Genomic DNA, 135,529 nt, shown 5'->3' with positions numbered 1-135,529 from the left:
GAGTCAGACCAACAGGCAACAAAGCAAAAATAAAATTTAAAAATCAGTAAAACCATCTATCGATTGACCGATCCAAAAATATAAATAGAGTCATTATCTCCTCCTTTTTTAGGAGATAAGTTGAGGTTCTTACTCTCAAACCTCAGATGTCTGACTGAATGTGGGTCTAGAGATGTCTCGACCTGTTTTAGTGAGTGTGAACGGAGAGTCGTATCCAGAGTAGCCCTCCACACCAACGTATCTGTGGACGAGCTCAGAACCCAGCAGGTCTACCGCCACGCCGTACACCAGCGGCCATGACACCTCACCAAGAACCAGAGAACCGGCCCAGTCGCCCAGAGACAACCTGACAGACAGAGACACACACAGACACACAGACAGACACACAGTCACACAGACAGACACACACACAGAGACAGACAGACAGGGGAGATTAATTCTATTTACTGTGTATTCATTTTCCTCACATAGCTGGACAATAACAAACGGCTTTTACTGTGAAGGAATGACAGGATGCTGCATGATGAGGATACCTCTGTCCATCCACAGTGCAGATTGAGACGCCCCACTTGGTGCTGTCCATGCTCTCCTTCTCCTGATTCAACACATACAAAACAATGAAAAGGTCCTTTGAGTTCATCACCAACTATGACTGCAGCATCAAAAATGTGCTCCAGTTGTTTCATTTGCATGAAGAAAATAAAACATTTTCAACAGTTTCGTTGCCCAGACCAAAAACCTCCTGGTCAAAAGTCGTCCAGTCTAAGTTTTGGGTTGTTACATTAAGTTACAGAGGGTTTTGGGGGGCAGGTGGGAGAATCAGGTGTCAGAGAAGAACTCACCTGTACAGACGACAGCTGACGGCACCTTGAAAACAATTTCTGAGTTTCTTCAGTGAAGGTGGAAAAATCTGGGATGACAAATCGTCCCTGCAGAGCTTTCAGAATGAGAGAGACGAATCCTGTGACGCACCTAAAAACAAAAACAAGAAAATCAGGATAACATCCACGAACAAAACATGGTTACATCACTAAACACAGCAGAACCAGATCAAGACCTATAACAGCATCCTGAACTTGACACAGAAGAAGGAATTCTGATTGTCAGACTTTATCTGGAGATAAATCAGTGAGTCGTCTGCGAAACATCTGAGGCAGATTTTTATTTTCTGAATGGAAAACACCAGAGATGACCGCAGGAGAAAAGAACCGGCCGTCGTGTGAAGGTTCTGCTGAATAAGTAACAAAGGATCCAGTCCGAAAAGAAAGGAAGGACCTGTGGAAGGTGTTTCTGTCCACTGATCCCTCGGCGTCCTGAAGTTTCCTCAGGTGGAAGAAACACTCTCTGAGCCGAGGGTCGGACCGGTGCAGCCCGGAGCTCCAGATGGCCTGAAAGACAACCTGATTTAGTCTCTCAGAGCCTCCACACTTGCAGCTCGTGACTCTTTCTGTCTAAAGTCTGGAGACAACCTGATGTAAAGAACTTGATGGATCAATTTTATTTTATTTACTTCTTATTATAAAGACTTAAAGGAACAGTTCACCCAAAACTGAAAATCCAGTCATTACATCATTTATATAACCTAAGTTATGTCATTCATGTCCGTTAACTTACTGATGTGTGTGTTTGTCTGTCTGAGGGATCAACAAAGTCTATCTTATCTAATCATTCTTGACTCTTGGTCACAAACAGGACGTGAACCTCGGTCTCCAGAAGGAAAGTCCAGTGTCTGACCCATCCAACCATCCCCCCGTCACACACTTTTCCTGCTCTTTATACTACTGCACTCGGGGGTGCTTTAACAAGTGACACTCGAGGGTTAGAGAGGGATAATGACTAAGTTTTGGGTGAACTGCTCCTTTAAGAAGACGTGTAAGTGAGTTTGTGTGGGTTCTCCCTCTTCTGAATTTTTGCGTATGAGTGAAAATACCTCAAAGAACTGGTTGACGTTGATTCTTCCATCTGAAGCGAAGCTGTCAAACAGCACATCAGCAGCTCTGAAACAACAGAGGAGTTTCGTCAGGAGGGAGGGGCGTTCAGACGATGGTGCTGAGAGTGATGAAGACTTACGCCCTGCGTCTGGACGGACTCTGCTGGGGGGGGAACCAGGGCTGTGAGGGCGGCAGGCCTCTGTCCTCCGGCTGGACCACGGCCTGAGGCAGCGGAGGCTTCAGGCAGCCGTTACTGGCCATCACTGGGACCACTGCACATCAAATCATTAAAGATGGTTCTTTATTATTCAGATTTTTATATCGTACAGGTCATCAGTCAGGTGAGTTGAGTCAAACTTGAACTAACTTGAAATATTCTTCTAATATAAGAATGTCTCAGATATTAGTGATAAACCTGAGAAACGACAGAATCAGCTGTTCACAAATGAAAACAACATTTCTCTCGACCGTCAGGAGCAGAGGAGGAAACAGTGATGTTATCATCGAGCCACAGAGGGACGAGGTCATCGCAGAGTGGATGTCACATCATAAAGTTGTTTCAACACTCACATGTCGTTATAACGAACGTGGACCTACAACATTTGTGTTTAATTTGGGAGATTTGTTGTCATAAACGCCAAACAATGACATTTATATGGAACAATACAGAGAGCTGAAGTTGGTGGTCTGACCTGCAGGTCCAGGACTAACGAGGCTGATGGGCTTCTGGACCGGACTCTGGACTGCAGTCTGAACCTGGTTCTGGATAAGGCTCCTGGGAGCTGGGCGGGGGGCTGAGTCCTTTAAAACAACATAAAATCAGACAGAGATCTTACACACACCTGTATTATACAGGTGTTTGATGGGGCATGTTTGTAAAGTGAATCAGAGTCTGTTCGGACTGAAGACAGAACGACTCTGAGCTCTTCAACAGCGTCTGACTGGAAGAATGTTATAATGTGTGGGACGTGTTGAGGCAGGTCCACCTGGTTCTCTCCACTCCTCTGCTGGATCACATCTGTCATCCCTCCATCATCTGTCAAGGAGAGAGGAGAAGAGAGGAGAAGACAGAAGAAGAGAGGAGAAGAGAAGAAGAGAGAAGAAGAGAGGAGAAGAGAGAAGAAGAGATGAGAAGAAGAGATGAGAAGACAGAAGGAGAGAGGAGAAGAAGAGAGAAGAAGAAGAGAGAAGAAGAGATGAGAAGAGAGGAGAAGAAGAAGAGAGAAGATATATTTAGAATATTTATATTTACATGTAGCGATCGATTACGCTGATAAAATAAATAATTTTTTTATTATTATTTTCATGTTTTTATTTTTTATTTAATTTGGCTCTGATGCAGCCTGTAATCTGTAAAGTAACTAGTAAATAAACTAGTAACTAAAGGTATAAGTATATACAAAGTACCTCAAAATTGTATTGAAACATTACTTGGTTGTAAATGTACTTAGTTACATTCCATCGCTGTCTGATATTAAAAGTACAAGTATAAGTAAAAGTATACATGTATGTATATTCTGTGTACTGATGATCAGAATCAGTGTTTTTTATCTGATTGCTGGTAAAATAAATGAACATTTTGACATTTATCTCCCCTGTAAAGTCTCCATTTAACAGAGATTAATGTTCATATTTAATCTGCTATTCTGTCATTATATTGTTTTCTTTTTCTTTAATGTCTTCTTGCTTTTATCCTTTTATACCTTCCATCTATATTTTCAACACTTTCCTTCTTATTAATGCAAAATGACAACATATTTCTGTTCATAAAGTTTTGGTATAAAGATTTTCCTCCTCTGGAGACACAAACGGCTTCATACAAGTGTTTTTACATATTCAGTTGAACTCCTCAGGACGTGTTAAAGATCCTCCTCTCACAGCAAACACCAGAATCTTACAGCAGGCAGCAGGCTGTGTGTCGAGTATACACACATTATATGATAAATATATAGAAATAGAAATAGAAATAGTTGAAATAGCTGAGCAGTAGTCGTGTGGTGGGTTTGTTCCAGAAAACAGATGCAGAGGTGGAGTCACGGACTCTTCAGCCTGTGAGCAGCAACTTAATTTAGATACCAGCAGACTCCGCCCACAACCACTAATCACAGGGTGTTTCACACACACACACACACACACACACACACACACACACACACACACACACACAGACAGACCTCTCATGTCTGGATCTTTATTGGGCTCCAGCAGCTTGTTTCCGTCCAGGCCGCCGTAACGTTTCCTCCACTTGCGTCTGAGCGACGGAGTCCTCTGGAAGCTGCAGAGAAGTTATAAAATGAGATTAACTCTGTAAATATGAAAAATCATTTCATACACAACTTTTCCCTTTTTATCCAGTGAAAAAACAACCATAACCCAGAACATCATCATCAACGATTAACAACAGAAGTGCTAATCAAGACTGCACCACTCAACTGTCTGAACGTTTTTTGCAGGATATTATGATGTCATGTGAGGTTGACCTTTGACCTTTTGGATATAAACTGTCCTCACTTCATAATTTTATCCTGATACACATTTGTGTGAAAATCATATAATTTGTTGAGTAACAGCCAAAAATGTGTTTTATGAGGTCACAGTGACCTTTGACCTCTCAGACATTCGCTCTTCTCCATTTGGTCTGCACCAAACAAACAAACAAACAAACAGAGGGAAACATTGTACTTTTTACTCCACTACATTATCTGACAGCTTTAGTTACTAGTTACTTTACAAATGAAGATTTTTACACACGAAACACTTGAAGAGTTAAAATATGTTTTGTTTTGTTATTAATCAAACTGTCCAACAGTTTGTACAATTACTCGATTAATGACTATTTTGATGGTCGTTAAATTCATTTTTCCTGCTCACGGTTCCAGCGAGTACTTTGACTTTTACATTATTAGATTAAAAAACAGTGATTCTGATAATCACTCGACCCACAGTGTATATACACACATGTAAATATACTGAATGTATCTTTTACTTTAATTTACACTTCTGATGCTGAACTACATTTAATGTCTGATACTTTACTCGAGTACTATTCACGTGAGTCATTTTCACTTCTAACAAAGTGTTGTTTTAGCAGAATATCTTTACTTTTACTCGAGTGTGACGTCTGGCAGCCAGTAACTGAACTGGGACCAGTCAGGTCTGTACTGAGTCAGTCTCTGTGAGACAGCTGCTGTCTCCTCCTGCTGTCTCCTCCTGCTGTCTCCTCCTGCTGTCTCTGCTCATATCGTCTGAAAGCTCTGCCACGTCTCAGCCTGTCCCTCACCAACACAGCAGGAATGTAACCTGGAGTGTTTCCAGCTTTATGGCACCTTCACTACATGGAAGGAGTCTGAGCGTAGTCCAGGGACAGAGCAGCAGACGGAGGAAAACAACAAACACAGTAAAGTTTGGGTAAATCTCTCACCACAGGTAAGGGCTGTCCTCTGCCTCCTGGTTCTGGCTGTTCTCCATCGAAGCCTTCAGGTGTGTTGGTCCAGTTACTCCCTGAGACGAGTTTTCATGTAAGACAAGGCGGTTAGTGCAGCAGCTGGCTCCCTCAGTGCGTCTCCAGGCTGTAAACTTTCTTTAATGAATAGGACGGTTCAGAGAGGAGGGGAAGCCCGTCAGCGCCTGCAGACACTCCCAGCTAACCACCGTGGTCCACACAGCTGCCACACACACTTCAACAACAGCTGGAAAACAACAGGAACAGTCAGTTTGTGCTTCGATGCCAAAAGACAGAAACCACAAAAAAAACTGTAATACAGACGCAAAGACACATTTCAGATTGTTGCTTATACCCTAAAAAAAAGGGTCCATGGCACCAGAACAAGAGTCGTGTCAATGTGTCGGTGATTTAAAGACAGACAGAGAATTAAAGGTTCAGTTCACACAAATTATTCAAAACACATTTTCTTACTCACCTCAAATTCATTGAAGTTTTCGGTTTGTCTCTTCTGCAAAGCGATGGAACTGAATTAAATCTGTTTTTGTGTCTTCAGCAGTGAAAAATGAACCCGTTAGTGACGAACAACTATATTTAGTGTGTTAGGAAAACCTCTCAGATTTGTTTCTGTCCAGACATGTGGCTGAATTCACATATTTATCATGTTGACAAAACCGATATTAAAAACAGAAAAACACAAACAGAATCACAAATATAAGTTAATGGCTCATTTGCTTAATATCTGATTTATATTGGATCAATACAAATATTATTGAAACTGAAGTTGTTCTGAATCCTTCTGGTACCGACCAAAAACTGAGAGTTAAAACAGACATTTTACTTATATTGAAAACTCCAATAGGAATAATGTATTAAGTCTGCAAAATGTTTGCTTTTTTTAAAAATTTGAATTGTGTTTTATTTCAACAGCAGATCAAGGTGTATTTAAAATTGGTGAGAAACTAAAAAAAATAATTAAATACAAAAATATTTTTTGCGGCCAGATTATATTTTTGACACCAGGTCAGGGCGGAGGAAGGAGGACGGGACCACTTTAATAAGTAATAAATTACTCTACGCATATTGTAACATAATGTATTACTTTAAAATGAAGGTAATTAGTAATATGTAATATTTTGCATTTTGAAAGTAACTTACCCAACACTGACTGTCAATATATGAAAAAGAATAGAAACTTCTTTATTTTGAAGTTTAACTTTATTGAATCTTCAGATGTTTTGACTGAAACTACTTTTTTTGTCATTAAGGCTTTTATTTTGTAGATCGGAAGTGATTATTTTGAAAAGCGGAAGTCAGTCAGTGTTTACGTTGTTAGCATTTCTCTTCTCTGTCGAGGCTAACAGCTAGCAGGCTAACAGCTAACAGCTAGCAGGCTAGCAGCTAACAGCTAACAGCCAGCAGGCTAGCAGGCTAGCAGCTAAAAGCTAGCAGGCTAACAGCTAGCAGGCTAACAGCTAGCAGGCTAACAGCTAGCAGTCTAACAGCCAGCAGGCGGATGTTTCTCCGGCCCGGTTCGGTTCTCTCGGGCTCGTTTGTTCGGTTATCTCAGCACTTCCGGTCGGCTGAGGTTGGGACGTCAGGCCGCTCGTGTGGCAGCCGCCGGCTGAGCCTCCTCTCCCGGCGCAGACCGCCTCCTCCGCCCGGTGTCCGCGGCGCAGGAGGCTCCTGCAGAAACACACTGATGCCTAAAAAACAGAGAGTCAGTAACTTTCATCAGAGTTCATCAGTTTACTTCTCACCTGCAGCTTACACACGTTTAACTGAGTACATTTACTCGAGTACTGTAATTCGGTACTGCGGTCGGATACTTTAACATGTAGTTAATTAATGCTGCAGGTCATTAAACAGGCTCATACTGCACTTTTATTCCGCTACATGTGTTTGATAGTTTTCTCTTGTTCATGGCGGATTCAGATTAATAACACAACATATATCCAATAAATAAAGAGCCTGTGACGTATATTATCTTTTTATATATTTCTACACTGTGGTATTGATAATGTTACTATATATATATATATATATATATATATATATATATATATATGAGTATTTCTTCCACCTCAGTTTATAACTAAATATTGTTGCTACAAACATCTGGACCTCTTTAAACTGTTTATCGATATCAGCTCACCTTCACCTCCACGATGGAGGAGACGGGCCTTTTGTTCTCACCTCTGATTTAATCAAAATATTAAATATCTGAATTTGTAAGAAACATTTTGTCAGAAGGAGTTCATACACTTTTATTTTAACGAGACTGAACATTGAATAAAGACCTCTGTGTCGACTCCTGCTGTTCAGGACCAGCCGTCCTTTAACGTCAGTGTGACGTGAATATGAATGAAATCTAATTTAAATACTTTTTACTGAGACAAAGTACAAGTTGATTAAATAGACAGCAGCAAATTGTCCCAAACAGACCAGAGGTTCTTCATGAATGTGTCGGCGTTGGTCCCGGTGCAGCTGGTTCTGTGTGTGTGAGTGTGAAGTTAAAACAGGAGCAGCTGCAGACGAACATGAACCTGCTGCACATCTGTTGATCTGTAACTAACTGTGACTGTAACAACCCTCCGCTCTGTTACAGCAGAAAGGACTGTCGGCTGGTGGCGGAGCAGCCGAGGCTGAAGCTTCCTGTCCGGTGGCTCGAGACAAAACTGGTGCTGTTACCATAACGGTGCACACAAAGCCCGGCTCCAAGCACAGCAGCATCACAGGTCACCTTCACACTGCTCATAGAAACAGGACTGTTGTTGTGTCCACCTGAACTTTTACAACTTTAACGTGTTTTCTATGTCTGCGTCACAGGAGTTTCTGCAGAGGCGGTGGGAGTCGCCATCGCAGCTCCTCCAACAGACGGAGAGGCCAACGCTGAGCTCGTCCGCTACCTGGCTGAAGTTCTGGAGCTGAAGAAAAGTCACATATCTCTCGACAAGGTTCCTCAAAATCATACAAATCCACCTTCATTTTAAAGGAACAGTTCAACCAAAACCATTCAGCATTCTCTTAAACAAGTGAAGGCAGGAGACAGACAACATCTCTGGAGCTTCCTCTCCTCCCGTTCCTCCTACGCTTTATTTTTCTCTTTCCTCCTCGTCAGCATTTCTTCCCGCCTTGTTGAATGTCTCTGTTGTGCCTTATTTTACCTCGTGTCTCTTGCAGGGCTCCAGGTCCAGAGACAAACTCATCAGAGTGGACTCCTCTCTCAGTCCAGAGGAGGTGATGAGGAGGCTCAGACAGGCTGCAGGCTGACAGGAGGACAGGAGGACAGAGGGTGGAGGAGGATGGAGGAGGCTGCAGGTCTACAGGAGGACAGAGGGTGGAGGAGGCTGCAGGCTGACAGGAGGACAGAGGATGGAGGAGGCTGCAGACCTACAGGAGGACAGAGGGTGGAGGAGGCTGGAGGCCTACAGGAGGACAGAGGGTGGAGGAGGCTGCAGGCTGACAGGAGGACAGAGGATGGAGGAGGCTGCAGACCTACAGGAGGACAGAGGGTGGAGGAGGCTGGAGGCCTACAGGAGGACAGAGGGTGGAGGAGGATGGAGGAGGCTGCAGGCTGACAGGAGGACAGAGGGTGGAGGAGGCTGCAGGCCTACAGGAGGACAGAGGGTGGAGGAGGCTGGAGGCCTACAGGAGGACAGAGGGTGGAGGAGGATGGAGGAGGCTGCAGGCCTACAGGAGGACAGAGGCTGCAGACCTACAGGAGGACAGAGGGTGGAGGAGGCTGCAGGCCTACAGGAGGACAGAGGGTGGAGGAGGCTGCAGGCCTACAGGAGGACAGAGGGTGGAGGAGGGTGGAGGAGGCTGCTGTCCCGTTGGGCTCTTCTGGGCCAAAGGAGACCAGAAAAGATGCAAACTGAAACGTCAGTTCTTCATTAGAGAACATGTGGCTGCATGTTGAAGTTAATGAAACCACAAGTTGTTTTTACATCTCCCACACACACACTGACACACTGAAAGGGCCTCGGTGTGACCAGTACAGAACCAGTTACTGGGACCCCTGAAAACCCAAAACGTCACCATGGAAACGGACTGATCCACCGACCAACCACCAGTGAGTCTGAGGCGTCTCCATCCCTGGAGCTTGAGCAGCGCCTGGATGTGATGTCAACATGAAATGACTCCAGTCAAAGAGTTTTTTCTGACATGTTTATAAAAATAAACAGATTCTGAACCTGGATGATTAAATCTGAATATTTCTGTGTTCACTTCTCCAGGATTCAGAGAGGAAAGAAGTTTTAATGAGCTCACGAGGACCAAACAGTCCTGGAAGCTTTGCAGGAAATATGAAGTGAATGTTTCTGTTGTGTATATAAACACAGCAGCAGGTGGCGCTGTGGCGCTGAATGTGTCTGTACAGATGAACTCTGTTGCTCTGAGTGATGATGAAAACACTGAACATACGTATGGAGGCTTTTTAAAAACTTTAGCAGCAGCTGTGCAGAAGTTTGATGGAAAATATTTGAGGAAAGGTCAAAGGCTCAGCTCCAGTAGTTTAATGTAACTAAGTATTTTACTCTTTACTTCACTACAATTAATTCACAACTGAGGTTAATATTTCATTTACAGATTAGAATTGAATTTTATTAATTATAATAAATTATAATATTATATTTCCATATAAATAAATAAACATCCATATAAATAAATACACATTATAATAAATGTAATTACCCAGCAGCAGCCATGTAAACTGATTAAAATAAACATGTTAATAATTATAATTACTGCATGAGTGGAGAGGTGGTGACACCAGGCGCTGCCCTCCTCTCCCCTCGTCCTTTCAGGTCTCTGTAACTGTGACACATACATGCAAATCAACCGTAAAATCACCATAATGTTGTCATATAACTAGCATGTTTAGCATTGCTGTTAGCGCTCAGTGTTAAAGCTGCAGTAGAGAGATTTTGTCTCCCTCTTGTGGCAGTTTCAGATAATTTTTTTCTATAACATGAAATTATTATGTTTTAATTTGAAATATTATAAACTGATAAATGTTTGTTATTACAGGAAAACAATCTAAGTTGTCCTGTTATAATCAGAAACAATTTATGATATAAACAAGATCAATAGTTTATTTGTTAAAACATGAAAATATCTTGTTCAGACAAATGTTACATATTATAACATGATGCTGATCAGTGAGTGTGATAAAGTTATTTTAACATTAGAAAACACAAAGATATCACATGATAACATGATGAAAACATCTTCTCTGCTGGGACGCTGACTGTAATCAATCATTAGCTTTAGACTCATAACAAATGTAGAAAATCTGGTTCCACTAACAACTACTTTCATCATCAATAAATATGTTGATTGGTTTTATGTTCTAACAACTCCACAAATTCAGATTCAACCGGAAACTTTCTGTTTGAAATGACAGTAAATGAACATTTATTAAAACAACTGTTTCAGCTCCACGAACACAATATCCTCGATGTTGAGCTCTTATCGAAAATGCTGCTCAAACATTTTATGAGTTGTAAAAAAATAAAAACTGAGATCATCAAACATGCTGGATGATCGGGTCTGTGAGGTCAGGAGGCGGTTTTAAACTCGTGTGTCTCTTGTTTTGGTACTTTTCGCCCTGTGGTCAGTAACGGTCCACTCAGGGGCCGCAGGTCCCAAGGGCCCCGCGTGACCCACCAACGTTTTCACAGTCGTGATTGTGAACGGCGCTTATCAGCACGTGTGAAGTCTCTGGAGAAACCCGAGGATGAAAACCCTCATTAGCATCAGTCATCAGCCACAGAATCAGACGTAATGAGCCCGGTGTCTTGGAGAAGTAGAAAGCTTCAAAGAGACGGAGAGCTCCACTGGATCATCAGCATCTGAGCCGACATCAAAGCCTGGATAGATAATGACTCCCTGTCAAACATCACAGCTTCACGACGCTGCGTCCTCAAACTGTTTTATTTTATGTTCCCAAAGTTTGTGCTTGTCAAAGACTGTTGAGTTTAATTTCACTGTGACTGAGAACATTATGTAAGAATCACCTCGGAGGGAGCTGAACGCAGCTTGTTTTCAAGTTTGACCAAATCACATGTCTGGATGTTGGTTTCTGCTGCTAACTGAAGTCATTTTTCATGGTGCGTCTCGACTGGTGAGCCTGGATCAGCAGCTTTACGTCTGCTGCTGAGTCCCAGTGAAGCTGCTGTCAGGCTGACAGATGTTCAGACGACGTGTTAAGCCTCCACTTTCCCTCATACATTTAAGGGATTCTCAAACATAAATCCTCTTCTCCTCCATGTTGGCTCGGAGATCTTTTTTCTGGTCAGCTTGTGAAGATTTCAGACTGCCAGAAGTGTCCGCCCAAAACAAATTAAAATGAAGTAAAATGGCCATAATATGTCCATGATTTTAGTTTCAGAGGTGATAGTCTGACAGCCTGGAGTTTCAGCTGGAGATGTAAAAGCAGCCAGTTCACTGCTGAGTCCAACAAGTCGACAACATGAACTCACTGAATGTGAAGACAGGAAACAGAAAAATACAACCGTCCACCGTCTGAACTCAAGTTTCTCTGTGACTGAACTCAGACGAGCTTCATCGCCTCGTTAACTCATCAAACTGATGTTTGTTTCTGAGAAAAATGTCAGAATCCTGAACTTTCACTAAAGTGAGAGGAAACATTCTGACTTCTGAGAAAAAGACAAAATTCCGACTTTCTTAGAAAATCCCAATTTCAAGTCTCCAGCTGTTCAGTTGTTGAGCCTGACTTTATATCATCTGACTATTAGACCCATAAATGACTTCTCTCCTATGTTTATGTTCCCCTCTGCACCTGGAGCCACAGCATGGACTCTCAGTTCTGGACGTTTTAATTTGGATCAGAAGATCCTTTCATGGGTTTTAAGGACTAACGGGAACATTGTAATGTCACCTGATCTTTTCTCCATACAGATGAGAGAAGAGGACATTTCTTGCTTTGTTGCTTTGTTGCATGTGGATGAAGGAAACTGAAAAGATGGAAAGATGACGGTGCAAATCTTTCAGAAACGTTGTGTCTGAAGTGTTTCTGTGCGGCTCTCTGCAGTCGTCACTCTTCGTTTTATTACAAAAAGCTCTTGCAGCCTCAGTTTGAGTAGAAGTGAGTAACTGAGACCGCCCAGAACAGAACCACAGATGAGGAGAAATACCTGCAGTATGAGTCACATCTCAGGTACCGAGCTGAATGTGGACACCAGAGACGACTGTGACCATATGAAAGTATCATGTCACGACTGTCCCGGACAAAATAACTACAGTTCACAATACAACTCTGAAAATTAGGTCACAAAACAAAACATTTCTGGAGCTTCACAGTAAATCAGTTTTGGGTGAACTGTTCCTTTAAGAAAAGGGCTCCAGGGCCTCGAGACAGTTTGCTGTTAAGGATGCATATTTCTCTTGACACAGGCAAACTGCCCAAACAGAAGTCCTCTAACAAACATGGCTGCTTATTTATGTAACTCACTGTTTAAAGGAAAAATTTAGTCGTTGGCCTGATACAGTGTTGAAGAAGAAGAAGAAGAAGAAGAAGAAGAAGAAGAAGAAGAAGAAGAAAAGATGCAGCGCTGCATCCTGATGCTGATCCTCTTCTCTCGGCAGAGTCAGCAGTATGTTCTGGGCGGCGGGACGGTTTGTTCAGGGGGACATTTCTTCACTCTGATCCCATAAAGAGACAATCACAGACCAAATCGTGTGCCGGAGCCGGGCAGAACAAGACGATGGGTTTTAAACCTCTTACCTCACTTTTATTTATAGTCGAGCCCTCTGGGAGCTGACGACACACTCTGCTTTAATGCTGCGACCACTTTCCTTGTTTGCTATCTTGTCTCTGTGTGACCAGCGCTGCTTCACATCAGCACAATGCTCTGACTCACACTAATGCTCGCTGACAACAGGAGGATTTAGCTGCGGCAGCTCTGACGCTGCAGGCGGCAACAATCTGCTCAGAAGAGAGAAAGTCTGGGATCATCACATCGTTAAAAAACACTCAAAAGAAGACCAGATCTCAACAAAAACAGATTATCATCCCAGCATCAGGCTCCTTTAAGAGTCTCAGAGCGTTAACAAAGCTCTGAAGCCGACACATCATCAGTGTGTTTGTTAATGTTGTTCCATAAACACACAACTGAATCAGACCACCGCCAGGGAAGCAGCTAGTGAGGCTGTACTGGAGCTACATGCTCACATTAGCATGCTAACAGGCTCAGAATAACAGTGGTAGCATGCTGATGTTTAGCAGAGATGTGTCTTATGTTCGCTATTTTAGTTTTGAGCGTATAAGTAAGTGAACATTTGATAATCAGCACTCAGGCTGCACAATTCATCAGAAAACATCAAAATGATGTGCAAACGCTCAGCTCTCCTGTCATCATCTCCTCCTGATGATATAAAGTCAGGCTCAGTCATCATCTCCTCCTGATGATATAAAGTCAGGCTCAGCCATCATCTCCTCCTGATGATATAAAGTCAGGCTCAGCCATCATCTCCTCCTGATGATATAAAGTCAGGCTCAGTCATCATCTCCTCCTGATGATATAAAGTCAGGCTCAGCCATCATCTCCTCCTGATGATATAAAGTCAGGCTCAGTCATCATCTCCTGATGATATAAAGTCAGGCTCAGTCATCATCTCCTCCTGATGATATAAAGTCAGGCTCAGTCATCATCTCCTCCTGATGATATAAAGTCAGGCTCAGTCATCATCTCCTCCTGATGATATAAAGTCAGGCTCAGTCATCATCTCCTCCTGATGATATAAAGTCAGGCTCAGTCATCGTCTCCTCCTGATGATATAAAGTCAGGCTCAGCCATCATCTCCTCCTGATGATATAAAGTCAGGCTCAGCCATCATCTCCTCCTGATGATATAAAGTCAGGCTCAGTCATCATCTCCTCCTGATGATATAAAGTCAGGCTCAGCCATCATCTCCTCCTGATGATATAAAGTCAGGCTCAGTCATCATCTCCTGATGATATAAAGTCAGGCTCAGTCATCATCTCCTCCTGATGATATAAAGTCAGGCTCAGCCATCATCTCCTCCTGATGATATAAAGTCAGGCTCAGCCATCATCTCCTTCTGATGATATAAAGTCAGGCTCAGTCATCATCTCCTCCTGATGATATAAAGTCAGGCTCAGTCATCATCTCCTCCTGATGATATAAAGTCAGGCTCAGTCATCATCTCCTCCTGATGATATAAAGTCAGGCTCAGTCATCATCTCCTCCTGATGATATAAAGTCAGGCTCAGTCATCATCTCCTCCTGATGATATAAAGTCAGGCTCAGTCATCATCTCCTCCTGATGATATAAAGTCAGGCTCAGTCATCATCTCCTCCTGATGATATAAAGTCAGGCTCAGCCATCATCTCCTCCTGATGATATAAAGTCAGGCTCAGCCATCATCTCCTCCTGATGATATAAAGTCAGGCTCAGCCATCATCTCCTCCCGATGATATAAAGTCAGGCTCAGCCATCATCTCCTCCTGATGATATAAAGTCAGGCTCAGCCATCATCTCCTGATGATATAAAGTCAGGCTCAGCCATCATCTCCTCCCGATGATATAAAGTCAGGCTCAGCCATCATCTCCTCCTGATGATATAAAGTCAGGCTCAGCCATCATCTCCTGATGATATAAAGTCAGGCTCAGCCATCGTCTCCTCCTGATGATATAAAGTCAGGCTCAGCCATCATCTCCTCCTGATGATATAAAGTCAGGCTCAGCCATCATCTCCTCCTGATGATATAAAGTCAGGCTCAGTCATCATCTCCTCCTGATGATATAAAGTCAGGCTCAGTCATCGTCTCCTCCTGATGATATAAAGTCAGGCTCAGCCATCGTCTCCGCCTGATGATATAAAGTCAGGCTCAGCCATCGTCTCCTCCTGATGATATAAAGTCAGGCTCAGCCATCATCTCCTCCTGATGATATAAAGTCAGGCTCAGTCATCATCTCCTCCTGATGATATAAAGTCAGGCTCAGCCATCATCTCCTCCTGATGATATAAAGTCAGGCTCAGCCATCATCTCCTCCTGATGATATAAAGTCAGGCTCAGCCATCATCTCCTCCTGATGATATAAAGTCAGGCTCAGCCATCATCTCCTCCCGATGATATAAAGTCAGGCTCAGCCATCATCTCCTCCTGATGATATAAAGTCAGGCTCAGCCATCATCTCCTGATGATATAAAGTCAGGCTCAGCCATCGTCTCCTCCTGATGATATAAAGTCAGGCTCAGCCATCATCTCCTCCTGATGATATAAAGTCAGGCTCAGCCATCATCTCCTCCTGATGATATAAAGTCAGGCTCAGTCATCATCTCCTCCTGATGATATAAAGTCAGGCTCAGTCATCATCTCCTCCTGATGATATAAAGTCAGGCTCAGCCATCGTCTCCTCCTGATGATATAAAGTCAGGCTCAGCCATCATCTCCTGATGATATAAAGTCAGGCTCAGCCATCGTCTGCTCCTGATGATATAAAGTCAGGCTCAGCCATCATCTCCTCCTGATGATATAAAGTCAGGCTCAGTCATCATCTCCTCCTGATGATATAAAGTCAGGCTCAGTCATCATCTCCTCCTGATGATATAAAGTCAGGCTCAGCCATCGTCTCCTCCTGATGATATAAAGTCAGGCTCAGCCATCATCTCCTCCTGATGATATAAAGTCAGGCTCAGCCATCATCGCCTCCTGATGATATAAAGTCAGGCTCAGCCATCATCTCCTCCTGATGATATAAAGTCAGGCTCAGTCATCATCTCCTCCTGATGATATAAAGTCAGGCTCAGCCATCATCTCCTCCTGATGATATAAAGTCAGGCTCAGCCATCATCTCCTCCTGATGATATAAAGTCAGGCTCAGCCATCATCTCCTCCTGATGATATAAAGTCAGGCTCAGCCATCATCTCCTCCTGATGATATAAAGTCAGGCTCAGCCATCATCTCCTCCTGATGATATAAAGTCAGGTGTCAGATGTCTCCATGCAGCTCGTCCAAGTCTTTTGAAGCCCTGAGAGCGTCGGTGCAGATCCGGACCTTCTGGAGGAATAAACACCTGAAGTCTCATCAGATTCTGCTCTGATCCGGACTGTTCACTGACGGGAGGAGAGCTCAGAGATTACTTTTTAACTTTTGGGATCAAAAAGTGGATTTTCACATGAAGGTGATATCATGATGCTGCTCGTCTCAGCAGTGTGACCTGTTCGTCCTCCAGTAACCTGAACAACGAGGCTGCATGCAGTGTTTGTTTACCATCAGAGGGACGGAGGATTTGAAGATGCAGCTCGTCTGCGTGTGTCAGGAGGGTTTAAGTTGAGTTATAAGAGGTTTGGGGACATTAATGCCTTCATCCCTCCGCACTAATATGAAATATAAATAGAAGCACTGCAGGGAGGGAAACACATTCCCACGTGCGTTTTCCCTCCAGTTCTTTAAAGTTAAATATGAAAAGGAAATTGGGAAACTGGCCGTCGCTCCTCCAGCAGCCGCGGCTTCACGCAGATTCATCCTGGCAGTTTGTCTCTGACACATTCAGGTTGTTTTCAGGCAGGAAGACATTTATCAAAGTAAATCACTTCATCCATAAGCAATCTGTTTGTTTCCCCTCCGGATCAGTGTCAAGAGAAACAGGAGACACAGACACTCTCTGTTAGACTCGTCTGGACACGTCTCAACAACTGATCCTGATTTTCATCCATCAGTTCAATATAAACATGTTTGTTATTCAGGGGGGAGGAAGTATTCAGACCATGTACCACAGTTAAAGTACAAATACCACAGTAAAAGTACTCAGTGCGGTAAAGTGTCTCTGTTGTTCTCTGTGACTCAGTCATTGATGTAAAAACTGCAGTTTGTTGAGCTCATGTTGATCGTTTTGAATCAGACTGACACTAATGAATCTTTTCATTCTGGGTTCGTCTGATTATCATCATCTCCATGAAACATCTGATTGTTTGACTGTTTGGTGAAAATAGTGAGAAATGTGGTGACGATGATGTTTGTTCAGTCCAAACCTCGACATTACAAACACATTCAAACAAATAAAGACATCTGTGAAGCTGCAACAGACAGTAAACATGAAATAGTTGCAGATGAATTTATAAACTCTTCCTTTGTTTTGTTTGCAAAAATCTCAATGTAGGTGAAAAAATAACTGATAATAAAGTTCTCTGATAGTTGTTGTGGAGTAAAAAGTGCTAAATTTACTTCTGAATTAAACGATAAAGTGAAACGAAAAGAAAAGTCAAGAAAAGTTTGACCTTCGGTGGCGAGCAGCACTGAGACTGTTTCTTTAGTTTAATACACGATGACGCTGAACACACGACTGTTTCCTGTCTGACAGCAGAGTTTGGCTCCTGACAGCTAAAAATCCAAACGGTGTTTTTATTTTGTAACTTGATTTTGAAATAAGTTTTAAATGTAAAAATATATTAAGAATGATTATTATAATTGTATAATAATAATAAATGCACGTTTGCACATTGTTGTTATTTGTTATTTAATCTCAGATCCCTGCACAGTCACATTTATTTCATATTTATTTCACATTTATTACATCTTGCACTCATCACGTACACTCGAGGACAGTTACTGTATAAAGTCTGATTATTTTTCACTCCAACAGTTTTTATTATATTTTTATTCAGATTGTTATTTTGCTCTTTGCCGCCTGTTTCCCTCTGTGCTCTGCTGGATCAATGCAGGAACATCTCATCTTCAATCATCCGGTGGTCTGAGATCATTAGGAGCCTGTTTACGTCACACCCGTGACGTCGCCCGGATTCTGGGGGGGCGGGGCATCCCAAACATCCCGCCGCGCGCAGCGGCAGCGCGTGGCAGTCACCTGGAGGACGGACACCTGGAGGACAGTCACCTGGAGGACAGTCACCTGGAGGACAGACACCTGGAGGACAGACACCTGGAGGACAGAGGTGAGCAGCTCGCGGAACTTCGCTCTCTGGCACCATGTGGGCGCGAGCTGTGCTGTGCGCGGCGCTGCTGTGCGCGCTCTGCCCGGCGGGGAGGACGGAAGCCGAGAGGGACGAGCGGGACGTGCAGGACTACCACTACTCCAACTCCAACAGGCTGGTGAGTGCGGCTGTACTCTGATTACTTCAGTGACAACAGTAACTAAGTAGTTAATAAATACTTTGTGTAAACGTCTTGTTTCTGTCGGAGGTTCAGTTTCTCTCTGGTCCTGAAACATCAGTCAGGTTTTTATCTTCTGCAGGAAGAAACTTTAATATAAATCATCAGAGCTGTTCATCAGTTCATCTGCATCATTATAGAAGCAGCACAAGAGCGAGTCTCAAACACTAGAGACAAAAATAAAGAGATGAAGGAAGAATAAAACAACAATTTGAATAAAAATATAATAAAAACTATTAGAACAAAGAAACAATATACAGTTTCTGTCCTTGTGTGTACGTGACGTGTGCAATATATTATAAATGTATATGTGCATAAAAAGACATTTTATGGTGAAAACATGAATCAATCAGGAGGAAATGATCAGCAGATGAATCTGAAGCTGCATCAATGATCAGAGGAGACCTGGAGATACTCAGATCAATAAGGACAGTGATGCTGAGCTGCAGCCCTGAACTGTAACAGTCACACATCAGATACAGTCACTGACCTGTACTGAAGGCTGAAGTGACTTTACATTAATGCAGTGTGTGTAAATAATGTGTATTTATTATAACAATCATTCACAGTATTTGTAGTTTCATCTGACTGTACTTTGTACTTGTACTATAAATGTACATTATTGAGAAACAAACTGTTGATCGTCACGTCTGTAGTCTCAGTATCAGTTCACTAAAAGTAACTTTACTACAGTGTAGAAATACTCTGTTACTTATCAAAGTCCTGCATTCAACATATCACTGAAGTGAAAGAACAAAAATATTAATCTGCTGCATTTTATGTGACAGTGTTGGTGCTTAAAGGACCAAAAGTAAAGTACTTGTTATGGAGAATATCCAGAATATATTATTATTATTATTATTATTATATTATTATAATGCATTAATGTGTTCATCACTTTCATGTTGCAGCTGGTAACTATGGAGCTCATTTTAATTACTTTATGCTGGGTAGCTTGTGAATGTTCTCCCAGAAATTCAATAATAATAATAATTATTATTATTATACTGTGTTTGTTATATATTGTAATATTGTGTAGTGCTTCATCAGCAGCTGTTTGTGTCCCTCTGAACAGATTCTTCAAACTTGTACTTGATTGTGGTTCTCGAGTAAATGTCCTGTTACTTTCCACTACTGTCAGTGTGTGTATTTGATGCAGAGATGACATTTGTATGTTCATTAATATCTGTGTGTGTGTGTGTGTGTGTGTGTGTGTGTGTGTGTGTGTGTGTGTGTGTGTGTGTGTGTGTGTGTGTGTGTGTGTTCAGCTCGGCGCTCTGCATGAAGTGCTGGAGAAGCTGCAGACCAAGAGGATTAATCCGTGGGAGAAGAAGTACGGACAGGTCCCCTCAGTGAGTCACACACACACTCACACACTCACACACACACACACACACACACACGCTCACACACACACACACACACACACACACAGACACACACACACACACATTAATATATTTATACTTTATTAGCGTGGCGGTCAGGAGTTGTCTGTGAACGTTGTTTCCTGTAGTCAGGACGATGGACGACCTGAATCACTGCAGGAACTTTAACAGTTTAATGATGAGCTGCTTTGGCTCTGATGTAGCAAGTAATCTGTAAAGTAACTAGTAACTAAAGTTACCTAATAACAGTAGTTGAGTAATGTAGTGGAGTATAAAGTAACAGAAAATGGTACAGTAGTTGAATAAATGTACTCAGTTACATTTGATCACTGGTCGCTTGTGAATTTGACTGAGGGACCAATTAAGTTTTGTTTAAATCACAGTTAAGTTTTTGTCGACTGTGTTAAGTATCTTTAATCTGAATCTGCAAAGTAACTAAAGGTATCAAGTAAATGTAGTCGAGTACAATAAGAACAATATCTGCCTCTACAATGTGGCAGAAAATGGAAATACTCAAGTAAAGTACAAGTACAGTGTATATATTCATTTACTATCACATTTTTTAAGTTAAGTTTTCAGAACTATACTGAAGTACACTACTTGAGTAAATGTACTTAGTTACATTCTATCACTGATAATAATGAGTATTCAGATCTTACTGTAAAGATTAAACAGTAGATCATAAATGTACCTCATCAGTCCTGAATTCAGTGTTTAACAAGTATTAATGTGTACTTTAGTATCAAAAGTACTTACAAAACCTGCATGATCATTTAGAAATGTAAAGTAACTTGTAACTACAGCTGTCAGATAAAAGTACTGCAGTAAAAAGTTCCTCAGAACTGCAGTACAAAACTTTCCACATCTGCTGCTCACAGTTACACACATTTACATATTACTGTTAACACAGTATTCACAGTATACACAGTATTCACAGTACACATGCAGTACTGCATTATATTTGAGTCAGTCTTGTGTGTGTGTGTGTAACCGCAGTACTTCCTGTGTGTACTTCCTGTTGTCAGTGTGACCTCGGCGAGCACTGCGCCGTCAGGAAAGGATCTCGGATCGGGAAGATGTGCGACTGCCCTCGAGGAGCTTTCTGCAACTTCTTCCTGCTGAAGTGCTTATGAGCCAATCAGATTTCACAGCGAGAGTCTATTTTAACATGTATATTTTCCACATATATAAATATATATATAAATACAAACGTAGACGGATGTAAAGTAGTTTAGACGGAATGAAGTCTGTTTGTCCAGTTGTGTTGCATTAAAGTTGTTTTCATGTCGCTTTTCCAACGACTCGTCTTTGTTTCACTGCTGCAAACTGACAATAATAAAACCATCAACGGCTCAATAAATAAAGTCTAAAATATATTACAAGTAAATTAAGTCATAATTTAATTTATAAAATATTTGACCACATAAATTCCTGTTATTTGCTTCTGTACTCATTTACCTTTAATTATCCACTTTCCAAATGTTTACATTCATTTACGTTTTTTACATTTCTGTATTATTTTTTTGGATTTTGTTAATTATTCATAAATGTTTGTTATCTAACTTAAAAATAATTCAATAAAGAAATGAAGAAAATCAGGGAATTAACACAAAGGTTAATAAAGACACAAACTAACAGATCAATCAATGTCGCTTATAACAAATTAATGCCTACATTTACTTTTAGTAATGTTTGATGCATTTAATGCTCAACCTTCATATTGAGACATTTATTTCATTTATTCATATTAAATATTGTCAGCTTCAGTCCTGACAGGCTGTCAGTCAGTTTCAGTGCTCAGTTTTAAACTATTTCAGCGTGACTGGATTTAACTTAACATGATAAAATCACACGATCTTTAGTTTTACTGAAGTCTGACTGATATTCTGACATCAGCAACAGCTCAGCATCACCTCCAGCAGCTGGAGGAGCAGCTGTGGAGGATCTGATGTTCGAGCGCCACCTTCAGGACAAAAGCTACACTGACACCAGGGATTCAACCGTCTGCAGCCTGAACGACAACTCTGATCGTCTCTTCCCTCTGAAGCTGGAGACTTGTTATAAAATGGCTCCACAGCTCGACAGGTGCAACCAGGTCTGTTGTAAATCATCTCCAGCTGCTTCAGCTGTTCAGCAGAACGCTGCAACTCTGTTTTACTGTGAAGCTCCAGAAATGTTCTGTGGACTGCGAGACTTCACCTGACTTTATATATTTTCACGTTACGGTGAACTGAGGATTTATTTGGACCGAACCAGAGGTGACTGTGGAGACAAACCAACACTGTTCTGGTGACTGTGGTTCAGTTTGTGTCCAGTGTGAATGAAGTGTGTTTGACGATGAGTTAACGAGGAGATGAAGCTCGTCTGAGTTCAGACAGTGGACGATTGGATTTTTGTTTATAATGAAAATAGGAGTCAAAATATTTCCTGTCTTCACATTTTGTCAGTTTATCTTGTCGACTTGTTAAACTCAGTACTGAACCGACTGCTTTTACATCAGCGGCTGAAACTACGGGGCTGAACGTCCACACTGCCGTTTCTTCTCTGCTCATGATGTTTGTTCATCTATTGAATGTTTTGGCCACATCTTATAAAATCGCCTCTTCAAAGCGTCAGAGCCTGAAATTGTTCGAGTCTAAAGAAGTCGTCTGAAACTACTTTTCTTTATGGAGTGAGAAGTGTTTGTTCCTGTGGACGACCTGAAAATGTCTCAGGTAGAAAAGGCTCAACATGACGTCTACAACTAAAAACCTGACAGCTGACACGTCTCCTGACAGACGTCTACAGAGAAAATGTGCTCCAATAAAACACCAGAATAAAAAAAAAAACTATCCGCTTGTTTTGGTCCAATAACTGGCAGAACCATTTATTTTCTCATTTATTCTCATTAGACATGATCCCCTTCTTCATCTCAATCCACAGTGTGAAGAAAGGTAAAGATCATTTAACACCTTCAAACATTTAAAACCTCAAATCAACAGTCCTGCACAGCAGAGGGTTTTGTCCCAAAGGGTTTTATTAGGAAGATAATTACAGACATCTAGACTCCTCGGGGCTGCTTGAAGTTCATGCCGACGGTGGGTTGGGTGACCTGCAGGTTGGACAGACTGCCGAAGTCCTGTGGGACAGAAGAAGAGGTCTGAGTACACAACAGCAGACGTGAGTGTGAAAACAACTGGTTTTTAGAGAGAAAGGCTGTCTGAGAGCGACAGGGTCTGAGAGGAACAGGTGATCCTTCAAACACGGGAAAAGCTCTCAGCTTCATCTTCCTGTAGTATCAATGACCTGGCTACAAGGACGCCATGATCACTTTCGATACAGGGTGGAGACAAAAACAGGCCGACGACAGCCACATCTGATAAAACCTTCACAGAGCAACGCAGCACCTCAGGGTTCCCACTGTTCCCTGGAGATCATGTAAGGATGATACGACTGAACGTGAATATGTTCCCGTCGGATTTTAGACCGAACAGGCAAAAGTTTCAGATGCTTCAATGTCACTTAATGACATGTTTTAATATTCTCATATCTTTATATTTTATTTCTCTCTGCTATCTAAAAATCTCTTCACTCAACCTGAATCTTTCCTCTCAAGGTTCTGCCTCATCTCACCTGACTCAGCTGGGACGGATCCACTGACTTATCGAACACTGCAGCAGTTTCACTGGTGATTCGTGGAGCTGTGAGCTGCAACGTTCAACATGTCATCATGTTTAGGGTTGCAGTGATGTTTACCTCTGTCAAGGTATAAAACCCGACGTCATCACACTGTAAATGTGTTGATCCTCAGTGTAGAAGTCTTAAAATTAATATATTCTGAGTTTTTATGAAGGAGATAATTCTCCAGGACAAAACAAGCTCGTCAATGACTTCCTCTCATTTTCCCTGCATTTTCTACAACTGGAAAACTGGTCAACTGTTTCCAGGATGCGTGAGAAATCTGCCGTCTTAGTGCCAACGTGTCGCCCGCTCAGGAAGCCTGATTGTTCCTGTGCACATTAAGGCTCAAAGTCTGGTTTGATGAGCAGATGTTGTTCATTTAAATACGGCAGCCAGAGAGGTTCTGAAGGGAAGCGGCTGGTTCTGTTGAAAGCTGTTTGACATTATGGTGAATCGTTCTCAGTCAGATCCTTTAAAGTGTCTCACATTTAAATAATCTGATGCAGCAGGTCCCAACAGACCGACTGCAGCCGCTTCAACTGGAAACGTTACATCACTGAAAGTGCTAATGTGGCTTTACGTTACGTATAACATTTCAAAGTTGATATGCAAAAGAGCTGAACAGAACCAACAGTCGTTACAGAAACGGTTCTGATGACTCCCCAATAAAAACACTTTCTGCTGATTAACTTGATGGAAACTAGTTTCTCAGACTGACACTGACCCTTTAATCTTCTTCCCACAGTCCGACAGTAGCCGGCGCCTTAAAGCGCCTCATTAGACGGTCGTTTGATGCTCTGAAGCGTCATAGTAACACACAGAACTCGGACCTGCAGGAAAATGTTCCGCCTCCAGTGATTTTGAGATTTTATGCCTCATAAAAGAGCCTCGGTTTTCTTTAACACTCGACCCGCGGCTGTGACATCGTTAGTAAGATCAGCGGCGCTTCAGTCTGAGCTGCTCGTCGCTCTGATCAAAGTGTCGCCACATCAGAGGCTTCGAGTCCCGACTTCACCTCAGAGTCCTTCACTTTCATTTACACCTCTTTTTACTGCACTTTGCTGCTGAAACTATGTGATGTTAACCAGCAACAGGACTAATCAGAGGTTACAGAAGTACTCAGATATTTTACAGTAGTAAAAGTAGCAGTTATAATCTAAAACTACTGATACAAGTCCTGCATTCTACATATTACTGAGTCCAGTATCATCTGCAAGATGTATTTTAAGTATTGAAGTAAAAGTACTCTGTACTTCGGTACTGTACTTGAATTAGTGCATGTTAATACCCAATTCCTGTCATTAATTAGAGGTATTTTTAATTTTAAGGTCACGTTTGATTCAATTTCAGATTAAAACATGTGGATCAGTAAAGATCAGATCATTAGTTTTATGTCCGGGGGTCATTAACAACATCCCGGTGTCTTTCTGCAGGTCAGAGTTACACAAGTTTGACAGTATTCACCAAATATAAAACAGCTTTCAGTGATTCAACAAAAGATAAAAATTTGGTATGTAAAAATGTTCAGTTTCTTTAATCTGTCTAGAGTGAAACCTCTTCATAAACAAAGGATCTCTGAAAAAGAAAGTAACCCATCATGTCCGACGCTGGAAGTGCAGCTGCAGGCTAATGCTAAGCTAACGGTGACGTCTAAGTGTTTTTTTCCTTCAGGGCGACTCGAGAAGACGCGGAGAGAAAAAACAGAAGCGCAGATCCGGTTTGAGACTCACCAGCAGCTTCAGCATCTCCTTGGTGTCGGGATCAACTTCAATCAGCTCCTGGTCCAGAGCAGACACCTGGACAGGTAAACACACAGGGAGGAGTTAGACAGTTCAGCACCTCGTTCACACCTCCTCTCCTTCCTGTTCTGACGGATCACTTCCATGAAGATGACGACCTCTGACCTCAGCGTGGCCGAACACACATCTGTGCTCGTCAACAGATAAAACCACGTCTGCTGATCAGAATCTACAACTGGAGTCAGTAAACTAAGAAGGTTTTAATCTCATCTGTTCTCACACAAGAAAGAAAATCCCTCATTAAAAACAGAAGTCAGACAGGTGTGAGCTGGGAGGTTAACGCAGCACTTCACAAGATGGTGAATTTACGTTCCATACTAATAAATTGTATTGCAAGTTTTCTGATAATTCATGTTTAAATATGCAGATTATACATCATATAAAAATATGCACTCATTAGCATACGTTTACAGATGAGACCTCTGAACATTTAGTCAGGTTCAAACTTCTTGTTTCATGCTGTCGACATGTTGGAGTCGAAGGTTTTTACTGAAGGAGTTCTGAATATCTCCTCAAATCAGAAAATACTAACAGCCATTAAATAATAAAAATCCATGTTTTCTCTGTAAAAACCTCCAGAATATAGAGGAATAAAACTGGAAAGTTTGATGTCTAAATGCTGCTGAAGTGGATCTGCCTCAGCGTATAAAAAGACTGACTGTAAAATATCACATCTTTAGATTAAAAAAAAAAAATTGTATTAACTCATAAAACTTCCATTTGATTAGACATTAAGAGTTATTTTTTGTATTACAAGTTTTCTGATATCTTACACTAACTTGCATAAACATCCAGAAGAGAAATCTGAACTTAAAAACCAAAATGTATCAAAAAGAAAAGTCAATAAAAGCCTCGATGGCCGTTTCTCGCTGAAAAATGAGCCAAGTGGCTGCTGAGCTGAGAAATAAGCATCTTTGTCTTCAGTGTTTCCGACCAAAGAGCAACTTCATCACAAACATACATACGTGTATTTTGAACTCTTTCCACAAGTCTTTAGACAGTATGGAAGCAAAATAGACCAGAGCATGTTTTCACCTGTAGTGTCTCCACTGAACAGTCTCCAACATTAGAAACAGACCCAAAGAAAAACTGGTATTTTTCTGAGATTAGCTTAGCATTAAGCATGCAGGCTGTCTGAGAGCGCCAGGGTTCAAGAGGAACAGAGGATCCTTTGAACACGGGAAAGGCTCGCAGGTTATTCTTCCTGTACTATCAATGACCTGGCTACAAGGACGCCATGATCACTTTCGATACAGGACACACAAGTCGATCAATCACACTGATGTGAATATTTTAAAGTCTGTATGATGTCATGAATAGAGGCTTTTCTTAAAACATATCCCAATAGTAAAATTAATCTGGTCTTTAACTCCCAGTGACACATCACATACTTCACTCTTTACACAGATTCAAAGGATTTGGTTACATATTGGACTATTCTGCCAGCTCAGCAGAATAACCAGCATCTCTTCATCACATCACTTCTGTTTACTGATGAAACCTCCAAACAGACAACCACCACCAGGTCTGCATCCACTTTAAGATCTGTGTGTTTAGATGAAGGACAACAGGCAGTAGACAGGATGTTGGTGCGTTCACTGACCTCTGGCACGTAGTTGTCCCTCCTCTCTCTCTCCTCCTCCTGCAGTTTGATGGAGATTCCTCTGACTGGACCCCTCTGGATCCTCTTCATCAGATGTGTCACATACCTGCAGCAACAGTTAGTGAACACAGCAGTCAGCAACAAACAAACACACATGTTCACAGCTCAACTCTGAAGAGTGCGGACCATCACAAAGGTCCTGATCAGAGCTGCTATTATCATCTGTCCTGGTGTCCACTTAAGATCAGATCTCACTTCCCTGCTCTATATGCAAATAGACATCATTGGGACAAAATGATTTTTTTTTTTTTTTTTACACAAAAGACAGAAAGAAGTTTGTGTAGAACATTTACTGAATTTACAAGAAGGCCCAAATAAAGAAGGATTTGTCAGAGAGCGTTTCACAAAGTTTATAATGTTTCTTCTCACTCAACTCTTAAAATCAGACAATTTGTTAATGGAGTCTGGTGATATTGTGGCTACTGGTTCAATGTTATTGTGTAAGTGTACTGTGTAATCCTGGGCTACAAAAGCAGCCGTGATCGTAGCTGCAAATGTACACACATGCAACATGGATTATATCGGCTGCACTTAAACACAGAGCTGCAGGTAACAGTTAACATTAGCTATGAATGTTAGTCCAGTGTCTGGGAGCGCCAGGGTCTGAGAGAAACAAAGAGTCCTTCAGACACGGGAAAGGCTCTCAGCTTCATCTTCCTGTAGTATCAATGACCTGGCTACAAGGACGCCATGATCACTTTCGATACAGGGTGGAGGGGAAACACTCCTCTGCAGTGATAAACTCACCCAGCGATCTTGTTGCGGAGCTTCTTGCTGGGGATGATGGCGATCTCCTCGCACACCCTCTTGTTGGTGTGGAAGTCGCTGCCCAACCGGGTGTAGTATTTCTCGATGATGACCCTGGCGGCCTTCTTCACCGTCTTGGTCCTGACTCGTCCCTGCAGGCGGTCCAAAGATCACACTTTACTCAGGAGAGCTAGATTTGTCCCCACAGAGGCTCTTAGATACATTTATAACTTGGGAGCGATCCTTTAATTGTTCAAGCCAACAACACACTGAATATTAAAGGCTTCGGCCGACATCAGGTTTCTTCAGCTCTCACTAGCTCACGAGCTACAATATTTTCAACATGACATGAAACCAGCTACATATTTAACACTAGTTTTTATAATTTAGCCAATTTGGTTGATTTAATATAGAGCTTGGTCAACATATAGGCCCCCAGATCAGCTGCTATTGATCTCTGACAGCTGAAACATGATGTAATCCAAAAATACTCTCATTAAATACATAACTTGAGGTAAAGGGACCATTGAATCTGAACTAAACCTACTGGATTTTGGTTAAAGATAATACGGTTTGAACAGATTTCGTGAGGAAACGGCAGAAAGACCTCCCCTGTCTGTTCAGGTTGGTGTAGTGTGATTTTCCCTGCTGCTCAGTGAGCGAGCTAAACGCACCACTGCAGCACACAAGCTAACCCCGTTTAGCCTCCACAGCTAACTAACGCTGAGCAGAAACTGGTAACAACTTCACCATTTTTGTGGCCTGTTTTCAAACACACAGACCAACAAGCGATTTAGTCGTTTCCGTCAAACTAAACTGATAAAACGTGAATAAGAACCGCAGCTCATTCAGCTGGAGGGCGACTCCACTCCGCTTCCAGTTAGCCGCAGTTAGCCGCTACAACAGTGCAAATAACTCGCTCCGTTTGTGTCATCTAACATCAATACTGCGATAATTAAGTAGAGTGAACACTCCGGTGTCCACAGAGGAGAGAACTGCGGTGTATAGACTGTAAAAGAGCCAGGATTAATTCAGATCGCTCGGGTCGACATGTAGAAAGTACCCACCATGTTGGATCGGCCTGGTAGAAGAGGACGAGCAGACTTCCGGTGGAAGTTTAAATCCGCTGCCGGAAGCTGAGGACAGGAACGCGCCGCTGCTGCTGCCGCGCCCCCTGGCGGCAGGAGGCGGAACTACAACAACAGGAAGCGCCTACAGGTGGATGAGATCTGCAACACTTCAGCCTCAGCAGCTGCTGTGAACATCTGGTCTTTAAAAAAAGGTGTAAATGACATCTTTTCACATCGATTTGGGGTCTTGAGGCTTCTGGAGACTTAATAATAAAATGAATTTCCTTAAACAAAATGAGGTGTGACTTCAGTTTTTGCCTGTTATTGTTGTGTTGTTGTTTTCATGTTGTTATGGATGTCGGACATCTCTGCCTCTGTCTGTGTGTCACCGCTCATGCTACAGTTTGTTCTGAGCTGTGTAGTATGAATTCCTGTAAAACACGTTATATTTAAAATAAACGGTCTGTGTGTGGCCGTTATGAGTAAATGTTGAAAATTCCTGTTCCAAAATCCTCAAATCTCAGTTGTGGACGCTAATTTTTATTTTCATTGACGAGCAAGAAGCAGAAATCAGAGCTGAAATCATTTATTTCTCACAGAAGTTACAGATTTATTGCAGAAATACATTCTCAGTGATTCTTTGTACAACAGACGTCTCTGTGCTCGGAGCAAAAACAGACACAAACAAACAAACTGAGAGTCGGAAATATACAGAAAATATCTAATAACATTCAAAGATTTTGTTAAATTTGGAGGGAAATTGATTAATTTCTCTTTAAACTAAACATGTTACAGGTTTAAATCTTCCCTCATTACACAAAGAAATGTTTATAAAACATCACAATGCCATAAAAAACATTGAATCTTCTACAGAGACAGTCGTGTGCCGCAGGAATGAGTCCTAAACCCAAAATATCTTTACATTTTTGCACTTCTCCTTCCCTCGACTCTGAGTCAGTGGGATTTCTTTAGGATGTCTGAAATAAGGTGTGTTGTTACCACAGGCTGAACATATTTACACGTTTTATTCATCATTAAATGTCCACAGTTTAATTATAAAGCTCTTCATGTGTTAAAAACGGTTAGCGGTTGCTAACAAGTGTCTGAATGAGACTACAGAGGTTGTCGGGGACATTAAACGTCCTCACAGCGAACACGGAGACTCATCTGCTCACTAGTCCGTCTTTACAGGCCACTTTAGTTACACACTGTTCTGACTCTGACTTTACAACTCGTACATCGATCAGTTTATAGAAAACCTGGATAGTAATTGTGCAGTGAGACGCTCAGTGGTGGAGACGTTTCAGTCATGTGACCGTGATGTCGTCTGTTTGTAGCCTAGCATTAGCTTTTTACTGCTACACATTTAATTTACACTTCAAACATCAGAGTTCATCTGTGGAGATTATCTGGTGAACAGAACCTGTAAATATCATAAACTTGTGTTTGACACAGATTATTTTCTGTGATCACTTTCTGTCTCTAATTACAACCCTGATTCCAAAAGTTGTTCGTCTGTGTGAAACATGAATAAAAGCAGAATTAATAATTAACAAACAAACTGTGTTTACTGGCAACAGTCTGACGAAGTGTTCCTGAGCCTGTGTTATAATCTTCTTATTGTTTCTGTCACAACGTGTTTGAAACGTGTCGCTGCATCAAATTCACAATAAGCAGATGTTTACAAAGATGGACATTAAATATTCTCTATACATGAAAAAGATCAGCTAATGATCACATTCTGTCTGATTTATGTTTTACACAACTTTTACAAACAAAAGTAAATATTATAAATATATAATGACACACATCGTTTCACTACATTCATGTGAACGGATTTCTTTATCACGTTAAACCAGATGCTTGTGAGAATCTTCTGATTTAAAGCCATTACAGTATTTACTTTATACAGTCGTCTGCATGAACCACAGGGATTCTTCCTACAGTAACTGGTTTATATTAAAGGGACAGTCCAACATTTTGGGAGCCAGATGAGAAGATAGACTTCAGTTTTGTGTGTGTGTGGAAGTCGTGTTTAGCCTAGCTTAGCACAGAGACTGGAAACAGGGGGAAACTGCTAGCCTTGCTCCAACAAAAGTTACTTTTTTTGTAATTTTTACTCTAATACATTTATTTAACAGCTCTAGTTACTTTATAAATTCAGATTAGTCATGTAAAATATAATCAACAGATACATTCTGAGGTGTCATTACAGTAAAATGAGCTCCACCTTCAGCAGCTGCAACATTAAAGTGATAAACACATTAATGCATTTATTATTAATAATTATTCTGAAAGAGGCCATTCTGCATAATGAGAACTGAACTTAGTACATTTCCTTGATTATACTTACACACGTTTTACTTGAGCAACATGTTGGATGCAGGACTTTCACTTGTAACAGAGTATTTCCACACTGTTGTATTGGTATTTTTACTTGAGTAAAAGATGATACTGAGCGCATCACTGTCAGAAACCCCCAGACTGTTCAGAATAAGGTACAATACTGCTCGAATATGAAAACCTTGCGCCCGCTTTCTCTGTGTATCTTCAAGAAAAAGGCCGGTGTTAGTGTAAAGTCCTTGACCTGAGCTAAAATAATCTTGTCTCAGACGTTTCACTGCAGCCAAAAACAAAATTTATATCCATCTTCCACAGCTTCCCAAAAGGTTGTACTGTTCCTTTAACTACAGTGGTTAAGTTGTATTAATCTACCACAGATCTTTGAGTTGTACTCAGTGTCTTATTGTAAATCTACTGAAGCATGCTGACACATTTTAAAGGTTCTCTGAATGTGCTGTGTTACCCTGTGGCCCGGGGCCCCGCTGCAACATCTAAGGCCCTAAGTGTCAATGTGTCAGAGGCTGATCACACCTGGTATCAACATCCATCCTGAGTGATCTGATCACAGTGTTCAGCTCTCACAGCTGACACTAACCTGCGTCTGAGTGAACACCTGTGATCTGATGTTTTTACACATAGAAAGACAGAAGTTCATGTAGACGGTCCAAATAAGTCAGAATCAGTCAGAGACAGAGTTTCATTATGTTTATAAAGTTTTACGCTACTCAACAACTCCTAAAATTAGCTGATTTGTTAAGGGAGTCTGGTGATGTTGTGGTTGGATCAGTTCAAACAGACGGGGTGTTCACTTCTTCTTCTTCTTCTACACGTGTGCAGCGCACTGCTGACAGAATGTGGTCACCACCTCTGAATGTGGTCTGAGTGATCAGATCTCAATGTGTCCTCAGTGTGTCTCATTCACACCTGTAGCTGTTCACCTGTGATCAGATCACTCAGGACAGATGTTGACTCCAGGTGTGAACAGGCTCTCAGTTGGAGCCTCTTTGAGGACGTTGCATCATTTTCTTGTTTTTTTAATCTCTGCTGTGTGGAGGGTCAATATAAAACTCTCCCGTCGCTTCAGTTCAGAATGTTTTTACACAAATGAATCACCGTCAACCTTTTTGATGTTTCAGGTCAAAAGCAAAATATAATCCAAGCGTTTTTACTTGTTTCATTCCTGCCTGAGTCTCTTAAAGCTTCAGATAAAGTGCCGACAAGTTACAATAACTTTGCTTTTAGTTCATGCAGAAAGTGAACAACACTGTTCACCTTAGAGCTAGATTAAACCTATTTTATAGTTTTTTTATTTTTATATATCATAAAACTGTACGCAATAGTAAATGTACCTATACTGGGCCCTATTTAAAACAGTCTTAAGTGTGTTTAAGTCTCGGGGACTCTGGTGGAAATGTGCAGTGATGTAAAAGGCAGAAAGAGCAGTTTTGTGCAGGAAATGAAGCTAAAAGTCTTAAAGGGAAACACGTTAGTCTAAAAATGTTGTATTTACTGACTGAGCCTCTCTTCAGCAGCTGGTGTCTTAAAGTGTAACATGAGATCAGAACCTAAAGTGCTCGACAGTACAAACTATGGCCTCCTTTCCTGTAAAACAGACGCGGCGCCTGCTCATTCACTCCTGAAAGGTGCGAAAAAAGAAGTTGCATATCATCGACTCCTGAGCAGAAATCACTCCAACCTGACTTCTGCGTTCAGCCGAGAGGCTTGATATGTTGTCATGGTAACGGCAGGGGCACCAGCACGTCCACGTAGCTGACGGGGAACAGCCCTGATTGGCTGCCGAGCGTGCCCTCATACCAGTTGGCATCGACCTGATTGGTGAGGACGATGACGTCGCCCTCGTTGAAGTCCAGCTCGCCCTCGTGGTTCGGGTGGAAGGAGTACATCGCCCGGCAACAGGGCTGATCCTGGACCAGCTTACTATCAGCTGGGCGAGAGACACCAAGACAGACAGAGAGAGAGAGAGAGAGAGAGAGAGAGAGAGAGAGAGAGAGAGAGAGGGAGAGAGGTGTAATTGGAGGTACTGCTCCACTGCCTGCTGGAGGTCACGGGCTGAAGAAACCAACAGAACCACATCATCTGCAAAAACCAGAGATGCAGTTCTGAGGTTCCCAAACCGGACACACTGTCCATGAATATCACAAACCGGACCAGGGACAAGCGACAACCCTGGATGAGTCCAACAGCCACTGGACGCCTGTCTGACTTTGTGCCGAGTATACGAACAAACTGAAATTCTGGCAGGACCTTTAGTACGTTTATCAAAGGGGAAGCTGCCCATTATTGGCTTTTTATTGTTAATATGTCAAAAGAACATCATATCATATTATACAGTATGTTATATGTATTGAGAGTGGACAGAAAACGTATAAATCAGAAACTGTGTGAAGACCTTTTTGGACTGACCTGGATATTTCCCATCCAGGTGTTTGACGAAGTTAACCGCACTTATATTTATCAAACCAACCAGTTAGACTTCATCTTTAAAGTCTGTAATACTTCAAATACTGTTTGATAATCATAAATATCACCTTTGTGTCACATCTGGAAGTTTGTTTGTGGATGTCACTGTTTTCTCACCGTAGCAGGAGATGGGACTGCCGGGTCGGGACGGCAACACTGTGACGGGCCCTCCTGTCACAGGAAAATACAACATGTGTCACATTTTATTCCAGAGAAACGTGGCCGTGAAATAACATCTCAAACAGGAGAAACCTGAGGAAGCTGCAGCTGTGATCGACGGCTGGTGGTAAAACCCGATGCTGCCGTTGTGTTCACTTCTGATCCTGATCTTTCTGGGCCTGAACCGGCGCTCGGGTTTGTTACTGGCAGCTGTCAGCCTGTTTCACAACACACACACACACACACACACACACACACACACACACACACACACACACACACACACACACACTCAGTTTAGCATGTTAGCATGATAACTTTTCCTAATCAGCAGCAAGGAACTTAAAAAAGAAGGAAGGGTCATCACGTCACTGAGTCTTGGTGCCAGACTGTGGTGCCAGCTGTATTGAAGTCTATGGGAGATGATGGAAAAAAACAGTAAAACCCAACATATGTACGTCCACAACACACTCTTTCATCAAGATGTTGTTCATCCCTGGGTTTCATTTGATCACAGTATCATCAGCTCCGTCAACCATCTGGGATAAAAAACATCTGTGGTCATTTTTGTTTCAGATGTTAATTCATGTTCTTCGTTGTGTCCATTTTGGGCCCACGAGCAGTAAAGTTTGGATAACAGCTGTGTAATCTGCTAATCAGCTAATACTAGCATGCTAAAATGCTACACTAAGATGATGACCACGATAAACATTACACCTGAACACGCTGATGTTTCCTCTCTGACTGTGGGGACAGTTTAACATCTCAAAGTCTGATAAGATCAGCAAAACATGGACAAAACAAAGTGTTGACTTCCTTCAGGCGCGTTAATAAACTCTGTACACGCGATAACAAACGCACAGGTTGTTATTAAAGAGTTCATATTCTGCTTTTTGGGTTTTTGCCTTTCCTTTTTTTTTTGAGTTATGAAACATGTTTGTGCATGTTGAAGTTCTGCAAAGTGAAAAAGCCCAAAGTCCAGACCAGAGGGAGTTACTCTCTCCCACAGAAACACTGCTGCTCTGCACGCTGTGTTACAGGCTGAGCCTGATGTGTATGACTGGTTGTGTATGTGGAGCTGGGAGTGTGTGTGTGTGTGTGTGTGTGTGTGTGCCTGTGAGGTAGGGGGTATGCGACATTAGTGCACCAGGTGCGGGTGTGACGTCAGTGTCATGCGATGGAGTTACTGCGAAGGCGAGTGTGGGTGTGTTGTGTGTGATGAGCTGCAGCCACAGTGAACAGAGGCTGTGTGCGGTGCCCTGTTACAAAATCCTGCAACGCTGAAAATAAAGAGCCGTTCTCTCGTTCTGGGGTTTTGTTGTGTTCTACTGCATCAACCCAGAGGCCCCGTACTACGGCTCGGGGTCTACAGCTGGGAAGTTAACAGCTGGTTTGGAGTCGAGCCTTTACTTCTGTAACTTATGTGCATCACTATGTAACAGGCGTTATATAAATATGTATTTATATATCTGTTATAAAATATATTCACTCCAGTCAGTCAGACACAGTTATTTTAGATCACACTACCTTGCCTAGCATGACACGCCCCACTCTGCCTCTGATTGGCTACATCCTGCCCAAAGATTGAACAGAGGTGAGATGTCTCACTCTGTAGCTAAATTGGAGCTGCAGCGATGAACCATATGAGAAAAATAATGTGTTTTTTAAAATTAAAATATGTAAACCTGTTCTACCAGGACCCCCAAATAAAAGTACAAATCTGAAAATTATCTTAATATGACCTCTTCAGTGTTTGTTGTGGGTGTGTCAGGTGTTGAACGCAGGCTCACCTTGCCTGCAGGTTGCCATGGAGACCCAGCAGGATGCAGTGGGCGTTGCGGTGAAAGTCGAGCAGCGCAGCGACCAGAGCCTTCAGACGGCTGAGCTGATCGACCTGCAGGAGGAAACACGGAGTCAGCTGCAGCACAGCGACCAGACGTGATGAGCCAAGTCATTCACTTAACTTTGAATCAGTGAATACATTGAATGCATTAATTATTAAGTTTCCACAGCTGCACGTGTCAGTAGATGTTTCCATTTATCATCATTAATATAAAGTCAGTTCTGGTGTCTGACATGAACCTCCCTGAAGTTTAAAACATATTTTTACTGGATAAAGTCTCTGATGTTTTTCTGCTGACACAGATAATAACCAGTGTGAAGCAAACCAGTGTTGACCGAGTCTCGTTTCACCTTCTGCTTTTGTTTTTACAGCTGCAAGCTGTTGCACCACGCTAACTGCCATTTTGTTTACGTCTGTGCTGTTTATTCAGAATGAATTGAAGGTGTTAGGTGTCCAAATTGCACCAAATTTGACACTGCACTTCCTTTGGTCCTCAGCAACAAACCTGCAAAGTGTGAAGTAGATCGGACCGGCGGTTCTGAAGCTGTGTGAGGAACAGACAGACAGACAGATTCTTGGCTTCATCGTCAGCTGAGACTCACGTCGTTCTGCAGCAGGATGAACATGCTCCTCTCTGCCAGCTCTTTGGACGTGATGAACTTGTCCCAGGCCTGTCGGAGCTCCTCTGCCGGGACTTTCCCTCTCCGTCTCCTCTTGTAGTCAAAGTCCAGGCGACGCCCGTTCAGCTTCTTCAGCTGGTACTGAAGAACCAATCAGAACAAAGATCAACATTTGGACCAAACTATTTGTTCAGATTCTGTTCCAGATACATTCTGGGTATAAAGATTACATTTGTGCTAAAATTGAACAAAAAGTGTCAAAACAAACACGTCGAGTGTCATAAAAGTCTGAAGCTTCCATCTCTAAGAAACGTTCTGTGATTCGACAGCATCACGTCAACGATCTGATGAAAGGGACCTAGATCCTCCTCTCACCCGGATGTCCTTCAGCTCTGTGTTGTGGAGGTCCTGCAGGGGGTCGATGAAGGAGTGTTTGACGTTGACATCCAGAGCGTCCCTGGCCTGAGCGACCTGCTGCAGAGTTTCACCCACAACGGACAGAGCACCACCTGGACCGCCAGAGGACCAGCCAGGACCAACAGAAGACGTAAAAACACAAGAAGCAGCGAGAGAGTCAAAACTAATAACAATTTCATAATTTGATAATTTCAAATATTGTGAGAACATTATTTATATTTGCACAAACAGGGTGTGACTAATTTTAATGTTAATGTTTTCATCTATGAAAAGGTGAAAAATCTCCTGCTGTCAAACCACAGAACATAACACGACAAATTAAAACTGAAGTCTGTCCCGTCCAGTCGACGTGATTGTAATCTGGGGTTTTCCTTTATGTCCACACCTGGACACCTCTACAGTACAGTACACCTGAGCAGGATGTCTTTCTGAGTCATGAATACATTTAAGATACAGTCACACAGTTTGTTTACAGGACAAACTGTGTGACTGTTTGGACGAGAAAAGACAGAGTTACAGAGTTAATTTGTTTCACGTCACGTTTTCCTCCGTTTTTGACTGTCACCATGGAAACACGGCTCTTATCTGCCGGCAGTGTCGAGACTGACGTCGTACCAAATTCAGAAGCAGCTCCGAGCTCCTGGCCGTAGTGCGACATGCAGTCTCCCAGCATGCCCTCTGTCTGAGGGTAACCCACCGACCTGCCCTGTCCTCGGATCCTGGACATGGTGTTGAGCATGCTCAGTTTAGCTCTGTCCGCTGTGAAAACACAAAGACAAAGACGTCACGTAGGAACACAAATGATTCACTGACAGAAGAATCAGACTGATTTTTATATTCAAAATAATCCGTCTTGGGAAAATGTACCGTCAAAATCAGCTCAAAGGTCAAATGAAGTTTCTACATGGATTCTTTTTTTTTTTTTTTTTTTTTAATTATTTTTTTGGCCTTTTCATGGCTTTATTGATAGAACAGCTGAAGACAGACAGGAATTAGGATGAGAGAGAGGGGGGGAGTGACATGCAGCAAAGAGCCCCAAGGCCGGGACTCGAACCCAGGGCTGCTGCAGCGAGGACAAAGCCTCTGTACATGGGACGCCTGCTCTACCAACTGAGCTAAACAGCGCCCTCTACATGGATTCTTTGGAGGATCTGAACTGGGGAAGTTTCTGGGTGAGCTGGTATTTAATGGACCATAAGGCAGAACCAGAACTTTCCTAATCAAATCCTCAATAATAAAATCATTGGAATAAACATTTACCGTGCAACACTGGAGAATCAGAACAAATACAAATAATGTAACAACCTCAGTTCACTGTTGTGTGACTGTGTGATACAGAGTCTGTGAAGGTTCGGTCGCATTCAGTGAACGCAGCTGTGGTGCGTTTGTGACGGTCATTTTTCTCAGTACCTGGATTTGGTTGGAGGAACTCTGTAGTTTTGGACAGCAGCTCGACCAGCAGGGCGTGGATCACTGCAACACTCTGACAGACAGACAGACAGACAGACAGACAGACAGGCAGACAGGCAGACAGACAGACAGACAGGCAGACAGACAGACAGACAGAGAGACAGACAGACAGACAGACAGTCAGACAGACAGACAGACCGACAGGCAGACAGTCAGACAGGCAGGCAGACAGACAGACAGTCAGACAGACAGGAAGTCAGTGTATTTGTCTCTTGACTTAAATTTAAAGTGCAGATTTCACAGTTTTACCTTCTCCATCAGCAGGAAGTCCTCATCCATCTTTGTCCCTTCAGCTCCCATCAGCCTCTCGTTCAGCAGCTGCAGGAGGAGGTGTTGTAGTAACATCAGTAGTAGTCGTAGTGTCAAAGGTACTTGTATTTATTATATCTATAGTAGTATTCGCAGTAGTGGCCGGAAGCAACTACTCGCATACAGTGGTGGACAGACGCGGTGCCACGAGGGGGTTTGAGGGGCTGCAGCCCCCTCGGACTGAATTTTTGCCCCCTCTGTTTAACCTTTACAAAAAATATCAAAATAATAAATTACTGGAGACGAACATTCAGCTGCAGCACGAACATGAAGGAAGGTGAACCTCCAAATATTCTTCTGAGGCTGATTGGGTCACAGAACATAATAAAAGTGTAATATCATGTTAATAAATATTGTAGCAGAGGGTTATGAGTTAAGCAAAAAAAACAAATATTATTACGCTCACAACTGCAGCACATACAGACAGATTACTTCCATGTTTGCACCTTTCACAATAAAAGCCAAGACAAAACAGAATATGGTGTAAATGCTAATTCTGACCCTGAAACCTTTCCTGTAAAACTTTCTGTAAGAATCTTCAATTCTTCTTTTGGGGACGTCTGAAATTCAGTTTTTCAGTTTTTCTTTCTACTCTTAATTTCTCTGTCTGTCTCTCACTGGACGACCAGAAACAGGTCGTGGAAACTCAAAGGTTGAACATTTGTCAGAAATCAGGAGAAAAACTGGAGAACTGTGACCCTGAGAGGAAACTGAGAGCGGAGCGAAGAACAGGAGTCGTCTGGGACAATCAGGAGGGTCAGTGAAGAAGCTCAGACCATTTTACTACCAGCTGTTACATCAACATTCAGGTCTGAATATATTTTTATCTGTGAGGCGAAAATGTCAAATACAAATATTTATGTATCTGAGCCGTGGTGACAGTACTGTAGTAGTACTATCTGAGCCGTGGTGACAGTACTGTAGTAGTACTATCTGAGCCGTGGTGACAGTACTGTAGTAGTACTATCTGAGCCGTGGTGACAGTACTGTAGTAGTACTATCTGAGCCGTGGAGACAGTACTGTAGTTAGTTGTCTTAGCTAGTATTACAGTAGTGAAGTAGTACTGCATCAGCAGGCTGGTGGCAGTAGTCAGTAAACAGTTGCAGTAGCATAGTGTAGTAGAAGTACAACAACAACAACAACAGAAGGTGAATATGATGTATATTTATATAACAGATCATTTACAGCCTGGATCATAAATCAAAATGACTGACTGTCATCGATCACTCAGTCTCTGTGATGATCGACAGGTACCAGTGATGCGCTGCAGGTACCAGTGATGTGCTGCAGGTACCAGTGATGTGCTGCAGGTACCAGTGATGTGCTGCAGGTACCAGTGATGCGCTGCAGGTACCAGTGATGCGCTGCAGGTACCAGTGATGCGCTGCAGGTACCAGTGATGCGCTGCAGGTACCAGTGATGCGCTGCAGGCCCTGTGTCGCAGTACAACACGCTGAATATTAATCCACCCCCCGGTACATCTCATAAAGCATTTAACCCGGCTCGGCCCGGTTCGTCCCGGTTACCTGACTGGCTTTGTGGAGCTGCTTCTTCATCCCGGACACAGACATGTTCACCGGCCGGAGATCAGAGGAGCTGCCGCCAGGTACCGACAGGCTCCATCCCGTCTGAGAGGCTCCGTCCCCCGCAGAGACTGGCTGCACCGAGCCGCTCCGCCCCCTCCGGCCGCAGCCGGCGGCTCCGTTTACTCTGTTTCTTATTATACATTTATTTTAATAGACTTGTGTACCGACATTTTGGGTCTCACAGGGTTTTTCATTTCAACATTTAATTTCATTTTTACAGGATTTATCCGAAACAGACCAGGTTTTTATTATTATAATATTTAAATATATAACTGGGTTTAATTTCATACAATGTATTTGCATATCAAACTACATTATCATATGATTTGACGATGTTATCATTATAATAAATGTGTATTTTTGCAGAGGTTTCTTTTTGCTGTTATGAAGTAATCATTTTGGATTCATTATAACAAGTTCTGGGATTTGTTGTTAGCTGTGTTTCATTGGGGTCATAATTTTGCTCATTTAAATATATAACTTTACTTATTTTATTGAATCAGTTATCACATATCTGCGTATTAGATGATTTGTTGTAGTTTGTTTGTAGCCTGCTGCATTCAGTGTCAACACACAGGTGAACATGACGACAGGAACATGTAATAATAAAGAAAGAGGAATTATTAGTCTATTTTTGTGTGTAACGCACAATTTTAACGCCCAAACCCTTTAAATCTTTCATTAGTCTTTGTCTCCGAGCCCTCTACTTTTCTTTTTCCGTATTTTTTAGCCTACAAATGTGTTTTATGGTTAAAAAAATAACCATATTGTTCTGAAAATACCCGGATCTTCCGTGTTGTGCGGCCAATGGAGCATGCGCACTAGAGACTTCCGCCGACCGGGCTGGCTAACATCCGGTTTAGCGCCCGGCTAACTTGAATGAGGATAAAATAATTTAATCTCGCGGTTCTTCTGGACTTTACACATTTTATTGGACATAATGGTGAAAACTCTGACAGTCAGACTGCATTTATAAGTCTATATTGTTCCTGACACGACGTTTCGTGTACTTCACTTCCCATGAGCAGTAGCGCCATCTGTCACATGACTGTCCCCTGACGTCACATGCCAACATGGCCGCTGCTGTCTCTCCCGAACATTTCACCAACTTACAGCTTCTCCTGAAGGTACTGACCCGCGACACTCGTGTTTTAAACCCTCAGATTGTAAAGTCGGACTTTGTTTACAGGTTTTTCTTCTCGTAGTTTCATTAATGGCGCTGAACATTGCAGGAGAGCTAGCTGTTAGCTGTTAGCTGTTAGCTGTTAGCCTGCTAACGTCCCTGTTTGTGTCGTCGGTCTGTTCAAACCCGCTGCGTTATAAAGGATGTGGAGGCGCTAAAGACCCTGAACTGTTTTATTGTCACTGATAAATGTGTGTAGGTGTTTGAACAAGGTGTCTGTTTACTCCGCAGTGGTGGAAGAAGTATTCAGATACTTTACTTCAGCTAAAGTACTAATACAACACTATGAAAAGACTCCACTACAAGTAAAAGCCTCCAATTTAAAACCTCAAGTGAAAGTCTGTACGTATTTTAAGCAAAATGCACTGAAATGCACAGTTCAGTGTTGTCCCATTATAACTCAGCGCTTGTGGGTCAATATTACTGCTGCATTAATGTGTCTGACTGCTGTAGATGTTTAAAGGAGCACGGTGTAACTTTGTAGAAGAAACTCAAACTGAGGATTTTAATATTTACAATATTAATGAGGTAATGATACAAACTCAAGCTGCTCTCAGAGGAAAACAAGGTCCCAGAACACTGTTTGAAGATGGAAAGGTGGCAGGGTCCGCCACATATAAACAAAGTAAAACAGTATAAAGTGTGTTGTCCTTTAAAGTCAGTTTGTTTATTCAGTCATGAAAACAAAGAGAGTTTGAAAATGTAGTTTGTTTATGCAGAAATGAAAATCTCTTCTCATTAATGTCACTGCACCGAAACTGCAGACTGCTCCTTTAAGGTTGAGCTCATTTTAGCTCCTTTATTTACTGTTGGATAGTTTGAGCTACAGCAGAGCATCATGTGTTTGTATTGTGTCTGTGCTGTGGGAACTTTTCATGCATTTTCCAGCTGATCTCAGAGGCTTTATAACGAGTGGTGGTCAGAAACGTCAGTTTATCACAAACATTCAACTTCAACACATCATGTCACTGTTTTGTCCCCCGAGGCTCCGTCGAAAGATGCTGTGAGGGATGTTTGTGTTCAGAGCCACAGAGGTCCAAGTCGGCGGCTGGCAGAGACCACAGCAGCCACACTCAGCATCCCTGCAGCCCAGGCTGCACAGGTAACACACACACACACACACACACACACACACACACACACACACCTGCATGTTCACAAGGCCAGGGGCCCCATTTATAAACTCTTTGAGATTCATACTTGAACTTGGCCTTAAGATAATCTCTGTGCTCATGTTCCTTTCATAAGCGATGACACCTTCCCGTCTCTCTGTTGTCTGTACGAGCCTGTGGATGATTGGTTGAAGCTGTTTAAAGCTGCTGTGTGTGGATTTCTCTGTGAAGGACTCGGGTCAGGTTTTCCGTGTCAGTCCAAAGGATGTGACTTCATGCATGTTCTTGAGTGCCTCGTCTCAGTTGCTAACGTTAGCTTAGAAATAGAGTCCACTAACACAAGCTAACGGCTTCACCACTACACATATCTTATTTAAATGTAATCACAGGTGCAGATGTTTGACTGCACAATAAATGATGAACTCTGTGTTTCTCCTCCAGCTGCTTCAGTCTCTCCACGTTCTGTCTCATCACGTCCTCTTCTACAACCTCAGTTCTCCGGAGCAGATCCTCGATCTCTTCCCGGAGTCTTTCCACTCCAGTCTGAAGAACCTGATCACCAAGATCCTGCTGGAGAACAGGTCAGTCCCCCAAAAATCTCACTGGTCCCGACTGGTCCATTTCACTGGATGTCAGAGTCTCCGGGCGACGAGTCATAACAGACAATCATTTCTCATCTGTTAGTCTCAGAATGAGTTTGAACTGTGTTGCTTTAAATATGTGTAGAGTTGTGATTTTACTGAGTGGAAGCTGCCACATAAATGATCTGATTATCATTTGTAGATCAGATAAATTAGTAACATTTGATCTTACAGGGTCATAATTTCTGAGGATGTTTTCAGGACTTAATTTTGATCTAATTAAAACAAAAACTGGAATTTGTTTGGAGGTAAAAACATCTCAAATCCAAGTAAATACTCGTTTAAGGGCCCTAAAATATTATTATTATCACCAGACTATATATGAATCTTGATCCTTCATCATATCGTGATATTTCCTTCCAAAAACACAAAACAGACAAAGAGATTTTGATCAGTGATCATCAGTAATGTGGATATAAACACTAAGAGGGTAAAGACGAGAATCAGAACCAGTAGAACAGACTGGTTCAGAAAATCACTTCACTGTAATGAGCCTTTGAACCAGGAAACACTCGGGACAGATCAACTGTTGATTCATGTTTGATTATTGATCAGACACCTGACTCTTTCTCTAACTTTGCTTTAATCAACAGCTGATCTCAGAGTTGTTTCTAAACCCTCCAGAGGAAACGATTCATAACTTACAGATGTGCAAAATAAAGCATCACTGATTGTTCTTCTTCCTATTGGTTGGGTAACTATGATGTAACTACAGGCTGTCATGACATCACGTGTCTCCCTCTGATGTTTTTCAGTCCAACATGGAGGGCGGAAGCCGTCAGTAATCAGAGTGAGTCCAAGATTCATGTTTTATCTCCTTCATGCAGCTCAGCTGTGTGTGTGTATGTGTTAGGCTCTAAACTGTGTGTGTGTGTGTGTGTGTGTGTGTGTGTGTGTGTGTGTGTGTGTGTGTGTGTGTGTGTGTGTGTGTGTGTGTGTGTGTGTAGTCTCACTCCCACAGCTGAAGGAGTTGGACTGGAGGGTCGACATGGTGACCGGCTCAGACTCCGTCAGTCGTATGTCCGTCCCGACCTGCCTGGTTCAGTTCAAGGTGAGTACTGACCCTGAACCACAGCCTCCATGTGCTGACGTCACGGTCATGTGACCTCCGTGTCGCTCTATGACCGCATCAGAACCGACAGAACACAGATCATGAGGTTAAAGGAGCAGTTCATATAAACAGTAAACCCAGTGATCGTCTCCTCCCTCCATGCTGATGAAGCTCAGGTGACGTTTATATGTTTTTGTTGGACCAGTTCCCAGGATGGATTACAAAACCCCTGGAGGGATTATAATCTTAAACAACGGCTTGTTGCGATTGCAGGACAGTTTTTTTAAGTAAGTCCCTCCACAAAACAGCTACAGATATATGAATCAGAGTATCAGACGGTTCCAAGGTTGCAACAAGTCTCCAGCTGCTTCAGCTGTTCAGCAGAACGCTGCAACTCTGTTTTACTGTGAAGCTCCAGAAATGTTCTGTGGACTATGAGACTTCACCTGACCTTCATCAGCATCAGGTAAACTGTTCCTTTAAAGTCACAGAGTGCAGGTACTGCAGTGAGAGTTGTGGCTGAAACCTTCAACCAATCAGTGAACTTGTGGTGGACTTCCTGTGAGATCCCCTGTTGCTTTCTATAATAGTTGGTCATTAATCTGTTGGTTTACTGCGGCTGTAATCAAATCGTGTGATGTGTTTTCAGATGGACGATCCGTCAGCAGGCGGTGAGTCGGTTTCCGCGGTGACGGTGGAGCTGGGCAGGGAGTCTCTGGACACCATCCTGGACGGACTGGGACGCATCAGAGACCAACTGTCTGTGGTCGCTGGGAAATAAAGACTCAAATCAGACAGCTGATTGGCTCTTTGTAGAACGACATCACAGTGGACATTTTTTACGGACGATTTGATGTTTGGATGTTTGGATTGAAGCTGTTAAAGATCTTCATGTTCAAGTGATTTAATGAAACAGATTGTTTCCTCCTGAAGGTTTGTATGATTCATGAGCGCTCAGCTAACGAGCTGATTAATCAGTGAGGAGAAAAATCTACAGATTTTGACTTTGATGACTGAATTATCATTTGTCAGTTGGTAAAGTTACAAAATATTGTGAAGTTAAAATGGTGACTTAACTTTTCTGTTTGTCTTTGTGTTTGTTGTTTTTTTGTTTGAGAATTAGTTTAGTTTGAGAAAAGCCACTCGTGAGGCACATGTCATTATTTTGACATTTTGTATATTAAATAACTGATCAGAAGAATAATTTAAGGTCCAAGCATGAAGTACTGAATATCAAAATAATAACTCTCATAGATATTACCCTCAAACTGCAGATAAATGCTTTTATTATTCCATTTTTATAACTGCCAATATGAAAATAAACTTGTCTCTAACAGCATTTAGTCGGTTATTTAAAGAATGAAGAAGAAAGAAACTTTCGTAGTCCACAGACGTAAATGACGTCTTGTCAAATCAACAGTTTTGAATCGTTCCTGTGGTGACGGACACATTTATTTGAACAGAAAAGACCACAAACAAAGAACTTTGAGTGTTTATTCTGTCAGTTTATTAAGTGAATACAGTTACTCTTGATCACATACGGGACATAATCTTTAGAAAAATTCAAAACTTCACTGACAAAATAAATTCATACAATATATAAAAAGGAATCCTTCACATTCATGTTAATACCTGAACTCTGAGTGCAAACTTTACACATTCACAGGTTCATTTCTGCTTTTTGTTTTCCAAAAACTCAGACGTGACGTCACCAGCGTCATTACAGAAAGTTTCATTCACAATCTGAATCACATTGAAGCGTCTGGTTAGTTTGTCTGAGTTTGTTGTCACGGCTCGGCCAAAAAGGAGGAAAAATGTGTTGCTTGCTGTCGGGAGGTTAAGAGATTTTCTACACAATAACAAAAGAGGCCTCTGAAACAACTTACCAACCCTGACTTTAATATGATGTCACACAATCTGTCACACTGGACCTTTAAACACATTAGAAAATGTGAACCTGCCATTTAAAGTTGAGTTCATCACCAATCACTGAGTACTTTTCCATCTAAGCCACTTAATTTGTCTTTTTTTACATAATTATGTGTTTTGAAGCTGCGTCTCCAAACTGCTGACCGCCACCTCCTGTAGCTGAAACCCTGCCCATGGATAAATACCTCATACAACCCAACTTCTAAATACCCGACTCATCCCTTTAAAATGTCCTGTAAGCTCGTTTAATCGACCCGAGGAGTGAAGACTTGTCCGTGAATCTCCCGTAGACTACTATACAACCGGCACCATGTTGGAATGATGTCATCATGTCCCTTCCTTCTGTTATAGGTTCCCTGAAATAAAACGATAAAGCCTGTCCGGTCGTGTGTGTCCTCAGGACGGAGGCAGGACTGTAATCCCGTCCATGTCCAGCTCCACCGAGTGAACGCTGAAGTTTCCCAGACCCTGAAAAAAAAAAACAATCACCACCATGGTCACAAAACAGACGATTAACAATCAACAAGTTTACTGAAGTCACACTTTAATCTCATCTCTCTTCCATGACTCGACGTCTTTTGTTGTCAAGTTTTTCTTTCTTCACATTTTTATTCACAAACAACTGAAAGTTGGAGTTCAAGATTCAAAACGACTTCACTAATAAATAAAGTAACCGATCATGAGCTGTCTGTGGTTTGATAACAGACATGACCACATTGAGCTGCATGTAATTGATAAAGCACGTTTATATGTGACATGAATCTGCGTCTGAGTGACTTCCTGTGATCTGATGTCACTTCCTGCTCTATATAAAATAATACAAATTTACAAGAAGGCACCAATGATGTAGAATTTGTCGTAGCTGTTTCACAAAGTTTGTCCTCATGAAACAACTCTTAAAATCACTACATTTGTTAAGGGAGTCTGGTCATGTTGTTGGTTACTAGTTCAAACAGACAAACATCTGCTGCTAACAGAGAGCAGACGAATCATTTACATCAGTGTGCATTCGTTCTGCCTGTTGTTGTGGCTTCTTCTTCGTCTTCTTGTTTTACGGGACGTGAGTTGGCGTCCTGTTACTATAACAACGATCATCTCTGCATTGATGACGTCCTTGTCGGGGACTCATCAGGATGCATTACTCTACACTAACACCTCAGACATGTTACTGTCGGGTGGAAACCGCCTCACTGATCTGGTTTCTTACCGGTGTGTTGTTGAGGACCTGCAGCACCGCCTGCCGCTGTCGAGGCTCCCGAGTCAGCAGGTAGAGGAAGCCCCCGCCTCCGGCCCCGCCCAGGCTCTGACCCAGGACCAGCGGCCTCAGGGCCTCCATCATGGTCCTCACTGAGGCCGGCTCACATCCAGGAACCATCTGCTTCTTCTGCAGCCAGCACCGGTCCAGACACAGACCCAGTCTGGACAGAGAACCTGCAGAAGGACGGATTTGATCTTTTCACCACTTTTTTGTGATCATTGTGTCGTGTTTGGATAAGGGTGTTCTGGGAAATGTAGGATAGTCAGTTTGAGATCCAAGTGGACTGTTCCTTTAACCTGGTTGAGAAGTATCAAGAATTATTTTACTTGAGTACTTTTACTTCTACTGCACCTCATCTCAGAGGGAAATTATGACGTACTTTCTACTGAACTTCCACTCTACTACATTCATCTGATAACTTAAGTCAAATCAATCCAACAATGGACTGGATTATTCCCAGAAAAATGAAGGTCAAGTTACTTTTCACAGCTCTGAGATCAGGGTTTCTAATCCAAACTGGGATTCTTACAGCTGGTTTGTACTTTGGACAGTAGTCAGGCTGCTGACGCTGTGTTTGTAACATTAACACCGCAGAGAAACAGTCTGATCAGTTAAAACGATGTCAACACCTCCTCCACCTCTGTCCAACTTCATGCAGTTGCATTAATATAAACCGTGTTGTGGTGAACGTCTCACCGTCTGAACAGGCTCTGGCACAGTCCTCAGAGTTGGCCACCAGCTGCTGGGCGTTCTGGACAATCGACGGCAGCCGGCTGTACCAGTTACGGAGCACATCCTATAGACAAAACCATCATCATCATCACCATCATCGTCACCGTCACCAGCGTTAACACTTACAGAGTCTTATTATGTTAACAACCATCTTATAATGACTAGAAAACTAACACTCACCAGGACCTAACAGCCATTTTGTGAGCGATTGTTTTGCATTGCTCTCAGACTGTGGACCAGTTTACCTCCGGCCTTAAACCCGTCAGAGCCCTGAAGCCCCGCCCCGCTGTGATGTGACAGTGTTTATATCAAACAGACCCTGCTGAACTACTCGCTGTTCACTTGTTTATTCAAAACATATTAATTGTCGGCAGGTTTGAAGTCGCTCCGTCGAACACTCGTCAAGAACAAACGACACCTGATTGGCTGCTGCATGTTGAAGCTATGCGTCTCTTATTGGAAAAGTCAAGAGCCACTGTTTTTTTTTTATGTTATTTCTTCTCCAAACAACTTCACACTCGACAAAGCACTTCTTTGGGTTCCCGGCGACACACCGACCAAGTTTGAAGAAGATCTGCTGAACTTTTCTTGAGATATGAGTCGAACAGGCCGACAAACGAGGACTCCTGGCTTTATAGTTCGATGACATTTCTTTCAGAAGAATTTACTTTTCTTCTGATCGATGTGAACAGTTTTAATCTGACTGACTACCTGAACACAGGAAGTGAGACTACAGACAGACAGACGGACGGACGGACCTGCAGCAGGTTGCGAGCCAGGCGGGTTTTGCCGGTGTACACCAGCAGGAGGTGCTGCTCCAGAGAAACCAGGAAGTCTTCGGGAGGACTGAGAGGCTCCACCTCCACCCGCAGCGGCAGAGACGCTTCGGATCGACCCACCTTGACTCCGCCCACCAGACCTCCCACCTGATCCTGCCAGCCTCCACCTGGAGAAACAAAAGAGTCCAATCAGAGAGAGGCAGCAGGCTCGGTTGTTTTCTTCTCTGATCTTTGACTCCGACCAGGAAGGAACACGTTAAGAAAATAAGAGCATCCAGATCCAACATGACAACAACTTTAAACCAACAAGGACCTGTGGTGAGAATCTGTTCCAGGTAGAGGACGGCGTGGATCAGAGAGTCTGTGTCGTAGGTTTGACCGGTACACCTGTAGACTGCAGCCAACAGCGCCCCCGCCAGGATACTGCTGGTACCTGCAGGACGAGAACTGATCAGCCGCCTCCCACTAGTGAAGTAACCTGATCCTTTACTCAGGTAAAAGTACACTGTAATAATACTGCGTTACAAGTAAAGTGCTGCACTGGAAATGTTGTAATTGTCTGATTATCTTATCCAAACTTTAACTTGTATTTCATGTTGTTGGTTTCTCACCCAGTCCAGATCCGGTTGGCAGCACCGACCAGCTCTGGAGCTCCATCCCTCCTCCCCACCGCTGCATCAGCTGCTGCTCCAAAGGATTCTGGGAGGACAGAGACACCAGACCGCTGCACACACACACCGCCTTCAGCAGGGCTCCTGTAACACACACACACACACACACACACACACACACACACACACACAGGTAAGTAAACAAAGCTTGTTCTTTGATCTGTTCATTAATAAGCAGAGTCTGTCTCCCACCAGGTGCGTGAGGCTGACAGTAGTCCTTCAGGTCATCCAGGGTGTCACACACCGTCTCCCTGGAAACCCCACTGTCCCGCCCTCCGATGCAGCAGACCAGCAGGAGGCGGGGCTCTCTGATGCGACGGGCCCTCGCACCAATAGGACGCTTCCCGTCAATCTTCACAGCAACGTTGGTCACAGAGCCGCCGTGCTCAAAGGCGATGGGCGGAGTGTCGCTCCATCCGCCTGAAACACAAATGTGATGATGTCGTGAGTCAGTGGAGGCTCGACAGTCACTGAAAATCAAAAGTGAAAACTTGAGCGAACACAGTCCGACTACCTTTTTGTTTTACTTCTGAGTATCTAGATAAGCAACATATGTCTCCAGTAATAAAAAAGACAGTAGCTTGACATGAAGCCAAAAAACAGCATAAATCTAGTTTCTGACACTTCATGTTACAAATGTTCAAAGTCACAGCACACTCGCCACCATAAAGTTAAAGTTTGTTAAAAGTTAAATATATTAATTTACATATGATACTGTTTGACTTGTAACCCATTTAGCAGTCGTACACATGAAATTGAAAACTGACATGCACACTCGCTCACAGATCACTGCTCGTTGTAGAACAGGAAGATGGCGAGCGGCATCAGTAAAAGAGGGAACTCACCGCTGAAGTTGCATGTTACAATGAGTCATGTCACATTACTGCTAAACATTTTATTTATTACAAAAACAAACATAATAGAATTCAGATTTATTTCTTACAGTCATGAGGAAAAAAAATCACTTCTGGAGGAACAAATCAAAAGATTTCTACGTGTTGGAAAGACTGATGCTGCTGTGTGATCTGAGGTTTTACACACACAAATGGTGTCTTACGATTTTGTCTTATAAAATGTAAAAACTCAAGTAAAGTACCTCGAAATGATACTTAAGTAAAGTCCTTGAAGTTACTCTCCACTACTGATTTTCAGTGGACTCACCTGCCAGGTCGAGTCTGGCCGGACACTCCACTTCCTGCCACTCGCCAAGGGGCGGGACCTCACCCTGGCCAATTGAGATGAACCTCTGTGATGACATCAAAACCTGTCGTAGGAGCACTTGGCCGGCGCCCTCATAGTGCCGTGCCGCCCGAACCAGCAGGTCGGGCCTGCAGGGGGCAGTCATAAAGAAAACAGTTCATCACCAACGTGCATGAAAACACCACAGGAGGCCAGACAAGTTTTATAGCCTCCAGGTTTATGTCCTGAAGGTGCAGCACACTGATTATGTGCAGAAGTGTTCAGTCCGCTGATCCATAGACTTTACATTGTGATGATGTCACAGATTGTCAAATATAAAACCTCCAGGGATCAAAAATTCTGAATCAAAAGAGTAATAATTGAGCTTGTTTGCAGTTGGAGGTTTCCTGTCAACAGGTTTACAGTCGTCTCTTTCTTCTTGAATGTTGAGCTGCGATACTGCGAGTGACATTAGACTCAAGGCTGTGCGGTGCCGTCGTCTCGTCTTAGAGGTACATTCACAGGAAAGTCTGACAGAAAACTGAAAGTGGGGCTCACCTGCTCAGCCACTGGGCTCTCTGCAAAGCCAGGGCTTGGACTCCGCCCCTCAGGTCGCCCTCCTCCAATAAGGAGTAGGCGGAGCTCCAGGCCTTGTTAGCGGCCGGTCCGCTCCTCAGCCCTCCCCTCCCCCCCGCCATGCACACCAACACGTCAGCAATACAGGAGAGACAGCGAGCGGCCAAGCCCATCGCTGCACTCGACTCCGCCCCCTGCTCCGGGCTTCCTGCTGCAACTGAAACAAGACCAGAAACAGGATCTTGACTAAACAAACAGGAAATGATGAATGTGAATGACCTTTAGTAACAGATCTGAGTCCTTGTGTCAACACCGTTCAGACTCACTGCTGTCGAGTGTCTCCAGCAGCGCCCCCTGCTGGCCTCCAAGCACCGCTGCCCTGAAGCAAGGCAGCAGGCAGACGTCTGAGCGACTCCTCAGGGCATCAATCACTCCCCTCCTCCCTGCCAGGAACAGTAACTCCTCCCTCCACTGTAGCTCCGCCTCCTGGTGGGTGAGGGACATCACCTCCTTCAGAGAAAGCCTCCACGCCTTCCTCCAGCTCTGCAGACATCCGTCCCCCCCCAGCAGCCAGCCGACACCTCCCCCCACACCCACAGCACCTTCTCTGGGGTGGAGCACCGGGAAGAGACGGGCCTCCAGCAGGGAGCGCTGTTCTCCTGTGACCCACAAGTCCTCCGGCCTGAGAGGAGAGGAGAGGAGAGGAGAGGAGAGGAGGAGGAGAAGAGAGGAGGAGGAGGAGGAGAGGAGAGGAGAGGAGAGGAGAGGAGAGGAGAGGAGAGGAGAGATTAGACAACAGATAATATTTCAGTCTGTTTTTAAACTTTTCTTGTACAAACATTTAAAAAATACGACTTTAAAAAATAGAAATAACTTAATTCGTACTCATGTTTTTGAATTACAATTCAAAAACACTTTTGTTTGACTCGTTAAAGGATGTCGGATAAACATCAACACAAAAAGTTTAGAGACACGAGTCAAAATCTAAAATCATTTACTGGATTCCTGTTCTGCTGTAGAAGAGGCTCCAACTCTGGTTGAGGAAGGAGGCGCCGCCATCATCAGAGGAGACCTGAGAGGAGGAGGAGGAGGAGGAGGAGGAAGCACAGACAGAAGATTCATGTCTTCATGTCTCAGTTCTCTGGTTTGAGACTTGAGGTGATATGTTCACATTTAATGATCAAAATACTTCAAAAGCTCAATTTTGAGATTTAAACATGAATTTGTATTTTGCAGTTGTTGTGAGGTGAATTTTTCCTGTTTTTATCTGCCGCCCTACTTCTTTCTGTGAAGAGCTGTAAAAAGTTGCAGCCTCTAACAGGATGAAGTCAGCAGCTGAGTGTGAAAGCTCTGGAAAGATGAATCTTGAGTTAAAAATGTTGTGTGTTGTTTTTGTACCTCCAAGTCGTCCTGTGCTCCCATCGCTGTGTAGACGTTCAGCTTCAGTTCCCGGAGCTCAATGCGATGCCCCTGGATGATGATGTCATTGGCCAACTCCAGCTGCCTGATGCACTGTGATGTCATCAACTCGAGACCCGACAGTAAACAACCTGCCGGGACTTTCAGAGGACCCTGGTGGAGAGGTCAAAGGTCACAATCGGGCTGGAACATAGTCTGTGGTTTAAAGTTTCTACGTGTGTTAAAAACAAGTGTCTAAATGTAACAGAGATTATTTTCTGTAATAATCCAAAGTCCAGTTCAATAATCCCACAGAGGGAACCAGGGCGACGCTCACTTCAGTTCGGGGTGGAGAAGGTGTTCACATCCTGTACTGAGGTCAAAGTAACATCACACTGTAAAAATACTGTTACAAGTTGAAGTGTGTGAGTATAATCAGGAAAATGTGTCTGACTGTTGTATAAAGTACTCTTCAGTCATACTCCAGTACAAGTAAAGATATGGTGTTGAAATATTAGTCACTCATATGAGTAGTACTCGAGTAAAAGTCTTGAAGTATCTGATATTAAATGTACTTAAATAACAAAAGTACAAGTAAAAGTAAATTATACATATATTTAGAAAGGATTAGAGTTTTTTATATCTGGTTTTCGATAAAAGAAGTTAAACTAAACCTGCACTGATTGGCTCTGATGCAACATGTAATCTGAAAGTAACAAGGAACTAAAGTCAAATAAATGTAGTGAAAGTATGAAGCAACAGAAAATGGAAATACTCAAGTCAGGTACAAGTACCTCAAATCTGGACTCAGGTACAATACTTGAGTGAATGTACTTTGTTACATTCATTGACTCAACAGCAGCATTTAGCTCCTGACCTGTAGGTGGCAGTGTTGCACGACCGCCCCGGTTGCCATGGAAACATCTCCCTCCAGGACGCTGTTGATGACTCGAGCTCGTCCGCTCACCTCGCTCTCTCTCTGAGGGGAGACAGGAAGCCAGGAGGCGTTAGCGAAGCAGCGGTGAGACGTTTTAACGTTGACGCATGCTGAGGAACAGGAAGTGTCACCTGGATGTGAGACAGCGTGTTTCCGTCTGGCCAATCACAGCTCAGCCGCTCCACATGTTGCTTTCCGGACAGAGTCACGTAGTCATAGCGACCGCCGGGGACGTACGCTGTCAGAAGAGAGAGCAGAGAACCGATGAGATGAGGTTAAAGTCCCGCCTCCACTTATCACACCCGCAAGATTTATGACATCACACCTAGTTTGGAGCCAATCAGGGTCCAGTGTGAAGCCGACATATTAGTGATGTTGAGGCTTGAACCCTGCAGGTGATAAACACTGAGAGGAGAGGAGACGTCTGGTGTCCAGCAGTGTTGGAATAAACACTCTGATGTTTGACTTCAGTAAGTGCAGCAATACTGCGATGTAAAATAACCACGACATCACCAGACTCCCTCAACAAATGTAGTGATTTTAAGAGTTGATCATGAGGAGAAACCGAACAAACTGTGTGAAACTCTGTCTCTGACTGATTCTGACTTATTTGTTCCTTCTTGTAAATTCTGCAAATGTTCTACATGAACTTCTTTCTGTCTTTGTGTAGAAACATGGAGTCTGTTTGTCCCAGTGATGGACGGGTTTGTTTCATATAGAGCAGGAAGTGACATCACATCACAGGTGTCACTCGGACGCAGGTCAATGCAGCTGTGAACTGACGGGCTGAGAGCCGAGCACTGATTGGATGAGTCAGGACGGAGGTGACAGCAGGTGTGATCAGTGTCAGAGACGGCAGCAGCAGAAACACCTACACAGTGTGAGTGGAGTTCCTCTCAGGATCTTCCACAGCTCCGTCCTGCCGCTCCTCACCGCCACCCCCTGTGGCCCGGTAGCAGAACTGCAGCCGGCTCGCTCCTCGCTCACAAACTGATCCCGAGTCAGATCTGAGCAGAGACACTTCAGCACGTCCAGGAACAAAGAGATCTGTTGAAGATGAAGGGAGGAAAGAATCCGATCAGCTGTCTGACAGAAAATTACCCGACCACAGTTTGTACCTGAGCAGAATGCTGACACATGTCGTCTTCTATGTCTGTGTTGTCATGTTGTGAGGTGTTTTGTTATTGGTACGAATCATGATACACATTCTCAAACATCTGAGTTTAATCTTTGACAAACTGTAAACTGAATGTAAAACCTGAACCTGAAAAATAACCTGAGAACTAAATGTAGTCGAGTAAAAAACAACACAGTATTTCCTCTGAAATGTTGTCGTGTCTCGACTTCTTTTTCTTTGTTCGTTCAAAAAGGTTTTTCAGAGTTTCAGAAGTCACCAATAAAAAATCAAACCGGGAATCCTCAAAGCCGAGTGTGATAACGCTTTAAGCATAATGAGATCAAACAGACAAAAGCCCGTAAAAAAGGGATCTGGTGTCGTATACTGAGCGCTTCAGACGGGGCGGTGAGCGACGTGGTTGGACGCTCTCTCTCTTTTGACGATCTCTATGCTTTAAACTCTTTAGAGGAATGTGGCTGACGCTCGCTAATGAGGTGTTCATCTCTGTTTAAAGCTGCAAGGCCTCTGAGACGGTCTAAGATGGCGTCGACCCAAAAACTCATTAGGCTTTGCAGAAGCGCTCTGCAGGATATGGCCTTGAACTCGACTGCATGTTCCCTTCCTGAACATCTCAACCTCGCAGGTGTTTTGTGTCAGCGTTACAACCATTAGGTGCTTATTCACTCAGCTGATGTGGTATGAAATACATTTTAACCATCTATCATGATTTCTTCACATATGATTATTACTTAACACACACACACACACACACACACACACACACACACACACACACACACAAGTTATTATCGATTGATTATTACGGTTACCTGGAGGGGCGGAGCTCCAGAGTCCAGGCCCAGGTAGGTGCAGCCGTCCAGAGGAGGAGTGACGTGAGTCTGCAGTAACTTCTCTGATACAGACCTGCTGAAAAAGACTGGACCAGACACCTGCAGGCAGGCAGACAGGCAGACAAACAGGTTACATCAGTTCTGGAGTATTTATTCTTAATGCCATGATAAGTGGAGTTATAATGTTCATGTATGTAAATATCTATTAAAGTATTTATTCTGCAGGTTTCTGTATCTTCTTGTCATTTCAGACCAAAACAAGAATAAAATGCTGAAGGAGAACTAACTGCTAACGGCCTCTAACAGGCTTCAGCCGTGCAGACAGGTTCACAGGAGTCTGGTGACGTTCTGACTGATTGAGACCAAACCTCGAGACAAGAAAACAACCTCGTGCTCACAGGTGATTCTGACTGAGGTGAACCGGGTCGTTCAGCAGACAATTATCAGCGTTACAAACTAGTCAAACGGGAAATCTGGAGGTGTTTGAGTTTACTGAGCAGTGCAGCAAGAGAGGACTCACACAAACAGACAAACAGGACTCAGACTTCAGGACAGAAAGTCATTTTAAACTCTTTACCTCAGCCATCACCGTCTACATTCACTCTGTGTGTTTCAGTCGGTCTGAACACACCTTTACACCGTTTGAAGGACTAAAGTCAACAGAGGACTTACACAACCCTCCACAATGTAAAGTTTAGCTGCTTGTCCAAACAGACCTGGTCCTGTGAATCTTACAGCCCCGGGCTAACAAAAGGGGCCAAGTCATCCCAGGGTCAAGTGTGAGCCCGGTCCGATCCTTGGCCCGGTCCGATCCTTGGCCCGGTCCGATCCTTGGCCCGGTCCGATCCTTGGCCCGTTCATTCATGTTCTTTGTAAAAAGTTGAATCACCAGGATGAATTATAACCAACAGTTATTAACAACAGTTTGAGAACTGATGCCGTCTGTATCGGCTGACTGAGGATGAGCGTGACGGGCGGCGCTGTGTTCATTAAGTCATCCTGTTGATTTTCCTACATATCGGACGCCACATGTGATACATGAAAGAAGCTCGACGACATTACTGGAGCTGAGTATTATAAATATCTTCATTTTGTACTGTTTCAGTCACAAATCTGAATCAGAGTCGCTTTTATTGCCATTTTTATTTAAGTTGACACATACGAGGAATTTGCTGAGGTCTGCAGGGTCAGGAAGACAACAAACTATACTAAAAATACAAAAATATAAATAGAGTGTGACCGATTTTAAAGTAGGTGAAGACTGTCCAGACTGAAAGAAGCACTCACCAGCGGCACTTTCCCATCAGGCATCACTGCTCGTTGAATCTGATCCTTCGTCCCCTTGTAGATGATGTCTCTAACCTGACCCTGAGGGACAAAACAAACGCACCTTCATTTTGTTAGAGCTGCTTATGATTAAACATCATCAACATGTTACACTGAGACGTAAACACAGAAATAACATTTTAAAAAGTAGCTGTTTGAATAAAATCACCTGTTGGTCAGACAGGTAGACTCCGTGATTGGCTGCATAGGAGACGTCGCCTGGTAACGCCAAAGCTCGCACACCTGAGAAACCCTCCCAGGACAGAGCTACACACACACACACACACACACACACACACACACACACACACACACACACACACATTTTTCAAGTGATTAAAAGTAAAAGGACAAATGTTGAAATAATAGACCGCTACAGGTAATCAATAAATGAGTGAAATTGTTAGCTTACTAACCGAAGTCAGGAGGGATGGTGAGGATCATGTCGGTGCTGCTGACCCAAACACCAGGAGGAGAACCAGGACAAACCTGACTCAGAGAGAACCAACAGTTTGTTTCATCTTTATTATCTCAGCTTTTGATAAACTGACAGAGGCTGTTGTCTTTGACTGTCAGACCTGGTTAGTGAGCTGGTCCAGCATCAGGTCCAGACAGCAGACCGGAGCCTGGACTCTCTGCTCGGGTTTCTCTGGAGGCAGCCAGCAGAAGGCTCTGCTGCAGGAGCTCCAGGGGAAATCACGACCCTGCAGGAGGATAAAAACATCTGCACGGCCTGAAGAAGACAAACCCACATCTGCAGAAGTGAACGTGTTCCTGGACTCACTGTGTGGAGGATGAGGATGTGAGCGTCAACCAGGACGTCAGCTGTCACCACCTGAGGAGAAATCAGAACCAGCTGCTTCAGGAAACTTTTCAGGATCTGATGCTTTTCTTTGTCACAGATGATCGTGACCTGAATATCTCTCACTCAGCCTCATCTTCACTTTGACATTCAGACAAAAAGAGTAATCGATTAACAAAGCAAATACTCTGCATATGAATCAATAATGAACAGTCAGTAGCAGTTTAACTCACCGTGTGTCCGGCTCTGTCGCTCAGGTGTTCAGCAGCCACCAGCAGAGCGTTCAGCGTCGCCCCCCCGCTGCCCAGCGGCTGCTGGCGGTCCTGCACCGTCAAAACCAACGCACCCTGAGAGAGAGAGCCACGCTGCTGCCGCAACTCCAGCTCTGACACACACACACGCGCACACACACACGCACACACACACACACACACACACACACACACACACACAGTATCTTTTTACTGTATATAACCGTCTAAAGTTGGTTTTATGTCTTTACATCGTTCACACGTGTTCTGAACGTTGCTGCACGGATGTGCTCACACACCAAACTGCTTTATATATTTATCACGTTCTGACTCGTGGTGTTGAGTCCAGTGTTGGAAGAAGTATTCTGATGAAGTAAAAGTTGTAATACTGCAGTATAAGTCCTGTTAGTGTGATACTGCAGAATCAGTAGTTGTTTTTAAGTCACTCTGTAAAACCACTTTCTTTAGAGTGAAGTCGTCTTTTCATTCCTGTGTATCTGAACTGAATTCCTCTGATGTGGTGGCATCGTTTTATGTGTATTTCTTTTATTCTGTCTATTTGTATTTAATTGTTTTTATGTGATTTTGCCTTTTTTTAAACAAAATCTTTTATTCATATTATTCATGTTGACTTGTCTTCTGTCGTTTTGTCCTCCTGAGTTTCCTGCTTCTGCTCGTCTGACAGAAACTGTTTCTGTGATGAATGTAGTATTTCCTGTTTCTACTACTTTATAATTACGCTGCACTTTGTGCTTTTTACTCATTACATTTATTTCATAACTGCAGATACTAATAACATTTCAGATTGCATGCGGCATCAAAGCCAAAGTAACACATTTTGAAATTAATTTATTTAATTGGCAATCAGTTAAAAAAAAAAACATCGACTCTAACGATCAGAAAAAAGCTGAATATTGGATCCAATAATCAGATCCCATAGTTTACAGTAAACATTCGTGTAGATATACGTATAATTTACATGTGCTTGTACATTTTATACTCAAGTGTGTTTAATATCAGATACGTAAAGATGTTTACTCGAGTACATATTCACCTTTACCAAAGTCATATTTTGACACCATACCTTTACTTTTACTCAACTATGACTGTGGGTACTTTTAACAACACTGTATATAAACAAAGTTTATATATTATTATTGAATAAAAATAATTATTAGAATTTAATGGAGATCACAATTAAAGTACTAAAACTGCAAAAAAGTGACTGTTTTTTAATGACAGAAATATTTTAGATTTTTAGCTTTAATTATTAGAATAATTAAAATACACTTCAAACACTCTAAAACACTTTTAAACACCTTTAAAACACTTTAAAACACCTTTAAACACCTTTAAAACACCTTTAAAACACTTTGAAAACACATTTAAAACACCTTTAAACACCTTTAAACACCTTTAAACACTTTTAACAACACCTTTAAAAACCTTTAAACACTTTTAAACACTTTTAAACACCTTTAAACACCTTTAAACACTTTTAACAACACCTTTAAACACTTTTAAACACCTTTAAACACCTTTAAACACCTGTAAACACCCTGAATAAGCGACAGTCACAGATCGTATAGAGAGCAGATGCCTCACCTCTCTGGAAGGAGTACACGCTGTCTTTGTGCTGGCAGGTCAGGACCACCACCGTCCAGCTGAACCCGCTGCTGCTCCGGGACATCTCTGCTCTCACAGCGGATCACAGTCCTGAATGAGCCTCACGGATCAGAGAAACGCACCGAGCCTGACTCTGACTTTACATGACAAGAAGGTGGACGAGTCACACCACTGAAAACAGGACGGATGAGTTCTGGATGAGTTCTGGAGGCAGCCGGAGGCGGCAGGTTATTAACGGACAGGTTCAGCCTGCTGCCGACGCGGATCAGTCTCAGCTGCAGAGTTCAGACGATGCTTCCTGTTTGCTCCTTGCAGCGCAGAAGCGACCGCGCGGGCTTCCGTAGACTTTCCACAAGCGCGTTTGATTTTCTCCACCGGACCTCCCGACGAGGCGGTGATCTCTGGATAAAGACTGAACAGTGAGTGTTAAACGCACCGCCCGGCCATAACAAGCCAACCTGGACTTAAATAAGAAAACTGAAGAGAGCCGTGGACAAACATCATCGTCCCGTGATGCACTGCGGCCCCGAAACACTTTCCCATAAGTGAAAGCAGTGGAAATGGAGGGAACAGTAAAGACTCGTCTCACCGCCACATGTGAGCCGAGTGTCCCAGTAAAATGTGGAAAGTCTAGAAGAGATTAAATTATTTTATCCCCGTTCAAGTGAGCCGGGGGCTAAACCGGAAGTCAGCCGGCTCGGGCGGCGGAAGTCTCTAGTGCGCATGCTCTGTGGGCCTCAAGCCATGGAAGATCTGGGTAATGTCATCATGGATATATATATATATATATATATATATATATATATATATATATATATATATATATATATATATATATATATATATATATATATATATATAAGTATATATGTGTCTATGATGACATATATAAGTATATATGTGTCTATGATGACATATATAAGTATATATGTGTCTATAATGACATATATAAGTATATATATCTGTATGTGTGTGTGGTTTTCACTGCCTCAGCTTCTCATTTCTTAAACAACCACGTCAGAAGACTTTTCCTGTGGCCGTGGAGAAGATGTGACTCGTTTCAGAAGGGTCAGATTATTTGCCTGAATCAAGGAGATGCTGAAACTAGTTTAATAATGAAAGTAAGAGCATTTCCACAGGCACTGTGTGAAGAGGACTGAACAGCTGTGTAGCTTTAAGAAAACAGCTGATCGGTGCAGCTCATCAGTAAAAAAGGCTTCATTTGCTTCAGCTTAACTCCCAAGGATATAACGACAGAGACCGGAGGCTCGGGCAGCTCACACAGCGGTCAGGAGAGTTGACTTTATTCTCCACATTGAGTATTTTCTTGAAGTGCATAATGAAAATAAAAACGTCCTCCTCTGATTCAGTTCGATTTCTGTGATGGATGAGAGGAACCACAGACTACTGCGTCACAAATGAAGTTTGGTTCAGTAATACATTTATTATAGGTCTTCTGAAAATGTGACCAAACCTTAAAAAAATATATACACAAGCAGTAATTCTAATATTTGGTTAAACATCTGATATCCACCCACAAGCTTCTGGTCGTCCACTCCTCTTGAAAGAATCAGTGACGTTCGACTAAATTCGATGGCTTCCTGCAAGGATGCGTTTCTTCAGCGGTCCATATCTCCTAAATATCCCTCTTATTTCTAGTGCATATAAAAGAATATTATATGTAGTAACCCTCTGGTCATCTTGCACTCTTAACTTTAATCTTTCCCCTTTTCTGATTATAAACCAAACAAAACATTATGAATCTATGAATTTCAGCCCTATATTTTAAAACCCAATGCAAACAGCTTTCAAGCAACACATTAAAGATGAAACTCTCCAGGTTAAAAACATAAAAAGTTTATTGACTTATTAAAAAAATGAAGGAATTAATCGGAGAAGTATTTACAGATGTACAGTGACATTCAAGCATTCATCAAACAGGACCAACAGTCAAACTGATTCATTCATTCATTAAGGTGTTCAGTCCTCGTCCTCGTCCTCAGCAGGCAGCGGCCTCGACCTGCAGACGACAACATCCATCAGCAAAACCAACATGTTTCATAACCGATAAACACACGTCAGACTAAAACCTCTCCACACAAACACTCACTGGTCCTTTTAATTAAACTGTAGTCACACTCTACATTATTTGTCTCACTGGACTGTCGTTTCTACAAAACCCTTTAATTTGACACAAGAACAAAATAAAGAATTAAATTAAAATGATCTAATCCAGAAACATTTTGATTTAAGAGATTAAAACACAAGATATTGGAGTACACATTTTCAGTACTTTACAGTTCAATACTGAGAGTATTGAGATTCGGCAGCAGAGTAAACAAGACCTTCAAACATCAACACTGATCGTCACCTCAATCAAACAACCAGTCCACGACCTTCACTGTAGGACCAGAACGTTACTTGATGAGGGACGAGCTGCAGTTTCAGCCTCCTCATAAACCGAAAAGGAACTTTTCTGTTATATTCCTTCAGAAGAAACCGTGAAATGCACAAACTGTCCACAGTCAGTGAGACCCGAGTTACTCAAAATACAAGTCTGATGTGCTTCAAGTGCATCATGTCCATCATCTACAGGTATTCACGGAGGTAAATATCTCCATCTAGATACCAGCAGGCTCATCGCTGCCTTCTGATCAGAGCAGCCTGCTCACATTCATCTGCAGCCCTGAAACATTTCAACTGAAATACTGATACAAGTCTGTGATCAGATGCGATCTAAGACAGAAGTGTTGAAAGCTGCAACGACTCGTCGATTAATAGAAAGAAGACTAACTGGCAACTGTTCTGACAATCTATTAATTGTTATTAGCAGCAGCTATTCTCAGATTTCAGAGTCTCAAAGTGAGAATTTGATTATTTTTCTTTGTCAGACACGACAGCTGATTGAAACGCTTTACATGCAACACAAGCAAACCGACATCGTCAGGGGTTCATTTTTCTTTTTACACTCCAATAGTCAGTTTAACAGAGAAAATAAATCAGCCCAAGAATCAACAACGAGGCACATAGTGCATAAAACAAGAGTCAGTGTCAGCTGCATGTTCAAACTGTTCAGTGAGAAGCTGAAACAAACACTCATTTAGTGGAGGTCGTTTTATCAAGAAGGAAGCTGTTTGCAGCTTGTTCAGTGTTAATAATCACGATGTATCAGACTGTCGGTTGAATGAAGCTACATTTCTGCTTTTTCACAGGCCGAATGATTCATCAATTAATTGAGAAAACAATCAACTGATAGCAAAAACAACAAGTCTGCTTGTTAGAGGATCAGCGGTGCACCTGAAAACCCGAACTATAATAACCCAACATACTTCCTGCTGGCCTTTGACATCCCGCTGCCTCCGGCCTCTTCATCGTCCTCCACCTCCCCGGGCCTCTGGTTCTCCTTCTCGGGCTTCCTTGGGGGACCACCGAAGAAGTCTCCGATGCCCTTCTGCCAGGTTGGCGTGGGGCGGGGACACACCGGGTTACCACCAGCATATTTGCCCTTTGCTGTGAATTATAAAAATATATATAACCTCAGCATCACCTCCATCACACCGTGTTCTGCGTGTATTCTGTGGTGTTGTGTGGTGTTGAGTGATGTTGTGTGGTGTTGAGTGATGTTGTGTGGTGTTGTGTGGTGCTGTGTGGTGTTGTGTGGTGCTGTGTGGTGTTGTGTGGTGCTGTGTGGTGTTGTGTGGTGTTGTGTGGTGCTGTGTGGTGTTGTGTGGTGTTGTGTGGTGTGGTGTGACGTTGTGTCGGGACCGACCAGGTGTGGAGCACTGGCTGCTGCAGGAGGAGGAGGAGTTGGCTGAACTGGAGCCCAGAGACTTCCGGGGTGCAGAAGCTGCAACAGCTGCAAACACAATCAAACACACTGATGACGGAGTAACAACACATCAGAACCACATCAGAACCACAGCGGTGCAGGACAGCGGGTTATAACTGGACCACAGACGACACCGAGTTGGTAAAGAGAAGCAGAGCAAGTTACGCTTCGGATAAAACGTTCAAAATAGAGTTAAAAACGCATTTTTAAAAAGCTTGTATGAAAAATAAAAAAGGAAAGCTGGACCTCTGCGTGTGTGTGAGCGGTTATTTAAAACGGGTCTTTTAACGCAATGAGTCCTGGACCATTGTTTAAAAGTCCGTTTTGTATTAATTTGAGAGCTGATCGGTGGGTCAACTTTATGCCGAATATACAAGAGGATCTCATCGCTTACGAAAATATTGTCCGTGGTTTCCTGTCACACATGTTCCCTCCACGATGAACAACAAGGCTTTAATTGATGTGTTTTGTCGACGGGGTTTGACACGAACTCCGCACAAAGACGCGTTGCGGCGCTCAAAACTGGCGCCAGTTTACTGAAAGCGAGACACTAACCTATGGAAAACATCGATAATGTCATCTCGTCTGACTGGATCACAACCAGAACACGAAACACGCTTTTCGATGATATCACGAGTTTGATTTGTTTTTTTAAATAATCTCTGCTCAGGAGGAACCGAGAGGGAAGCCGAGCAGCCTCCGTGTTGGCGGGAGGCTGTTAGGAGCAGTCCTGGGTTTAACTCAGCGACATGTGCCTGCTGCCCTGACATGCTGGGATTTAGTTATTAAAACAGATATCAGCTGTATAAAACAACTCTCCGGGGGGAAACGACTTTCTTGTACTTTCCCCGCTTTGTTTATCGTAAAGTTATACGAGTGCGCTCCCGGCCCGCCAGACTACATGAGAAAATAGCTATACTCACGCACAAATGAACTATTTTACGCTGTATTTGTGATAAATATCTAAATTATGTCACTGTACCTTTTCTGTATGTTCCAGGAACACTGTCGGCTTTAGTCCTCACCATATTGGTAGCGACCTGTGAAGTCAAACGACGTTTGGACTCGGACACCAGCGGCAGGAGTGAAGCGGCGGCGCGTCCCGCCTCGGTTTAAAAAGATCAGCGGATGGGGCGGGAGAATTCTTCTTCTGTTGTTGTATTCTGGTAGTCTGCACGCAGCTGTGACGTAATGCTGCCCCCTTCAGGTGGATCGGTGTAACTACAGCCTCCTGCATGTTACCCTCAGTACACTGTTGTGAAGTTGTTTATCTACATTAACTGCTCGGTTATCGTCTTCAGTTCAACACATGAAGTCCACTCTGCACCTGATTAATATTATTAACATGTCTGCTGATAAATGAATCGCTGCACATCAGTATAACGTGGTAACAGAGACCACTGTTAACCATCTATATGAGATTAGATAAGATAAGATAATCCTTTATCAGGCCCACAACGCGGAAATTTGCAACATTACAACAGCAAGAAGGGTTTGCATAAACAGAGCGCAAGTGAAAAGTATAAGGAATATAAGTAAAAAAGCAGTAGAAACTATATAAACAATATGAATGAGGCAGGTAATCAGGATCACATGGAGCTGGTTGACAGAGAAACACGGTGCTGTTGATTTTCCCAAAGCCACTTACTCAAAAATAATTAAAGTGATATGACGTAAAAATAAGTTTTTAATGAGAAAAAAGACAACAACTTTTGTTTACAAAAAAAATCTGAGTAATGTTGAGCTGACTCATTAATATCTCCAAACAGGGGCAAAACAGACTACGCATTTATTATTTTTTAAGTAATAATAAGCGAGTTTTTAAAGGAAATGTTTACATGTATATTCAGATTCCTGATTTGATTTGTTTGCTTTACTTTTACTTTTTTTGTTGTGTCGTCATACTGCAAATGTATTCTTGTTGAGCATCTTGGTTCACACGCAGGTAACACTGATTCACCCGAGTTATAAAAGTTTCCACTGACTTTCTGACGTGTTTCTGAATAATAAAGTTTGTTACAGCCATGGATGTATTATATAATAATCTTATAGTCTTATAATAGATCCGTGGTTACAGCTCGATGTTTGCGCTTTTTAAGTCAAACACAGCTCTGCTCTGTTTGTCCCTCCCGCTCTCCGTAGTGGCGGTTCATTGGCTGCTGGCGGATCAGAAAAACAAAACAGCGACAACAACTTCAGTGATTAATTGATCTTCAGGTCTGTGCGACACGTTTTACAGTTCAGACTCAATCATCTGAACGGTTCCCGATAAGTTTCTGCTGGTTTCGTGTTGTTTCACATAATATTACGGCTGTTCGCTAACTTTAAAACCTGCTAAGGCTAATTGTGTCTGCTGTTGTGGCTAACGGTGACTGTTAGCTAGTTAGCGCTAACTTACTTTATCTGCTGTTGGTTAGTTTAACTGGTGGTTAACTAGCTAAAACTACCAGCAGCTCACCAGGTGCTGCTGCTGGTTTTCAGTCAAACTTTAATCAGTGGTACTTTGAAGCGTTTACCAGACACTTTCTCCTTTATCAGACACATCGAGCGTCAGTCAGCTGCTGACAGTCAAGCTAATTGTAACTGATGTGTCACTGACAGTTAAAGTATTTATGTAACTACGTTACACGTTACAATTACTCCTCTAGTTTAACTGTATAGTCTGTGTGGACAAAATAAAACCACACATATAAGCGACCTTTTGAAACTATCACCTGTTGCTCTCATGTGACTTTCTGTCGGACTGAAGAGTGAAGACGTGTTTTCAGAGTCACGTCCATCAGAAACTACACAATGTCTCCAGAGGGACGCAGCCAGGGTTTGATCCATACTGAGGTCATGACCCCGACCCGAACCCGAACCCCACCGATCCATCAGAACATTCTGAAGAACAAAGAATAAATCTGTGCTTTTTGACAGGACCAATAATCTCTTATGAAGTAATAACAGTGACAGCAAATATATGAAAATTGGACTCAAATAATGTTTATAAATGAGCTACACAGCATTTACTAACCATTTCTAACGTATTACAAACATCAACTGCAGCTTTACAACAGTTGCTAATAAATAGTTGATATTATATTATATATAATTATTTATTTTAATGATATAACATATTATATATTCTTTATATATATCAAGATATTAAAGACCCAGAGAATAATACCGAAGACATGACCTCAGTGTCCCCGGTGGAAGCTACGGCCCTGCTCAAGAGGAATCACAAAACTCTTATCGATTACAAATTTGATCCCTGATGTGTCTCCAGGCGCCGTCATGGAGGAGGTGACCCGCCTGGTGTCGACCGGAGACTGTGTGAAGATCTGGGATTCAGTTTCCATGGCACCGCTGGAGCAGTTCAACCCACATAGCGTCAGCCACCCTGTGACTCAGGCCTGCTGGAGCTCCAACAGTATCCTGATGAATGGATGGGTCCAGTGGCTTGATGCTGAAATACATAATAGTATGAATCAATAAGTTGATTTACACATTGTTAACCACATATTTAAATGATCTGTCCTGAAGCTTCCTGAAGTTTTATTTGTATGACCGACAAGCAAAAACTTAAATATGTTGAGTTTATTACCACATAAGAAAAAGAAATTGTCGCAGTAAAGAAGCTGGAACCAGAGAATGTTTTTTATTTTCAGCAGAAATTGACTCAACACTTGGCCGTGTTCTTGTGAACATGATATCTGAGACACGCTCTCAGGGAACTTCTTCAGATTTGGCACAAACGTCCACGTGGACTGAAGGATCAGCTGATTAGATTTTGGTGGTCAAAGGTCGCTGTGCCCTCACGTTGTTCAGTTCTTGTCAACGTTAATATCTCAGGAACGCCTGAAGAGAATTTCTTTAAATTTGGGACAAAACATTTTGCTGATATTGATCTTAAGCTGATTGTCATTGCACCATGTGATGAAGCTCTGGAGGCGGACAACCACAAGGCATCAGTTCTAATTTCTGTCTCTAATTGTTTTCATCACTTGTGTGTCCATCTAGATATCTCCTCTCCCACAGCTCCATATCAGCCTTTTACAAACCAACAGTGGGTTTAAGGAGCCTGCTGAGTTTCCAAAAGGGCAAAAAGTTTCCATAAAATGACTCAAATCGACAAAATTGAGCTGTGAAGCCAAACCAGTTTACTGTGAATGCAGTTTAAATGTTACTGTCAGGTGTATAATCTAATGCCAAAAAAGATTTCATAAAGCCTTTGTAAACTGGTGCTAGCTGACCAAGAGATTTTCAGGAGCAAAAGATGAACCTTGACCAGATCTGTCAGACCAGTACCTGGTGAGCGCCAGCAGCAGTGGAGACAAACTGGTGGTTTCCAGCCTCAAATCGACTCCTGTTCCAGTGGTGGAACTGGGCGACGGGGTGAGCGCACAGCTTCTGTTGTAATTTTCGTGCCTATTCAATGTTTCCTTATCGCTGCAGATTGAACACATCGCACAAGGTGGTGATATCAGAGCTTCCCACAAATGTAAGGTGGCAGTGGGCAGGAATGAACCTTACTCACTGATTATTTCTAATTATCCATTCAGAAAAAGCAAACCCGCGTGTGTCTGAGCTCATCGTCTCAGTTTCTGGTCAGTGGAGGTCTGGATCACTGTGTTCACATCTGGGACCTGAAGGCCAAGAGACTGCACCGCTCCCTCAAGGTGAGACCTCATACAGGACAACTTCATGTGAACTTCATCTCTGAAGCACCTGCTGACATACAAGTCAGAAAGAACATTACACTAATGTAGGGCTGCAACTAAGGATTGTTTTCATCGTCCATTAATCTGTCCACAATGATTATTTCCTCAATTAATCGATAAGTTGTTTGGTCTATAAAATGTCAGGAAATGTCGATCAGTGTTTCGGCAACAGCTCAACGATATTCAGTTTACCGTCACAGGAGGAAAGAAACCAGAAAATATTCACATTTAACAAGCTGACAGCTTCTGTGTGTTTTATGTTGCATGCTGAGTTGTCGGAGGCTCCGCAGCCTCAGGGTTTTCCTGTTGAGGATCTCATGAAGGTTTGAGGTGATACTGGATGTAACAGCTCCCCCCCTCTGTCCCTCAGGACCATAAAGAAGAGGTGACCTGTGTGTCCTTCAACGTCAATGACAGCTACATCGCCTCCGGTTCCACCAGTGGAGATCTGGTCCTCCACAGTCTGACCACCAACCTGTCCAGCAAAGCCTTCGGCCACGGCAGCAACCAGGTGAGACAGGTCACCAATATTCTGTCACAAGACTGTTGCAACTGCTTCGATGCACTTTGTGTCTTTCACATAAGCTTGTCTGCAGTGAGAGATCAGTCGACTCTTTTCTTTCTCTCTTCTCTGCTGCTTGCTATATTTCCGGTGTATTTGTGTTTAAAGTGAATCACGAGCTGATGGTGAGATCAGTGGAGATCAGTCTGCTGTTTCCATGACGACTAACAGAACTCCTGTTTTATCTTCAGCCCATCCACGACCTGAGGCTGTCCGCGCTGAGGCGCTCCCTGCTGGGCAGTGTTTCTGACAGCGGCACTGTGGTCCTGTGGGACTCCAACACCCAGAAGGAGATCCAGGTGTTTGACAGCGCCCATAAAGCCCCGGGCTCCGGCTTGGCCTTCTCCCCTGCCAGTGAGCTGCTGGTGGTCAGTGTCGGCCTGGACAAGAAGATCGTGTGCTATGACACGGCCAGCAAGATGTAAGACTGATGTAACGCTGCTGAGGTCTTTATAATGTTTCAGATGACAGAGAGTCACTGTTCATAGCTTCAGATGAGCTGACTGAGGACGGATCATAAACCACGAGTTATGTAAATGATTATTTTTTACTTAAAATATTTACTTAATATCTCAGTCAAAAGATCAATTTCATGATCCTCTATGAGAAGGAAAAGCAGCAGGTCTTCACAGTTGAAGATAAAATCAGAGACTGATCGATATGTTTGCTTGAAAAATGACGGATACAAAAAAAGATGATCAAAATAGTTGCTTGTTAATTTTCTGTGCAGAGCAGTTACCTGTGCCAGTAGTATCGTTACCTTTTTATAAGTGAGTTTGTTAAAAGCCACAGAAAAGAACCACCTCAGAAAATATGTCGATCAAATTTAATTGTGATTTGTTGATTTAGACCTGTGTGTGTAGTGTATCAGCTGTGTAATGTGTGCACGTGTGTCTCCAGTGTCCTGAGGTCAATCCGGGTCGACAGTCCACTGACCTCAGTAGACTTCACTCTGGACGGTACTGGTCTGGTGGTGGGATCCACTCAGGGGAAGATCTACCAGTACGACCTGAGGAACTCCAGCGCCCCCACCAGGATCACTGTGGCACATAAAACCTCGGTCACCTGCCTGCGCTTCCAGAGCAACACCAGCAGACTCAAGGTACCAGCGGACCAGACGTCAGGCCAGATGAGTACAAGTCTCTGAGGCTTTATCAACAAACAGGCAGCGATTCTCCCTCAACTCGCTGCTCTGAACGTTAATCTGTGGAAACACTGGAACACAAAATGTGGCTCTTAAAGAATATGAGTGTCGATAATCATATTAAAAAATGAAATATTGTTATCGTGATAGTAACAGTATGTGATAATACTGTGTGAATATAATAAAGACTCTTAAAGGAGCACTATGTAGTTTTGGAGAGGAAATTCAAATTCAGAATTTTAATATTTACAATATCAATAAGGTAATAATACAAACTCATCTAAGTGCTGCATCGTAGGCAACTGGACTTGTTTCAGTTTCTTGAAGACGTTTCACCTCTCGCCCCAGAGGCGTTCAGTTCTAACAGCCTCTGGGACGAGAGGTGAAACGTCTCTCTTGAACCACATGTGACTTAACATCTAATCTCATTTCATATCACGGTAACGATATAATATCGATATAATGTCAGATTGTCAGCAGGGTTTTCTATTGGACACTCTGAACTTCAGAGTTAAAGTAAGAAAATCATCTAAAAGTCTTTTACTTCATCTGCATGTTTGTGTTGTCTTTGTCTCTCTTCTGCTCCAGTCCAGTAAACTGGGCTCCACCAAGATCACCAGTGTGAAGAGATCCTCCACCAAGCTGCTAAACAGCCAGCCAGACCCCGCCCCCGCCACAGGCCCCGCCTCCGCCCCCCTGAGACAGGTGACAAGCACAGGTGGGTTCTTCTCATTGGTCCCTGTGTGCATGTCACATAACATCACTGCAGTAGTTAGTTGGTTTATTGATAAGTCGATGGACTGATAAATAATTAGCAATTATTTTGAAAATCAATGAACCTTTTGAGGGGCAGAGACTCAACAGGTGAGTCAGCATGAAACTTCCTCTTTAAATATGAAGGATCCTGAGTTGTTATTATTCATAGTCTGAGCAGAACAAACAGCAACAACAGAAAGAAGTCAGTGAATTGAGAGAACAAAGTGATCACAGTTGTATTTTACATATTTACAACACAAGACGTGTTTGCTTTTGGCTTTTGGCTCTTCGCTCACCAACGGAAAATGTTTGTCCCTCCTGTTGTAAACGACATTTTGGGTTTTTTGTTCGGACAAACGCATCAGAAGACACCTTGTGTTGTGATTTGTTGACCAAATGATTAAGTGAAGAAATATTTGGCAGATTATTTAATAATGACAATATTCATTAGTTGCAGCTCAGTTATGGTAAATTACAGTGTGACTCAGTTAGCAGTAACCAGTGTTGTGTCCAGCAGGTGGCGCCGGTGCAGAGGTGATGTCGCGGGAGGCTGAAGGCCAGCCGGGGACGGAGAAGTTCAGCAGCATTGGACGAAACAGTCTGGACGTCTTCTCTCCAGCTCGGGAAGGTCAGACCTCTGATGCTGCCTCCACAGAACTGAACCCTCTGATGACGCAAGTCATCAAAGAAACGATTCATAAATATCACAGAACCCAACGTAACCTCTTCTTTCTGTCCTCGTGCTATTTTGTCCAGACTGTAGGACCCAGGGGACGTCTGGAGACACACCGTTTGGAAGAACAAACGGTACGACAGGAAGTCGATTTGAAGTTTGACAGAAGTGGGTTTGAACGATGCTGCTGGTTCTGGACTAACTGTGATGCTGTGTTTCCATAGTGACCAGTCTGGAGATGCTGTCCAGAGAAGGGGAGGGTCAGCAGGTCGTAGGTCGGGCCAGTCTGGACATCTTCTCCCCAGTCAGAGAAGGTCAGACTTCCTTCACTCTAATGGTTTCTACTGGTTAGGAGAACATTGTTAAAGTGCCCTAAACCTGGGCTTCAGGTGCTCCTCCGACCTCGGCGTGTTGGGACTGAGTTCTGCTGTATCTTCTGAGGGAGCTGTGAGAATCTTATCCCAGATTACATCGGGCACATCTGTGTTGAGTTCCAGCCACGTCACGGTCGCTGTCGCACATCACAAAGTTGGAGATATTTACAATAAACACGCTTAAAACAGACAAACAACAAAACCATTTAACTACGTAGCCTACTCACCACAATGGAAGCACAAAAATCAAGGAGATCAGGCAGACACGACGCTCGCAGTGGGATATGAAGCCAGATGGAGGACGGACAAAAACAGCGTCGCACACACAAGGTCACTGAGACGTTATAAATGTCCTCAAATGATGTCGATCCAGTCAGCGTTGGTTGAAAACTGTAAGTCTGAAAATGAAACAGATCTCTTGGTGTGGCGCTGAGCAGACCTCTGGAGCTGCTGCTCATCTCTGCTGCAGGCTACATTAGCTGTCACTAGCAGTTGCATTGTGGGTATTGTAGGTGCCAGGTTTTGACAAGGAAGAAAGATGTGTTTAGACGTCTAGAGGCAACTTTGTGTTAGTTTTAGTTCTAGTTGGACTTTAGATGGAATTATTTTAAATACGAGACGTTGTTGTTGGTGTGTTGGTCTCTTCTTCATCCACCCACTGTCCTGCACGTGCAAACAGCTGATCAGAAACCCCTTCACCTGTTTAAACGACCAAGAAATCCGTGTCCTCGAGAGGGAATCGAACTGGGGACACCACGCTTCTCAAATCCCTCAACCCGAGTACTGAAACCAGGTTTCTTGTTGACATGATGCTAAAGATATCAGCTGACTCTGCATGTAAACACACTGATTCACAGATCTTCAGTTTTTATGAACCTTCTCATGAAGATGGGAATCGTTGTGTTTCAGACTCTCATCCAGGTACAAACTCACACCGTAAGACTCCCCTGGGGACGCCTCTGGTCACCTCTGCAGGGCGATGCTACAGCCCGCTGTCCGTCTTCCAGACCCCTCCACCAATCAAAGAGGAGGAGCCGCTCCCTGCTGCAGCAGCTGAACTATGTGACTCCAGAAAGGTGCTGACCTCTGACCTCAGTCTCTGTTTAGAAAATAAACTTAAACTAAACCTTCTTAAAAACCTGAAGAGCCAGATGGTTCGTTACACAGAAGCAGCTTTCAAAGGAGACTTGGCAGGTGATTGGACGAACCATCTGTCTATCACAGGCTAACTTCAACCAAAAACATGTTTTCATGAGAAAAGCCTTCAGTGTCGTTCTTTGCTCTTCTTTGATGAAATAAACTCTCCAGTTGTAACAGATCTGATGCTACAGCAGCTACACTAACGTCTGGACGAGCCGCCATTGTTGATTTCAAACTAACAGTCAACCACGCCCACAGCTGACAGTAGCTCCTCAGAGGAGGCTGATTGGTTTAACACCAGTTGGTTCAGATACAAGCGCAGAGCTTGAAGTCTGACAGACGGCTGTGTGAGATCAGACAATCATTTAATCACTTCATCATAACATATATAATGTACGTCTTGATTGACAGTCCGACAAGGCCAGCAGCTCCAGCCTGGAGGGGGAGGGTCAGACCCCGCCCACATCATCCCAGCAGACCAATCACAGTCAGCCGGCCCCACCCTTCTTCACTCCAGAGCCCAGCCTGAGGAGAGCCAACGGTATCCAAGCTCAGCTGAGCTACGACTCACCTGTCCAGGGAGCTCCACCCACAGCCACAGCAGGTACAGTCAGACACCAACACTGCAGAGTTGAGGGTTTGAGTTTTGGTGGGGTGAGAGTCCTACAGTTCAGCAGTGTAGGTAAAGAAAAGGAAGTGCCTTGAGTCAACAGAGTGTTTGATAAACAGATGGTTCTGAGTTTCTAACAGCTCGGTCTGAACCTTCAGGTGCAGCTCTGTCGGCAGCTGTCTCCTCCTCACTCTCCCAGAACATCGCAGACGTGGTTGGACAGGCAGGAGCTGCTCCTCTCACCTCCCTGCAGATTCACTTCATTCAAAACATGATTCATGAAACTCTGGAGGACTTCAGGTCGGTGCCAGACTGTTGTCTTCTTCCTTCTCAGACTGTTACTACAGTTTGATAAATATGAAATGTCATGAAGGATCCTAATTGTCTCGATGTGTCTCCTTCTCTGCAGAGACGCCTGTCACAGAGACATCGTCAACCTGCAGGTCGAGATGGTCCGACAGTTTTACATCCAGCTGGTAAGAACCACTGCGGTGTCCTACAGCCTGTTTATAGTCCATGTTCACCTCTCTCACCTGTTACTGTGCGCTGATGGTTTTAAATCAGATGAAAAGAGGATCATCGTATCAGTATCTTCAGTGACGGTAGAGTTGACTCCACGATGTTCTTCCCCTCTCACTCAGAAACTAAAACACTTCTGTCCAATCATGATTTAGACCATTTTAGAGCACGACAAAATATAAAAGGTGATTTCTCACTGAGACAGTTTTGGAAATCTGTGTAGTGCTCCTTTAATAGCCTGTTAACACACTGATGTTTTGTGCTTTTAGATATTCATGGAGCTTTGCCACTAATCCAGTGACTTGTGTCCATCTTGTGTCCCACATGTTTCAGAATGAGATCCACGGTCTGATTGAGAAGTACTCAGTGAACGAGTCTCTGGTGGAGGAGGTCGAGAGGCTCAGAGAGGAGAATCGCCGGCTGAAGACCAACTACTGACCCTCTCATTCAGAGCATGTGTGACTGTGCTGCCCTCAGTCGAGCCCCTCAGGCACAGCCTCGTCCCAGACTGTGTCCCTCCTGCAGCAAGGTTATGTTTATTTTACAAATGGTCACGGGACGTGGTTTGAATCTGTTGATCGTAGTCTCTCAACCTGAGGCGAGAAAGTCTTCAGTCAGAATAGAGCTGAAGTGGAGAACACTGCCTTCCTGTCGCTGTAACCGCTGCCTGCTGACTGAAGAGGACGAACAGAGAGCTGCTTTATTTTCTCCATCACTGCCTCCCTTCAGTCAGACTGTGGTGGCTGAACACCAGCCGTGCCTCCTGGTGCTGACAGCGACTGCAGCATCACAGATGTGACTGAAGTTGTGTGTTTTGTAGTTAAAGAACAAAGAGATATTGTCATAAAATGTCCATGAACTCATTTAAACATCTTTGGGAATCGTATGTTTTTAAATTTCAGTCTGAGGTTGTTGGAAACGTTCGACGGACATTTTGTTACATTATCAGCAGCTGTGAGCTTAAAGCAGCCGGACGGTTCACGTGTGCCTGTATCATGTTTATATTAATGAGAAACATTTTGTCTAAAGAATAAAGTTGTTCATATTGAAAAATGATGGGAGCAGATGTTTTCTTTCATCGTTACCAAGTTCATTCAATGTTAAGATGTAAATCTACAAAATATCCTTCATGTCACCTGAAAATCTGATTGGATCAGTTTGTTCTGTCATTTGTAAACAGAGTAATCCAGTAAGGTCAGAAGGTCTGAGACGACCAGTCAAAATGCTGCTTTAGTTTTCAGTCCTTACAAATTATTTAAAGATTCGGTACTTTTGCTTTGATGCAGCTCTTTTCTCTGTTCGTGGTCACAACACGGTCTGATGTCACCAGTAACAGACGATGAGCACTAATCTGAATTTGCAAAGTAACTAGTAGCTAAATTTATCAAATAAATGGAGTGAAAGTATTAAGAAGTAGAAAATTGAAAATGGAAAGTATCTCAAAATTGTACATAAGTACAGTACTTGAGTACAATTTGACGTTTGGGCTGAGATTTTTTATTTTTCCTGTTTATCAGTTCCAGTGATCAGTTACCTGCCAGAATACAGAATATATATTCTGTATTTGTATATGTAATTTATTTATAGCACAGTATCACTACTTTGTAAATATTCGTAAAATCTTCATGTGTAACGTAAAAAGTAATTTCAGCTGTCAATAAATGTAGTGCAGTAAAAGTACAGTTACAATAGTGGAGTAACTATAAAGTAACAAAAAAAGAATGAAAAACGTGTACAATTACTGCATTTATATACAGTACTTGAGTAAATGTACCTACTTACTTTCCGCCGCTGTGGGTCCGACTTGTTGGACCATCTCAGGTGAGTGTGGGTCCGACTTGTTGGCCCGGACCAGCTCAGGTGAGTGTGGGTCTGACTTGTTGGACCATCTCAGGTGAGTGTGGGTCCGACTTGTTGGACCATCTCAGGTGAGTTTGGGTCTGACTTGTTGGACCATCTCAGGTGAGTTTGGGTCCGACTTGTTGGACCATCTCAGGTGAGTTTGGGTCTGACTTGTTGGACCATCTCAGGTGAGTTTGGGTCCGACTTGTTGGACCATCTCAGGTGAGTGTGGGTCTGACTTGTTGGACCATCTCAGGTGAGTTTGGGTCTGACTTGTTGGACCATCTCAGGTGAGTTTGGGTCTGACTTGTTGGACCATCTCAGGTGAGTTTGGGTCCGACTTGTTGGACCATCTCAGGTGAGTGTGGGTCTGACTTGTTGGACCATCTCAGGTGAGTGTGGGTCCGACTTGTTGGACCAGCTCAGGTGAGTGTGGGTCTGACTTGTTGGACCAGCTCAGGTGAGTGTGGGTCTGACTTGTTGGCCCGGACCATCTCAGGTGAGTGTGGGTCTGACTTGTTGGCCCGGACCATCTCAGGTGAGTGTGGGTCTGACTTGTTGGACCATCTCAGGTGAGTGTGGTTCTGACTTGTTGGACCAGCTCAGGTGAGTGTGGGTCTGACTTGTTGGTCCATCTCAGGTGAGTGTGGGTCTGACTTGTTGTCGGAACCTCCAGTAGTAACAACTGTAACACATCCGGCCTGCGCGAGCTAACAGCACTGCAAAAACACATATTTATCATTTTCACAGAGTTTCTGCTTTAAACATCAAATATCAGCATTTTGAGCGCAAACAAAGTTAAACTCAGAAGATGTTTCAGTCTGCCAGCTGCGCTTTACACAGATGTGGTGTGCGCATGCGCGGAAGTTTCAGCGGACCCTTTGGTTGTCTGTCTCGGTCATGGATGTTATAGATCCATGGTCTCGGTGGATTACCATCCCTGCGCGTGTGTCTTTGGTTGTTTACTCTCCGTCGTAAAGTTTCAAAGCGCGTCATTAAAGTTAAAATGTGACCGCGCCGTGTGACGTCACTCACCATACAGCTGCTGCTGAGCCCAGTGACCGGTCCAAACGAACCACAGACACAAACTGACCGACACCAAGCGAGTTTACCGCTTTTAGCGCACTGAAGTTAGCTAATGTGACGTTAGCCGCTAACAGTTAGCTAATGTGCCGTTAGCCGCTAACAGTTAGCTAATGTGACGTTAGCCGCTAACAGTTAGCTAATGTGACGTTAGCCGCTAACAGTTAGCTAATGTGCCGTTAGCCGCTAACAGTTAGCTAATGTGACGTTAGCCGCTAACAGTTAGCTAATGTGCCGTTAGCCGCTAACAGTTAGCTACTCAGCGCTGAAGTGCACTTTGTCCCGCAGCTGCAGGAGGTCACAGACAGGTGAGGCGACACAGGTGAGTATAAACTGCATTAACATCGCTGCAACACGTTTCTGCTCAGACTGATGTGTGTTCATGTTGTCTAAAGTCTGCTCGTTTCATCGTCCCCCGGAAACAACATTCATTTAACAAGCTGTTAGCTAACGTCGGTCTGTTCGCAGCGACACTTGTGTTTTTAATCTCACAGAAGCTTCACGTCTAAAAAAGTCTGAAATCTGTTCAGATCTTCTCTGAAGAACATTGTGAAGCTAAAAGTCTGAAGTGTTTCCGCTCAGTCAGGTGTGTTCAGGTGTGTTCAGGTGTTTCCAGAGTGGGAGACCGTGTCAATCTGAGCTGTTTGTGTGGAAATACTGTGAAATAATCCTTAAACTCACTGGCTCATTTATTCATTTATCACTTGAACCCTTTCATGCGTGAGTTATTAAAACACAAAGTTTTATAAATGTTTGTTTTCTGTTAAACAGGTGAAAAAGGACTCAAACACGGTTTTGTTTTAAAGGAGCAGTCTGTAGTTTAGTTGAAGAGAAAGATCCTCATTGGCTGATTTTAAATAAACAAACTCAGTTTTGTTTTCATGACTGAATAAACTGAATAAACAAACCGACCTTAAAGGACAACACCATTTATAGTGTTTTACTTGTGTGTGTGGCGGACCCTGCCACCTTTCTAGCTTCAAACAGTGTTCTGGGACCTGATTTTCCCCCGATAACAGCTGGTTTACTCACTGATGGAGACAGTTTGTGTTATTACCTCATTAATATAATAAATATTAAACTACAACACTTAAATCCTTTCATTCTCAGAGACTGAACAGCTATATAAAAAAAAATTAATTAATTATTTTGTTTGATTAAACTATTTAAATGTAAATTATATCATAACTTTAAACAAAAAATATAAAACTGGAATGGCACTCAGTAGAGCGCAAACCTCCGCCAAGGTCCAACAGTCCTCTTTAAATCAATCAAGGCGAATCCAAAATCAAATAAAGCAGATTTAAATCAACTAGATCCAGATTTTTACTTGTGTCCACTCTTAAACACCAGCCTGAACACGAGTGTGACTGCTCCCCGTGTGTCTGCAGCTCTGACGCCCCGCTGGGACGATGGCGAACCCTCTGAGGGCCGAGGTCGTCCGACTCTACAAAAATGTGAGTCTGTTGTTTTTTTTATTCTGGACATTATATTTGGAGAAGAACTGCTCAGAAGTTTTATTTTTCAAGAGTCTTGTAAGCTTGATGTGAGGACTCTAAAGGAACAGTTCACCCAGAAATGTTTTGACTTTGCATCAGCAGGGAGGAGATGATGACTGGGCTTTTTGGGTGAACTGTTCCTTTAAGCAGCAGCTCTCATCACAGTTTGAGTCAAAGTCTCTGGTGATGTTCATGTTAGGAGAGAAAATCTGCCAACACCTGGCAGACGGTGTTTTACACCATCAGCTCTGAATTTATGGATGAAACACCAGACAGTGATCATCAATATTAAATATATGCAGGAAATAGAAAACACTGTACATGAAATGTTCTTTCAGTATTTGTTGTTTTCAGCTCTAAACATCTCTAATAGTTGAGTTTAAAGACGTCACGTGAGTAAAATTCGTTGCTGTCAGCGTGTGAAAGATGAATATTTTCTGGTCTCTTTCCTCTGTGACAGTAAACATGATTCTTAAAACAGTTGCAGATTAATTTTCTGGTGGTACATCAGTAAAAGTATTAACACCCCAGTGTAGAAATACTCTGTTCTAAGGTAAATCCTTATTGTATTTGGTGTCAAAGTAAATCTGAAGTATCAAAAGTAAAAGTTCTCATTATGAAGAAGAGCCCATTTCTACGGAAGCCCTGAGGGACAAGTTAGGGCATTTTTTTTTCCTGGTGATCGATTTTCTATTTCTGATTTAAATGTTTTAAGAACTGGTGTGAAATTAAAAGTTTGTCCAGGATAATCTTGTTCCTTAATAAGTTAACACTAACAAAGCACTGCAGCAAACACAGAGGGGTCAAAGTAAACCGGTCCCTCGGTGTCCAACAGGCGGTGGTGGAATAAAACCCACAGCCGCCCGCCGAGTCTGTCAAATGATGGACGAACAAAAACCAAAGATGACGCGAGAGTCACTGATCAGGCAGAAACAAAATGTAGAGAAACTGGCCAAAAGAAGAAATCTCAAACACTCAAACAGAAAACACAGAGAGCCGACTGAAGGTGTCGACTCCCTGAAACACACAACCAACATCACAGGTGAACCAAATAGCTCCTGATTACCTGAGAAATCCCTGTTAACAGAAGGATCTTGGGGAATCTCTGATCCGTCCATAACAATGTGTTTTCTTAAGGTTTTTGTTCAACATGCCATTTTAACAGCAGCAGTAGTTACCAGGAGGCTCCAGCAGGGGCAGCGTACAAACAACAAAGTAAACATGAATGCTGTTGGGCGTTCAGCAGCGGTGAACTTTGGCGGCTTAAAAAACGAGACTTACAAAAAAAGACATTTCCCCACAAAACCTTTTATCAGTGAAACTTGTCTTACACACACACACACAAAAATTCTCACGACGAAACTTTTTTCAGTCGCTTCACTCATGAAAAAATAGAAAAAACTTTCAGGAGAATTGTTTGTTCACTTCAGCCTCTTGTGGTCAAAATGAATATTACAAAAACAAGGGTTGGACAAATTAAAAATCATCCTGCCGTAACTTTCCCCCGACTCGGTTTCACTCATGAAAAAACAAAATCAACATTTTCTGGAGATGTTTCAGGAATGTTTTCTTTTCTTGTTTGTTTTGTTCAAAATGCCATTTTAACAGCAACAGTAGTTACCAGGAGGCTCCAGCAGGGGCAGCGTACAAACTCCCCTGGAAGGAAACATGAATACTTTTAGTTGTGAGGTCGTGGAGCTTCAGCCTCTTGTGGTCAAAATGAGTATTAAAAAACAAGCACTTACAAAGTATTTTTGAGATTTACAAAAACAAAGAACATTAAAAAATGGTCTCCCACCAAAACTGTATTCGTCTGTTTCACTCATGAAAAAAAAATTCAGGAGAAATTCTCATTTTTTTTCGATCTGTGAAAACACGTTCACTAAGGAATTTATTTATTTATAAATTAAACAATATTTAGTAAAAGAAATCCAAGATCATTCGAGCTCTGACCCGTTTCAACTTTTTTTTAGGAGAATTTTTTTTTCATACGTGTCAATCAAGTGAATTTCCCCCAGGAGAATTTTGGTTTTCATCTATGAAACTGAGAAAAAAAATGTATTCAGAAATTGTAAAAATGAATCTTTTTAGCAAAAGTACTGCAGGTACACAAACAATGCCAACAGCAACAGCAGTTACCAGGAGGCTCCAGCAGGGGCAGCGTACAAACTCCCCTGGAAGGAAACATGAATACTTTCAAAACAAAAACAATCTTCTGAAAAAAATTGTTTGTTCACGGACGGGAAAAAAAATAAAATAAATTAAAAATGACATTATTCTGCAAAACTTTTTTTCTCCACCAGCTGCTCAGTCATAAACACTTGCTCCTCCGGGTTTCCATACAGTTCAGAATAACAAATATTATCTTGTTGGATCATAATTATTGTGGTAATTTTGACATACTTTAGAAACTGCTTGGTTGTTTAATAAATACAAATAAACCACATTAATACAAAGTGTTTCCCTCCTAAATAAAATGTGATGGATGAAAGGAACAGCAGCAGCAGTTCATGTTCTCCTCCTCGTGTGTCTCCACAGCTCCTCTACCTCGGACGAGAATATCCCAAAGGTAGCGACTACTTCAGGGACCGCCTGAGAGCAGCGTTCACTAAAAACAAAGCTGTGCAGGACCCGGAGCGGATCAAGGAGATGATCGCTCGGGGGGAATACGTGGCCCGAGAGCTGGAGGCGCTCTACTACCTGAGGAAATACAGAGCCATGAAGAAACGCTACTACGAGGACTGAAAACCTCTGCAGAGACTCAGAGAGACCTGTGCTGTCCTCATGTCCACTCTGATGTCAGTCAACAGCATTCATTCGTCCTGTTTTTAACAAATGAGACAAACATAGGAAGAAAAAATCTTAGGGTTTATTTGAGGCTCATTAAACAAGAGACTGGAACGCCGTCCTCTCAGAACAAAACTAAACCTGTAGCAGCTTCAAGGTTTGATTCCTGAAGAGTTCGTTGAGAACGGAGAGAAAACAGTTAAATAAAAGTATAAAAAAGACGAGCTGTGAGGTGATGAGTCGTCTTTCATCGAGCTACGGTGTCACACTGTGTCCCCGGAGGAGGTCAGAGGTGGTGGGGCGCCAGGGAGTCTCCGTCAGCCAGGTTGGCTCTGCAGATGGGACAGGTGGTGTTATCCTGTCGGGTGGAGAACAGTCATGATCAGAATACTGAAATAACAACTACATGTTCAGCATTTAGGTCACAAACACCTCCTGTGAGGTGCAGGTAACAAACATCAGCCCTCAGGGGGGCGCCAGAGAGCGAATCAGACGGCAGTAAACAAACATGGTGTGTGAGGAGTAACGTGGACTGCTGTTCCTACTGAACAGAAAGAAAAGGTGAATACATAATGAGGTGACGAGGAGCCTTAAATCTGCTGAGTGAGAGCTTCATCAGACCGCTCAGCGTGAAGCTCAGTTTTCTCTGGCTGTTTGAGGCTGTAGCACCTGCAGGCTGCGACGCTCAGGCTGCAGCTCACGCTCGCACTGAGTTACGGTTTACAGGTGAAATTACAACACGTGAAATCAATCTGGCGTCTGTGTTCGTGTGCTTGTGGACCGCGTTTCTAGCCTTAATCTGTCAAGTCTGTCTGGAAAACATGAGACAACACCGATAATACCCGGTGCTCCACTTCGTGATTCACTTCCTGCAGCTGCAGCGTCACATTAAAAGCATTTAACTGACTTTTGTTTTTTTTTTAAAAAAATACATGCGTACATGTAAAAAAAAAAAAAAAAAGTAATTTTTTAGTAAAGTGGTCTGATGTTTTTCCACCAAAACAAACCGAACGAGCCAACGAAGAAAGAAATGAAAGCTGATGATGATGTGAGACGGACGGAGGATCACATTCCTTCTATCACACACAGATTCTGCTGCAGCCTTAAAGTTCAGCTTGGTAAATTACTTCAGAAGCTTGTTTTGTTCGATTTGTAGAAAATCTTTTTAACATCCCGACAGCAGTCAATAAATCAAATGCTCTGGGGAAAAGAAAACCTCTGGTGTCTGTCGCTGGCTTCTAATAAACCCGTCCGTCATATTTAACATGCAGATATGAGAGTGGGATCAATCTGAACATGCCGCTCTCAGAGATCTCAGCACCGACACCAGCTGAACACTCAGTCTTTGTATCAGAACATGATGTGTGTTACCTTCAACCACCTGTCGATACACTGGACGTGGTAGTCGTGGAAACAGGGCAGCATCCTCAGCTTCTCGCCGTCGGTGTAGTCACAGAAACAGATCTGACACCTGTCAACAGTCAGCAGAGAGTCAGCAGCAGACAGAAACAGCATCACCACCTGCACAGAATCCTCAAGACCTGGTCCTGGTCCTGGTCCTGTCAGACCAGCTGAGGACTCACTGAGTGTTTCCAGCGCTGTTGGCAGACTGGAAGGCTTTGGTGGGAAACCTCTGGATCTCCCTCCGACTCAACTTCTTGGACACAACGGCACCTTGACGCTCTTCAAACTCCAGCAGAGCCTGAAAGACGAGATCAACGGGAGATCTATCAGTTGGTTTTGTTTGAACCTGCTGCTCAGCTGTTTGTGTTTGTGTGTTTACACCGAGGAGGTGACAGACGCATTAAAAACAGAATATCTGAGGGATTCTTCCTTACCTCGTAGTCGTTTCCCTGAACATCTCCTGAAAACTCAGGCAGGTCGTTCCTTCTCCTGCCCCGCCCACGTCTTCTGCGCTGACCAATCATTTCTGTGCAAACAGCAACAGCCAGTTAATGTATTTACATCCTGTAATCATCTCTCCTCGTACAGTAGCTTTTATTGTTAGTGGAGGAGTCCGCCTTTCCCGCTCTGGGTTCAGAGACGATGCAGTCTGTAACACAGTGTCACAGTCTGTGGTCACATCAGACTGATATCAGCTGACTGTCTCCTCCTGCTGCTGCTTCACATCAAACCTCTTAATGAAACCCTGAGGTCATTCTGCTGCACTGTGATCAGACACATCAGCTGCAGGAGTTCACAAAGTAGCTCAACCAGCGTTTGTCACAGATATTGATCGATGATTACAGGAGCCGGACACGGAACAACGCAGCCTCCGAGAGACGACTGACTTCAGCACCGAGGTGGTTTTTCTTGTCTGGTTTTGCTCCTGACACTTTGAGTCTGAATCAACCAACAGGACCTCTAACTGAGCTGCACGGCTGACTGAGTCTACTCTCTAAAGGCGGCTACATTTAGCAGCAGTTAGCGGTTACTTTAGCAACAAAGCTAATTTCAGTACATTTCTCGTGTGTATGCAGGGTTTATACATTTGGCCTCTGGTCTGGAGTGGAGAATGAGTCATCAACAGTTACTCTAAAATACCTTTAAGAAAACATCCTTATTATAAAGAGCAAGACATGTTTGATAAAAACACTTGAAGGTGTTGGTGATAACTAACCAACTATGGCTTCACCTCACTATACAGCTGCTGTTCAAATCATCTGCCTCCTCATGTGGTTGCCAGTTTGTTGCACTAGCTAAAGTTGCTAACGCTACCTAGCTAACGTGAAGGATGTCTGCAGACCACAGTTAAACGCAGGATGTGTGTTTACTATCTTACCGTCTTCTAATCCGACCAGAGGAGAGACAGCAGCCAGCAGGTGAGGCATCCAGCTGTTCTCCATGAAGGAGTAATACTGCAGAGGACAACACAAGTCACAGCAGTCAGAGCTCTGTCAGACTCCGGACACACAGACAACTCACTGAACCGTCTCTCACCCTGTGATGGCTCTGCTGCTGCTGCTGCTGCTGCTGCTGATGAAGAAGATGATGATGATGATGATGATGGTGGTGCTGGTGTCTGCTGTGGGCCTCCTCTTGGTCAAACTGGGCCTGAGTGAGCAAAGAGCATCATGAACATTTCCAAAACCTGCTCAGGTGAGAGGTTTGTGTGCGACCCCGCAGGTGAAGGATCGTACCTGCAGGCTTCGAGCCAGCACCTCGTCTTCCTCCAGCTGCACCAGGCGAACCGCGGCCTCCTCGTCGTCACTGATGACGATCTGCTCCGCTGGCGCTGCAGAACAAATAACTGATCAGAACCGAAGAAGAAGGACTGAAATCTTCACCTGTCTCAAACCAAAATAAAGTTGTTTTCTGGAAACTTCTCATCAGGACAGAAACTGATTCAAGTTTTGGACAAAATCTGATTTTTGAATCAATAATTTAACTTCTGCAGGTTTACTAATTTAATTTAAGACTAACACCTCACAGAACCGCATTTAACTCATGTTTCACCATCAAACCACCAGGATGATACAAACTGTTCATCATTGAGTCGCTATTGTTCACTGCAGCATGACACAATACTTCATAATGATATAATTAACTAAGCAGGAAATAGATGGATGGACTGACCAATTAAAAATAATGAATGAACTGAGGTTTTCATACAGATTCTGAGCTGATGAGCTTATTGATTCAGCTTCTGTGGTCTCTGTTAAGAGTCTCTGAGCAAAGAAGACGGCTTTCGAAAGCGTGAACCTGCTGGATATTTGTGAGGGGACGAGGATCAGTACAAAGCTAAGAGCTCACCACAAACTGTTTCTCATGTTTTTTGCGTTTGAACTGCAGCGCTAGTGTTAGCTTTGTAGTTATATGAAGTCTGTTTTGTTCTGCGATGCGGTGCTGCAGTGATGGACAGTGAAAGACAACTGGTGAGTTTTTTGAACAGAGTGTGTAAAGCTGTTCTGGAAGTGACCCAGAATAAAAGACCCAACCTGAAAATGAAAATACGTCTCCTTTAAAAACATGACGATTCTCAGGTCATGTCTCTGATTTCTAAACTGAGTTATGGACGTTTATTCTGGACCGACATCAGAGATACTGACACAGGAAGTCACTCTGAATCTTAAAATATATTCACCATGTCGATTTTACTATTAAAATGTAACTTTAGTTATGACACCATACTCCAAGACTGTGAGACATAAACATACGAGTTGCTCCTCACCTGTTGAGGCGTTTCCTTGCTCATCATTCAGCCACCGCCTCTCCTCTGCAGTCAGGAAGGACAGAGAGTCAGAGGTGGGTGGTGCTGCTGGTGGTGAGGGTGATGCTGACGCCGTCGCTGATGCCGTCAGACTCTGCTTCCTCCTCTGGTTGTAATAAGCAGCACTAGGATCTGCCATGGTGCCTGCCACAGTAGAAGCCACCTCTTCCACTTCCTCCTCTGATACTGGTGTGAGGTAGGAGAAGGAGGAGGAGGAGGAAGATGATGATGAAGATGAACAGGATGCAGTGGACAACGGGGGCTCCAGCCAGCTGCCCAGAGGGAAAGACCGTAGAGATGAAGCTGGAACAAAGCCGACACTCTGCTCTGCCATCGCTGCAGCCAGCCGCCTGCGTTTGGATTTATGTGAAAAACCTCGTTCACTGCCGGCAGAAAGTTGTGGTGGTCCTGGAGAACCACTGACCGCCACCTGAGGACGGACAGATACAGCAGTCAACATCTGGACACACGGAGCTGATGACGCTGAGAAGAGGATCAGAATCTGACAACACGGTGACTTACAGGACTGAAGTGTTCCTCTGTGATGCGACCGCGTCTCCTCCGTTTACCAAGTTTGGGGCTGAAACAAACACATTGAGTTGGTTTTTTCGCCTAAAACATACAGAATCTCTTTACCTTACATTTTATTAAGAAACAAATATTTTTATTGCATCACACACAGGACACGTTTTTTAACAAGGCGATCATAAATCATCAGTGTCCTCCTGCACAAATAATGAATAAATACACTGTGGGAACCTCGTCGCCTTTCTTTAGTTTACAACTCACTTTACTTCCACACATCTGACTTGAGACTTGGTGGGGACACGGTGGACAAACCGAGCCTTCAGCCACAGTGACAGGTTTGGAGTTTTGTAATAACCAGAAACATGCAGGCGGCACTTTGTAGCAACACAACATTAATGAATGAAATCAGTATTCTGACATCCACAAAGCACTAAGTGCAGTTTTCAGAAACCAAGAACCTCAGAATTTTGAGAAAAAAAGTGGTTAAACCCTTCAGCACCAACACTCGACGATTGGTACAGAATCATTTTAGAAATATTTAAAATGGAAAACTGTACGCACTGTTTAAGGACCCAGAAAAGACAAATCCTATAGAATCTGGAATAAATGGGTCAATTTATAACTTCAATGTGAGCAGACTTTGTATTCCTAGAAAAGCTCCATATCCCTTTGCTGTACCTTGGTAGGAAAAGTAGGAGTGTCCTCAATAAGGATCCTGTAGTTCAAAGGTTAGTGTCAGCTCGGATGTTTTTTTGTTTCCTTTTTGTATTTTGTTGCTGTTTTATTTGAAGCGTGTTGGAAGAAAATCCAACATCAGCAAGAAGATAGTTAATGGATACTCATGCTGAAATACATGTTGTTCTGGAAAAAGCAGAATGAGAGCTGAAAGGCTCCAGGACGATTGTGGAGGAGCGGTCAGGACTCTAAACTGTCACTCTGCGAGCACTGGTTTACATGTGTATGTTCACACAACAAAACAAAAAAGATGACGGGATACAATGTAAATCAGTACTGGACTGTAAGTTCTGTCACTGCTGTGAGGATTTTTGCGACTCTCTCGCTAATGGAAATTTGCCACAATCATCTAATTCCAACCTGCAATAAAACCTTCTGTCCTCCCGTGTGTGGTGACTCACTGTCAGTCACTGTGACTGAAGTCAGGAGGGATATTAATATAAAGTTTCTCTGGCGTCACTAACAGGTCGATGGATCCTACAGCGTCACAGGTTCATCTGTGTCTGAACAGTTTTACACATTAAACATGGACGCTGCTCCTCTGTGATTTAACTAGTTAACTCAAACCGTCTCCTCTTCTCTCTCTGTGGTGTCTGTTCTGTTCATGTTGTCGTGCTGAAGTGTAACTTGATGACGGTGTTTGTTGGAGGTGCTGACACTGAGCTGGTGTTTAATCACAGCAAATGAAGTAAAAGTAGAAGTATTTGCTGGAAATACCCTGACTTTCTTTCACTTTCACTTTCAGAGTGATCGTCCATCAGTCGTCCTTTTTTAGCTGAATTTCCTTCTTTCATTTCTTTTACTGCTCATAATCTTTTTATCTGTTCTTAATTCCTCTGATGTGATGTCGTCTTCTAATCGTCCGTTATTGCTTTTATTCTTTTATTTATGCATTTATTTCTTTAAATGATTTTTTTCTTCCTTTTCTGTGATTTTGCCTGTTTTATCACTGTTATTCTTTTTACTTGTAACGACTCATATTTAACATTTTCTGCTCTCTCTTCTTGTTTTGACCTCAGACTCGACTTCCTTGTGTTTGTGCGACTGTTGACTGTTTATTCTGTCACATCTTCCTGAGTTTCCTGCTTTTGCTTGATTGTCAAAGCACTTTGTAAACTCTGCTTTTAAAGATGCTCTAGAAGTAAAGTGTATTATTATTGTTAATAGTTTGATTTATGCATCTATTGGCTCATCTGAAACACATTAACGACAGGATTGAGTTTGCAGTGTCTCTGCTGTCACATACTAAAAGTGTTCCCTGTGTTACATTTCTACATGATGTGAGTTGAGTCCAGGTCACCTCGGTGTTTCCGGGACGATGACAGACAGATCATGGTACAGGACGTCAGCCGGGTCGAGCAGGCAGCCTCGGTTCAGACCTCCAGGACTGTCCGGCTCAGACGAACAGGGGCTCCCTGAACACGGCTCCTCCATGGCCTCCTTCAGGACTCTGACACACCTGGTTCCGGACTCTGTGATCACCTGCGGTCCACACTCATGTCTGCAGAGAAACACAGAACAGGTCGTGACTGATAATTAGCTGAGCAGCTCAAACTTAATCCGACACAAAGCTTAGATTAATTCCTGACGTTACTAGAGATCAAACTAATAAATGTACCATAAACAGAAAACTGCCAAAGAGTCAAATAAAGTCAGAGATGTTGTTAAAAAACCTGCTTCATTAAAAAATCAAAATAAGCTCAGTATCTTCCGTCTGTTAGCAGTTAGCTTAGAGAGGCGCGTTAGCCAAAGTAGCCGCAGATAAACGGACACGAACAAAAATCTGCGTGAGAATCAATTAAACTTTACTTCTTCCGTTGATATCAAGATTATAAACGTGATGTTTATTCACTTTACCGTTTAAACGTTGTGCTTTTGGTCCTTTCCGGCTTGTGGACGTCGCTCTGCCGCTGGAATCACAACAGGAAGTGCACTGCGAAAGAGGTCCGGAACTTCCGGTGTCACACCAGAAAAAGTCCCGAAAATTCCTCTGTTTACATCAGTTGAGTTTCAATTTTAGTTTTCTCTTTCAGATGAGAAAATACACAAAGAAACTGTACTAAGGGTTCAAAGTGCAGCTCAATTAAATGAATATAATATAAAATAAAATGTAAAACTGCAATAATCATGTTTAAAGAAAAATTATTTACCTCTGGGCGACATTCACAGATGTTTTGTGACAGACGGTTATAATTTAAGAGGAAAATGTAAAATTCAAAATCAATGTGTTCATACAGCTAAGAAGAGTCTCTGTATTTCAGTGGACTGGGTCAGGTGATGAGTTCGAACAAAGCACAACTATAAAATCAATTAAAAAAAAACACAAAAAATAAATTTTGGCAGGTATAAGGAAGAGAATGTGTTAGGGCTGTTCCTATTCATTTTGTAACACAGGGTGGATATTTGGGTTGTGAATAAACTTTAATTATTACATTTATTTATTTAACTGGGTGGCAAATAAACTGAGGATAGTTGTTTGTATATTAGTTGTAAATACATTTGAGAATTTGTAGAAAATAAAAGGAGAAAGATAAAAAAAAAGAAATATTAAAGAAACACCCAAACTCAAAGTCACTTTTATCCAGAGTGTCAGAAACCGACCAGTGCAGGATTACTACAGTTAATTTGAAATGACTTGATTAATAATAATAATAACTGAAACATATAATATAAAGATATTAAATCTAGAGTTTAACTCAAAGGTCTCAGGACAATCACAAAGATGCAGGAGCCACGTTGATTCCCCAACTGTCTCATTTTTAACTGTGAAGGTGAATTAGACTCGTGGGACGTTTTCACTTCTAGAAAATATTGTAATATTAAGTCAGTTCAGTACATTTTGAAACGTATTGCTATATTCTAAATTTAATTCAAAACACACACGTGCATACAACCACATAACAACTCATAAGCCACCTGTGATTACTGTATATAATTTCTTTCATAATACATTAGAAGACTAAAACCTTGTAAATAACCATCAGTTTTTCCCAGTCCACGCCCTCCACACACACTGAAGTACTTTATATCCGTCCCATGTCTTCTCTGTATCGAGCCATTCAATGTTTTTTTTATTTGGTTGTGTTTTGAATCAGTGAAAAAACAGACAGTGAAGTTTGCTGTTGGACCTTTCTGTTAACATCACATCTGAACTTTCTCCTCCTCACAGCTTCAAACAGCCTCGTTACTTTAGTTTGATGCATTTGAGGTGAATTATGGATTATTGTTGTTTGGCGTCATCGCACGCCGCCTTCCCAACATCACAAGACTGATGTCGACCTATCAGAGCACATCACGCACGGCAGACGCAGCGAGACGAGACAAAGACGTAAACAGACAGAGAGGGAGGCTGGCATGGGGAGAAAAGGCACACTTAGTATTCATTATTAAACTGAACATTTTGAGATGTTAAAATAAAAAAACACCAAACTGGGCTGTAGAAAAACAATCGTTTATTTTTTTCTCTCTCTCACAGGGAGTCAAAATGATTTCCAGTTTGTTTCAACAATTAATTTATACAAAGCTTTTGTATTAAGAGATCATGTTTGTTTGTAATATAACTCTGAAACTCGTTTTACAAGCTGTTGAATCTTTTAATGACTAACGGTCTTTCCAGACGTGTTCTGTTCTCTCTAGTGGACTCATGAAGCAACAACACAGCAGAACGAGCTGTTCTGTCTCACCGAGGAATCAACTGAAACAACAGAGAACTCATGACAACACAAAAACATGACAACGCTAGTGTTATAACTACAGTAACCATGGTAACACTGACCAAGAACACATCCTTAAAATAGGAACTAGCTCCGTCGCCGCGGTAACAGCAGTCTAGAAGAGCATGGACTGCAGCGACTTACGGACGGTGGCCATCTCCTGCTGTTGCTGTGGAGACAAGAGGATGTGACATCAGCAACCTCTGACATCATCACACATTTATATGTATGATATAATCTATAGAGTTTATTTTCTGCTCCTTGTATGTATACATTGATTATCGAATATTTAAACTTAATGAGTTGTATTTTCTGGTGATGCTTCACTCATCTGTTTATTCTGCTCTACTGTACGCAGACAACAACAACAACATAATTAGCTGCTAGCAGCAGCTGACAGATGTTAACAATCCATAAATCATGTCACAACATTTAAATGTTTTTGGAATTTACGAGGAACACCTTTTGTTAATTTAGTCTGATTGGCTACACGTCACTGATATGTTAGTGTAACTTTACTCTATTTTTCTGTAATGTATTCAGTTACTTTGTGCTGTAAAAAACCCTTTTTAAAAATAAACGGTCTCGTAACATTACGACCTCTCTGCAAGTCAAACTGCTGCTCAAACAGTCCAGAAGTCTGATTGATGGATGGGCGCTCGACACCTGTGATGAGTGTCGCTTCACACAAATGGCTCATTTACAACATGCTGCTGCATGCTACGTCACACACGCACAATGTGATTGTGTAGCTTGACTAACATCGCCATGGAGACGGCCGTTTTCAATCTACACTGACTCCGACCTACATTTGGTGTTTGTCCAAGAAGCAGACGTCGGCCGTCACCAGGCCGACTGGCAGAAGACGTAAACATTTTCTTCATGTCTGCTCCACGAGCAAAATTCAACAGCGTTTGTATTTTTATTGATTCATTGATTGTATTTACCATCCCACCATGGATGGTGACGGCAATCTGCTGCTCACAAACAGACTGAGAGCTGATCAATTAATTTAGATACGGTTAATAAGGTAAAAGCAAACATGCAGTGAGATAACTGTGTGATTTAAAGAGCTGTCTGAACAGATTACACTTCACTGAAGGCAACAGAAATAAAACCTAGTGTATAAGAAACAAGGAGGCTCTCAGGTTGCCATGGAAACGACTAAAAACCTTTTGCCAAAGCATGAATTGAAACCGATGCACAGATGTTTACTGTACGTCAAGCGATACTTATAAAAAACACCTGTCCATAAATCAGGCTTCACTCTCCTCTCACCGTGTCCATGAGGATCTTCTTCTGCAGCGTGGCCATCTCCTTTCTCAGCTCTTGTTGCGCCCCCTGCAGGAAAGCATCATGGCTCTTCTCAGTTTCCTCCATGTTCTGGAGGAGATACAGAATGTGATTCAGACTGACTTTTTCCTAATTGAAGAATTCAAATACATCAATCTCATTTCCTTCCTGTAGTTCTGTAACATGATCTGTAGCTCAGAAGACATTTTGGATGGATTATTATATCATATACGGTATAACCTCCATTTCTGTCTGCAGGTGTCATCACACATCATCACCTTCACAAACTGCTCGTACAGCTCTCTGACTGTCTTCAGCTTCTGGTTCTGAACCACTCTGGCCTGCTGCAGGATCTTCTGCTGCTGTCTGAACAGATTCTACAGACAGAAGAAACACTGAGGATCATGAAGCAGGATGTCATTGTGCTCATTGTTTACGCTGACTGACCCAGGTTACAGCAAACTGCTTTAGTCTGGCAGTAGGTAATCAGATCCTTCTTTACATTATCTTCCTCTGAAATGTAGTGGAGTAAAGCAGAAAGTCACATGACCAAGGTAATTATTCTCCCTTTTCAGTTTCAGATTCAAACAATTTCAACTAATTTGCTGCCACAAACTTCTCATACACATACTTATTTTATATTGTGTTCGTTTGTTGGTTTGTCAGAAATATTACAAAAAAACTACTGAACAGAACCAAACTTGGATGGAGGATGAGCCTCGGCCAGGAATAGACCACTTTTAGTGTGGATCCGGATAAAAGAACGGATACAGGATGGATTTTTTTCTCACCTTCTTTAACATTGTGAGAAAGGACTTTTTTTTTTGTCTTTTACATTTTTCCTTAATCTTTGAGGGAATAACGCAGAGATCTTGATGAAAAGAATCAGGCGTATTTAGGCGGCTGGGATGTATGAGTGAGTACAATTTGATTTGAATGAAGGAAACTGTTGGGCCTCTATCGAGTGCCGTTCTAGATCATTCTGCAGTGGCTTGTGTTGGCAGGGCACATATTGAGGCTTCAAACCAGGATATCAAAAATGTAGGTGAAAAGGAGACAAACCACCCTAAATACATTTCAGCATCTTTCAGGAGATGATAAAAAGAGTTCATTTCACCTTATTTTGACCGCAGCACAGGTCGATGAGTTTCAAGTCAATGCTGTTTGTGCAGACGATGTTATAACAACCCAACATAACACCAGCATCTCAAACAACTGATAACAGTCCCTTTCACACGAGCGCTGCTACCCTGAAATGCACCCGCACACGTTTCATACTCGCCTGTATACTGCTTTTCACTCTTTGATTATGGATACGTCCAAATACATGTAGTACAGATATCAATGCAAACACAGTTATCGTTACGGATGAGTCCTCCTCCTCCTGCACGCTCTACAGAGTTGCCGCCCCTCACCTAAACCAACAGTATATCCAGTAGGTGGCAACAATCCAACACGGTCAGTCTCTTATTATGCGCTACACTTTCAGAGTTGAACACAAGTCGACCACGTTTAACATCACTTTAAGGACAAACAGTCCCGCCTCTGAAGAGCCCCGCTTTACTGAGTCTAATTTTTCATTTTTTCAATGATGAGATCTGACTATAAACACGACCTGCGGGGCCAGACGTCACAGAGCATCAAACCTGTGCGTCTGTCTCATCAATAAAGAAAGGAAGTGAACAAACATTGAGCTTCTCCTCCTGCTCCTCAGCTCGCTGGGCTTCAGCCTCCCACTGCTGCAGCGCAGACGACACCTGCTGGGAGTACTGGTGAGTCATCTTCTGCCTGAAGACAGACACACAGACACACACACACTTTAAACTCATCAGTCGGATGAAACACTCTGATCTTTAACTTAAGTAAAAGTAGAAATACCACAGTTGTTGTCCTCTTATCTTTTAACCTGCTGCAGTAACTTCATTTCCTGCAGCTGTCAGGACTTTTATCAAGTTGTCTCAGTTTTGTGATGTTCCTTAAGTCGCAGGAAGAAGAGAGTCAAACCTCTGAGTGTGATAGTTGCTCCACAGCTGCTCCAGTTTTTGTTGACTCCCCTTCATGTAGTTCTTTGTCAGAGACTCCAGACGTTTCTTCTTGGCCTGCATCACCTTGCTGATATCAGCTGGATTTCAATAAGAGAGCACAGCATATTGAAAGCAATGCAGATTTCATTAAATTTCTTTGAGTTTAAAGACATTTTTAGACAGTGTTTTCTCTTTAAACAACAAGTTGGAGCTAATCTGCTCACATGTATCGGAGTCCATGTTTTCTTCACAGAGACTAAAAAAACTGCATACATATAAAATCACCAATTCTGTGGTTTAAATATGCAAAAAGTAAGTAAACAAGACTAAATATCAGACCAAACTTTCATGGCCAAACTTAACTTGATAGAACTGCCCTTTGTCAACATTCAAGGGCTAGGGCTGCACAATTAATCAAAATATAATCGAAATCACAAAGTGGCTGAGCACAATATCCAAGTTGCAAGAGGCTGCACGCGTTTTAGTAAAGTTAAAAATGTGTGACCAAACTGCATCATAATGAAGAACTGCAGCGCTGCAACATTGTGATTTTAATAATCACTGAGTGAAAATGAAAATGTTGATGCTTAAATGATCATTACAACTAATTGGGAATCATATCAGGTATCACATGTATATATGCATGTAATCCCTGGTAATGTGATGTGTGTACCAGTGTGCAGCCCTGACTCAATGCTACAGCCTGTGTGCACCTGCAGAGCTGCTTACCTCCGAATTTCTCCAACATGGACTGAACCTCATTTCTGAAAGTGTGGAAAACAGAAATGTTACTTTCATGAGTAAGTTAACTAATTTAGCCTACACACGTGTTACTGTGCACAGTGAGTTACCTGAGGCTAACACACACTCAACACAGCTAATGTTACATGAAGCCTCATAAAGCAGTTAATGTGAAGTACCCCACAGCACAGGGAGCCCCCTCCTCTTCAAAGGCAGCAGCAGCAGGTCTCTTCTTGGCCAGTTTGTCCACTATCGGAGTTTCATCTTGTGACAGCAACATTGATCAAAATTTTAAGTCAGTGTCCTTTTATTAGCTTGACTGTCCTCAAAAGTTAAGACAGGCTAATGCTAATGCTAATGCTAGTCGGCGTCACTCACCTTCCCGAGCATCGTCCTCTGAGCCGCTCAGCTCTTTCTTCTCATCCTCTTCAGTAAAATCAAAAACTTTTTTATCTGATTTTTCTTCCGGGTGTCTTTTCTTCATCTGTCTTCTCGCTGTCGCCATCCTCCCAGTCGGGTCTGTCAGTTCAGAGTCAGCTAACACCGCCTGGTCCTGATGCCGGCAGACGCTACAACCTGGACTCTGCTAATGGCGGCCGGTGATGCGCTGGCTATGCTAAATGCTAATACTAGCTTAGCGTTTGCTGCTACTTCTCTTTGACAAACGTCACGAACAAACGGACACAACTTAATTTGGGTTATTTGCTGACGTCACGCGGCGCTCTGCCGCGGCCTCTGGCTTCAGTGTTTCTCTGTGACTGTTGCTACACTCACCTGGTTACACGCGAGCTAAACCGAGCTAAACCGAGCTAAGCTAACCGCTAACTTCTCCGAATGTCAGCTTTTCCCGCCACAACCAGAACGAGGCTGCGGGTTAAAGGACCATGCCGGAGTTTTCTCTGCACAGCCTTTACTTCTTTAAAAACATCCATTGAAGGCAGAATAAATGACATGTGACCAAAAATAAGGCACAGACTGCAATCTTGGAGAGAGACAGGAGACAACTATCATTTAAATGTTGACACTTTTTAAATCATACTCATGAATTAGTATTAGTCCCATTTCAGAATAGAAACAATACAGGAAGTGTCTGAAGCCTCAAACACCTTCAGACAGGCGAGAATAACAATCAGCACATCGACATGTATAAAAATATATCACAAACTGAAATGTAACTGCTGCAGAAAAAAACATTTCATTTCTTGTTGTGCGTCCCGTTCATCCTGTAAGTGGATCGAAACAGAGAGCTGGCAGGAGTCCACGATGACGCAGGACAATCTGAAGCTGCGAGTTTCAGTTCAGTCAAATATCAAACTTCTCTTCACAAATACAATGTCCGTTCTCTTCGTAGTCCTCTCGCGTCACCACGATCTCGTCGTAGTCCGGACTGTGGGCCAGCAGCTTCCCTCCCTCCCAGGAATGACAGATTGGACTGCAGGACGAGACATTAATGAAAACGTTATGTTCACATGAATGTGTCCTGTGATGATTATTCCCTGCAGGAACTGTTTACATACTTGCAGCTAGCTATTGCGAAGCTAGCTGCAGGCTAACGCTAAGCTAGCTGCATCGTCTTTGAAGTGTTTCTTTTGGATGCACAAAAGGAGGCAAAGTTGGGAGAAAAACATACAGGAAGAATCACCGATCATGAATTTGATTATTTAAATTAAAGCTCTCCGTGACTGAACCCCTACTGTTAAATGTGCGTTACTGAAAAGAAGACCGAGTTGTTCTTCAACTTCATTAAAGGTTCCTGCACATATTTATCATCACCTCTGCAACAATCAGACTCATGATGGACAGTTAAAAGAAAAACCAGGATCAAAATCGATGCAGCAGAACCAGAGACACCATCTTTTTATTCCACACATTCTTCTTCCTTGCCAAAACATGTGCCTACATTGCCCACAATGCAACTCTTCCTCTGACAGCTGTGTTGGAGATTGTGGTGTGTTACACTCGCAGCAGCTAACGTAGCTGAACTTACGACTACGAGTACGTGACAAACTTACTTTGCAGGTAGCAGGACCGACACAGGGAGGTGGGCGGGGGCGAGCGAGCGCAGCTCTGCCTCCAGTCGCTCTCTGAAGCCTGGAAACAAAGTGTTTCCTCCAGTCAGGACGATGTTCTGGTAGAAGTGGGGCTGCATGTCTGATGGCAGAAAACACTGTCAGCAGCTTCTCACACATACAAACATACTGTGTGTGTGTGTGTGTATGTGTGTGTGTGTGTGTGTGTGTGTGTGTGTGTGTGTGATGTTCACATGCTGAAGACATGAATAATAAAACTCTGCTGTGACCTTCTGGCAGGGACTGGATGGAGTCCACGATGGCCTCCGGGATGCCCATCTCCTGGATGCCGATGTCTGCCGGGTGGAAGAGCATCTCAGGAACAGCAAAGCGCTCGTTTACCAACCTCAAGATCTGCTCTCCTGTCTTGTACTTTCCACTGAAGACCATCTCCTCTCGTGGCTGGAGGACAGAAAGCCCAAAGAGGAGGAAGGATGAGAACAGCAGCCATGTGCACCAAATAAGACACGAGAGCAGGATGGCCGGACAGACGTGTCACTCTGTATTAACTCACAGACAAATATTAGAAAATGTTTTCTCACCTTGCAGAAGCCTTTTTTGATGGAGCTAAAATCTGGAAGAACATAATCCCTCATCACAGAGTTTTCCTCCCCTTTCATCCTGACAACAGAGCAGAGAACAACATTCTGTCAGGGACCTCCTGATAAAACACTGCGCTACATCTTACAGACAGACCTGCAGCATGACGATGGTTTTGAAAACAGAGAAAGTGCTTCTTCATAACTTTTGGTCGGGTCTTGCATATTTGAAGAAGACAGTCTTTCTCCATATTAAGTGAGCTTTAGAGCTGCTGTTCCAGTCTTAATGCTAAGCTAAGCTAACCAGCTGCTGGCTAAGGCTTCAGCCTGGTATTTACCGTACAGACATGAGAGTGGAATCAATCTGGACGTGTGACTCTCAGAGAAGAAGAGGATTTCACTAAATGTTCAACTATTCCTTTAATAAACTAGAGTTACCGAAATGTAAACAGAAAACAGCCGGTAGGAGAATTGTTGAAATGATTTACAATGACAGGATCATCTGACCTGTTTGTAACAGCACATTAACCTGTTTATTGAATCTGCGGTCTGTGTTTGCTGTGCTGTGTCTCAGCTTACTGTGCGATCTCCATGTCCTTGTAAAACTGCGATGAGACGTAACAGACGTCTTCTTTCACTTGGTTGATTACATGAGTTTCATCCATGACATGTAGCTGGCTGGAGGGAGAGAGATTATTTTGTGTCATTTGATTTTATGATGAGAATCACTGTGTTCATGTTCAGATTTCCTCTCTAGAAGTGGAAATGAAATGATTTGACCTCTGGAAAGAAACACTGTTCTGCCACCTGAGACCAAAAGAATCAAACCAAACTGAGTCGGGTGAATTTACCGATATGAAATGATCTCCTTCAGGTGATTGGTCAGTAGCTTCCCTCCTACGTTGATCCTGGAAGGCAAGATTAACCCAATGGTCATTAGCATTCTGTAGTTGTTACTGTTAGTGACAGTGTTGCAGGTTCGAGATGTTGTTGCAGTCCTCTGACCTGCGGATGCCCTCCTTCATTTTCCTGCTGCGGCAGTAGGGGGCGATGTGGGTGAAGGAGAATCCACTGTCGACCACCAAACAGCAGAGCTCCGAGGGTTTAGTGTGGAAGTAGTGATGAGCGCTGAGAGAGCCGGCTGGAGAGCACAGAACACAGATTCAGCAGAGATTAAACACTTATCTGACGAGCAGAAGGACAAAGAAAAAACAAGTGGTTTTCACAAGAGCCGGATAAAGACGAGGTGAAGTTATTTATTACTGAAATGTATTTTCTTAACTGTCCATTGTGAGTCTGACAGCGTTCCAGGAGTGTAACAATACATCTGTGGACTACAGTTTAAAGACTTGGACAACAGTTTCCCAAGTACAATTCTACAACGTGGTTAAACAAAATATTCTAAATAATATCGTTGAGCGCAAATAATTTTGTCTTGTTAAAAAAAAAAGACTAAAAAGCAGGGCTGCACGATTAATCATAAAGAAATCATAATATCGATTCATACGTCTATGAGATCTCATTTCTCAATGACAGCGATTCACTGACAATAATGTACGAGGAGTCATAATCTGCAAGCAGCACCGCGAGTTAACACTACAAATCTGGAGAACCACCTCAAACGTCACCATAAAATCCGATATGAGTTTGCAAGGGAGACAGGAGAATAGCATCACATAATCCCAGCCGCCAGACCACACACACACCTCAATAACCCAAACATACACACAGTGTAGTCCAGCACTTCGATATGTTATGTGGTCTGCTGAAAGCCCTGTAGACAGCAAGTTTGTTCACGTGAGAGTCCAAGAGTGCGACAAATGAAAAAATAAGAATTGGGTGAGAGAACCGTGATCTCATTTCTCAGGAAGGAAAAATTGTGATTCACATTTCAGCAAGACTCATGTATCTCTAACGGAGAGTAGAAGTTTAGAAAGAACTGTGGTGGACTGGTGCAGTGTTGGGAGGCTTTATGGCATCAGAAATATATTCACAACTGAGACACAGTCCTCTGCAAAACTACAGGTGGGAAACTCCTGCAGAGAAGTAGACAGATTGGAAATGAGACCCCATTGGATGATACATTTTTTTGTGCTCTTTTTACAGCTCATTTTTGAGGGTTTTGTTCTGGATGACTTATTGACAATCTGCTTGAGTCTTTGGGGAGTTTGAAGTGTTGTACCTGGATGATGCGAGTGAATACTTGTAGAACCTGAGCAGGAAGTGTGGTCTCACTCTATGTTTGTCGAGCATCAACTCACCGTTGATCCTGAGCGCCGACTGGAACTGATACTCCTCAAACAGGATCTCATTCATGGACTCCTGAATGGAGGAGAAGTTAAAGTACGGCTCGGTGATGATGACGCTGGTGTCTGCAAACTCCACCTGGACCCAGAACAGACCGTCACCAGCAGAGGAGGAGGTGATGAGATCAGATTAGATTAGTCGACAATGTGATTGAACAACGTGGTGAAGAAAGGACATGAAGGACAAAAAGTGAAGCAAACTCTAAACCTTAAACATTTCCTTTCCAAACAGATGGTCCCACACTTTCCTCTGGACGTCCCAGTTGACCAGATAACCCTGAAGAAAAAGTACAGGAGAGCGCAAATGAGAAAGAATGAATGAATAGAAACCAGTCATTGTACAGCGGCAGCCTCTTCGTGAGGTGACACTCTCTCACCTTCTGGAAGGGAAGGATGTAAAAAAGACCCGAAGGATCTTTGATCTCATCGAGCTGATTGGCTGTGAAGGTTTTTAATCTGGACGTCTTGGAGCGAAACTGGCAGTTTGGGATGACGCTGCGGCAGAAAGAGAGAAGGAAGAAGACTCTGAGAACACCTCTGTGATCTGACTTCTGGATGTGAAAGAATGGTAATAAATACACACTGGATGGGTTTGCTCTGATGTTCCCTGTAGAGCTGCAACGTAATCAATTCATCACCAACTATTTTTGTAATTGAGTATTTGATTTGAGTCATTTTTAAAGAAAAAAAAAAGGATAAAACTCTTTGACTTCAGCTTCTTAAGTGTGAGCATTTTCTGGTTTCTTTCCTCCTCTATGACCTTAACTGAATATCTTTGAGTTGTGGACAAAAAAAAAAGACATTTGAGGACGTAATCGTGGGCATTTTCACCATTTTCTGCTATTTTATAGACCAAACAACTTACTGATTAATCAAGAAAATCCATAAAACTCATCAATAAATTCATTGACAATCACATTAGTGTCAGTTGCAGATCCTTCGTCACCAGCCAGTCATTGTGTTTAAATGCAGAATAGAGCTCAAATCTCAATCTGTCATATGAAGCAGTGACTTCATAATCAATATTTATGTTAAAGGTGAATTTTTAGATTTGTAACTGGTTTCATTTAAGTTAAACTTGACTACCAGGAGAAAAATCGTGAAGTTACTTTGACCATCAGCAGTGTAACAGAAGAACAGCAGCAGCTCTTCAGGGTTGTTGCTGGTAAAATGGTCCTTTGTTTCTCCTCACAGGTGACCGGGCTGTGAGTCGGAGGTTGGCGGTGTTTGCTGCAGGTGGACTCGCTGAAGGCAGATGAGCTGAGCACCGAGTGTTATTAGCAGTCACGTTAGCTATGTTGCTAACAACTTACCTGACTTTCTCCTGACTGTATCCTATTTTCGCCGTGTAGGCTCCGTTGTCCAGAACTAACGTCGCCATTTTAGAGTTTGTAACGTCAAGTGAGAATTATTCCACAGTTGTTGATAAAGAACACATAATTACACCGATAACACAAAGATAACACAAGGGTCCGCCATTAAGACTGCCCGTCGGAGTCCCGCCTTCCCGCCAATCAGGTTCATCTTCTCTTCTGTTTCCGGCCAATCATATCTTCACCTCGTTTCCTATATGTTCATTGGTGGATGGTACAGCCAATCGCATACGACATTTAGGGTCCTTCTAGAAAAATGTTCGGGTGGAAACAAGTGCCGTCTAGTTAATTCCCTCCGCAAAATCTTTTAGACTGGAATGAAAAATGTAGGAAGAAATAGGTGTGACACAGGCTTAAGTTTTATCACCACCAATACATAAATTAAATAAAATTTAATTAATTAATTAATTAAATAAAAATAATTATAAACACATGAACGTGACAATGATTTATTCACACAGTTTGTATTGTGGTTACAAAATTAAATACATATCAACATTGTAGGTCGTGATGGAGATGGAGAGAGAAAAATAACAGTTGTAGTTTATGAAGTAAAGAAAGATCCGTAATTTCTTTGAAAACAAATCAGTTGGGCTGCAATGAATTATTTTCATTCGATACCGATAATTCTGCAGAATATTTTCTTCATTAATCGAGTTATCATTATGTCCTAAAAAAAACAAAAAAACAGCAAAAATGGCCCAGTACATTTTTGAGTGCCCCTGGATATGTTTAAAAGTCACCGTGGTGAAGTTTAGATTGGATACTTGACAGATATTCACTGCCGATCTAGTTTCAGTGGATGTTAGCTCGCCTCCAGTGACAGGTGGCAGGTTCATTTTGAGTCAATTGGTCACATGACCTGGAAACTATTGAAAAAAAATAGATTTTTCATTAAGATATTAGTATAAAATATGAAAAGGACAAAAATCCCAAAACAAAGAGCCATGTCTCATTCAACCAGTATAGGAAGACATTTCAGCATTGATTTTGAGTCAATGGGTCATACGACCTGTCAGCTGTTGGACAGATGGAGATTTTTCATTAACAATATAAATATAAAATATGAGATGCACTAAAATCCAATAGAAATTAATTCTTATGGCCGCCAGCTCGTGTTGTTTCCTGTCTTTGTCGCAGTCTTTGAGCTGGGCTGTGACTTCACCTCTTTCCTTTCACGCAAATGTATTTTTAAAAAAAAACCTGTACTGCCTGTAAATATACACTGACACCAGCACCATCACCACCCCACAGCCCTCAGCGCAGCACTCACTTGTACTGTATAAACATTTTATTTAATCAAATGTTAACAGTCATACACAGAAAGTTAAAGGTATATAAAGCAAATATATAAGCAAGCAGTTTACATATACAAGATCCAAAACCAGTGTTGTGCTCAAACCAACAGAACTGCTGTCCAGATCCAGCCACTGTCTCTGAACAGCTCACCCTTCACCAAATCAAAGTTCCAGCTCCACTTATCGAATATAAAGTCTGCATTTAAGTGAGTTGAACTGTGTCTCAGTTCTTCAACATATAAACTCTTCAACCAGGATGTTCTATGCGTACATTTGGCTTCATATGTTGACAGACAGGACGTCTCTGTGCTGCTCCCACTTCAGTGTTTTATATTTAAAGACTGTTGATGTCAAACTGGCTCAGCGAGGCCTGTTAGAGGCTCTGCTGAGCATTCAGCTGCTGTTTGTGACCCCATGAAGTCTGAAAATATCGTGTCTGTGCTCATGTTGTGTTTACTCACATCAGGAACAATGAAAGAGTCACGGGAGGAACTCGACTGTTTGTTCAGTTAACAGTCTGGATGTGTTGTAATCACAGTTACAGATCAGTAACCACATACAGACGTTTAGCTCGTTAATGTTGCAGCTGGTGAAGGATCAGTCTTATTTTTATAATAACATCATCATTTATATTTTCTTTTCTTAATCTGAATCTGCAATGTAAGCAAAGTTATCAAATTAATGTAATGGAGTAAAAAGTACAATATTTGCCTCTACAATGTAGTGGAGTACAAGTGGAAAGTAAATACTTGAGTATTATTTATTGCGTCATATATTTAAAGGTGCAACATGTAAGAATTGAAAACCTCTGCAATTCATACTCCCTCAAATTACAGGGGGCAGCATATCAACAGAGTAACCGCTAAATGCTGCTAACTGTAGCTGCTGTTAGCTAGTAAGCTCAGTTAGCCATGCAGTAAGCGGTCTGGACTGGGAACTGAGTGGTTTTACGAGTAAGAAGTGGCCGGGGCTAGCTGGTTAGCATGCTAGCTTCAGTGCAACACAGTACATAAACGTCTTTGACAGAATGCTAAAACCTGTTTCTTCACAGTCTGTTGATAATTTTTAGCTAATTTGGAAATTTTATAAACTAAAATTCTTACATATTGCATCTTTAATCACTTTGAGATCTTTGGTTGATTTCACATGATCACTTTGTTATAAGTTATTGATTAGGTCTTCCTCCTCAGTTGGCTCTTTGGATAGTTCAAAGTGAAATTCTTACAGGTTTAATGACACAGTGACATATAACGAAATCAGTACTGGATCCGACATGAAGACACTCTCACTATTAAAGGACTTGTTCTGGTAAATCAAAGAACTGGGACGTAGCAGCAGGGACGCTGATCTCCTGAATCATTCTGGCTCTTGCTGCATGCAGCTTCATGAAGACGTACCTTCTTTAAAAATCACCTGTACAGATTGATTTGATTGCTTTGCAACACCTAAAAGTCCCTGAGCTCTTCTGTAGTGATGGTAGATGATCCAGAGCAGTCCTGATAGATGCAACCCGTCCTCCAGACCCCCGAAAAATGTTCAAAATCAAGAAAAATTGTATTCCTGGGAAACGTCACGTCTGTTCCACCTTCTCTCCACAGTAACAAACCTTCACCTGAGGAAGAAGCAGCACCAGGCTTTGGATCACAGTCTCCTGTCTATAAAGTCTCGTCTTCTTACAGTTCGAATATCAGCTGTTCCCAACTTAACTCCTCCGAACACGTCGCCTGCCTTCTGCTCGATGTTCCTGCGGCTCGTTTAAAAAAGCTGAAATATTCCTCGAGGATGACGCAGAAGATCAGTTCATGTATTTGGGGATGCATCCTTTCAGTTCCAGGAGCTCGGGCCAGTTCTCGTATTTATTCAGTTCATGGACGTTCTTCAGATGCTGGAACAAACACACAGAGACAGTTCTGATTCTGATTCGACCCAAACTACATCAGCAACAGAAAACCAGACTACATGTGACCTGTAGGGCTGCAACGACTCGTCAATTAATCCATTAATCGATCGACTGAGAATATTCTCTGTTTGAAGCTTTTTAAAAGGACCTGATGTTTTATTTTGTCTGCTGTCGTGATTATATTTAAGATTTGAATAAACAAGCAACCGGGAAACATGATGTGTAACATAAAGGGAAATTCTTCATTATTGAAATTCTCTTTGTCTCTGAGAACCTGATCAGGTCTGATCAGATCAGTGTTCAGCTCTCAGTCCGTCACTTCACAGCTACATTAACCTGCGTCTGAGTGACCACCTGTGATCTGATGTCACTTCCTGCTCTGTATGAAACAAACCCGTCCATCACCGAGACAAACAGACTCCATGTTTCTGCTCAAAGACAGAAAGAAGTTCATGTAGAACATTTGCTGAATTTACAAGAAGGAACAAATAAGTCAGAATCAGTCAGAGACAGAGTTTCACACAGTTTATAAAGTGTCTCCAACTCAACAACTCACTAAACTGACACATTTGTTAAGGGAGTCTGGGGACAAAGAAGTCGCCTATACTGGTTACTGTTTAGTGTATTTGTAAAATGTGACATGTTTAGCGTTGATAATATCCGGCTGCACATCATGAATCTGAATACTTCATGTGTGTTAAGTGTCGGTGAGCTTGTTGTTGTTGTTACCTTCTCAAAGTTGCTCTTCACTGTTGCTCCTTTCCCACCAACAAACAGCCAGTTATCTCTGAAGCCCAGTGAGTGGACAACAGAACTTCCCAGCTCAGCCATCAGCTTCTTGGCGTCGTCATTTAACCTGTGAACACATAAAGAAAAACATCTTTCATTTTTACTGATTCAAATGTAACTGGTAGCACTGATTCCTCCGTCAGTAAAAGCAAACGGTGTGTTTGGTTCAGGGGATCAGACCCATGATCACATTTCTGTGGAGACCAAAGGAAAGACATTTACTTTGTTGAAGGGTCGTCCCAGGATGCGATCAGCACAACAGTGCCTTGCTCGATGCTCTTCAGGAATTCGATGAGAGGTTCCACTTCTGCAACATAAACGTGCCGTCATTTAAATCTCATCACGGCTCAGTTCATCCAACAACACGGTTACATGTGGTAGAACACCAGTAACATCCGTATACGTACCGCCGCCGTACATGTTAAAGTAATTGGTCTTTGTGACTTCTCCTGTTTTACCTGTTAAAGCAGAGACGTTACCGTGAGGGACAATGAACAAAGGACAAACTGAGCTGACGAGAGTTTTCAATGAACTCACCGTTCATTACGACGATGTTTAATCCAGATCCAGCGTTGTTCAGCATCGTCCCAAGAACCCTGAGGACAGTTTGACCTACTGTGAATACCAGGAGTCATCAACAGGACATGAAGAGGCAGAGACACTCAACGAGAGCTGGAGGACAGAGGACCAGAGACCAGAGACCAGAGGACCAGAGGTCCAGAGAACAGAGGACAGAGGACCAGAGACCAGAGGACCAGAGGACCAGAGACCAGAGGACAGAGGACCAGAGACCAGAGGACAGAGACCAGAGTACGGAGGACAGAGGACAGAGTACTAGAAGACAGAGGACAGAGGACGGAGGACAGAGAACTAGAAGACAGAGGACAGAGGACGGAGGACAGAGTACTAGAGGACAGAGGACTAGAGTACAGAGGACAGAGGACTAGAGTACAGAGGACAGAGGGCTAGAGGACAGAGGACTGCCGTTTGGACCTGCACGATGAGATTAAAGCAGGAAGTCTGAGGAGGACAGGAAGGTCCAACAGAAACACCTACACTTTGTTCTGGATGCAGATCTTTGGCGCCACGACGTTCGCAGCTCCACTCTTCATGAAGAAGCTGAAGTGATCGTCTGGACAGTCTGTGTTCATGAAACAGCCTCCATCTGACGAGGACAGGCACAAAACACTGATTGACCCCCGTCAGATCAGCTTCAATCCCTCGTTCTGATCGGGTCGGATCACTAACCTGTGTCTTTGGGGAGCGTCTCGGAGGTCTGACTGGACCTGCCGACGTCAAATTCTGCATTCACATATCGACTCCACTCATCTGGAACACAAGTTATAGAATCACATTGATGTTAAATTCAGGATATCAACAACTGTGTTGTGTGTGCTGTGTTTTGACCCTCAGGGCCACCATACACAACATTTCCACATACAGTGTCTTTAAAGGAGCGGTGTGCGGTTAAAGGCTGAGGTATTAAATGTTCCTGTACTTATGAATGGGCTGTTGTATTCCTCCAGGATGAGCATGTATACGACGACCACGAGCACCAGCACCGCCGAGATCTGCAAAATGCCTGCGGGACACGACAGAGACGAGTCAGACTGGATCTCAAAGAGAGACATCAGTTGTCTGTCAAACCCGCCTGTTCTTAATAATCTTAATGAGCTGACACTTGAACAACAGATGATGACACCACCAATCAGGAAAAACAGCATGTCTGAGGAGTCAGTGAGAGGGAGGGAGTAAACAACAAGCTCAGCAGCTTTTCCTCATCTAATGAAGTTTCATACTTTCCAAACAGAGTTGCAGGTTCTGCTAAACACCTGAAGCAGCTGGAGACGAGTTTTAACACGGAGAAACAACCAAAGACACATCAGATGTCTCCATACAGGTCCGGTGTGATCCAAGTCGAGGGGCTCGGTGTTATTACCTCATTAATATTGTGAATATTCAAATTCTGAGTTTGAATTTCTTCTCCAAAAATCTACATAGTGCTCCTTTAAATGTAGAGAAATTCTATCAAAAGTAAACGTAGATAATGATTCAAAAACATATGATGTGAGGTTAATAAATACAGAAGCAAATTAAATCAGAAATATCAATCTGTCACATTTCATGAATTCATTAACGCTACATTATTGTTTCATTATTGTTGTTGGTGCATTTTATGGCGTGTTTACTTATTTACCGAGCCATTTATTTATTTGGATTTTTGCAGAAATAAGATAAATTATGGTGCGTTTCTTTTATATTCTTTTCCTCTGTGTGTCTTTCTAACGTCACCTCGTGTTTCATGATGCTTTCCTGTGTAACTTAAAGCTCTTTGCCTTCTGCTGATTGAAAAAATACCTTCACTGCAACAAATCTGAGGGAGGTGCAGATCTCTAACTTCCGGTTCAGACTTTAGTTAATGTTTGGTTCTCAAACTGATCATTTTCCTTTATTTCTTCTCAGTTTCATGCTCGTCTGAGTTTTGGATGTTTGCTTTTGCTTTTATCGTCCCCTTCTGAACACGCACGAAGGAGAGCGAGCTGCTCGCTCTGAAACACCTTGTGTAAATAAAGGTTGAGTCAATGATACATGAATTCATATCAGTTACAACAACATGATCCTGGAAAACAAATACTGTGAGTGCATTTTATTAGTTTTTACTCTTCCTGAACTAAAGACTGTAACGATTTGTCCACCACTGCCAGGTTTTACACCAAACTGTAAAAAACATTATTAGATGATATGATATTACATGAACGGGTGAAAGTATTAAAATGTAAACTTTCTCTTTGTGATCTTATTTTAGTTGCAGTCAGTAAAGCGGAGAACCCCCCCTCAATGACATCCTGGTATGTGTCACACACACACACACACACACACACACACACACACACACACACACACACACACACACACACACACACACACACAGCTTTGAATGAAAACTTACATCTGGTGTTTTTTCTCTGCATTATTGTTTTTCCTGTTAAAAACGAGACAATAACAGGACAGATGAGCAGATCGAACAGTTATAATGTCACATTAAAGCCTCCGTCTGATGTCAGCTTGAGTCTTTCCTGAAGTTAGAACAGGTGTTTGTTTCCTTGAACAGGTGTTTGTTTCCTTGAACAGGTGTTTGTTTCCTTGAACAGGTGCAGCGACACGAGCACATAGAGGTGTCGATAAAATACATTAATTTTAAAATGTGCTACTTGGCTCTAATGCTGCAAGTAATCTGCAAAGTAAATTTATCAAATAAATAATAAAGTCATCAGAACAATATCTGCCTCCAAAATGTAGTGAAGTGGAAATACTCGAGTAAAGTACAAGTAAATTTGTACTAAAGTACAGAACTTAATTTCAACGCTTCTTCACAGGATGAAAACTAATGACGAAAATTAATCAATGATTCAAATAGTTGCTCATTAATTTTGTCAGTGGATTATTCTGCATTTGTGTAGCAACAGAAAATACTCACGTTAATGTCGTGATGCAGTTTAATTCATTACTCCCATTATTCAGTCTTTTCCTAATTGATTTCTCTTTTTTAAACTCTTTTTCAGTCAGATCATCACTGATAGTCAACACATGAACAAACACCACAAAACTGCATGTGGTCCTTGAGTCAATGCTCTCCTAGTCTGCATTCCTGAACACCTTGTGTGCACCTGTGCAGGTAAAAATCACAGCTCGTAGAAATACTCACAGATAGAAGACGGAGCTGTTTTTAGAAATCACACTCAATCATAGAAATAAATAAAATAGAGTTGCACTGACCCACTCTGACCGTGAGCATGTCTCTGACGTCCGGCTCCACTGACTGTCAGTCCCAGAGGCGTTCAGTTACCGGAGCTGCAAACAGGTTGATCCTGTTCCGCCTCCCTGAGCCGGATGACCTGGTTACAGCCAAACAGCTGCGCCCAAGGGACCAGAGAGTAGTTACTCATGCACTGATAACTTTATAAAGGCAATAAAGGGCATTCACAGATATGCAGTTTGATCTGTAAATACACTCAGTGTTTTTACACAGTGTGAGAGCAGGAAGCTGACGGCTGACTCATCCTGGAGAACGAGTTCAAGGGTCAGACCGAGTTTTGTCTGTTCAAACAGTAAGAACTTCATATTAAACCCGTATCAGTGATGCGTTCACTGTCTTTGGCTGAAGGTAAATTTTAGAACGTATTTCTGCAGCATGAGGACAGATTTTACCCTCCATCACTGACATCATAGGACAGAAGACCATTAATATGGGCCGCCGATTGTAAAGTTGTAAAGATCTTGTAAAAATATAATCTAAATATTAAATGTTAAATCTAAATATTAAATGTTAAATCTAAATATTAAATGTTAAATCTAAATCCCGGGACTTGTTAAGGATCCCAACTGCAGAGGGGAAGAAACTGTTCATGTGGCGGGCGGTTCTGGTCCTGATGGACCGCAGCCTCCTGCCAGAGGGGAGAGTGTCAAAAAGTCTGTGACGGGGATGGGAGGGGTCGGCCACAATCCTACCTGCACGCCTCAGGGCCCTGGAGCTGTGCAGGTCCTGCAGGGATGGAAGGTTGCAGCCTATCATCTTCTCAGCAGAGCGTGTGATACGCTGCAGTCTGCTCTTGTCCTTGGCAGTGGCAGCAGCGTACCAGACGGTGATGGAGGAGGTGAGGATGGACTCGATGATGGCAGTGTAGAAGTGCACCATCATCGTCTTTGGCAGGTTGTACTTCTTCAGCTGCCGCAGGAAGAACATCCTCTGTTGAGCTTTTTTGTTGAGGGATCTGATGTTCAGCTCCCATTTTAGGTCCTGGGTGATGATGGTGCCCAGGAAGCGGCAGGACTCCACAGAGTCGACTGGGGAGCCACACAGGATGACAGGGGCGGGTTCTTCCTGAAGTCCACTACTATCTCCACTGTCTTTAGAGCATTAAGCTCCAGGTTGTTCTGGCTGCACCAGGTCACCAGATGGTCAATCTCCCACCTGTAGGCGGACTCATCCCCACCAGAGATGAGCCCAATGAGCGTGGTGTCGTCCGCGAACCACAGGAGCTTGACGGACTGGTGACTGGAGGTGCAACCGTTGGTGTACAGCCAGAAGAGCAGGGGAGAGGGAACGCAGCCTTGGGGGGATCCGGTGCTGATGGTCTGGGATTCAGAGACATGTTTCCCCAGCTTCACGCGCTGCTTCTTGTCAGACAGGAAGTCTGTGATCCACCTGCAGGTGGAGTCAGGCACGTGGAGCTGGGAGAGCTTGTTCTGTAGCAGAGCCGGGAGGATAGGGGTCTGTAGTCATTCAGTCCTGTGGTCCTTGGCTTGTGGGAACGGGGACGATGGTGGAGACTTTGAAGCAGGCTGGCACGTGACATATCTCCAGTGAGGTGTTGAAGATGTCCGTGAACACTGGAGACAGCTGGTCAGCGCAGTGCTTCAGGGTGGGTGGAGAGACAGAGTCTGGTCCGGCTGCTTTGCGGGGGTTCTGTCTCTTGAAGAGCTTGTTGACGTCCCTCTCCTGCAGGCAGAGTCGTCACTGTGGTAGAGGAGGAGAGGGACCCAGAGGTGTGACGTGGAGAGGCCCAGAGTCCTGCTGAGCTGGCAGGAGAGCCACCACAGAGCAATCACTCAGTCTGACTACCCGAAGAAGACCGCGGATAGCGCTCGTTCGCATCAATAAGCTTTTATTTTGGTACTTCCGGTGACAGGGAGTGTGAATTTGCATATTAGCTAAATATTTAGTTTCACCCGTGACATTTAGATTTAACATTTCATATTTAGATTTTTTATTTAGATTTAATATTTAGATTATATTTTTACAAGAGAAGTAAATATCACAAAGTTCACAAATATTGCTGTAAATCTGGTCAAAAGTGACATTAAAAACTTCACATATGTTTTTTAAACGTGGTTTGTTGCCGTTTGTTTTAGCATGCTGCGGCCCACAGATTAAGGCTGTGACAGGCTTACTGCTCTTTCCTAGAGATCATCTTACAGGAGTGACGATCTAGCTGGTACAACAGGCAGGGAGCGCGGCCATAAACTCATGTTACTTAATTAATCAGTTAATCACCCCAATGCCTTTTTCTCTTGTGAATTACAGTGAGTTATCCATGACTGCCTGAACACCAGTAATCGAGGGCTGTGGACGTTTTGCTTTCATCAAGAGCAACAGTAGATATACAACAGAAACAATGAGACAAGTCTCTTAAAAAGATCAAAGAAGAAGAAGAACTGGTTTCCCTTTAAGAAAAATCTACATTTTTATACAGTATACTATTAATACCATACTGTATGTGTAGTTTTGGGAAGTTTAACTAATGTTCCAGGACAACACAAGATTTTCCAGGACTTTGCTTTTTCTCTCATTTTCCACGACTGGAAAACTGATCAACTGTTTTCCAGGTTTTCCAGGACGTGTGGGAACCTGTGTGAAATATAAGTTATTCTTAATGCCCATCAGCTGGTTTGATAAATCATAAAATCAAAACTATTATTAGTGGCAGAGTGCTGAGGATGAACTGAGGAAAGGAGCTGCTCTGAACACTGAAGTTAAGTTAATTTTGTCCACAGCAGCCAGAATCAAAACACAATGACAGCTTCTTCATCTCTTTTTTATGTTTGCAGGCGGAGACGATGACTGAGTTCTACTGTTTGGGTGAACTGCTCCTTTAAGCTTACCTGTATTTTCTATCTCTCTTGTTGTTTCTCGTCTGCTCTGGTTTCTTCCTGTCAATCAACAACAAAAAAGTCCATCAGAGTTACATTTTCAGACGATGTGATCCTTACTGATCGTTCATATTTTCAAAATGTTGTAAACATGTTTATGTTTCTGCAGTAACTGATTCCACGACATAAACATAAATATACTGCAAGAAGAAAACAAACGTATTGATCGACATCAGCGGGCATCGCTCCCGACCGTTTTCTCTCCTCACAGACAGTATGATTACAGTTCGTAGTGGTTCTGGTCCATTTATTGAAGGCTACAACATGAACATGTCATCAGGCGCTTCTTGAAAAATAGATTTACAAACAAACAGACAGACAGACGGATGAACTTTGGTTGAAGATCAGTCTGCAGACATTCATCTGTGTTTTTAGCAACATTATGACGTAAATACTGCTGTTTTCAAACCACTGAACATTTCACATGGATGCTGCAAAACAACAGACGTGATGTTTTGGACACATTCAGAGTTTTGGCTGGATGACACAACACAGTTATTGCATTCACAGGGAGGATTTAATGTACACTCAGGCCTGAAGGCTGCCAGCTGAACTCAGACCAGAGCTGCTGAAGTCTGAGCAGGTTTAACGATGCAGAGGCAGAAGACCGCGTCCATCTTCAGGACTGGGGACGAATCTCAGAGTTTCCAACAGGTAGAGAATTTATTGTGGCGGCCCACCCTCAACAAACGTCTAAAACTCAATGCTTTGTTCAACGGCCGAGCTTTCAGCAGCAGTCACAGACCAGGAGTGGGACAGAGCTGACAGACGTGTTTGACTCTGGTGCTGCTGCGTCTACTTTGAACAAATGAACCCGAATGAAATCAATCACTACGGATTTAATTTGTTCAAAGACACACGACTGAATTGAACGTCAGGTGAAGTCGAACGCTGAAGATTCACAAAACAACACGTGAATAAACAACTTCAGTAAAGAGCTGTCGGCTTTTATAAGAAAATATAAAATAATACAACATGACATCCATTTAGACAAATCTGATAACAAACGTTTCATGTGGCACAAACTGAGCAGAGATACGTCAGCTCTGGCTTTTGTCTTTGTGTGAAACATCTTAAATATCTTGTCTTTGTTGCAGCAGATGAATATTTTACGATCCAGATGTTTGAAGAGTCTTTGAGGATTCTGGAAAAACCTTCAGAACAGCAGTTTAAACCGCCTTCGACTGCAGCTCTGTCTGCCTCCACGACTTGTAAATGAAAAAATAATACAGAAATTATTTTGTAAATAAATACAAACGTTGAAAAAACTCTGAGTGGACCGCCCAAATAAATTGTGTGTGTGAGAAACACTTGAATGAACCTCAAGAGTTTGAATATTAATCTTGATTCACATCCAGGAGAAACAGCCTGTTTGACTCGGACGTCCTTCATCATCATCATCATCATCATCATCATCATCATCATCAGTCCAAAGTGGTCTTCATCCCAGGTTAGTCTACATACAGTGGTGGTCTACTGGTAACACTGGTGTTCACCTCAGTGACAGGTCTGAACAGGTAGAGCTGCACAATTACCACTAAAATCAAAGTAAAAAGTTTTTAAAAATACAATAATTTATAGAAATTTTTCATCTTTTTTTTGTAAATGCAAAACTGACAGAAAACTAGAGATGCTCACGACAGAAACTAAAAGTGACACAGCAGATTAAAAATGCCAAAACAGCATGACAGCAATTAAAAAGGACAGAAGGAGGAAACCTGATGAAACTCATCTGTCAGCGCTCAGGTCAGTCCGAGCCTGTGTGTCCTCACAGGTTAGAGACGGGGAGTCTCTTCAGCGGTTTGGTCACAAAAACATCAGGGGCTGAACGTAAAAACAATGTTTACGACTGTTCCCACGAGGGCCGGGGCGACATTATCGATTACACGTCGACAGGCTGTAAGAGGTGAGATGGCTGCGCCCGGTCAAAGCATGGACTCATGGACTACAATCATCTCAAGTGTTGGATGTAAGAGACATGACAACATGGAGTTTTATATATCAGCATCATCAACACGCGGAAAATGTTTCCATGTTTTCCAGCAGGTGAAATGATGACGTGGACATTAAATATCAGGCGGGATGTGACCTCAGAGTAAAACATTGTTAGTTTAGGTTGTTTCACTGAGTGTTATTATTTTTTCAGTCTACACATCGTCCAGTAAAATGTGACCGTCAGGCACCTTTCTAAAATAATCATGAATGAAAACAAATGTTCACCTGCAGCACCTCCGGTCAGGACGTCCAGACTAGATTTAGACCAATAAATCAGCCTCTTCGTCACAATAAAAAACAAAACAACAACAACTAAGAAATCTGAACCAAGATGTTTACGTTCTACAGCTGTTGGTCGGGTTGCAGTGATATAACGGTGTTACGGTGTTCCCTGGTATGAAGCAGGACGTTATTTTATGGTGTACATTAGATTACACACGATATTGATTTCTGCCATATTAGAGTTATTACAAAATATATATATATTTAAGTTTCTTTCAAGTTTCATGTCCGTCAGAACGTAATACTTTGGGAATTGTAATAAAACATCTGTTCAAGCAAAGAAAACTTGTTTTCATTTCTTCAGGATCAAAAGTCCAGATCGTCGCTGAAATAACTGAGGCAGGAAAAATCTACCTTGTGACTGAGATGATTGAAGTATTAATTGTGCAGCCCTCCTGTTAAAACGGTCGACATCGCCGGGTGGTGCACATCTCCAGGACCACTCACCCAGCGAGGACCGGCTCTGTGTGGAAGACCAACAGCCACCGTGTCTACATCCAAACGTGACTGGACCACCGAGGCGTAGCAGATCTACGTCTCCTCCAGCCAGAAGGTCCAGACCTCCACCACAGACCAGGGTGTCTCTACAGGGACGGTCTACATCCCCGGACCATGCTGGTCTACATGAGGGCGTTGAGGTGTCCAGAGTGTCCTACAGAGTTCAGCATCAAGGCTCTCTGGTCCAGCACCTCCCTCTCTCTGCCCAGCGTCGCCCTCTCCTGCTCCACCATGGCTCTGTCCCGTTCTACCGCCGCCCTCTCCCTCTCCAGCCAGAGCCTCTCCGCCTGCACCGCCGCCCTCTCTCTCTCCACAGATGCTCTATCTCGCTCCACCATCTCCCTCTCTCGCTCCAGCGCCGCCCTCTCCCTCTCCACTATCTCCCACTCCCTCTCCAGTCCTCCCAGCGGCCCGTCGCACACCTCTGAGCTGCGCTGGTTTTGCTCCGGGTCTCCGACGAACGCCTCCTGTCTGTAGTCCGTGGAGGATGAGGGGGGAGGGGGAGGGGGAGGGGCAGTGCGGGACCGGTGTCTGGGGGCCGGGTCCGGTTGCTGCTCATCGTCTTGAGTGACGGGGGCGAGGAGGGGGGCACTGCTCGCCAGGCGGCCTTCCATGGCTTCATTCATCAGGTGGAACCACGGCCAGGAGGAGGTGCCGTCTGCTGTGCTCTCCATGCCCACAGGAGGATACTTCAGATCCTGAGAGGGGAGGAGGAGGACGAGGACGAGAGAGGAGAGGAGGAGAGGAGGAGAGGAAGAGGAGGAGGACGAGGACGAGAGAGGAGGAGAGGAGGAGGAGGAGAGAAGAGAGGAGAATTATAATTATGTTACTCACTAGAGCAACAAATGTGGATTAATCCACCACTGAAAATAGTCCCAACAAATCAGCTAGCAGCTCGTCGGACTGCAAACACAAACCAGAAGCTTCTGATAACAGAATCCTGTCCCTTAACAACAGATTCTGTATTCATATGCAGATATCATGTATTCATGTTTTCCTTCTTTCTTTCAATGATTTTATTTTAATTAGAGCTGCATCTAACGATCGTTTCCAGAATCCAGTCACCTGCTCTACTAAATGAAACCCTCATCAGTTTCCCTGAGCCCAAACTGAACTTACAGACATCATTGTGCACCTCACACTGTTTCCATTTAAATCTGCACAGATTTTGACTGTATTTGTGTTTTTAGTAGGAGCCAATGGGCTTAGAGCTGAGAGCCACGGACAGGAAGCAGGACAGTACTGAGAGAAAACATGTTGTTTTGAGTCAGCACATTTGTTGATGGTAAGAAAATAATAGAATGACACCAGCCTGATCTTTTAGTGTCTGGATGTCAGTGAACAGACTACCTTGTATCTCCTCTTCAGATTGTCCCACTTCTTCGCCATCTGGTACGTTGAGACTTTTCCCTGCAGCCCGAGCTCCTTCAGGATGGCCCTGAGTGAGAGTGAGACAGACACCATGAATGAGCCTGATCACACCTGCTGTCACCATCCGCCAATCAGTGTTCAGCTCTCAGTCCGTCACTTCACAGCTACATTAGCCTGCGTCTGAGTGACCACCTGTGATCTGATGTCACTTCCTGCTCGTCCATCACTGAGACAAACAGACTCCATGTTTCTACTCAAAGACAGAAAGAAGTTCATGTAGAACATTTGCTGAATTTACAAGAAGGAACAAATAAGTCAGAATCAGTCAGAGACAGAGTTTCACACAGTTTATAAAGTGTCTCCAACTCAACAACTCACTAAACTGACACATTTGTTAAGGGAGTCTGGGGACAAAGAAGTCGCCTATACTGGTTACTGTTTAGTGTATCTGTAAAATGTGACATATTTAGCATCAATAAAATGTTTCTTCTTTCATAAATTGAGTGTAAATGGTGAAATCAGTGTAAACAGTGTGTTCAAACAGCTGCTAAATGTTGGCAGGTCAGACTTTAGCACTTTAGACACAGAAGCAGACAGGCTGGTGCAGCCATGCTGCCACAAACTGACACTTTTTACAAGGAAGTTTCTCCTCATGAAACAACTCTTAAAATCACTTGAGTTGTGAAGGGAGTCTGGTGATCTTCTTCTTTTTGTCTCACAGAGCAGTCAGTTCAGTAGGCGGTCCTTCAGTGTGGTCCAGGACACATGTGTGTACACACTGCTAACAGAATGTGGTCACATCAGATCTCAGTGTGTCTCATTCACACCTGTACTGAGAGCTGTCCACCTGTGATCACATCACTCAGACAGACAATATCTTACTTCCAGGCAGCTTTGGCAGCGTTTCTCCTCCCTGTGAACAACGATTCGTTAGCGGCTCGAAGTTTAATCATCCTCCTGGTGTCCTGGTCTGTCACTGTGGCAGAGAGGATGTAAAGAAACAAAGACAGGAAGTCAAACAGTCAGTCGTGTGTTTAGATGCTCAGAGACAATAAACAGCTGCTAATTGTAATCTTGATGCTGGTCTCAATTTAACTGATTCTCTCGTTTATGCGGTGTGTGGACATATTGGACCCCTAAAAACTTAATATAATTACACACACTAAACATTAAGAACCTGTCTTACTTTTATAGGAGAGGTCTGAGGGCGTTGAACACTCCTCTCCACTGGCGTCGATGTACGTTACGTTCCCATCAGCCTCCACATTGTCTCCCCCCACCATGCTCTCCAGCTCCGACACGCTGCTCCTCTCTGCCATCAAACAGTCTCTGTCAGGAGGCGGAGACGAGCCGAACACGCCGTCCTCCTCGCTGCTCCAGACGGGCGTCACTCTGGGAGCTTTTGCCACCAGTCGTCCCTCCAGAGCGTCGCTCATCAGCTGGAACCAGGGCCAGGAGGCGGGGTTAGTCTGGCCCTCCATCCCCCGAGGAGGAAACTTCAGGTCCTGCAGACACACAAATCCTCACACTGGAGAAGCTGCAGCCAGCAAATGTTCAACATCGTGTCTTAATAAACGGCCTAAATGATTCTTCGATTATCAAAACTCGATCCGGTTATTTTCAACTAATTGATTGACTAATGAAAAACAAGTGCATTTTCACAGCACTTCAGAGCGTTAAAGCTCAATGTCACTCAACTTGAAAACACAACTGATGTACTGCCACCATCTGAGGAAGTGAAGAGCCAGTGGATTAACTGGATGAAAATGTCCCCACAGCAGCTGGAAAACTGTGATAGGCTGCGTGTGCACTGCTGCCTGCTTTCTGAACGAGGCGCAGCAACGTAAAAAGCAGGATGAGCTTTAAAACTCAAGGATTGATCGTTAGAGACAAACTTGAACCTGTATGTTTTGCCATTACTGTGTTATGCAGGTTAGCCTGATGAACTTAGCATTAGCATCTCCCACAGCTAATGCTGCTGGTGTCTATTGTAGCACGCAGGAGCTTTGTTGGAGCATTTAGTACTGAGGGACATTCAAAAGAAATTGTGAGAACGTTCAGCAGCACGAATGAAGCTAGCACACGAACAATTTGCATCAATTGTGTGAGTTGTAAATATTGGACTCAAGTGAGGATTCTGCGTGATGCTGTGTTGTGAAAGCCTATCAGAGTTGACATTCACACTGATGTCATGATGTTCATGTGGCTGATGTGTGGACATTCATGACCAACAATAGAGGAGAGGATAATGATCAGTAATCGTGGCCGTTTGCACACACTCAGAGCTGTCCCCACCCCTCGTTGAACATACTGCAACCCTTCCTGTACAGAGGACCTGTGCAGGTCAAACTGTTGTCACCTTGAATTTGGTCTTCAGGTTGTCCCACTTCTTGGCGACCTGGTCAGGAGTGATCTTCCCTGTCAGACCCATCTCCTTCACTATCCCCCTGTGGACACAACACAAGCACCAAATAATACAAATACATTAAGGAAGGATGTTGACTTTAGTGTTATCATTTATCGTTTAGTCCAGATTATTACAGCTGTTATCTTATGATGAAAGATTGAACATTTAAAATATTGTATTTTGTGCTTCTGTACCTCCAGGCAGGCTTGGCAGTGTTCCTCCTCCCGGTAAACAGAGACTCGTTAGCAGCTCGTAACTCGATTAGTCGCCTGGTGTCTTCCTCTGTCACTATAATGAAACAAAAAAAGATTTCAGTTATCCAACAGATGAACTGAATCCGTGTGGACAGACTGCTTTATGTTTCACTTTGATCAAAACCTTCAGCGGGTCAGAAATGTGGATTTACGATCCATGTTTCACCTCAATCTGACTCGGATGTCGGTGTTAATGTTACGACCTTCTTTATTTAAAGCTCCTTCATTTGATTTCTGACATCAGAACTTCCACCATGTTCTCACCAGAACTGTCAGAGACGTCCCGTTTGAAGCCGACCACTTAAAGTCCAGAAACATTCAGTTTCTGCTGAGTAAGAACCAACGGGCAGTGGTGGAAAGTACTTTCACTCCGGGACAGCATTAAGCACAACTTTCTGGTGCTTGTACTTCGTGCTCTTTAACTCCACTACATATTGTACTTTTCACTTCTCTACATTCATCTGACAGGTGTAGTTACTCGTTACATTACAGAGTCAAGAGATTCTAAAGCTGAAGATTTAGTGCCACCTAGTGGTGACGTTACAGACTGCAACCACCCTGCTCCCTCTGCAGATACACAAAGCTCGTACAGCTCTACAGTAACAGAAAACATCATTATGAATACTATATTACATTTATAAATCCTCCACACTGGACCTTTAAGAAAACGAATCAGAACCAGAAATATCATCTGTTGTATTCCTCACATTGTTATTTCTTGTCATAACCTGCCTCCTACAATGCCCATAATGCAGCTCAACTGTCAACAGTTTACTTCCACGTTACAGTTTGCCAGCATTCTTACATTTGTAGGTGAGCTCGGCCATCCGGTGCAGATCTCCCAGCGCCGACGACCCGTTCTTCTCTTCATTATCAACCAGCAGGTCCATCTCCGACTCTGTCAGGAACTCGGCCATTCCCCCTCGGCTCCGGCGGGCTCGTTTTTTGGGCGTTGGCGACAGCGGCTCACAGTCCTCGTCTTCGTCCTCCACAATGGGCGTGAGGATGGGTGCCACCCCGGCGAAACGTCCCTCCATGGCGTCGTTCATTCGGTAGAACCAGGGCCAGGAGCTCGGGTTTGTCTCCACACCTCGAGCAGGAAACTTTAGCTCCTGGTAGAGACAGAAAGCTCTGCAGATCGTCCACAGAGGGACCTCATCCTCCTGTCAACACTGCCACCAGCACCAACTCCTGTTACCCATAACTCACAGGAACATCGCTGCTTCTCCACAACATCATTTCTTTATGTTGATGAAGGTTCTCAGTCATCCAGGTCATGATAATTTGAAGTGCTGTATCGTAGGCAACTGGCAACTTTCAAGAAACTGAAACAAGTCCAGCTGCCTACGATACAGAATTATTTCTTTACTTTTAAGGTTAATTTCTGCATCAAGCAAATGTCAGCTGATTCCTGTGAAGTAACGAGGGGTTGAACATCAGGCCCAATGCAAGAACCTCTTCCTAATCAAATCCTAAACATCTCTGACTTTTTCCTGTGAGGCTTCTTCGTACAATTGTTTCAAGTCGGATTCACCAAACATTTGTTCTGAATACAGAATATGTCATTTCTGCCGCTTGGCGTCTATTGAAACTAAGAAAGTTAGAGGGCGTTTGTTTGGCAGCAGAGCTGCTGCTCAGAGCCTCTGGCTCTGGAGGAGAGTCGGTGCAGATCCAGACGTTCTGGAGGAATAAACACCTGGAGTCTCATCAGATTCTGCTCCGATCCGGAGCCGTTTACCGACGGGAGGAGAGGAGTGTGTAGTTGCTCGTTAATTTACAGCTAATGTACATTAAAGTAATCTGGCTGTTTGGGCCGATGTACTTCACACTATGTTTCTTCTCTTCCTCTCTCTCTTCCTCTCTCTCTTCCTCTCTCTCTTCCTCTCACTCTTCCTCTCTCTCTTCCTGTCACTCTTCCTCTCTCTCTTCCTCTCACTCTTCCTCTCTCTCTTCCTGTCACTCTTCCTCTCTCTCTTCCTCTCACTCTTCCTCTCACTCTTCCTTTCACTCTTCCTCTCTCTCTTCCTCTCTCGCTCCCTCTCTCTCTTCCTCTCTCTCTTCCTCTCTCTCTTCCTCTCTCTTCCTCTCTCACTTCCTCTCACTTCCTCTCTCCTGAAGTCACAGCGACAGACGACCTGATGAAACGCACCGTTACCTTGAAGATTTCTCTGGTTTGAACATTGTTGGAAACATTTAGGATAATGTAAGAACACAACTCAACAATAAATAGAACAGAGTTGTTTTTGACATTTTTCTGTGGATATCTAACATATATCTTTAAATCACTTGTATGTTCCACTTGAGAATGAATTTGTTTGTTGGAGCGGTTCTTGCACGGGGCCCAGGGTCCCCTCCACTCTTTACGAGTCATGGACAGTTTGTCTCTGGAGTTGAGTTGGTTGGACCTACCTTGTATCTTCTCTTCAGGTTGTCCCACTTCTTTGCTAACTGGTCTGTGGTCAGCTTCCCCTGAAGACCCAGCTCGTACAGAATGGCTCTGGAAGGAGTGACACTCATGAGACATCACACAGAAATTAAATTGGGTGATGGGATGAAAACAAATATTGAAGTCACGTTTGTAAAAAGGGATAACATTCGTCCGCATTGTTTACATCCATGCTTACAAGCTTTCAGTCTTCCTTTCTTGCCTGTCTTTGTTGCTACATTACAACCACAACATGGATCCATTCACAAACTCTACAAGGTACATTTAACTATGGAACCAGCAGGTTTGGAGATTCATTCAAAGTTCAAACAGAGCCCTTACTCACGCACTAAGACAGGATTCAGACAGAAGGAGTTTAACTTTGAGATTCAGCCTCTGTCTCAGCTCTATATGCCTGACAGGAAACTGCTGCAGGTAGAAAACAACCAAACAGAAGTTGGCTGAAACTTCACTGACCTCCAGGCTGGTTTGGCCGAATGTTTCCTGCCGGTGAAGAGTGCCTCATTCGCAGCCCGAAGTTTGATCATTCTTTCTGTTTCTGGTTCGGTCACTGTGAAGGAGAAAAACAAGGAGAGGTTTTGTTATGTGTTAACACTGAGGATGGACTCGGATGGAGAATTAATGAGCTTAAAAGAAGCAGCACCAACAGTAATACAACAGGGAAACACTGGGAGGGGGGACAGCTGAAAAGTTGTCTACTACGCTTGAATATGACAGACTGTCAGAGCTGTCTGATATATAAAATTTCTCTCTGAGATGTTGGAACAGAAAGTAGCATAAAAGGAAAAAACTCAAGAAAAGTCCCTCAAATTTCAATAAATCTACGTAGTTAGATTCCACCAGTGCAAATAACACATTATATCACAATAACTACAGTTGATATGCTGTTAAAATCTTGCTCTTCTGTGATTAACCATCTAAACTCTCGGGTGTATCCGATTACTTTTATAGGAGCACTCTGTCATCCTCCTCCAGCCCATGGGGACTCCCTCAGCGGCAGGAGCCTCTGTGTGAACCGTCCCATCGTCATCTGTGGTTTCCGCTGCCACCGTGTCTTCCATCTCGGTTTTGATGAGGAACTCCAGGATGTCGGTGTTTTCCTGGTTCTGGTTTTGCTGACTGTTGCAGCGGTGAACGGCATTGCCGGCGGTCTCCGGGCTCAGCACCAGGTTGCTGTTGTAGAGGCGGCCCTGCATGGCTTCATCCATGATGTGGAACCAGGGCCACGACTCTACGACCCCCCCGATGTTGTCCTGGCCCTGGTAGGGCTGCTTCAGGTCCTGGAAAAGACATCAACACTTATAAAGACCTGGAGCCTGTTCTTCAGTCCTTTTCTTAACTAATCCAGGCTGAAAATCATCCTGTTGATTCTCATCCAGCTAACTCGATCCTTCAGACAATTATAGGACTGAGTCATTAAACATGAATGAAATAAAGACACCATGAGCAGAGCACTGATCTGTAATTAAATCAAGATGGTGTTTAAATCAACGTAGTTAATATACAATACAAATGTCCGAATTCAAATCCCGAATATAATATCATAATTAAATGAAATGGGTCGTCTGTCTTCCTTTATAAAGGGCTGGTTAACTCACGGATTGCCCCTTTAATGCAAATCTTTATTACAGATAGATCTTTACAAACTGTCCCACCTGCTCGTTCTCTCACTCTGAAAACAGGCATCTCTTATTTTTTTCATGATAAAATCTGTCGCCAGGACAACTCCTCGTACGTGAGAACCTGATGATGAACCTGTTTCACCTTTTAACAAGGTGTTTCTAATAAACTGGCAACGGAGTGTAAACATCAACACATCTCTCTGGATGTCGTCTCTAAGCAGCTGCAGACAGACATCTCTCTGACCTGCTGCTGCTGCTTCACATCAACACAACATTATTTTCTGTGTCTGACTGCACCACACATCACCTTGTATTTTGTCCGGAGGTTGTCCCATTTTTTGGCGATCTGGTCTGCTGTCAACTTCCCTTCAAGCCCGAGGCCTTTTAAGATGGTGCTGAGGACACAGACAGAGGGTCAGCTGATGGGAGAACTCACAGCAGAGTAAATGGTAGATGGACTCGTACAGCGTCACCTGAATGCACAAAGCGCTTTACAACACATTCACACACTGATTGCAGAGGCTGCCATGGCGACCTGTTCATCAGGAGCAGCCTGAGGTTACAAATACCGATACTTAATATTTGGGAATAAAATAAATCCAGCACTGAAAAATCTGCCGTTTTACACACATTTTTCAAAGATCCATCGGCTGCTGTAACAATCGATTATCAGTGATTTTCTCGTTAATAACTGAAGACATACAGTGATCAGCCACAACATTAAAACCGCTGACAGGTGAAGTGAATAACATTGATGATATTGATGATCTTGTCACAATGCATTATTCTGCTGGAAAACGGGTTCCCAGCATTCATGTGGAAACAACTTCATACGCACCAACCACCTAAACACCGGTGCAGATCATGTACAAGAATAAAGGGTTATGATAAAAACTAAATTAATTAATTATAAACATTATCTCACTACATAAAAGCCAGACTGAATAGATGGTTTTTAGTTTTTGTTTTACAGTTGAATATTTCAGGTCCAACAGCTCGGAGCAAACGTTTCAGTTCTGCTCTGTGGAGCTAAAACAGGAGAGCCGGAGGATCTGAGGCGTCGTCCTGCCTCATCAACTGAAAAGCATCTGTGTGATGTAGTCTGGTGCAGAGCCACGTAGTGACTTATAAACTAATAAAATAATTATAACAGGCAACCAGTGCAAAGACTTTAAAAAGGCGTAACGTGTGCTCTGAGTAACTGAACTCTTGGAGGAGCAGAAAGGAGCGTTACAGTCATCAGGCCTGCTCGGTATGAAAGTGTGCATCAGTCTCTCTGTGCTGCTCACACACACAAACTGTGGAAATGTTTTTGTATTTTTTATTTATTTATTAATTTTTTGGCCTTTGTATGGCTTTATTGATAGGACGGCTTCAGAGAGATGACAGGAAACAGGGTGAAAGAGAGGGGGGGAGACACGCAGCAAGGGGCCCGGGCCGGACTCGAGCCCCGGGCCGCTGCAGCAGGCCCGGCCCTCGCTGCAGGGGCCCGGCCCTCGCTGCAGCGAGGGCCGGGCCCCTGCAGCGAGGGCCGGGCCGCTGCAGCGAGGGCCGGGCCCCTGCACATGGGACGCCCCTGGAAATGTGTTTTTAAAGGACAAAATGCTGTTTCGGTGACACAGCGTACACGTGACTTAAAATGATCAATGTACTGACACAGTAAACGTCACTGGGAATATAAGTTACCCCGAGCATCTTTTAATGAATCATAATCTCTAAAAGAAAAGAAAGTGTTCACACTGACACGTCACACAGGCTGACAGAGACACCTCATGTCTCAGCTGTCTCAGCTGTAAACGCCTGGTTCGTACCTCCATGCTATCTTTGCAGAGTTCCTCTTCCCAGTGAACAGAGCCTCGTTGGACGCCCGGAACTCGATCAGCCTCTTCACGTCCTCCTCAGTCACTGCAAGTGGAGGGTCAAAGGTCAAAGGTCAGCAGCCATCAGCAGCAGGTTCAATCCTCTGCATTCAGCACACACACACCGTCTTTACTCACTTTTATAGGAGTTCTCCGGGAACTGAGGCAGCGGGTTGAGGACGGACTCCATCGCGATCATTCAGAGGAGGAGAGGGTCGGTACTGCCGGGCAGCTGGAGGGAGGGAGGGAGGGAGGGAGGGTCGGTACTGCCGGGCAGCTGGAGGGAGGGAGGGAGGGAGGGAGGGTCGGTACTGCCGGGCAGCTGGAGGGAGGGTCGGTGCTGCTGGGCAGCTGGAGGGAGGGAGGGAGGGAGGGAGGGTCGGTGCTGCTGGGCAGCTGGAGGGAGGGAGGGTCGGTACTGCCGGGCAGCTGGAGGGAGGGAGGGAGGGAGGGAGGGTCGGTGCTGCTGGGCAGCTGGAGGGAGGGAGGGTCGGTACTGCCGGGCAGCTGGAGGATCGGGTCGGTACTGCCGGGCAGCTGGAGGGAGGGAGGGTCGGTACTGCCGGGCAGCTGGAGGGAGGGAGGAGGGGTGGCAGTGTGCTGGTATTCAGGCCTGATGCTAACTACATCCGCTACCGCATCCTGCAGGTTTCCCAGCTGTGTGTCTCCAGCAGCGGCGCTTCTCCGCCCGTCAGTCCATCCTGAGCGGCCCGGCGGAGATTTACCGTGACGCTGACCGGGCGGCAGCAGCGGCTCCTCCGGGGCCGAACTCCCCGCCAGCCGCTGACAGCGGCGGGCTGCTAGCTAGCTAGCTAGCTTCGGCAGCTAACCTAAACAACAAACCCACGCAGCGCGCGGCTTCCCGCCACACGACGACACCGGTTTCCGTTAGCTCGAGCCGGTTCTGACCTCCGCTGTCCGACGTTACTTCACGCCATCGCCACTGGAGCGCGTGCAGCGGTAAACACAGCCGGTTCCGTCCAGCAGCAGCTAGCTGCACCCGTCCCGCTGCTGAGAGGGTGCGCTCGGTAACAGCACCCTGACCTGCCCTCCGGCACGTGACCAAGCTCCCGGGGGGGCGGGGCTGGACAGGAACATAAACAGTCCAGAATGACTTAATGAGGTTCCTTCAAACTTTATATTCACAGATATTAAACATTTCCTACAGTAAAATATAAAAAATACTTCTGTCATACATTTGTTACATTTGCTGTTTTCTCATCATTTGTTACATGAAAGGATTTATTTATCGTTTCTTGCTTAAAGGAGCAGCGTGTAGTTCTGTAGAAGAAACTCAAACTCTAATATTAATGAGGTGATAACACAAACTACCAGACAAACCATAAGAGAATAAACAAGCTTATCTCAGGAAAATAAGGTCCCAGAACACTGTTTGAAGCTAGAAAGGTGGCAGGGTCCGCCACATATAAAGAAAGTAAAACAGTATAAATTGTGTTGTCCTTTAAGATCAGTTTGTTTATTTAGTTTGTTAAGGCAGGAAAAAAAAAATCAGCCAATGAAGATCTTTCCCTTCTCATTAAGTTTTTAAGTCTCGTAGTCCACAGAACATCTCTGGAGCTTCACAGTAAAACAGCGCTGCAGCGTTCTGCTGAACAGCTGATAAAACAAGCTGTAAAACTCCCCCCCAATGATACCAGAGAAGAAAAATCACGTCTCTTCTGTCTGCAGGTGAAGATTCGTAGTTTCAAAACAGCGCTGCAGCGTTCTGCTAAACACCTGAAGCAGCTGGAGACTTGTTTTAAATCTGGACCTCAGACTTGGATTACACCGACGAGCTGTATGGAGCCATTTTATGTTTTTTTTGGTTGTCCCCAGCTACTTCAGAGTGAAGAGATAATGGCTGAATTTTCTTTTTTGGGTGAACTGTTTCTTTAAGTGGAAGTTTCTGCACAAAAGGAAAAATACAGAACCTGTATTAGCACATGAAGAGTAGTTGGCAACAAGAACAACCAAACTGCCAGAAATAGTTGTCAGTGGTCCAAATCTGTCTCTCCGTTGGAAGTGGGAGCCTTTCATCACATGGCATCTACGATACAACACAAAACAAAATATCCTCCGCTCACAGTTTCTCAACAAGCTTCTGGAACAAAGAAACCAGTCTCTGTCTGGTCTCCAGCTGGTCTCGATCCAGGTCTGCAGCCATCAGCCTCTGGTAGAACCTCGTCTGTAGTACGACCTCCTTCTCTGTCGTCATCTCAGCCTGATCTCCGTCCACAGCCACCCCGTCCGTCTCCAGGACTGCCCTCTCCCTCCTCAGCAGTGCTCTCTCTCTCTGTAAATCCTCCCTGGCTCTCTCCAGAAACACTCTGTCTCTCTCTAGAAAAGCTCTGTCTCTGTCGAGAAACGCTCGATCTCGATCCAGACACACTCGTTCTCTCTCCACAGCCGCCCTGTCTCTCTCCACAGTAGCTCTGTCTCTTTCTACAGCTGTTCTGTCTCGCTCCAGAGTGACCATGTCTCTGTTCAGCAGCTCCCTGTCTCTCTCTAAACATATCAGCTCTCTGTCGAACTCAGCCTGCTCTCTCTCCAGAGCCTGCCTCTCCTTCTGCAGCTCAACCAGCTTCCTGTCCACCTCCCCGATGATGTCTCTGGAGGAGGAGGGTGTCATGTTGGTCTCGAAGGTGCAGTCAGGTAGCAATGTGGTGTACAGTTCAGCCGTCTCGCTTTTGTTCATCACAGGTTGAGTTTCCATCACGTCAATTCCGGTTGCAATGACCTCAACGGGTGATTCAGTTCCACTCAGCTCCAGGACCTCCTCCAGAGTCCCGACACCTTCCAGAGTTCCCGTTTCAATGAGACTCAGTCCTGAACAAGCCCCGACCATGTTGGGAAGAATGAGTGGAGGCAGGCCTGCGTTGTGCTCCTCGTCATCGTCCAGCAGGGAGGGCTGGACGATGGTGGCGGTCCCGGCCAGACGGCCAGTCATGGCCTCATCCATCAGGTGGAACCAGCGCCACGAGCTGGGCTGGGTCAAAGTCTCTAGGCCCTCTGGAGGGTTCTTCAGCACCTATATGGAGAGAGGACATCAGTAATTTAAGGCACCTTTAATCACTAGTGTATATAACTTGAAAGTGCCTCTCTGACATTAAGAATATCTTCGAGGAGTTTCCCTGCCAAGACAGCAGCAACACATGGAACATAAAACAAAGAGGCAACAAAAATATGGATCGCAAACTAAAAGTTACATCTAATTTTCTTCTAGCGAGGACACAGACATACGAACACGAGGGTGAAGGTGATGAGATACACATGCTTTACTGGTGGTAAAGTTAATGTGCAGTGCAAGTCATAAACCCTCACCCACACCTATATAATGTTTTGTGGACTACAAAAATACACACAACCTTCCATTAACACTGGGGTGAGTAGATAACAACTTCCATAACTTCTGTTCACGTCTCTGTTTTGTTGTTTTCTTTTCAGCTCTCTGTCAGTCAAAACTCCACAAACATTAAGTTTCCTTGTTTGGTTCCATCTGCCTGGTACAGAGAATTCAACAAGACTGACTTTGTATTTTTCTTTCAAGTTGTCCCACTTCTTCTTCAGCTGCCGTGCAGACATCATCCCCTGGAGCCCCATCTCTTTCCTTATCGCCCTGCAGGAGAGACCAGAGTTCATTATCAGTGAGGTGGATGGTGATATGATGGGATGAGTCAGACGTGGAGGCCACACAGCTGATTTAATATGTGGAGCCTTCCTGAACTCACACAGACGTTAGTCTTTTCTTTATAGTTCACTTTTTCCAAACCAGAGTCAAACTTTTTGTACGTGTATCAAAACTTGGTCAATAAAATGATTTTGATTCCGAAGTTTGTTGACCTTTTTCTGTTACATTTGCACTGCACACACATCAGCAAACAGATAAATGATGACATGCAGCTTTTGTTTCATTCTCACATTTATTGAGGTTTTTTGTAACGCACACACATTAAATAACTTTTGTACTACAGCTGCAGTTATGTATTAATTAATACACTGTCAACTATTAAATCAATCATCTACTATTTTCCTAAATGATGAATTGGTTTGAGATTTTCTTTTAAACAAAAGAAGTAAAAAATCTGAAAAATTCTGAGTATTTTTCTGGTTTCTTTCCTCCTCTATGACAGTAAACTGAAAATCTGTGAGTTGTGGACATTTGAGGACGAAACACTGATAAACCACACTGACCTCCAGCCTCTCATTGCAGAGTTTCTCCTTCCGGTGAAGATGGCTGCATTGGTAGCACGAAGCTTTATCATCAGTCTGATGTCTCTGTCTGTCACTGCAGAAACAGAATCATCATCAGTCACATATCTGTCTTTATTTAACTGTCTGTCTCTTCTGAATGAAGCTGCCTCCTCCTTAAAGTCACCCGTTTCTTACTGAGTTGTTCAGGTTCATGTAGCTCTATAACCAAAGCAAGTCCCTCATTTCTGTCAGTTTGAGCTCAAGCAGTCTGACATTTAAACCTAATGTGGACCAACTGTCACAGAATCTGAAGGTAAAGATGTATTTGTTATATTCGAATAATCATATTTTTTCTCTTGAGGAAAATGGCTGTGTAATTGATCATCGTGTCCGTCACAGTCACATGTTTTTTGGCTTATTTTGACCTCTTTTTGTTCAGATTTGTTGCCCTTGTTTTAAAGCTGTATGTCTGTTTCTGTCTTCTTGTAAATTGTTCTGAGAGTCAATTTCCATGATTGTGTTCAGATACTTGACCAGTACAGTGATGCACTAAATCAGAGAAACCTCTCCACATACACAAATCAAAAACTACAGTAACTAAACTTTTTAATTAAAATGAGCTCAGAATCATTAAACTAACACAACAATATATGTTTGTCTGTTCAACACATACCACGAGGCATAATTACTACAACTACATTTAATACACTACGCTCATAATGCTCTACCTGCACTGTACTTTTACTTAAGTACGGTTGTGGCTCAGGACTTTTACTCGTATTATTTTGGTGCGGTTTTACTTTAACAGTGAAAATCTGAAGTGAAGTGAAACGAGTTATCAGGAGAAGTAATGAGCCTGGTCACAGAAGCAGTTTCAGCTGAAACGTTCATACATCAGCTCGTTTGTCATTATTAGCTAACATTAGCATCACAAAACAACGCGGCGACGAAGTCACGCGTTCAGTTTCCACGTCGCCGTGAATCAACTCATAAATATTATTAAAACTGCTGTCGTTCACGTCTGAAGGCGTCTTTAATCAACATTACTTCTGTACGTGTTCGCCATGTTTCATGCCTCCAGGTCCTCCGGCCGAAACCCAAACATCCGGCGCAGACCGGAAGTGACGGTCTTCTTCTTCTTCTTCTTCTTCTTCTTCTTCTTCTTCTTCTTCTTCTTCTTCTTCTTCTTCTTCTTCTTCTTCTTCTTGCTGCCACCAACAGGCGGTTTGTTTAACAACCGTATTATTATCAAGTTATTAAGATTCAGTGAATATTAAATTAAAACTTAAAATAAATAATGAAAATAAATGGAAGGAAATCCACAATTATTTAAACAGTTATGAAGAATAAAAGAATAAACACGTCAGATTGTTGGATCCTTTCTGTTAACAAAGGATTCAATAGATTTCACATTAAATTTAAAAAGAAAACGGACAATAAAGGTTTAGCATCTGTGTATATGGCGGCTAATGATATAATTAAACGTATGATAATCATTATAGTTTACTTACATTTCTTAAATTAAAACGAAGGTGATATCAGAGGAAAATAACATTTGATCATATTGAGGGAATTTATTTAGTTTATTAACAGTTTATTAACAAAACCTCAAACATTTAGCAACCCCTAAATATTTGCTTACCTTATAATAAAATAGATTCAGTCTTTTTATTCAAAACATTTTTATGATTTAGATGTTTTAACTTATAAGTTCACTTTAGTTGTAGTTTAAATATAAATAATAATACAAACCTCTTTTATATTTAATGTGTTTTGCATTTTAACCTGTGTTTCTGTTTCAAGATCATTTAAAAAAATGACCTTTATTTACTGATTATTTGATAAATCTATGTACAGGAAGTGAACTGCACTCTGTCGCCCCCTACGGGCGGCAGGAAGCCTCTGCACTGTGGACCTGCTCAGCATCCTGCAGCATCTCTGTCAAGCTCAACACATTCAGGCCGAGATTACACGACTGAGGACAAGATTTCCAATTTAAAGTCTGTGACATTTAAATAAATAACGAACCAGTAACTAAAGATCCGGAGAGTCTGAAACAATAGAAAATAATATTCTCAAATATCAGGTAATGTGGTTCTGTTCTGCGATTAATATGATTTAAATTAGAGATGAAAGAATTTATTGATTACTCGATTAGTAATTTGAGAGAAAATGAATTGTCATTTATGATTACTAATTTATTGTTTAAGTTATTTTCAAGCAAATAATGTCAAACATCTACTGATCGTCTCAGATTTTCTACTTTTCTCAGTTTTATTTGTTGGAGACTGAAAGTTTTTGGTTTTGAACTGTTGGCCGGACAAAAGAAGCTGTTTGAAGGTGTCAGTAATGGCTGTATAGTCAAAACAATTAATCAGAGAAATTAAGAAAATAGCTATTATTATTCTAATAATAAATAATAATATAATAATATTAATAATAATACATATTAATCATATACAGCTGTTAGTAAATGCAGTAAATGTAGTTTAAAATTCATCATTTTAATGTAAAATACTTGAATAACAAACACTGTAAGAACACATGATGTTTATGAATCATTTAATTTGTTCACATTGACTCAATATGACAGAAAAACATTAACATTAAATGTGACACTTTACAGTCAGCTCATGAAATAAAATACAATTTAAAATCTACACGTAGTTTAAATACTTGAAGTTTAAAGCAAATGATTTGTGTGTGATGATGCAGAGGATCTTTGTGTCCTCCAGAAAGACTCTTCTGCAAAGTGCACCACGTGGTTTTATTTTGAAGGTCTGACCGGAAGCCACGCTCTGTAGCCAGTGTTAACTTGGCGCGGGTCCTGCGGTGTTTGCGGGTGTGTGAAGGATGTGATGGAGGGACGATGGAGGCCGCGTCCTGTTTCACGTCGACGTGAATAAATCGTGATCAGATCCATCCGAGTGTTGCGTCGAGCTGAGCGGCTGTTTCCTGAACAGGTAACGTCACAGTTCATCACCTGGACGTTCATCAGCTGCGGTCATTACGTCACAGCCGAGGAAACCTTAAAGATGTCAGCTGACTGTCCTGTCTGTAGTCTGTATGATGTGTATTCTGTTCATGCTGATGTCTGTCCTCACCTGTCCTCACCTGTCCTCACCTGTCCTCCGCCTCTTCAGTCTTCTTCCATCATGGCAGGGGAGGAGCAGGAAGTGCTCACAGCGTCAGACAGACACAGTCATGTAGTTTAGACGGCACACACTTCAGAATCAGAACCGCTTTTATTGCCAAGTAAGTTCACACATACGAGGAATGTTCTGAGTTCTGTAGCTGCGAAACAAACGAGACTAAAAGTTCTTAAAGACACAATGAAGCTATATAAATATAAAAAGAGAGTGATGGAGGTTAAAGGAGGTGAAGACTGTCCAGATTTGTCCAGTAGTGCAAAAGGTTTGACCTGGATTGTGCAGGTTGCAGATATACTGATATTACAACGTGCAAAATAAGTCTGGTGACTGAAACTTACATTAATGTGACGTTAGTGGGGTGTCAGTGGGGGCCACGGGCCTTGTTGATGAGGCGAGTTGCAGATGTGAAGAACTGTTCTTTTGGCAAGAGGTTCTGGTCCTGATGAGGGCAGAGTCTCAAAAAGTTTGTGTCCGGGATGGGAGGGGTCGGCAGGTTTCTTACCTGCATGTCTCAGGTTCTGGAAGGGTCCAGGTCCTGGAGGGGTGCAGGTTCTGGGTTCTGGAGGGGTGCAGGTCCTGGAGGGGTGCAGGTTCTGGAGGGGTGCAGGTCCTGGAGGGGTCCAGGTCCTGGAGGGGTGCAGGTCCTGGAGGGGTGCAGGTCCTGGAGGGGTGCAGGTTCTGGAGGGGTGCAGGTTCTGGAGGGGTCGGCAGATTACAGCCGATCACCTCCTCAGCAGAGCGAATGATGCTGCAGTCTGCTCGTGTCGCTGGCAGTGACAGCAGCTGCCAGATGGTGATGGGGGAGTGAGGATGGACTCATTTGTACACTGGGGAGACAAAACAACCTCCATAAATGAATGGCACAACACAGGAGGACCAACTCCTCAGGTCCAGACTCTGCTGTCCACTTACATCTGAAGGAGACACATCACTCCTCTGAGGACAACGATGTGAACATGTTGTCCAGAGAAGACAGATGGTTTGAAAGAGGAGTAAAATAATCCATCTGTGTCAAACTGGAACGACCGTCTGTGAACAGAGGAGGAGGACTAAGACATCACTGATCACCTACAATGCTGTACTGAGTTCTCCCCAGACAGCTTAACAACCGTTCACACCTGGGCTCACCTGGCCTTAGCAACCCACATGAAGGCCGGTTGGGTCAACGACCCACAAGTGGCCCTAACGACTCTGAAACTCAGAGGTCTCGTGTCCTTAACGACCCTCAGTACAGGTGTGAATGAGACACACTGAGGACACACTGAGATCTGATCACTCAGACCACATTCAGAGGTGGTCTGGACCACATGTGACCACATTCTGCCGCCTGCTCAGCTGACTCCTGTGAGACGAGAAGAAGTTAAATTAAAATTGAGATGTCTGGTGTCTGTTAACCTGTGTGTGTGTGTGTGTGTGTGTGTGTGTGTGTGTGTGTGTGCAGCATCATGTTGGCCAGAAAGGGCCTCCTGCCGGACGGTTTCCTGCTGACCCGTCTGGCGGAGGACCAGAACCAACGGAACCGCAGCCGCTCCAGATCTCAGAGAGCTCGCTTCATCACCAAGACCGGCTCCTGCAACGTGGCCCACAAGAACATCAGGGAGCAGGTACGTCACCAGCTGGTTCCTGACCAGGGGGACAGTTACGGCTCTGTTCGTGTTGTTATAATGTCAGTGTGTGTGTGTGTGTGTGTGTGTGTGTGTGTGTGTGTGTGTGTGTGTCACGTGACACGGCCACACCACCCTGACCTCCGTTCTGGAGGTCCGACAGCAGCTGCAGACGAGATGAATAATGCAGATAGATTCTCTCAGTGAAACATCATCCGGCCAAAGTGCTGAACGCTGCAGCGTCTTCAGCGACCGGTCGACACTGAAACAGCCATCGAAGCATTCGCACAGTAAAGTTACAACAAAACACATGTTTACAGTTCAGCTTGTGTTTGTTCAGCTGGGTCAAACAGCTGATTTAGATTCATGTATATTATATATTTACTGTAATTCCTTCAGACAGGTGAACTTTTGTTCTGCTGCAGTCACATAAAAAATGACAAACAGACATGAGCATGTTTACACGTTAATATGGACTCAAACTGTCAGAATGAATCGAAGCTCAGTAAATAAATGATGTTAAATGCACCAAAACTAAAGGAAATGTAGAAATATCTCAATTTAATTTCTGTTATTTACCTTTGTGTTAACCTCCTCTGTTTATCTTTTCTTAATGTCTTTATTTTATTCATTTCCTTTTCATAAATAAACATAAATACATGAATAAAGAAACAAATGAATTACTTAAGAAACATGAATAAAATGGTCGAATGAATTAAATAAATAAGGGAATAAATACAGAAACAAAGTGAAACAGAAATATACATTTATGTTACATTTTATATTCAGTCAATGCAAAATCACTCACTCACTCACTCACTCACTCACTCACTCACTCGCTCGCTCTCGCTCTTCCCACCTGTGTTTGATTGCAAAGTAAAGACAAGTCCTCTGAGACACTCCTGTCTCTCTGCACGTCCACTCGTGTTTCTGTCCCCCGTCCAGTTTTTCTCACGTCTCTCTTCTTCGTGGGTTTCAGGGTCGGTTCCTGCAGGATGTCTTCACCACCATGGTGGACCTGAAGTGGCAGCACTCCTTCCTCATCTTCACCTCGGCCTTCCTCTGCTCCTGGATGCTGTTCGCTATGATCTGGTGGCTCCTGGCCTTCGCTCACGGAGACCTGGAGCCCCGCGACCCCAACGGCGAGCCGGGCCCCGTCCCCTGCGTCACCGCCATCCACTCCTTCACCTCGGCCTTCCTCTTCTCCATCGAAGTCCAGGTGAGAGCTGCTGTCGGTCTCGTGGGCTGATCCAGATCCAGATCCAGTTGTTTTGATGGCTGTGAACACTGACGTCCCGTCTGCTGCAGGTGACCATCGGTTTTGGCGGCAGGATGGTGACGGAGGAGTGTCCTCTGGCCATCACGGTGTTGATCATCCAGAACATTCTGGGGCTGATCATCAACGCTGTGATGCTCGGCTGCGTCTTCATGAAGACGGCCCAGGCCAACCGCCGAGCGGAGACGCTCATCTTCTCCAGAAACGCCGTCATCGCTACGCGAAACGGTCGTCCAACTTTCATGTTCAGAGTCGGAGACCTGAGGAAGAGTATGATCATCTCTGCCACCGTGCAGCTGCAGGTGACGTCTGCACACTCCAGCACCAAACACCAGGAGACAAACAGTGTCCACTCATGGTCCAGTCCCAGAGCTCTCGAATGGGCCGAACAGGCATAGAGACATAAACAGATACAGAACAACCGCAGAGACACGAAACAACCGCAGAGAGACAAAAAGACGACATAGAGACACAAAACAACCACATAGAGATATAAAATGACTGGAAAAAGCAGAAAAAGCAAAGCAGCAGGAGGACGCTGCTTGGCTGGCTCTTTTCAAAACTAAGCTAGCTGTGCACCCGTTTCCGCTCTTTATGCTAAGCTAAGCTAACTGTCAGCTGTTTACCGTACAAACATGAGAAAACAAGAGACAGAAAATAGCTCAAAGAGACAAAAATCATCACAGAAATAAGTAGAATTACCACAAAAAGACACAAAACAACAATATCCACTCATTGTCCACTTACCGACTTGTTCCGGAGCTTTCAGTTGGGCCGAACAGGGACGTAAACAGACGCATATTGACTGTGAAGAGACAAAACGACCCTCAGTTACCTCAGGAGATACAAATCTTTCATAAAAAGATGCAAAACAACTTTGGATAGACACTTACATTCTACAGAGAGACAAAAACAACCACACAACACAACAGGGGACACTGCGGTCCTGGGTCTGTCCAGAACTGGGCCTGCTATGTCCCCGTTTTCCAGAAAGCATAAAAATATCTAAAAAATGTTGAACTATTCCTTCAAATAACTACATTAATCCTACAGTACAGTATAAAGTCTGTGTCTTCTCCCAGCCTCCGTCTGTCTGTCAGCTTCGTATGACTGAAGCTGGTTAAAGACAGATTTTGTGTTTGGATGGTAAAACTGAAGTTCTCCCTCCAGGTGATCCGGCGGACGGTGACGGCGGAGGGCGAGGTGATCCCGGTGTCCCAGCTGGACATCCAGGTGGAGAACCCTCTGAGGAGTAACGGCATCTTCCTGGTTTCTCCTCTGATCGTCAGCCACACCATGGAGAGAGGCAG

At 43.2% G+C, this 135,529-nt stretch overlaps 17 protein-coding genes, 1 long non-coding RNA gene and 3 other non-coding genes across 28 annotated transcripts in view; 7 read left to right on the top strand and 14 right to left on the bottom strand.

Annotated features, from left to right (window-relative positions):
- Positions 1 to 6,035, bottom strand: part of glsl (glutaminase like) — a 12,250-nt gene extending 6,215 nt beyond the window's left edge. The window contains exons 1-10 of the mRNA XM_073472392.1: positions 5,353 to 6,035; positions 4,106 to 4,206; positions 2,918 to 2,967; positions 2,624 to 2,732; positions 2,071 to 2,203; positions 1,931 to 1,997; positions 1,276 to 1,388; positions 843 to 972; positions 534 to 595; positions 183 to 346 (exon numbers count right to left, since the gene is read on the bottom strand). Of these exons, the coding sequence (XP_073328493.1) occupies positions 183 to 346; positions 534 to 595; positions 843 to 972; positions 1,276 to 1,388; positions 1,931 to 1,997; positions 2,071 to 2,203; positions 2,624 to 2,732; positions 2,918 to 2,967; positions 4,106 to 4,206; positions 5,353 to 5,399 (976 nt within the window). The 5' untranslated portion in view covers positions 5,400 to 6,035. The remainder of the gene's footprint in view (positions 1 to 182; positions 347 to 533; positions 596 to 842; positions 973 to 1,275; positions 1,389 to 1,930; positions 1,998 to 2,070; positions 2,204 to 2,623; positions 2,733 to 2,917; positions 2,968 to 4,105; positions 4,207 to 5,352) is intronic.
- An 817-nt stretch (positions 6,036 to 6,852) lies between these two features.
- Positions 6,853 to 8,656, top strand: c8h15orf40 (chromosome 8 C15orf40 homolog). 2 transcript variants are annotated; one of them, XM_073472490.1, is made up of 4 exons: positions 6,853 to 7,093; positions 7,985 to 8,111; positions 8,203 to 8,330; positions 8,557 to 8,656. In XM_073472490.1, the coding sequence occupies exons 1-4, from the start codon at positions 6,890 to 6,892 to the stop codon at positions 8,644 to 8,646; spliced, it is 549 nt and encodes a 182-aa protein (XP_073328591.1). In that variant the 5' UTR covers positions 6,853 to 6,889; the 3' UTR covers positions 8,647 to 8,656. The 2 variants fall into 2 exon arrangements, with proteins under 2 accessions (XP_073328591.1, XP_073328590.1); XM_073472489.1 differs by having other exon boundaries at positions 7,982 to 8,111.
- A 173-nt stretch (positions 8,657 to 8,829) lies between these two features.
- Positions 8,830 to 9,582, top strand: LOC141001481 (uncharacterized). Its single transcript, XR_012179588.1, has 2 exons — positions 8,830 to 9,082; positions 9,178 to 9,582. It is a non-coding gene; the product is annotated as an uncharacterized lncRNA (long non-coding RNA).
- An 8,648-nt stretch (positions 9,583 to 18,230) lies between these two features.
- On the top strand, positions 18,231 to 21,055 carry cart2 (cocaine- and amphetamine-regulated transcript 2). Its single transcript, XM_073472533.1, has 3 exons — positions 18,231 to 18,474; positions 19,803 to 19,886; positions 20,948 to 21,055. Exons 1-3 carry the CDS (start codon positions 18,352 to 18,354, stop codon positions 21,053 to 21,055), a joined length of 315 nt encoding a protein of 104 aa, XP_073328634.1. The 5' UTR covers positions 18,231 to 18,351.
- A 1,865-nt stretch (positions 21,056 to 22,920) lies between these two features.
- LOC141000812 (small ribosomal subunit protein eS17) lies at positions 22,921 to 28,942 on the bottom strand. The gene is made up of 5 exons (XM_073471679.1): positions 28,859 to 28,942; positions 27,792 to 27,943; positions 26,985 to 27,090; positions 25,313 to 25,378; positions 22,921 to 23,040 (listed from the first exon to the last, which is right to left on the bottom strand). Exons 1-5 carry the CDS (start codon positions 28,859 to 28,861, stop codon positions 22,963 to 22,965), a joined length of 405 nt encoding a protein of 134 aa, XP_073327780.1. The 5' UTR covers positions 28,862 to 28,942; the 3' UTR covers positions 22,921 to 22,962.
- Positions 23,119 to 23,245, bottom strand: LOC141001801 (small nucleolar RNA SNORA71). The gene has a single exon (XR_012179597.1). It is a non-coding gene; the product is annotated as a small nucleolar RNA SNORA71 (small nucleolar RNA).
- Positions 26,513 to 26,639, bottom strand: LOC141001800 (small nucleolar RNA SNORA71). The gene has a single exon (XR_012179596.1). It is a non-coding gene; the product is annotated as a small nucleolar RNA SNORA71 (small nucleolar RNA).
- LOC141001802 (small nucleolar RNA SNORA71) lies at positions 27,629 to 27,755 on the bottom strand. The gene has a single exon (XR_012179598.1). It is a non-coding gene; the product is annotated as a small nucleolar RNA SNORA71 (small nucleolar RNA).
- Positions 28,943 to 32,937: 3,995 nt separating the features above from the next.
- On the bottom strand, positions 32,938 to 40,075 carry sh3gl3b (SH3-domain GRB2-like 3b). The gene is made up of 10 exons (XM_073472319.1): positions 40,031 to 40,075; positions 38,444 to 38,512; positions 38,135 to 38,207; positions 37,340 to 37,483; positions 36,683 to 36,816; positions 36,290 to 36,448; positions 35,635 to 35,738; positions 33,938 to 34,062; positions 33,803 to 33,856; positions 32,938 to 33,149 (listed from the first exon to the last, which is right to left on the bottom strand). Exons 1-10 carry the CDS (start codon positions 40,073 to 40,075, stop codon positions 32,938 to 32,940), a joined length of 1,119 nt encoding a protein of 372 aa, XP_073328420.1.
- A 1,075-nt stretch (positions 40,076 to 41,150) lies between these two features.
- Positions 41,151 to 45,413, top strand: commd9 (COMM domain containing 9). The gene is made up of 6 exons (XM_073471882.1): positions 41,151 to 41,217; positions 42,259 to 42,375; positions 42,827 to 42,966; positions 43,782 to 43,816; positions 43,974 to 44,077; positions 44,727 to 45,413. The coding sequence occupies exons 1-6, from the start codon at positions 41,164 to 41,166 to the stop codon at positions 44,856 to 44,858; spliced, it is 582 nt and encodes a 193-aa protein (XP_073327983.1). The 5' UTR covers positions 41,151 to 41,163; the 3' UTR covers positions 44,859 to 45,413.
- Positions 45,414 to 45,557: 144 nt separating this feature from the next.
- fcsk (fucose kinase) lies at positions 45,558 to 59,974 on the bottom strand. The gene is made up of 23 exons (XM_073471881.1): positions 59,489 to 59,974; positions 57,866 to 58,017; positions 57,615 to 57,665; positions 57,409 to 57,534; positions 57,247 to 57,319; positions 57,000 to 57,097; positions 56,792 to 56,872; positions 55,484 to 55,603; positions 54,412 to 54,583; positions 53,668 to 53,774; positions 53,477 to 53,578; positions 52,600 to 52,773; positions 52,200 to 52,273; positions 51,528 to 51,883; positions 51,184 to 51,418; positions 50,608 to 50,774; positions 49,639 to 49,866; positions 49,387 to 49,530; positions 49,089 to 49,208; positions 48,755 to 48,942; positions 47,961 to 48,060; positions 47,214 to 47,437; positions 45,558 to 46,474 (listed from the first exon to the last, which is right to left on the bottom strand). Exons 1-23 carry the CDS (start codon positions 59,571 to 59,573, stop codon positions 46,403 to 46,405), a joined length of 3,249 nt encoding a protein of 1,082 aa, XP_073327982.1. The 5' UTR covers positions 59,574 to 59,974; the 3' UTR covers positions 45,558 to 46,402.
- Positions 59,975 to 61,350: 1,376 nt separating this feature from the next.
- pclaf (PCNA clamp associated factor) lies at positions 61,351 to 64,444 on the bottom strand. The gene is made up of 4 exons (XM_073472332.1): positions 64,321 to 64,444; positions 63,279 to 63,365; positions 62,839 to 63,019; positions 61,351 to 61,529 (listed from the first exon to the last, which is right to left on the bottom strand). Exons 1-4 carry the CDS (start codon positions 64,364 to 64,366, stop codon positions 61,490 to 61,492), a joined length of 354 nt encoding a protein of 117 aa, XP_073328433.1. The 5' UTR covers positions 64,367 to 64,444; the 3' UTR covers positions 61,351 to 61,489.
- Positions 64,445 to 65,482: 1,038 nt separating this feature from the next.
- On the top strand, positions 65,483 to 74,878 carry nedd1 (NEDD1 gamma-tubulin ring complex targeting factor). 2 transcript variants are annotated; one of them, XM_073472641.1, is made up of 16 exons: positions 65,483 to 65,555; positions 66,610 to 66,753; positions 67,624 to 67,718; positions 67,886 to 68,002; positions 68,415 to 68,555; positions 68,798 to 69,027; positions 69,507 to 69,708; positions 70,339 to 70,468; positions 71,024 to 71,134; positions 71,263 to 71,313; positions 71,404 to 71,493; positions 72,463 to 72,629; positions 73,105 to 73,297; positions 73,462 to 73,603; positions 73,713 to 73,779; positions 74,156 to 74,878. In XM_073472641.1, the coding sequence occupies exons 2-16, from the start codon at positions 66,618 to 66,620 to the stop codon at positions 74,258 to 74,260; spliced, it is 1,977 nt and encodes a 658-aa protein (XP_073328742.1). In that variant the 5' UTR covers positions 65,483 to 65,555; positions 66,610 to 66,617; the 3' UTR covers positions 74,261 to 74,878. The 2 variants fall into 2 exon arrangements, with proteins under 2 accessions (XP_073328742.1, XP_073328741.1); XM_073472640.1 differs by having other exon boundaries at positions 71,021 to 71,134; positions 74,156 to 74,357.
- Positions 74,879 to 76,912: 2,034 nt separating this feature from the next.
- lyrm5b (LYR motif containing 5b) lies at positions 76,913 to 81,254 on the top strand. 3 transcript variants are annotated; one of them, XM_073472104.1, is made up of 3 exons: positions 76,913 to 77,069; positions 78,139 to 78,204; positions 80,785 to 81,254. In XM_073472104.1, exons 2-3 carry the CDS (start codon positions 78,160 to 78,162, stop codon positions 80,989 to 80,991), a joined length of 252 nt encoding a protein of 83 aa, XP_073328205.1. In that variant the 5' UTR covers positions 76,913 to 77,069; positions 78,139 to 78,159; the 3' UTR covers positions 80,992 to 81,254. The 3 variants fall into 3 exon arrangements, with proteins under 3 accessions (XP_073328205.1, XP_073328207.1, XP_073328208.1); XM_073472106.1 differs by having other exon boundaries at positions 76,983 to 77,069; positions 78,101 to 78,204; XM_073472107.1 differs by having other exon boundaries at positions 76,986 to 77,055.
- LOC141001130 (uncharacterized) lies at positions 81,094 to 88,450 on the bottom strand. Its single transcript, XM_073472103.1, has 11 exons — positions 88,364 to 88,450; positions 87,807 to 88,007; positions 85,766 to 85,823; positions 85,205 to 85,673; positions 84,174 to 84,268; positions 83,974 to 84,087; positions 83,816 to 83,891; positions 82,872 to 82,963; positions 82,617 to 82,735; positions 82,405 to 82,504; positions 81,094 to 81,391 (listed from the first exon to the last, which is right to left on the bottom strand). Exons 2-11 carry the CDS (start codon positions 87,938 to 87,940, stop codon positions 81,320 to 81,322), a joined length of 1,329 nt encoding a protein of 442 aa, XP_073328204.1. The 5' UTR covers positions 87,941 to 88,007; positions 88,364 to 88,450; the 3' UTR covers positions 81,094 to 81,319.
- Positions 88,451 to 89,941: 1,491 nt separating this feature from the next.
- sycp3 (synaptonemal complex protein 3) lies at positions 89,942 to 95,074 on the bottom strand. 2 transcript variants are annotated; one of them, XR_012179585.1, is made up of 9 exons: positions 94,656 to 95,074; positions 94,457 to 94,541; positions 94,266 to 94,300; positions 93,517 to 93,634; positions 93,201 to 93,300; positions 91,791 to 91,889; positions 91,498 to 91,602; positions 90,282 to 90,388; positions 89,942 to 90,200 (listed from the first exon to the last, which is right to left on the bottom strand). XR_012179585.1 is itself a non-coding variant. In XM_073472466.1 (9 exons), exons 1-9 carry the CDS (start codon positions 94,780 to 94,782, stop codon positions 90,148 to 90,150), a joined length of 747 nt encoding a protein of 248 aa, XP_073328567.1. In that variant the 5' UTR covers positions 94,783 to 95,074; the 3' UTR covers positions 89,942 to 90,147. The 2 variants fall into 2 exon arrangements, 1 of the variants encoding a protein (XP_073328567.1); XM_073472466.1 differs by having other exon boundaries at positions 90,364 to 90,388.
- A 186-nt stretch (positions 95,075 to 95,260) lies between these two features.
- Positions 95,261 to 100,682, bottom strand: actr6 (actin related protein 6). The gene is made up of 11 exons (XM_073472076.1): positions 100,505 to 100,682; positions 99,569 to 99,686; positions 99,400 to 99,468; positions 99,147 to 99,270; positions 97,891 to 98,026; positions 97,737 to 97,793; positions 97,465 to 97,563; positions 96,889 to 96,967; positions 96,577 to 96,748; positions 96,290 to 96,428; positions 95,261 to 95,709 (listed from the first exon to the last, which is right to left on the bottom strand). Exons 1-11 carry the CDS (start codon positions 100,570 to 100,572, stop codon positions 95,580 to 95,582), a joined length of 1,191 nt encoding a protein of 396 aa, XP_073328177.1. The 5' UTR covers positions 100,573 to 100,682; the 3' UTR covers positions 95,261 to 95,579.
- Positions 100,683 to 103,075: 2,393 nt separating this feature from the next.
- Positions 103,076 to 108,481, bottom strand: LOC141000717 (protein FAM3C). The gene is made up of 10 exons (XM_073471517.1): positions 108,329 to 108,481; positions 107,502 to 107,534; positions 106,050 to 106,133; positions 105,800 to 105,880; positions 105,608 to 105,716; positions 105,089 to 105,147; positions 104,959 to 105,009; positions 104,774 to 104,858; positions 104,492 to 104,618; positions 103,076 to 103,747 (listed from the first exon to the last, which is right to left on the bottom strand). Exons 1-10 carry the CDS (start codon positions 108,345 to 108,347, stop codon positions 103,658 to 103,660), a joined length of 738 nt encoding a protein of 245 aa, XP_073327618.1. The 5' UTR covers positions 108,348 to 108,481; the 3' UTR covers positions 103,076 to 103,657.
- A 2,727-nt stretch (positions 108,482 to 111,208) lies between these two features.
- On the bottom strand, positions 111,209 to 124,998 carry LOC141000716 (uncharacterized). 2 transcript variants are annotated; one of them, XR_012179568.1, is made up of 14 exons: positions 124,135 to 124,998; positions 123,949 to 124,042; positions 122,445 to 122,532; positions 121,459 to 121,795; positions 120,972 to 121,065; positions 120,479 to 120,566; positions 118,875 to 119,181; positions 118,010 to 118,103; positions 117,768 to 117,855; positions 116,595 to 116,913; positions 116,291 to 116,384; positions 115,388 to 115,475; positions 113,987 to 114,735; positions 111,209 to 111,262 (listed from the first exon to the last, which is right to left on the bottom strand). XR_012179568.1 is itself a non-coding variant. In XM_073471516.1 (13 exons), the coding sequence occupies exons 1-13, from the start codon at positions 124,193 to 124,195 to the stop codon at positions 114,160 to 114,162; spliced, it is 2,328 nt and encodes a 775-aa protein (XP_073327617.1). In that variant the 5' UTR covers positions 124,196 to 124,998; the 3' UTR covers positions 111,493 to 114,159. The 2 variants fall into 2 exon arrangements, 1 of the variants encoding a protein (XP_073327617.1); XM_073471516.1 differs by lacking the exon at positions 111,209 to 111,262 and having other exon boundaries at positions 111,493 to 114,735.
- A 448-nt stretch (positions 124,999 to 125,446) lies between these two features.
- On the bottom strand, positions 125,447 to 129,313 carry LOC141001693 (uncharacterized). 2 transcript variants are annotated; one of them, XM_073472848.1, is made up of 4 exons: positions 129,235 to 129,313; positions 128,188 to 128,281; positions 127,525 to 127,612; positions 125,447 to 127,024 (listed from the first exon to the last, which is right to left on the bottom strand). In XM_073472848.1, the coding sequence occupies exons 1-4, from the start codon at positions 129,251 to 129,253 to the stop codon at positions 126,077 to 126,079; spliced, it is 1,149 nt and encodes a 382-aa protein (XP_073328949.1). In that variant the 5' UTR covers positions 129,254 to 129,313; the 3' UTR covers positions 125,447 to 126,076. The 2 variants fall into 2 exon arrangements, with proteins under 2 accessions (XP_073328949.1, XP_073328950.1); XM_073472849.1 differs by lacking the exon at positions 129,235 to 129,313 and adding an exon at positions 128,383 to 129,220.
- Positions 129,314 to 132,741: 3,428 nt separating this feature from the next.
- The window catches only part of kcnj11l (potassium inwardly rectifying channel subfamily J member 11, like), a 3,523-nt gene continuing 735 nt past the window's right edge, over positions 132,742 to 135,529 (top strand). The window contains exons 1-4 of the mRNA XM_073472847.1: positions 132,742 to 132,943; positions 133,923 to 134,162; positions 134,252 to 134,521; positions 135,390 to 135,529. The exon at positions 135,390 to 135,529 is cut by the window's right edge and continues 68 nt beyond it. Of these exons, the coding sequence (XP_073328948.1) occupies positions 132,785 to 132,943; positions 133,923 to 134,162; positions 134,252 to 134,521; positions 135,390 to 135,529 (809 nt within the window). The 5' untranslated portion in view covers positions 132,742 to 132,784. The remainder of the gene's footprint in view (positions 132,944 to 133,922; positions 134,163 to 134,251; positions 134,522 to 135,389) is intronic.

This window comes from Pagrus major, chromosome 8 (assembly GCF_040436345.1).
Source record: "Pagrus major chromosome 8, Pma_NU_1.0".
Taxonomy (NCBI): Eukaryota; Metazoa; Chordata; class Actinopteri; order Spariformes; family Sparidae; genus Pagrus; species Pagrus major.
This window is presented reverse-complemented; position numbering and strand designations above follow the sequence as displayed.

Excerpts from the sequence above, each read along its gene's own strand:
- c8h15orf40 (XM_073472489.1), top strand. The coding sequence starts at position 6,890 with ATGTTTCTCCGGCCCGGTTCGGTTCTCTCGGGCTCGTTTGTTCGGTTA. Across the intron at positions 7,094-7,981 it reads TGATGCCTAAAAAACAGAGA|CAGAAAGGACTGTCGGCTGG; the intron begins GTCAGTAACTTT and ends GCTCTGTTACAG. Across the intron at positions 8,112-8,202 it reads CAAGCACAGCAGCATCACAG|GAGTTTCTGCAGAGGCGGTG; the intron begins GTCACCTTCACA and ends TCTGCGTCACAG.
- cart2 (XM_073472533.1), top strand. The coding sequence starts at position 18,352 with ATGTGGGCGCGAGCTGTGCTGTGCGCGGCGCTGCTGTGCGCGCTCTGC. Across the intron at positions 18,475-19,802 it reads ACTCCAACTCCAACAGGCTG|CTCGGCGCTCTGCATGAAGT; the intron begins GTGAGTGCGGCT and ends GTGTGTGTTCAG. Across the intron at positions 19,887-20,947 it reads AGTACGGACAGGTCCCCTCA|TGTGACCTCGGCGAGCACTG; the intron begins GTGAGTCACACA and ends TCCTGTTGTCAG.
- LOC141000812 (XM_073471679.1), bottom strand. Across the intron at positions 27,091-27,791 it reads CTCCGCAACAAGATCGCTGG|GTATGTGACACATCTGATGA; the intron begins GTGAGTTTATCA and ends CTGTTGCTGCAG. Across the intron at positions 25,379-26,984 it reads GGGACAACTACGTGCCAGAG|GTGTCTGCTCTGGACCAGGA; the intron begins GTCAGTGAACGC and ends TTACCTGTCCAG.
- sh3gl3b (XM_073472319.1), bottom strand. The coding sequence starts at position 40,075 with ATGTCTGTGTCCGGGATGAAGAAGCAGCTCCACAAAGCCAGTCAG. Across the intron at positions 37,484-38,134 it reads GTTCCTCCAACCAAATCCAG|CGGACAGAGCTAAACTGAGC; the intron begins GTACTGAGAAAA and ends GTGTTTTCACAG. Across the intron at positions 33,150-33,802 it reads CAGTCCCATCTCCTGCTACG|CTGATAGTAAGCTGGTCCAG; the intron begins GTGAGAAAACAG and ends TCTCTCGCCCAG.
- commd9 (XM_073471882.1), top strand. The coding sequence starts at position 41,164 with ATGGCCGCTGCTGTCTCTCCCGAACATTTCACCAACTTACAGCTTCTC. Across the intron at positions 42,376-42,826 it reads CTGCAGCCCAGGCTGCACAG|CTGCTTCAGTCTCTCCACGT; the intron begins GTAACACACACA and ends TTTCTCCTCCAG. Across the intron at positions 42,967-43,781 it reads AAGATCCTGCTGGAGAACAG|TCCAACATGGAGGGCGGAAG; the intron begins GTCAGTCCCCCA and ends GATGTTTTTCAG.
- fcsk (XM_073471881.1), bottom strand. The coding sequence starts at position 59,573 with ATGTCCCGGAGCAGCAGCGGGTTCAGCTGGACGGTGGTGGTCCTGACC. Across the intron at positions 57,320-57,408 it reads TGGACCAGCTCACTAACCAG|GTTTGTCCTGGTTCTCCTCC; the intron begins GTCTGACAGTCA and ends TCTCTGAGTCAG. Across the intron at positions 47,438-47,960 it reads TGCCAGAGCCTGTTCAGACG|GTTCTCTGTCCAGACTGGGT; the intron begins GTGAGACGTTCA and ends GTCCTTCTGCAG.
- pclaf (XM_073472332.1), bottom strand. The coding sequence starts at position 64,366 with ATGGTGAGGACTAAAGCCGACAGTGTTCCTGGAACATACAGAAAAG. Across the intron at positions 63,366-64,320 it reads TCCTGGAACATACAGAAAAG|CTGTTGCAGCTTCTGCACCC; the intron begins GTACAGTGACAT and ends TTGTGTTTGCAG. Across the intron at positions 61,530-62,838 it reads ATGTCAAAGGCCAGCAGGAA|GTCGAGGCCGCTGCCTGCTG; the intron begins GTATGTTGGGTT and ends TGTCGTCTGCAG.
- nedd1 (XM_073472640.1), top strand. The coding sequence starts at position 66,618 with ATGGAGGAGGTGACCCGCCTGGTGTCGACCGGAGACTGTGTGAAGATC. Across the intron at positions 69,028-69,506 it reads TATGACACGGCCAGCAAGAT|TGTCCTGAGGTCAATCCGGG; the intron begins GTAAGACTGATG and ends GTGTGTCTCCAG. Across the intron at positions 71,494-72,462 it reads CTTCTCCCCAGTCAGAGAAG|ACTCTCATCCAGGTACAAAC; the intron begins GTCAGACTTCCT and ends GTTGTGTTTCAG.
- lyrm5b (XM_073472104.1), top strand. The coding sequence starts at position 78,160 with ATGGCGAACCCTCTGAGGGCCGAGGTCGTCCGACTCTACAAAAAT. Across the intron at positions 78,205-80,784 it reads TCGTCCGACTCTACAAAAAT|CTCCTCTACCTCGGACGAGA; the intron begins GTGAGTCTGTTG and ends GTGTCTCCACAG.
- LOC141001130 (XM_073472103.1), bottom strand. The coding sequence starts at position 87,940 with ATGGAGGAGCCGTGTTCAGGGAGCCCCTGTTCGTCTGAGCCGGACAGT. Across the intron at positions 82,964-83,815 it reads TCTGGTCGGATTAGAAGACG|AAATGATTGGTCAGCGCAGA; the intron begins GTAAGATAGTAA and ends CTGTTTGCACAG. Across the intron at positions 81,392-82,404 it reads GTATCGACAGGTGGTTGAAG|GATAACACCACCTGTCCCAT; the intron begins GTAACACACATC and ends TCCACCCGACAG.
- sycp3 (XM_073472466.1), bottom strand. The coding sequence starts at position 94,782 with ATGGCGACAGCGAGAAGACAGATGAAGAAAAGACACCCGGAAGAAAAA. Across the intron at positions 94,542-94,655 it reads AGAGGACGATGCTCGGGAAG|ATGAAACTCCGATAGTGGAC; the intron begins GTGAGTGACGCC and ends TGCTGTCACAAG. Across the intron at positions 93,301-93,516 it reads AGCAACTATCACACTCAGAG|GCAGAAGATGACTCACCAGT; the intron begins GTTTGACTCTCT and ends GTCTGTCTTCAG.
- actr6 (XM_073472076.1), bottom strand. The coding sequence starts at position 100,572 with ATGGCGACGTTAGTTCTGGACAACGGAGCCTACACGGCGAAAATAGGA. Across the intron at positions 98,027-99,146 it reads GTCGGCGCTCAGGATCAACG|CCGGCTCTCTCAGCGCTCAT; the intron begins GTGAGTTGATGC and ends TGTGCTCTCCAG. Across the intron at positions 95,710-96,289 it reads TCGGTCCTGCTACCTGCAAA|TCCAATCTGTCATTCCTGGG; the intron begins GTAAGTTTGTCA and ends CTCGTCCTGCAG.
- LOC141000717 (XM_073471517.1), bottom strand. Across the intron at positions 106,134-107,501 it reads GCAGAGAAAAAACACCAGAT|GCATTTTGCAGATCTCGGCG; the intron begins GTAAGTTTTCAT and ends CGTGTCCCGCAG. Across the intron at positions 104,619-104,773 it reads TGGGACGACCCTTCAACAAA|GTTAAATGACGACGCCAAGA; the intron begins GTAAATGTCTTT and ends ATGTGTTCACAG.
- LOC141000716 (XM_073471516.1), bottom strand. The coding sequence starts at position 124,195 with ATGATCGCGATGGAGTCCGTCCTCAACCCGCTGCCTCAGTTCCCGGAG. Across the intron at positions 122,533-123,948 it reads TCTGCAAAGATAGCATGGAG|CACCATCTTAAAAGGCCTCG; the intron begins GTACGAACCAGG and ends CTGTGTCCTCAG. Across the intron at positions 119,182-120,478 it reads ACCTGAAGAGAAGATACAAG|GAGCTAAAGTTTCCTGCTCG; the intron begins GTAGGTCCAACC and ends TGTCTCTACCAG.
- LOC141001693 (XM_073472848.1), bottom strand. Across the intron at positions 127,613-128,187 it reads TCTGCAATGAGAGGCTGGAG|GGCGATAAGGAAAGAGATGG; the intron begins GTCAGTGTGGTT and ends TCTCTCCTGCAG. Across the intron at positions 127,025-127,524 it reads ACTTGAAAGAAAAATACAAA|GTGCTGAAGAACCCTCCAGA; the intron begins GTCAGTCTTGTT and ends CTCTCCATATAG.